The sequence below is a fragment of the Sus scrofa genome, chromosome X (assembly GCF_000003025.6).
Source record: "Sus scrofa isolate TJ Tabasco breed Duroc chromosome X, Sscrofa11.1, whole genome shotgun sequence".
In the NCBI taxonomy this organism is placed as follows: Eukaryota; Metazoa; Chordata; class Mammalia; order Artiodactyla; family Suidae; genus Sus; species Sus scrofa.
In genome coordinates, this window is record NC_010461.5 from 22126241 (window position 1) to 22270419 (window position 144179).

Consider the following 144179-nt stretch of genomic DNA (forward strand, 5'->3'; position numbering starts at 1 on the left):
AGGACCCAGAGGGAGGAGTAAGGCAGTCACCCACCCGAAAAAGAAGGGACGAGGGAGAACATGGCCCGTCTCTCCCGTCAGCCCTTTAAGCTCCCAAGAGAGGACTCTCAGGCTGAGAGGTCCCAGCATTTCCTATATCGCGTCTAAGGGAGGTTAGAACTTTGTTCTGAAGGTGCAGCCACCAGAGGGCAGAAGGGAGGGCCCCGCAACCCCTCAGTGGTGGGCTGAAGGGCTCCCTCCTTTGCTCCTCCTGGGTAACTTGGAAGGTGGCACTGTCAACTTCAGAGCAGCGGGGAGCGGGGGGTGGTGGTGGAGTCTTGCCACCAGGTGAATGTGAACTGAGAGGACCTCCCTCCCCTGGCAGCCCCACTGTCACCCCAGTGACACTCGGGTAGGCTTGGCAGCCCGAAGCCCAAGGCTCACTTTAACTTCCTCCACAGGGGTGTCAGGGGACAGGCTGGGCCGGAGGACAGGAGCCCTGTGGGGCCCTCAAGGACCCTGCAGAGGCGGCCTTGGTTCAAGCCAGGGAGGAACGTCCCCGCTGAAGGTGCTCACAGCATCTCTTGTCCCTCCTCCAGGTGCCTTCATCACCTGTCCCCTGTCCACGCTCCCGCCTGCTGTCCCTGACCTGTGTCATCATGCCTCGGAGGCAGAAGAGTAAGTGCTGTGCCCGGGTGAAACGCCACCAGACCCGGGGCGAGACCCAGAGTCTCAAGGGTGCCGAGGCCGCTCCTGCCGCTGCAGCAGCAGAAGAAGAGTCCCCCTCCTCCCCCTCTTCTGTCTCTCAGGGTGCTCCCCCGAGCTCCCCTGCTGCTGGCACTCGCCAGCGGCCTCAGGCAGGCCCAGCCCCTAGCTCTCCTGAAGCGGGGGTTTCACGCCCAGGAGCTGAAGCAGGTGCCCAGAGCCAAGATGAGAATGGTGCCAGCGCCTCCCAGGCAGCCCCCTCCACTCAGAGCACTCGCAAAGATCCCCTGACCAGGAAGGCCAGCATGCTGGTGCAATTCCTGCTGGAGAAGTACAAGATGAAGGAGCCCATCATGCAGACAGCCCTGCTGAAGATCATCAACAAGAAGTACAAGGAGCACTTCCCTGAGATCCTCCGCAGAGCCTCTGAGCGCATGGAGCTGATCTTTGGCCTTGAGCTGAAGGAAGTCAACCGCAGCAATCACACCTACACCCTCGTCAGCAAGCTGAGCCTCCCCAGCGACGGGGGCCACGGGGGCCAGAGTGATGAGAGGGGGCTGCCCAGGTCTGGTCTGCTGATGACGCTCCTGGGCGTGATCTTCATGAAGGGCAACCGTGCCACCGAGGAGGAGGTCTGGGAATTCCTCAACACGTTGGGGGTCTATGCTGGGAGGAGGCACCTGATCTTTGGGGAGCCCAGGAGGCTCATCACCAAAGATCTGGTGCAGCAGAAGTACCTCAAGTACCGCCAGGTGCCCCACAGTGATCCTCCTCACCATGAGTTCCTGTGGGGCCCGAGAGCCCACGCTGAAACCACCAAGATGAAAGTGCTGGAGGTTCTGGCCAAGATCAATGATACCGTCCCCAGTGCCTTCCCAAACCTGTATGAGGAGGCTCTGAAAGATGAGGAGGAGAGAGCAGGAGTGAGAGCCGAGGCCAAGGCTACAGCTCTTGCTGAGGCCAGGGCACCTTCCAGGGCCAAGTCCCGCAGCTCCACCCACATCTAGGGAGGCTGGGGGCAGTTTGCTCACTTTGTGTTTGAGGAGAGCAGTCAGCCTTCTAAGTAGTACAGAGTAGTCCTGGCCCAGGGAACAAATTGTAGATCTTATTTTTCTTCCTGTTCTAAACTAGTAACTTCTGTATATTTTTTTAATTTTTTTTTCTTTAATAGTTTTCTTTAGAATATAAATTTGTGAATGACATTGCTTTCTTATTGCTATTTAAAAAGTTTGAAAATTACATTGTTTATGTATGTAAAATAAATTCAGGAACCATCTGTATTTTCTTTATGATCCAGAAGTAGATAACATGACACTGCAAATCAGATTTTCATAGAAATGTTCAAGAAGACCACAAAAATATTTAGCAACATAAAGTGGATAAAAAATAGAGTACATGGTTTTTCATGTTTTGCCTTATTTCTTTTAAACTTTTAGTAAAAATAAAAGTTACTTATTTAGCTCATTTAAGACTTTCTTTTGTCCTAATGTACTGCATTTTCTCTACTATCTACTGGATTAAAAATAAACTCTGGTGGGGAGGTGGTATTTTAGAGGTTCATAGTAATCGTAACTGCCATTCATTAAAGACCCAACATTTCTTAATCAGTATGCCACTGCTTTATATGTAGTGCATATATATGCAGGACGGGATTTAGTAGACTCTCTTTATAGATTAATAACTTGTAAATTTCTCCAGTTCACAAACCTGGTAAGTGACAGACCTTGGACTAGACCTCTGGTCTGGATTAGTCTAGAGCCCCACACTGTTCCACTCCTCCTAGGGCAAGCCAGTCCTTGTATCTTTTAATTAATTTATCTTGTTACCACTCCAAAATATATCTCATGGGATAAAAGGGGCTCTGTTCCCAAAGTGCTATTTTGGAATACAGTAATAATAATGCTGAATGAGTGAGAGGTATGAATAAAGAACAAAAATCAGTGACAATGTGGTTATCTATATATGCAATGTTAGATAACTGGAAAACATCAGCATCCCTTCATTTATTCTTCAAGATTTTCAGGGCTGTGTCCTCACGTCAGTGGAGGAAACAATTGCAGCCTCTGATAGTTATGAAGGTGAGGGTCTTAGAACAGTAGGGGCCCCACAAAATATGTTCTTCTTTCTGCTTGTGTGGCCATGTGCAGAGCTATCTGAGGTACCCCTTCTTTTCCTACAGGACAGAGGGGTGAGGGGTTCTCAGGGAGGTGAGTTTCTTACCCTTGTGGCAGCAGCTCCAATTCTGCCTAAGTAGGAGATCCTAACAGGCCTTAATTGGATTTCAGGTAAGGACACTGGGCGCTGATGAGTGGACTGCCCCATAACAAGAGGGACTATCCTAAGGCCCCAGGCAGGGGTAGACAGGGAGTAGCTCTTTGACTTCCCTTTTGGTGTCTCAGGAAGATGAAAGCCTTGGTCTGAGGCTGGCAGACTCTGTCAGTAGAGGGTGGAGTCCCATATGCTCCCTGAAGTCAAGGTGGCATATGGACTGAGCTAGGACTGAGGGGCACTGACTCCAGGAGAGTGGGGCCTCATAAAGCTCTGCTCTTCAGAAGACTTCAACAGCCTTGTACAGATCTGGTTCATCCTGACTTCCATTTCATAGTTTCCAAGAAGGTAATGCCTTTGGTCTGAGGAACAGTCTCAGGTGAATGAAGGGTGAAGTCCTAGGTCTGGACAGGAGTCAAGATGAAGACCTTGAATGAGGTCACAAGAGGACCACTCACCCCAGAACAGAGGAGAATGCAGAGTCCTACCCCTGATGTCAGCCCTAGGAGGCCCAGGACAAAGCCTTCGGGCTGAGGTACCTATACTTCCCACTGGGAATGGTCTCAGAGAGGTGAGGGCCTGTTTAATGAGAGCAGCCTCACTCAGTAGCGAGTGGAAAATGAATGACACTAAATGAGGATAAAAGGACTCCACCCAGAACAAAGCAGGCCACCCAGAACAGAGCCCTGCCACCGGATATCTCCCCTTGGCAAATCCAGGAATCATGAGCCCCAAACATTTCTTTTTAGAGCATCTCAGGGAAATGAGGCATTTGGTCCCAGGGGCCAGCCTCAGACTAGCACAGGGAGGAATTCCAAGTCATACCAAGAGTCAAACAGAGCATGGAGGGAACCACTCAAATCATAAAAATGGGGACACTAAAGAATCCCTCCCCTAATGTCCACCATGAGTGACCACAGTCAGCTGTGCCCACATGAGACAATCCTCATGTCTTCCTAGGTGGTCATAGGGAATTAAAGGCTGTAGTATGAGAGGACAGGCCTCTCTAGGCCATGGCAAGAGTCAGTATGAGGACTCAGAGTGAGGGTCGAGAGGAATATCCAACCCAAAAGAGAGAGGAATACACAGCCCCACCACCCTCTCAGGCCTGGGAAGCCCCCAGCAGCAGTGGTCAGATGTGTCACCCACTTGCTTCTAGCCCTGGAGGACTCAGGCCAATAGAGGGAGGAGTCTCATATGCTGGCAGAGTGAAGACTATAGAGGTCACCAACCCCAGAAGAGCAGAGCCCACAGAATCTTACCCTGTGCTGTTAGTTCTCAGAATCCCCTCAGAAATAACTGTGGCTAAATGTGGCCTACTCTAACTTCCACTTAAGGGGACTCAGGGTGGTGAGGGTTTTGGTCTGAGGCTGGTTGACTCAGTATAGGGGAAATTTCCAGGTTGTGCTGGGACTTAGGCTAAGGACCTAAGGACACAGCAGAGCATGAAACCATAACAATATAAGCAACATATAATCTCTCCCCTGCTGTCAGTCCTGGGAGATACTTAGATAAATCTCAGGCAGAGCAGAGGCAACCCTCAGTTCATCTCAAGGAGAGAAAAGTGAGGACAGTAATAGGTGGAGAGAGGGAGGAAGTACAGGTCTTCCAGGAATAAAACTGAGGAAAGAGAGTGAGGACTGGTAGGATCAACCATTATAAGGTCTGAATTTGCCTGCCATAGCTTTCTGTCTTAGGAGACCACAGGTAGATGTGGTAAATTAGGCTACTCTTACTTCCTTCCATTGGGTTTCAGAGTTGTGGGCCTTACTATAAGAAGTTCTCAGGACAAGGGAGAGAAGAGCCAGAGACCCTCCCAGGTCTGAGAACCCTGAGTGACTATTTAGGGGAACACATCCCACTCCCTGAGTAGAGGGGACAACAAAGAGTCTAGCCTTGCCCCTAATTTCAGCACTTGAAGGCCCAGGGAAGCGTTGTTGGGAGGAGGCTTCTTTACATCAGGTCTAAGGGAGGTGACATCCTTAGTCTGAATGTGAAGTCACTAGAGTTCAGAGGGTGAGTCTCAGGCCTTATGTGGAGTCAAGATGAGAGCACTGAATAGGGACCAAAGATCCAGTGATCCCAGGATAGAGAGGGTTCCACACAGCTGCCAGCACTGGGTTCCCCCTGTCACAAGTAGTGAGCTATGGCACCCCTCGCTTCCTTCTCATGAGTCCCAGGGACCACTGAAGGGTCACCTTCAGATCAGCAGAGGGGAGAAAGACCAGGCCCTGTCTACCATTCACATGGTGATCCTGAAGAGGAGCTGAACAGTCTCCCCACTCCAGAACATAGGAGGCCCCAGTGGCAGCCCCTGTTGTCACCCCAGTGACACTCAGATAGGGTTGGCAGACTGAAGTCTAAGGCTCACTTAAACTTCCTCCACAGGGTGTCAGGGGACAGGCTGAGCAGGACGACAGGAGCCCTATGGGGCCCTCAAGGACCCTGCAGAGGAGGTCTTGGTTCAAGCCAGGGAGGCGTCTCCCCACTGAAGGTACAGCATCTCTTTTCCTTCCTCCAGGTGTCCTCATTGCCTGCCCTCCTGTCCACACTCCCACCTTCTGTCCCTGACCTGTGACATCAAGTCTGGGGGACAGAAGATCAAGTGCCATGCCCAGGTGAAATGCCACCAGACCTGGGGGGAGACCCAAAGTCTCAAGGGTGCCTGGACTACTGCTGCAGCAGCAAGAGCAAAAGAGGAGTCCCCCTCCTCCCCTTCTCCTATTTCAGAAGGTACTCCCCAGAGCTACCCTGTTAATGGTGCTCCCATTACCACTACTTCTCTGAACAAGATTTGATGAAGGCGCCAAGAGCATATCCCCCACAGCACCCTCCACTGAGGGCTAACACATAGATCCTCTAACCAAGAAGATGAATATATTGGTACAATTTCTGCTGCACATCTATAAAATGTAATGCCCATTACAAAAGAAGACATGTTGAAGGTTGTCAAAAAAAGTGTAAGGACCACATCCCTGACATCCTCAGGAGATCCTCTGAGTGGATGAACCTAGTCTTTGGCCTTGAATAAAGTGAATTCTAGCAATCACTTTGATGCTCTTGGCAGCGAACTGAACCTACTAACCATAAGAGGCTGCCCACAACCAGTCTTCTGATGACACTCCTGAATATGATATTCATGAAGGGCAACTGCACACAGAAGAGAAGATCTGAGCATTGCTTTCTTCTTTCTTTTTTTTTTAAATTGAGGTATAATTTACATATGATATTAATTTCAGGCATACAACATAATGATTCACTATTGTATATATTGTGAAATGATCAACACAATGAGTCTAGTTAACATCTATCACTATATGTAGTCACAAATTTTTTTCTTGTGATGATGATTTTTAAGATCTATTCTCCTAGAAACTTTCAAATATTCAATTATTAACAATGGTCATCATGCTATATATTATATCCCCATGGCTTTTTTATTTTAAAACTGAATAGGATTGGGTATATGCTGGGAGAAAGACTTCATATATGAAGACTCCAGGAAGCTCATCACCAAAGATTTGGTGCAGCAGAAGTACCTGGAATACTGTTAGGTGCCCAGCAGAGATCCTCCTTGGTATGAGTTCCAGAGGTGCCCAAGAGACTACACTGAAACCAGCAAGAGGGAAGTCTGGTGTTTTTTGGCCAAAGTCAATGATGCTACCTCCAGTGCTCTCCATCCCATTTTGAAAAGGTTTTCAGAGAGGAGGAAGAGAAAGCCTGAGGAATAGCTGCATCCAGGTTTAGCACCAAGGTGAGCACACCTTCCAGGGCCATTACTAGCAAATACTCCTGCATCAAGTGAAGTCTTTTTCTTCTTTTTCAGTGAAGAATGTAGTTAATGTTTTAAGCAGTGAAGGACTAAGGTGAAATGGGAAGGAACACAGTGCATATTTTATTTGTGTTCCTGTTTGATATGAGTAACCTGTAGGTCTATCTCCTTTGTATTTCTCAAATATTGTTTCTTTTAATCTAAGGTTTATTTGACTTCACAACATAAGTTTATAAATGATATGGATCAAATAATAACAAAAGATAAGAAAGAGAAATTAAGGAAACAATCTCATTTACCATTGCATTAAGAAGAATAAAATACCTAGGAATAAATCTAAGGAGGTAAAAGATCTGTAATCCAAAAATTATAAAACACTGATGAAAGAAATCAAAGATGATATAAACAGACGGAAAGATATATCATTTTCCTGGATTGGAAGAATATTGTCAAAATGACTATACTATCCAAGGCACTCTACAGATTCAATGCAATCCCTATCAAATTACCAATGGCATTTTTCACAGAACTAGAGCAAATAATTTTAAAATTTGTATAGAAACACAAAACATCATGCATAGCTAAAGTAATCCTGAAAAGGCAAAAAAAAAAAAAAAAAAAAAAAAAGCTGGAGGAATCAGGCTCCCTGACTTACGACTATCCTACAAAGCTACAGTCATCAAAACAGTATGGTACTGGCATAAAAACAGTCATATAGATTAATGGAAAAAGATAAAAAGCCCCAAAATAAATCTGTGCATTTTTGTTCAATTAATCTACAACAAAAGAGGCTAGGATATACAATGGAGAAAAGACAGTCTCTTCAATAAGTGGTGTTAGGAAAACTGGACAGCTACATGTAAAAGAATGAGATTAGAACATTCCTTAACACCACACACAAAAGTAACTCAAAATGGATTAAAGATTTAAATGTAAAGCTGGATATTCTGAACATAGGCAGAATGCTCTTTGACATAAATCACAGCAATGTCTTTTTGGATCCACCTCCTAGACTAATGAAAATAAAAAAAAAATAAACATATAGGACTTAATTAAACTTAAAAGCATTTGCACAGCAAAAAAACCATAAGCAAAATGAAAGACAACCTACAGACTAGGAGAAGATATTTGCAAACAAAGCAACAGATAAGGAATTACTCTCCAAAATATACAAGCAACTCATGAAGCTCAATATCAAAAATACAAAAAACCCAAACAAAAAATGGGCAGAAGATCTAAACAGACATTTCTCCAAATAAGACAGATGGCCAAAAGCACATGAAAAGATGTGCTAATTATCACTAATTATTAGAGAAATGCAAATCAGAACTACAGTGAGGTATCACCTCACCACAGTCAGAATGGCCATCATCAAAAAGACTACAGACAATGCTGGAGATGGTGTGGAGAAAAGGGAACCCTCCTATACTGTTGGTGGGAATGTAAATTGGTACAACCGCTATGTAAAACAGCATGGAGGCTCCTCAAAAAAACAAACATAGAACTACCATATGATCCATCAATCCCACTGTTGGGCATATATCTGGAGAAAACCATATTCAAAAACACACATGTACCCTAATGTTCACCGCAGCACTATTTACAATAGCCAAGACAAGGAAGCAACCTACATGTCCATCAACAGAAGAAAAGATAAAGATGATGTTGTACATATATGCAATGGAATATTACTCAGCCTTAAAAAAGAATGAAATAATGTCATTTTCAGCAATGTGGATGTTAGACAAAGACAAATATCATATTGTATCAATTTTATGTGGAATCTAAAAATAAATGATACAAGCGAACTTGTTTACAAAATAGAAACAGACTCATGGACTTCGAAAACAAACTTATGGTTACCAAAGGGGAAAGGTGGGGAAAAGGGGTAAATTAAAGATTTGGGGTTAACATATACACACTACTATATATGAAATGTACGGTTAACAGAGACATTCTATAGCACAGTGAACTCTACTCAATATTACATGATAACATATAGGAGAAGAATCTGAAGAAGAACAGATATATGTATATGTAAAGCTGAATCACTTTTCTGTACCCTTGAAGCTAACATAAAATTGTAAATCACTATGCTCCAATAAAAAATAAAAATTAAATTTAAAAAATGATATGGATCACATATTTAATACTGTTTATCAGGTATGTATTTGAATTTTGATATTTTATGAAACAAGTTTACCTTCCATCTTTTTTTATGACCTAGAACAAGATAACAGTAATGGAACAGGAATTTTCATAGAAATGTGAAAGAACTCTGCAATGAAATAATCAGAGTTAAGTAAAAGAAAAGGAAAAAAGTAAATGGTTGTAACTTTTTTAGTTTGTTTTATTGTTTCACTACTTCTTTTTGTAAAATTAAAATATATAATTCTGGATTTTCTTAGAATAGTCAAGATTATGGGAGAAGTTAAATAATAATAAAGCAGACATCCTGATGGTTGTCATTCTTATTCTCCAACCATTAATTAAGTATCTAGTCTTTGGAAGGCTCCACAACAGAACTGGGGATGGGAAGTAAAAGAAGACTGTGCTACTGTCTATAGAATTTTAGAGTCAAGGGACTGCTGCCATATAAAGAACACAGTGAGATACAGCCTAAGACCTAAGTAAATGACAAGACAAGGGGTGAGGAAGAGAAGAGGTTCCAGATGAGAACAGTTAAGTGTAAATGCTCTAAACAAGGCAGTTTGGAATTTTGGGACACTGCAGTTCTCTTGAGGAGGTCATTTTAAGTTGGGTGGGATGGTGGGGTAAATGAAGTTGAGTGAATTGTGTGTGGGGGACTGATCCTTAGATGGTGTATCTCAGAGTTGAGAGACTAAAGAGTGGAATAGAAAATTATCATTAACTTTCAGATGGGATTAAGATGGCAGAATAGAAGGACTGGAGCTCAACTTCTCTCCTAAAAACAACAAAATTCAAAACTAAAGGCTGAGAAATCTCCACCCCAATGGACCGGAAACCTTAAAAAAGTTATCCTATTCCAGAAGAAAAAAGAGGAGGCCACATCAAGAGGTAGGAGGGGCAATTTCGCAATACAAACAACCCCATACCTCCCGGGTGGGAAGCCCCACAGACTGGAAACTGTCTGGTTCACAGAGACTCACCTACGGGAGTGAGAGCTCTGAGCCACACATCAAACTCCCACGTGTGGGGAATCTGGCACTGGGAGAAAGAGCCCCTGGAACATCTGGCATTGAAGGCCAGTGGGGCTTGTGTGCAGGAGCTCTATGGGACTGCGGGAAAAGAAGATCCCATTCTTTAAAGGTGCACACAGACTTTCTCATGCACTGGGTCCCAGGGCAAAGTAAAGTCTCCATAGAAATTGGGGTCAAACCTGACTGCAGTTCTTGGACGACTTCCTGGGAAAACAGGGGTCAGTGTGGCTTGTTGTGAGGGAAGGACATTGGAAGCAAAGCACTCAGGAATATTCAGCAGCTGCCTTTCTCTGGAGATGGCCATTTTGGGAATATCTGGCCCAACCTGTCAGTCAGTGCTGAGAAGCCCCAGGGCAAACAACAGTCCAGGTGGGATCACAACCCTGCCCCTCAGCAAACAGGTTGCCTAAAGACTCCTCAGGCACAAAGCCACCTCTAATCCCATCCAGAGACAAAGCCCCACCACTAGAGGGATAAGAATCAGCTCCACCTACCAGTGGGCAGGCATCAGCCTCTCCCATCAGGAAGCCTACAGCAAGCCCCCATACTGACTTCAGCCACAAGGGAGGCAGACGCCAAAAGTAAGAGAGGCCACAACTCTATTATCTGGAAAAAGGTCACCACACCAAAAACCTATAAGCAGTTTCTGCTCTGTGTTCACCTGCTCTGGGACAGGAGCACAGGACCACTTTCACACCTGCCCTGGGTGGAGATTCCCTCTGGTTTAATCTTAAAATGAAAATGAATGACAATTTTTTTGACATTAATCTTTTTTATTATTCAATGAATTTATTACATTTGTTGTTGTACAATGATCATCACAATCCAATTTTATAGGATTTCCATCCCAAAACCCCAGCACATCCCCCCCACCAAACTGTCTCCTTTGGTAACCATAACGTTTTCAAAGTCTGTGAGTCAGCATCTGTTCTGCAAAGAAGTTCAGTCTGTCCTTTTTTCAGATGTCAGTGAAAGCATTTGATGTTGGTGTCTCATTGTATGGCTGACTTCACTTAGCATGATAATTTCTAGGTCCATCCATGTTGCTAAAATTGCCAGTATTTTGTTCCTTTTAATGGCTGAGTAATATTCCATTGTGTATATGGACTATATCTTCTTGATCCACTCCTCTGTCGATGGAAATTTAGGATGTTTCCATGTCTTGGCTATTGCAAACAGTGCTACAATGAACATCAGAGTACATGTGTCTTTGTGAATTGTGGTGTTCTCTGGATAGATGCCCAGGAGTGGGATTGCTGGATCAAATGGTAGTTCTATTTTTAGTTTTCTGAGGAATCCCTATACTGTTTTCCACAGTGGTTGCACCAATTGACAATCCCACCAACAGTGTACTAGGGTTCCTTTTTCTCCACCCCCTCTCCAGCATTTATTGTTTGTAGACTTTTGGATGATGGCCATTCTGGCTGGTGTAAGGTGGTACCACACCCAGTGGTTTTGATTGGCATTTCTCTAATAATGAGTGATGTTGAACATCTTTTCATGTGTTTCTTGAGCATCTGTATGTCTTCTTTGGAGAACTGTCTGTTTAGATCTTCTGCCCATTTTTTGATGGGTTGTTTGTTTTTTTTGGTACAGAGCTGTAGAAGGTGTTTATAAATTTGAGATGAATCCCTTGTCAGTGGATTCACTTGCAAAGATTTTCTCCCATTCTGTGGGTTGTCTTTTCGTTTTGTTGAGGGTTTCCTTTGCTGTGCAGAAACTGTTCAGTTTAATTAGGTCCCATTTGTTTATTTTTGTTTTCACTGTCATTACTCTAAGAGGGGGATCTGAGAAGATGTTGCTGTCCTTTAACTCAGAGAGTGTTTGGCCTATGTTTTCCTCTATGAGTTTTATGGTGTCTGGTCTTATATCTAGGTCTTTAATCCATTTGGAGTTTATTTTTGTGTATGGTGTTAGGGAGTGTTCTCATTTCCTTCTTATCCATGTGGCTGTCCAGTTTTCCAGCACCACTTATTGAACAAGCTGTCCTTTCTCCATTGTATATTCTTGCCTCCTTTGTCACAGATTAGTTGGCTGTAGGTGTGTGGGTTTAATTCTGGGCTTTCTCTCCTGTTCCACTGATCTATATGTCTGTCTTTGTTCCAGTAGCATACAGTTTTGATGATTGTTGCTTTGTAGTATAGTCTGAAGTCAGGGAACCTGATTCCTCCAGCTCCATTTTTCTTTTCCAGGATGTCTTTGGCTCTTCTGGGTCTTTTGTGCTTCCAAACAAACTTTAAAAGAATTTGTTCCAGTTCTGTGAAAACTGTCCTTGGTAATTTGATAGGAATTGCATTGAATCTGTAGATTGCCTTGGGTAGTATAGTCATTTTGATAGTATTGACTCTTCCAATCCACGAGCATGGTATGTCTTTCCATCTATTTGTGTCATCTTTGATTTCTTTCACCAGTGTCTTATAGTTTTCAGAGTACAGGTGTTTTGTCTCTTTAGGTAGGTTTACTCCTAGATATTTTGTTCTTTTGGATGTGATGGTAAATGGAATTGCTCCCCTAATTTCTCTTATTTTTTATAGGAAAAAAACACATTCTTTCTGCTCCAATGATTATTTTTATTTTTTTGTACCATGCCCTCTTTCCAAAATTGATTAATCCCTGAGATTTTCACAACTCTTTTTGATTTAAAGGGGTGGTTCTTCAGATTTTCCATGATAGAAGATATATACATTTGTTTGCAGTGCAATTATCCTCCAATATTTTTATCTTTGCCAAAATAGGAATTCACATACTCCAAAATTGATAATAAGGAATGAATAAACACCAGTATTTTTCCCAATACTCTTTTGTACTTTAACTGGTATTTCATCCTTAAAAATAACACTTTCCTTATTTTGACACTTTACTATCTTTATTTCTTTAACATGTTCTTGATGAAAGGTCCAAATGATTTTCTGGCTCATATATTTTTAAAGAGTTATACAGTAGTTCTGGATCACAAGGCAGTTGTGCTTATTTTGCTTTATCATATATTCTGTTATCCTGTGCCCTTTTGTCAACTTCTATATTATATACTCATTGCTGAACATGGACAGTTTCCTATAATTTTATCTGTACCAAAACTTACTTCTGCTCAACATTCTGTTTCTTTAATTTCTCAGACTGACATTAGATATTGAGCTTATGTTTCCTTAAACATGCATCTCTCAGCAAGCAAATTCCCTAAGTCTTCTGCATTTCACTCTGTTGGGAACATCAAGTTATAGTGCTTCTCATACAATCTAAAGTTACTTTTCTCCCAAGCCTTTTGTATCCCGTACTCTTGAAAAATGCATAGACGGTGTATGTTTCTAGCTAATCTTTCTCCTCTGTTGTCTCTCCCACTCTGCTGAGCTTTTGAAGAGACTCTCCTAATCTCCTAATATCTCTTTTGCTTTTGCTTCACTTCTTCCTGTGTTGGTCCCAATCTTCCCATTTGGGGTCAGCTCTTTTTCTTTTTGTTTTTTGTTTTTGTTTTGTTTTGTTTTTTTGGCCACACCTATGGCATGCAGAAGTTCCCAGGCCAGGGACTGAACCCTCACCACAGCAGTGACCAGAGCCACAGCAGTGACAATGTCAGATCCTTAACCCCCTGAGCCACACAGGAATCCCTGGTTGAGTTCTTCCTGATGTCTCTTCTGACAGGGAAGAATCATTCCTGCCCTATAGCTTCCAAAGGTTTTTTAAATCTGAAGGGATCTAGATTAGATTCCTCATTTCCCTTATTACACAGATGCAGAATTTGCATCTGGCTACATGGCTGTGGGAAAAACATATAAAACTCCATCTTTGTTACTGTAATGGCTCTGACTTTATGCATCTGAAAATTTAAAAAAAAAATATTCTGTACCAGTCACTCCCACAGTCTTCATACAATTTATAATAAAAAGGAAAATCACCTTTCACCATTTGAGATGCTACTGCTGAATGAAAAGATACCTGTATTACTAAAAATGTTATGTCCATTTCTGGCAAATGCCAAAAGAGTAAGACAGTTAAACCATAAAGGGTGCAAGTAATATGAATTATTTCCTTGTATTTTGTTGTCATTGAAAAGTTAGTATAGTCTCCCTTTAGCAGATATACTCTTAATTTTTTTCCCACCTTTTCCACTTCTCTTAACTCAAAGATTATTCCTTGCCTCTCTTTCTATGTTTACAAAAGCAATTTCATCATATCCCATTGCCTTTGTATTGCTCCATATTATATTTTAAATCACTGCCTCTATCAGAAGTGTATTTTAAGCAAGTGGCCCAGTCAACTGCAATGGGCTTTGGAAATGCTGTCCTATAAGGAGAGAAGAATTGGACACTGGCGAACAATATAAATTGTACAATGCGTTGCAGCCTCCCTGTTTATTTCAAACCCTTTATTTTGAAATAATCTTGGACTTTCAAACTATAAAAATAGTAGAGTTCCTATGCACCCTTCACCCATCTTTACCCAAAGATATCATTTAGGTAGAATAGTACATTTATCCAAATTCAGAAAATGACATTGCTGCAAGGTTATTAACTAAACTTCAATATAATTCAGACAGAAAAGTTTTAAAATGCACCTTTATGAGGGGCTGTGGTTATAGTTCTATGAAGTTTTTTCACATGTACAGATTTGTGTAACAACTTTTACACTCAGAATACTGAACTGTTCCATCACCACATAAAAAGTTCCTCATCTCCTCAAACTTAACCTCTAACAATCACCAATCTACTCTCCATCACATAATTTTGTCATTTTAAGAATGCCATATAAATGAAATTTCTCAGTATGTAAGATTTAATTTTCTGGTTGGCTCCTTCCCTCCCCCTTTCCCTCCCTCCTTCCCAGACTTCCTTTCTTTCTTCTTTCATTTTTTTCTCTCACCCTCATTCCTGTTTTTTTTCTTTCTTTTGTTCCTCTTTTTAAATTTTTTGTTAAATTTTAAATGTTGTTACTTTTAATAGATTTAAATAGCTTCAAAATGGAAGTTTATGAATCAATACTTTGTTTATACATTTGTTGCTGTGTATCAGCTTTAAGATAGGAGGTACACTTTGTAAATTGAAGTGAGAAATCTTACATCTTATTTTATGATTGGGAAGAAGATAATGTGGCCTTCCAGCAGGCATTATTTTGGGAATATCAAATAACTCAGCAATAAAATTATTGGTCTCAAAAAATGGAGAAAGATAAAGTAAAAGATGGTCAACTCATGTATTTCCTATTACCTTCAGTCTGTTATTCTGTAAAATTGAAAGATGCATACTTGAATTTGCTTAACTCATCCAGGAATGTAGGATAAATTAAATCTTAATAAATTAGATAATATGCTCACTGGCTTATTTATTCCCTTAACATTAATTGCATATCTGCTCTTTGAAAAACACCAAGTTATTGCTAGGGATGTTAGAATTTTTATGGTAGGAGCAATTTTAAGTTGGCGGCATATCATGGTAGCCCAGAGGAACAATTAACAAAAAGAAGTAGGGAGACGGGTTCTAGGTGAGAGTAATTAAGTGTAAATGTCTTGCAACAAGTCTTTTTAGGATTTGGGAAACTGTATTTCTTCAGTAGAACTGAAGTTTAAGTTGAGCTATATAGTAGCTGGTAAGGCAGTGGGAGGGGTGAATAAGTAACAGAACCTAAGATAATGAGTTGCATACTTGAAAGACTAGAGCCTTGAATGTAAAACTGGCCCTTAGCAGTTACTCACAAATCCTAGATAACCTTGAGAGAAAGTATCCACTAGAGGAAGCAAGGTAGGTGTGCTAAGTACTTGTTCCAACGCATTTTATCACTACTTGAAAAATAATAATTTTATATTTAACATGTCACCTTTCATAAAAAGGGAAAGATAACATAGATATTGGAACCAGAAATCCATAGGATGAAGCTGACAGCCAGGAGTATTATTCTCAAGTTTTGAAATCCAATCAACAAGCATACCTCTGCCCAGTGGAATTTCAGAATGGCTATTGGCCCATGACTCTTTTGTACCTCCCACTATGCTTGTTTTTATACTGGAATGTTGATAGCTATTACCTCTTTCCTATCCTACCATTGTACACTGAGTGTGTCAGAACAGATAATTTGCTTGATTTATAAGTTCACAAATAGAGAGGTGCTGTGCTGAGTTGGTAGGTCAATATACTTAACTATATGCCAAGAGTCTCATCATCTACATCTGATTTAGATGATGACATTTGAATACTCAGTTAATGTTGTAAAGGAATCAGGTATTTGGGGATCCTGAGAGTGGGTGAATGAATTGTACATAATTAGGGACATGAAATAATGGGGCCCAATGTATGGAATGTGGCAGACAGAATCATGTTGGGCCCCATCTCCTTATGGCCATGCCTTGTGTACTCCTATCCTCAAGTGTGGGTAGGGCCTGTGTCTTCCTCTGTTTTGTTTTTTTTTTTTTTCAGATATAATAGACAAACATCACTGGATAAGTTTAAGCTATATAGCACAATGGTTTGACTTACATATATTGTGAAATGATAATTGCCATAAAATTAGTTAGTATCCATCATCTCATATGGATACAATAAAAATAGCAAAAAAACAACTTTTTCTTTCCTTGTGATGAGAACTCTTAGGACACAGTCTTTTAAAAATTTTCATATACATTGTCAAGAAAAAGAAAATTGCCTACCCCTCTAGGTTCTTCTGACTGGTCTAAGAATAGAATTGGCATGAGACCGATTAATAGGAGAAAATCAAAAGTTTAATAACATGTAGACATGGGAGAGACTCAGGAGAACTGAGTAACTCACCAAAATGGCCCAAACCTTCACCTTAAATACCAACTACAGCTAAGTACAAAAGAGGATGCTGGGGATAGTGATTTAGGACATCAAAGAGGAGAAAGGCAAATCACATGAGCATGGAAAAGCAGATGTTTCATAAATGGTGTTTACAGGGCCAGGCAGAAACAAGGTGAAGGTGACCCTGAGTAAACTGATCTCTAGGCTCTGCCAAGTCTCCCCACCACACCTTGCCCACCACATTCCTTCTTTGTAGAACTCTCTACTCAGGTAACAGGCCCTTTATCTGAATTCTTCAGATAGCTAAGCAGGAGGTAAAAAGAAAGACTTCCTGAGACTTCTGTTTCTTAAAAATATTCAGCCTAAATTAATCTTCGAGCCAAAGAGACACATTTGGGAGTGACATATTTGCTTCCTTACAATGTCATATGGCAGTGTTAACTATAGTCATCATGCTGTTATCTTGTAGCTGAAAGTTTATACTTTTAGACACCTTTTTCCTATTTCCCCTCCCCTAAACCCCTGCCTCTGGTAATGACAAATCTGAGCACTTTTCATATGAGTTTGCTTTCTGGGTTTTGTTTGTTCATTTGTTTTTAGATTCCATATATAAGTGGGATCATACAGTATTTGTCTTTCTTTGTGACTTATTTCACTCAGCGTAATGCTCTCAAGGTCCATCCATCCACAGTTTTGCAAATGGCAGGATTTCCTTATTTTTTTATGACTGAATAATATTTCATTGTGTGTGTGTGTGTGTGTGTGTGTGTGTGTGTGTGCGTGTGTGTGTGTATATATATATAAAACAACTTCTTTATCCATTCGTCCATCAGTGAGCACTAGGGTGTTTCCATTTCTTGGCTATTGTGTATAATGTTGCTATGGATATAGTAGTATAAATATCTTTTTGAGTTAGTGTTTTCATTCCTTTTAGATACATTCCCAAAAGTGGGATTGCTGGTAATTATATTTTTAATTTTTTTTAGATCCTCCATATTGCTTTCCAGAGTGACTGTACCAGTTTATAATCCTATCAGCAGTGCAAATGGGTTTCCTTTTCTCCACATCTCCTTAGCGTTTTCAATCTTTTGTCTCTTTGATGATGGCCATTTTAACAGGCCTGAGGTGATATCTCACTGTATTTTTGATTTGTATTTTCCAATGACTAATGATGTTGAGCTTCTTTTCATGTACCTGTTGGCCTTCTGTATATCTTTTTTAGAGAACTATCTATTTAGGTCAATAGATGATGTCAAGCTGATAGATGTCACTCCAGTGACTACATTACAAAATCTGTCAAAGATGTGATATCACTCCTTTGATTGTAGACATTATATAACATATTACTTTTGCTAGGAGTTCCCATTGCGGCACAGCAGAAACGAATCTGACTGGGAACCATGAGGTTGTGGGTTCGATCCCTGGCCTCTCTCGGTGGGTTGAGGATCCAGCATTGCCATGAGCTGTGGTGTAGGTCGCAGACATGGCTTGGATCTGGCATTGCTGTGGCTCTGGAATAGGCCGGTGGTTATAGCTCCAGTTGGACCCCTGGCCTGAGAACCTCCTTATGCTGCAGGAGCATCCCTAAAAGGACAAAAGACAAAAAAAAAAAAATTTGCTAACAGATATATTCTTGCTGCCCTACTTGCCTTGAAAAAGAAATTTGCCAAGATGGGATTAAGATGGCGGAATAGAAGGACTGGAGCTCAACTTCTCTCCTAAAAACAACAAAATTCACAACTAAAGGCTGAGCAATCTCCAGCCAAATGGACCAGAAACCCATACCCTACTCCAGAAGGAAAAGAGGAGGACACATCCACAGGTAGGAGGGGTGACTTCGTGATATAAACAACCCCATACCTCCCAGGTGGGAAGCCCCACGGACTGAAAATAACTGGTTCACAGAGACTCACCTACAGGAGTGAGAGTTCTGAGCCCCACATCAAACCCTCACATGCTGGGATCTGTCACTGGGAGAAAGAGCCCCTGGAGCATCTGGCATTGAAGGCCAGTGGGGCTTGTGCTCAGGAGCTCCACAGGACTGGGGGAAACGGAGACCCCATTCTTAAAAGGTGCACACAGACATTCACGTGCATTAGGTCCCAGGGCAGAGTGAGGTCTCCACAGGAAACGAGGTCAAACCTGACTGCAGTTCTTGGAGGACATCACGGGAAAACAGGGGTGAATGTGGCTTGTTGTGAGGGAAGGACATTGAAGGCAAAGCTCTTGGGAATATTCAGCAGCTGCCTTTCTCTGGAGGGGGCCATTTTGGGAACATCTGGCCCAACCTGTCAGTCAGTGCTGAGAAGCCCCAGGGCAAACAACAGTCCAGGTGGGATCACAGCCCCACCCCTCAGCAAACAGGCTACCTAAAGAGCCTCAGGCACACAGCTGCCCCTAATCCCATCCAGAGACTAAGTCCCACCACCAGAGGGATTAGAATCAGCTCCACCTACCAGTGGGCAGGCATCAGCCCCTCCCACCAGGAAGCCTACAGCAAGCCCCCCATACCCACTTCAGCCACAAGGGGGGCAGACACCAGAAGTGAGAGAGGCTACAACTGTATTATCTGGAAAAAGGTCACCACACCAAGAACCTATAAAAATGAAAAGACAGAGAACTATAACTCAGATGAGGGAGAAAGGAAAAACCCCATAAAATCAGCTAAGCAATGAGGAGATTCTTAGCCTCCAGGAAAAAGACTTTAGACTGTTGATGCTGAAGATGATGCAAGACATTGGAAATAAACTGGAGGCAAAGATGGATAACTTATAGGAAACACTAACCAAAGAGATACAAGATATAAAACTTAAACAAGAAGAGATGCAAAATACAATAACTGAAATAAAAAATTCACTAGAAGCAGCTAATAGCAGAATACAGGAGGCAGAAGAACGAATAAGCAAAGTGGAGGACAGATGAGTGGAAATTACGGATGCAGAACAGAAAAGAGAAAAAAGATTGAAAACAAATGAGGAGAGTCTCAGAGAACACTGGGACAACGTTAAAGACGTCAACATCCAGAGGGAGAAGAGAGAGAGAAGGGGACAGAAAAAATATTCCAAGAGATAATAGCCAAAAACTTCCCTAACAGGGAAAGGAACCACTCATTCAAGTCCAGGAAGCACAACGAGTACCATATAAAATAAACCCAAGGAGGAATACACCAAGACACATATTGATCAAACTGACCAAAATTAAAGACAAAGAGAAAATCTTGAAAGCAGCTAGGGAAAAGAAACAAGTAACATACAAGGGAACCCCAATAAGGTTATTGGCAGATTTTTCAGCAGAAACTCTGCAGGCCAGAAGGGAGAGGCATGATATACTTAACGTGATGAAAGGAAAAATCCTCCAACCAAGATGACTCTACCCAGCAAGGCTCTCATTCAGATTTGAAGGAGAAATCAAAACCTTCTCAGATAAGCAAAAGCTGAGAGAATTCAGCAACACTAAACCAGCCCTACAACAAATACTAAAGGAACTTCTCTAGGCAGAAAAAAAAGACAGCAACAGGCAACAACAATTCCACAAATGACAAGGCTCACCAGTAAAAGTATATATACAGTAAAGATACGAAATCATCCATGCACAGTTATACCACCAAAGTCAGAAATCATGAGAAGAGGTGGGTACAAATGCAGGACACTGGAGATGAACTTGCAATTAAGAGAACAACAACTTAAAACAATCTCATATACATATAGACTCTTATATCAAAACTTCAGAATAACTGCAAACCCAAAATCTACAATTGATACACAAACAAGAAATCTCTGGAGACGAAATATATCTCATAGTAAATAAGTGCATAATCCACCATGAAGGGGGTCATTTGACATCATTCTTGTAATGCTGAAGTCTTCTTAGATCTGATTCTGATTTCCTCTCCATCAAAGAACTTATGATAATTATAATTAAATAATGCCACTGTACAATTAAATAATACAGTTCTACAATTGTATTATTAATAACCATTTCTCTCCATGGTACAATGTAAAGTCTATAATGTCTTGTTTATCACATCACCTAGAATGATGTAATGCCTTTATTGAAGAATCAATGAGATGGAACAAATTGTGAGGATATATTTATATAGTTATACTGTTTTATTAACCAATTTATGCATTTTATATTTTACTTATTTTCAGAGGGTGCATTATTTTTGTTTTGCTTGCCAGTTAAGTTATTCTTTTTACTATGCTATATAAAATATTTAATGTATAAGGCTTTCTTCTTTATAAATTTTAGTTGCATAATATAACAATTTAATATAATGCTAATTTTTAAAGAAAAATTGAAATGTAATAAATAATACTGAATAGTAAAGATGAAAGCCATAAAATTGGGATAAAGTATAAAATAAATTTCCTATTTGTCTCAGCATATTTTCCATCCCACTTCTCCAGAGGGAGTCACTTAATCTGTTTAAGATCCATGTTATAATAATCTGCGTGAATGTAATTGTGTGTAAATGTATGTATTTTATTCTGTAAAAAAAAAAAAAAAAAAACGAATCAGACTAGGAACCGGATCCACGTTGCTGTGGCTCTAGCATAGGCTGGTGGCTACAGTTCCGATTAGACCTCTAGCCTGGGAACCTCCATATGCCGAAAGTGCGGCCCTAGAAAAGACAAAAAGACCAAAAAAAAAAAGATTTGCTAATGCCAGGAACACCTACTGTAATTCCAATCCTAGTCATACCACTGATCAACCTTGGACTTGGTATCCAAAATGTGAATCAAGATAAAAGTTCTTCATCGGGATCTGGAAATATCTTCTAGGTCTTAGCAGTAATAACACAGGTATATACATATGTAAAAACTCATCAAGCTGTACATTTAAGATGTGTGCACTTCTTTGTATGTATACAAATTATACCTCTCTCTATAAAACATGTAAAAAAAAAAAAGAAAAAGAAATTTGCCAAGTATTTAAATGCCTATGGAAATGGCTATATGGCATGGAGTTGCGAGGTGAGTTTAGGAACTCAGAACTACAAAAACTCTTGATAGGAACAACTCTGGCCAAACCTCCGCATTAAGAATCTTGACTGAACTCTATCACGCCTTTTAACAGCCTAAGGCCACAATCCAGCTCCACCTGAGTTTCTATTTAGAAAGTTTCAAGGTTACCAAAAGAATTTGTTCTAGCCAGCATCTGACATAAGCCCCTGATCTTAGAGTGTTTACTTATAAAACAAACAACAACCAAAACTTTACAACTGCAATTGTAAATTCTTCCCCTGAACCTTTGAGATGTTATCTGTATTGCCTAAAACCCATGTGTGTCTTTCTCAAGGACCTGAAAGCCTTTCCATTGAAATGTAATAGTTAGGAAGGGTAAGGTTTCATATCCCAGTCTCTGTAGGAGGCTAGAATCCAAAGGACGAAAAGACCCACAACTTAATTTTAAAAAAATAAGCAAAAGACTTAAAAATAGACATTTCTACAAAGAAGATATACCAATGAACAACAAGTACATGATAAGACATTCAATATCATTAGTCATTAGGGAAATGCATATAAAAAACACAATGGGATACCATTTCACTAGGTTGATTATAAAAATGGGAAATAACAAGTGTTTGCAAGGATATGAAGAAATTGGATCCCTCATACATTGCTAGTAAGAATGTAAAATGGTTCGGCTCCTTTGGAAACAGTTTGGTAGTTCCTCAAATGTAAATAAAGATTAACCACATGATCCAGCAACTCTATTCCTAGGTATACAACCAAGATAATTTAAAAATCATATTTAAACAAATATTCCTACATGAATATTCATAGAAATATTATTCATAAAAGCCAAAAAATGCAAACAACCCCAAATTTCCATCAATGAATGAATGTAGAAACAAATGTAGTATGTTCTTACAATGGAATATTATTCAGTCATAAAAAGGAATGACGTATTGAAAACTGAGACCATAGATGAATCTTAGAAACATTATTAGGATAAATGATAAAAGAAAGGAGTCAGAAACAAAAAGTCACATTTTATATGATACCATTTATATGAATTATCTAGTATACACAAATTCATAAAGACAGTAAACAGACTGATAGTTGCCAGGGGCTAGGGAGAGGAATAAATGAGAAGTAACTTTTTGAAGGGTAAGGGGTTATGTAAGCAGATAGGGTAGGGGGTTCCTGGAGAAAGAGAACCAGGCATGGCTTTCCTGACATAGGGGAAGCCCTTTTGGGCATAAGCCATTTTGTGATCTAAATCTGGCCAAAACACTTGCCCTTGAACAGATCTCCATAATAATGATCTTAAGGAAACAATATGCAGCAACAAATGACTATTATCAGGTAGGAGAAGTAACAGTAGCAGAGATAATAAATCAGTTTTAAAGATCCTCAGTTCACGTAGTTCCCTTTGTGGCTTAGCAGGTTAAGAACCCAATATAGTGTTCGTAAGGATGCAGGTTCAATCCCTGGCCTTGCTCGGTGGGTTAAGGATCTGGTGTTGCTGCAAGCTGGGGCATTAGGTTGCAGATACAGCTTGGATCTGGTGTTGCCCTGGCTGTGGCGTAGAGCTGCAGCTGTAGCTTCAATTCAACCCCTAGCCTGGGAACTTCCATATACCACAGATGCAGCTGAAAAAAGAAAAAAATAATAAAAATAAAGACCTTCAGTTCTGTTTTAAGGGTAAAGATTAGCCTGAAGCACACTCCTTAGCTGTTTTACAGAATTCAAACCCCACACCAGTGCTCAACCATCGGAACAACTGGAACCTAAAGAATGATGATGTTAATCTTTCCTGACTCTTGTAACTTCACTCACCTAAAGCTTGGACTTTGTGGACTTTTGCCCTAGCACTATGCTTAATTCTTCTCTGCCCAAGCCCCTTCATGAATGTGCATGTACCCTTAGCTTGAAACTTTCCCAATTTTGCTATTCAGGGAGACAATGCTCTGGGAAAGATCCCTAGTGTTCTCCTTACTTGCTGCAAGTAATAAATTCTTCCCTTTCCTGCTCTTTGACTTGGTTGTGTCATTTGGCTGGACACCTATAAAAAGGGGGAACTCAATTTTCATGTAAAAGTTATCTCTTGGAATGAAGAATATATTTGGAACAAGACAGAGGTGGTGGTTGTACAACACTGTGAATGTACTAATGCAACTGAATTATTCACTTTACAATATTATGTGAATATATATGAATTAAGTTTTCATATATACATAAAAATCATTGGAATGACAGAATTAGATAGAATTTGAGAATTACCATTCTCTATCCCCTAATAGATTAATGGATAAGGGTGAAGATCTTTAACAACTGTCAACACCACCACAAAGTAGAAAACAGACACTATGTATCTCCTAATGGAAGTACACAGTTTTGTCTCAGGAATGGATTTGCCAATAAACAAATTGATAAATAAATAAACATTTATCTGAACAAGCTGTTTTCTATAATTATTGAGGATTACTTATGCCAAGTTTCAGGTATATTGGGTTCATTATTTTATTCTCTGTAATGTTGTGTATGATTGTTTTCATTATAAATACCACACCTTTAATTTTGAAAATCCAAGTAAAATGAAACAATTTTTAACAAACCATGCATCACTAAACTAAAAATGTAGTCCAAACCCAGAACACCATCAAAATGTTCCACGAAAAGCCAGGTTTGGAGGCCCATTACATTAAACAATGAGGGAAAAACTGATCACCATCTAATGTGAATTCTTCCAAACCATACAAAAAGATAGAAGAAGGATCCACCATTTTAACAGGGTAGCCCTCCTTGATACAAGTCCAGATAAGAATGCCCAATAAAAGAACACTTAAGCAAAGATCACTCTCACAGCCGTGTAATTAAACGAAGAAATAAGCTATGTCTAAGGAACACAAAGACATCATATCAGAAAATATTGACAATTGGAAATGACTGCATTAACAGAAAAGGGCGAAAATGCATTTGTAAAGGGAAGGAATATTTTTCTCTACACATCTACTCTCAATATTGTTGACACTAAATGTATTGGATTTGTTTGTTTGTTTTGTTTTGTTTTTCCCACACAAACCAATTCTCTAACACCAGCTAAATTCAATTCTATTCAATCCTGACAATATCTACCTGGAGTTAGTGTCAGAACCCAAAAGTTAAGGGCACATTCCCAGAGAGCTCTATACTTAATCCATATCCAGGTGTTTCATAATTTTAATTGACAGACTATAAATTGGAGGTTCTTACAACCCCCTTCTTGGGTTTGATAATTTTATAAAATGGCTCAAAGAATGCAGGGAAATAGTTTATTTCCTAGATTACTGGTTTATTATAAAAGCATTATGACTCCTCAGTAGCCAAATGGAAGAGGATGCATAGAGTGAGGTATGGAGAAGGGGAGTGGAGCTCCCATGTTCCTTCCAGCTACAATGCTCTCACAGTATTTACATAGCTAAGCAAACTGGAACCTCTTCAAACCATTGTGGTTAGGATTTTTATGGAGGCTTCATTACACAGGTATAATTGATTAAATCATTGGCCACTGGTAATTAAGTCAATCTCCAGCCACTATTCCTTCCCTTGAGATCAGAGGTCAGAGGATGGGACTGAAAGTTCATACCTTCTAATCATATGGTTGGTACCCCAGGCAGCCAGCCCTCCATCCTTAGGGGCTTTCCAAAAGACACCTCATAAACATAACCTCAGATGTGGTTGAAAGGGGCTTGTTATGAATAATAAGAAATACTCCACCCACCTTTCTTGCTCTTATCACTTAGGAAATCCCAAGTTTTAGCAGCCCTATGTCAGAATGGGGACAAAAACCAAATATATGTCTATTTTAAATCATGATATCATAATTTAATTATATGAAGGGATAAAGAAAAGGCCTTTGATAAATATTTAACATGAGTTCATAGTAATAAGTTTTAGCAAACTTACATGAGAAGGGAATTTCTATTTTGTATAATCTATAATAAGCATACTTAAATTCAGAATGTTATTAAGAATTCCCAATAAAGTAAGGAAGAAGACACAGCTATAGGGAACTATCTCTACTATTCAAAATTCGACAAGAATTTCCCTATTTTGATGTGGAAGTCATCACTCCCATCCTCACAATGAGCAAAAAGGTGAGCAAACTGAAAATGAATAACTCTTCTTAGACCCATTAGAGAATTGAAATTATAGGGAAAACCAATCCTCATCCCCCCACCCCCAATTGAAGATACAGGCAAATACAAGGAATCACAGCTGATTGGGAGCAGAAACTCCTGGTTCCAGGAATGGGAAGAACTGTAATTGATACAATACTGGAACGTATGTATGAAAAGCTTGAGAGGTACAAACCACTAGGAGCCTAGTCTTAGGTGAGCCCCCACACTTTTATGAGTTCTACCTTCTGTAACCCTAGCAGGTTCTTATGGTTAAGATCCTAGAAAAATTTCCTCAGGCTTCTGGCATGAATTAAAAATAAACTTTTGAAATACACCTAGGAAAAAGTAACAAATTTTGTAATACAGGCCTAGATATTTCCGGGTTTTTCTGCGCTTTCCTAAGCCAACTAACTTGGTGAGGAAAAAATCCTAACTCCAACCTCTCCTAGCCTTCCTATGTCACAAAATAGGTGGATAAAAGCTGAGAAAAATTTGTGAAGGTAACAAAAACCAGTAAAACATGGACAACTAACCATAGGATTATAGAACACTTCTCCACATACAACTTACCAGCATATCAACAAGGTCCCATATAATACCAGAGGATTACTGCATAAAGAACTGCAAGGCTTAGACTACTTATGAAGGTGTTTCTACAGAAAACCAAAGACAACAAGAATGCTCAAGGAATTTGAAACCTCAGGCACCTAGAGTAAGAGCAAATAGTAAATACAATATACATCTTATCAAGATAAACATAAACTCTCTTGCTAAGGGCCCATTTAACTCACTTCTATTATCCAACACATTATGTCCAGCCTACAACAAAAAATTATAAGATATGCTAAAAGGCAGTAAAACACAGTCTGGGTAAAACAAATCAGGTAAATTAACCCTGCTCAAATATGGGAGATAATTTGGAATTACTAGGTTGGAATTAGAATAGCTATGATTCATATATTGGCCTCTAATTGAAAAAGAGAACAACATGCAAGAATAGCAGGTAATATAAATAGAGAGATGGAAACTCTAGGAAAGAATCAAAAGGAAATGTGAGAATTCAAAAACATTATAACAGACATGAAGAATACCACTGATAGGCTCACCAGTAGACTGGACATGGCAAAGGAAAGAGTCAATGAAATTAAAGATATGTCGATAGAAACTCCCCAAACTAAAAAGCAAAGATAAAACAGAATAATAATTTTGTTTTGGGCATACCCATTGTGGCACAGTGGAAATGAATCTGACTAGTAGCCATGAGATGCGGGCTCATTCCCTGGCCTCACTCAGTGGGTCAGGGATCCACCATTGCCGTGAGCTGTGGTGAAGGTCGCAGATATGGTTCAGATCCTGCATTGTTGTGGCTGTGGTGTAGGCCAGCAGCTGTAGCTCTGATTGGACCCCTAGCCTGGGAACTTCCATATGCTGTGGGTGTGGCCCTAAAAAGCAAATAATAATAATTTTGTTTTTAAAAAAAGCAGAGTAATCAAGGATTGCAGAATAATTAGAGGAAATATAACATATGCAGAGTGGGAGTAATACAAGAAGAAACAGAGAAAGAAATAGCATATTTAAAGTATTAATGACTGAGAATTTACCCAAATTAATGAGAGACACTAAACCACAGATTTAGGAAGCTCAGAGATCATCAAGCAGGATAAATAGAAAAAAAAAATCTACACCTAGGCATATCATATTCAAACTGCAGAAAACTAAAGACAGAGAATTTTTATTTCTTTTGGCTGTGCCCATGGCATGCAGAAATTCCAGGGGGCCAGGGATCAAACCAGAGCCACAGCAGTAACAATGCTGAGTCCTTAACCACTAGGCAACCAGGGAATTCCCAGAAAAATAGAATTTTTAAGAAGAACTAAAGAAAAAAAGAACTTATTAAAAGAACAAGGGTAACAATTACCTAAGATTTCTCTTCAATTATATAAGATTTTGTGAAATCACAAACCATGCAAGCAAGAAAAGACTAAAGCTAAATTTTTAAAGCACTGAAAGGAAAAACAACAACAATGACAATACTATCACCAACTTAGAATTCTGTAACAAGTGAAAAAAATCCTTCAACAGTAATGAGAAATAGACTTTCTATGACAAAGAAAAATAGAAATTTGTCACTAATAGATCTATGTTACAAGAAATGTTAAAAGAAGGTCTTCTGTAAAAAGCAAAAATGATATAGGTCAGAAGCTTTTGTCTACATTGAGAAAGAGAGAGTTAGAGAAGAAATAAATGAGAATAACTATTTGTTCAAAATAATAATATAACATCAAAGGATTCAGTGATTATACCTTATAGATAAGGGAAATAAATGGCAGCAATGGTATAAAGGACAGGAGAGGAGGGATTGGGAATAGTCTAAGATACTTGTACTAACCATTAAACAAGACGGTGTTATTTGAAAGAGAACTTAGATAAGTTGTAAACATATAATGCAAACTCTATAGAAACTGCTAAGTTTTTTTAGGAAGTATGAGTGATATGTTAAAGAAAAGATAAAATGGAATATTAAACGTCAAATTAAAACCAGAGAAGACAGAAAAAGAGCAGAAGATTAAAAAGGAAAGAATGAATTCAACGAATAGAAAACAGTTACAAATATGATCAACATAATCCAACTATATCAATAATCACTTCTAATGTGAATAGTTGAAATATAACAATTATAAAGTAGAGACTGATTATAAAAGAATGAAAACAAAAAGACCTAACCCTTGAACCCGACTAGGATCCATGAGGATACAGGTTTGATCCCTGGCCTCCCTCAATGGGTTAAGGATCTAGCATTGGTGTGAGCTGTGGTGCAGGTTGCAGACACAGCTCAGATCTTGGATCTTGCGTTGCTGTGGCTGGGATATAGGCCAGCAGCTGTAGCTGATTCGACCCCTAGCCTGGGGACTTCCATATGCCGCAGGTGCAGCCCTAAAAAGCAAAAAAATAAAATAAAATAAAAGTAAAAGGATGAAGAAAACTATACCATGATAATATGATTGAAAAAAAAAAAGCTAGACTAGCTATATTAATTTCAGAAAAGGCAGAATTAAGAACAAGGAAGGTTGAGTTCTGGATGAAGGAGAAAATAATAGATTTATTGCTTTGCCAGTCTCACTGTTTCTATTCAGCACTGGTGGACAGAGGCCAAGTTTCAGTAACAAATTTTGGGAACTTTCCCCAGTTCAGCTTGTGGGCCACTAGGCTGGATAGGATGCTTTGGAGCTTCTCTCCATGCCAGTCTCCTTCAGGAGAGTGGCGGGTTGAAGGAAGCATCCAGAGGCCAGATCACCAGAGATCTCTGCCACAGGGCTGTGCCCCGATCATACCTGTCCTGCCATCTCTGTGGTTGGAGCTCTGGGAGAGCAGTGGAAGACAGGAAAGAGACTGCCATAGCAGCTGCCAAAGCCATCTTTGCCTTGAGGACCTCTCTCTCTCTGCCTGCACCAACTCAAACCTCCTACTTGGATAAGTCATTCTGGGGAAGAAGAAAAGGAGCATCTGGAATGTCATGACACCTCTGTCAAAGTATGGGTAAGTCCCTGGGCATGCACTCCAAGGCCCCTTCAATCTGGTTCATTTGAGAATTCCAGGCTCTTTCCGGGGAAGTCTATTTGTAAAGGTGCCACTTGGACTCAGGTCCTAGGCTTAGTGGGACTTGAAAGGCAATTTGGGCAGTGGCTTTCTTTTGGCTGGCAAGGATTCCAGTTTTGCTTTTGGTTTGGATGTGAGTATTTAATTCCTTCAGATGGTACCCTAGAAGAGATTTTGACTGGAATTAAGAAGTAAGTCTGTGATTTCTGCTTGGTTGACAGAGTTTCTAGCATAGGCCTCAGTTTTGCACACTAGGGAAAAACAAAGCCAGTATGAGAAACATCTCTGAAATTCCATCAGGCAGTCCCTGGGGAAGATCTTAGACAACTGGTCAACTTACAGATATGAACCAATGACTAAGATACCAGGATTTGCTCAGTTGAAAGAGAATGAGAGGTCTGAGCCAAGTGGTTAAATAACAGCTTGATCTGACACTTTTCCTCAGTTTGGCTGCCTTAACAGACTTCGTTGGGATAAAGGTGAAGGTATTACATGAGAGTATTTGCTTCAAATAAAAAGGACAAGACTCCTGGTCAGTTACAGTCTGCTTGAGTGACTAAGAAATTTACAGGAGTGGTGGAGGCCGAGTCCTTGCACCATACAGTGGCCCCATAGGGAAACCCACTCATTAATTAAAACCTGCTCAACCGGGGATGCAAATAAGAACTGACCATTCCATGATCTGAGGACACATGATGTCCTATATGCCACTGGGAGAACTGAGACACATAAGAAGGGGGCTGAAGCAACTCTGAGACAAAACCTAGGGGAGTTAAACTCTCAAGCAGCACAATGGCCCACCACACAATTTCACTAGTGAAATTTATTCCTGAAAAATTCAACTTTAAAATAAGAAACACCAGCAAACACATGAAAAAATGCTCAACGTCGTTGATTATAAGAGAAATGCAAATCAAAACTACCATGAGATACTACCTCACACCAGTCAGAATGGCCATCATTAATAAATCCACAAATAACAAGTGCTGAAGGGGCTGTGGAGAAAAGGGAACCCTCCTGCACTGCTGGTGGGAATGTAAACTGGTACGGCCAAGATGGAGAACAGTTTGGAGATACCTTAGAAATCTATACATAGAACTTCCATATGACCCCACAATCCCACTCTTGGGCATATATCCGGACAAAACTCTACTTAAAAGACATGCAGCCGCATGTTCATTGCAGCACTATTCACAATAGCCAGGACATGGAAACAACCCAAATGTCCATCGACAGATGATTGGATTCCGAAGATGTGGTATATATACACAATGGAATACTACTCAGCCATAAAAAAGAATGACATCATGCCATTTGTAGCAACATGGATGGAACTAGAGAATCCCATACTGAGTGAAATGAGCCAGAAAGACAAATACCATATGATATCACTTATAACTAGAATCTAATATCCAGCACAAATGAACATCTCCTCAGAAAAGAAAATCATGGACTTGGAGAAAAGACTTGTGGCTGCCTGATGGGAAGGGGAGGGAGTGGGAGGGATCGGGAGCTTGGGCTTATCAGACACAACTTAGAATAGATTTACAAGGAGATCCTGCTGAGTAGCATTGAGAACTTTGTCTAGATACTCATGTCGCAACAGAACAAAGGGTGGGGAAAAAAAATGTAATTGTAATGTATACATGTAAGGATAACGTGATCCCCTTGCTGCACAGTGGGAAAATAAAAAAAAAAAAAAAAGAAACACAGTCTCTCAAACAGAGAAATGAGGAGTGTCAGGAAGTCAGCCTCCAACTAACACCTCAGCCAGATCTATGTACATACAAAACTTATACTTGCAAGTATCTACTTAATTGAGTATTAAAGGAAAATTTTTACCCTAAAAATAGACAAAATGGATTCTTTTATTGAATATGCAGTTGTTAGAGAAAGTTAGCTCAGAAAAGAAAAAAATCTTTTCAGAATTCTGACCCTGAAGGAACAAATCCTACCAGGAGAACTTGCTTCTTCTCCCTGAGCCTTGAGACCAGGGCTCTCAGCACACTTATCTAGATCATCTCTAATTCATGAAACTGAAAAAAAATGGGGAAAGAAGTCTGTTCAAAACTTATCCCTACTGTTTATAAACTAATGAGTTTTGTTTGTAATATCTGACTCATGATTAAGCTTAGAAAATGGAGCTATGTGATCTCTGGTTGTGTCTATGCGTTTGTATGTGCATTATATATGTCTTAACATTTGGATGGTATTATCAAAAATGAAATATAAATGAGCCCTACTTAATTGGCTTAAAGGAAATCAAGTACATATATAAATTCTCAAAATATGAAAGCAAATTGGCCAAAATTAATTTTAGGTTCATGTGAACTGGGAAATATTCAACATTAAATTAATATCTTATATTAAAGTTTGTTGATCTAATTAATATAGACATGTCTTTAGAGTTATAAACATTAAGTATAATACCTTATTGTATCTTAGGTTTAGAAGAAGTCAAACGAGACACTGAGACATCAGTTACTAAACAGAGAAACTAAAGGTATTTAGGGTTATTAATCAATGTGTTCGGTGCCATCCTGAGATGTTCTCTATAAGAAAACACATGTTTTTAGAAATCATTGGTATTTAAGTTTGCCAATCTACAGAATGCTGAAATAAAAGACCGTCCATAGTTGCTTTAGAAAAGTAGGATATGTATTATCAGTAAAGAAGTAATGAAGAATGGAATTGCATCTTTTTAAGGGAAAAGAAAGGAAATCTATCTTGTAGCTTATTTTGGATGGAAAAATAAGGGACAGACTAATATGGATATAGAAAGTGATGGAGGGTTTGGGGGAAGTAGACACAGAAAAGAACTTTGTGCATAGTCAGGACTAAGTTTAAATTAAATTTAATTGAGTAAATTAACTTTAAAAGTAAGCTGCTGCAAAACTTGAATTTGGCTTTTCTCTCTCTGCTAAGAGAAAAAAGTATTCTTGGACTTCCACTTTTGACAACAGATTACGTGAATTTCTTTGCCTTTAAGTCTTCTATATTTGCTTTTGAGATCTCTTAAAACTTTGGAAAAAGTATCCACAATGATCTATAACTGTATCTGACCATTTAAAAAAAAAAAGCTGTTGTTTTAAATGAATTTTCTATAAAATTCTAATTAAAGTTTTTTTGACTTCAGCTAACTTTGGGTTGCTTCAGAGGACACTTGAGGCACCCCAGAAGGGAAAAAAAAAAGTTAACTAGGAAAACACATGGAGAATATTATCAAATGAGTGATAAGCCTCTTCAGATTACATAGTATTATGTCACAAAAGTAACAATTTCTTTGTCAATTGCATTGTAATCAGATTTTAAATGTGCCTTCTGAAGTCTTTTGTCATTATAGGCAGTAAACGGCTTTATTCTGATGCCGTCGCAAAAATGGCCTTCCCTGAGTTCCAAAGGGTAGGTCCAGACAGTTGCTGATTAGGGAAGGAAGAGGCTCCAAAACCAGGGAGGAACAGTCAAGCAACAATAGCACAGCCTTGGGGAAAGATCCTGGTTCCCTCTCAAGGGATACACAGAATGACATAGGCATCTTATACAGCTAAGAGAAAAGTTATATTCCTTATCCTACTTTTAGAAATGAATACTTTAAAATTAAACAGCTTAGAGTCCTTCCTTGTGCTTCTCCCTAGCTTTATTGCACCCTAAAAATAATCACCCATAAGCTGAAGATTAGGAACCCTAAGCACAACTGCCTGTGAGTTAAAGCACATGATATCTTTCAGGAACTTTTCTAGTTTGTTTTAATCTCTGATCCTACTATGCATTTTGTGCAAGTACTGTTATTCTAGGCAATAACCCAGAAGACCATCACCATGCATGACAAGATCTCCTGACACCAGCTTTGATGACTAAGATCCCGCCAAAGAAAGAAGAACGCATGTTTGCCCCAATTCTGCTTCCTAACTGAAAGCCTGTTTTTCTCCTTTTTACTATAAAACTCCCCTCAACTCTCCCCAATGGAGGACAGAGTCCTTAATACATTAGCCTGCTGTGGCCTCCTTTGCCTGGCAAAGTAATACAGCCATCTTTTTCACCCAAAACTCTATCTCCACATTTCAATTCAGCACCTGTGGACAGAGACCAAGTTTTGGCAGCATTACCAGGAATAGAAATGGGCATTACTTAATTCTCAAAGAAATAAGAGCAACCCTTAATGTGCATGCATCAAAAATCTCAGTGTTAAAATACACAAGGCAAACACTGATGAGCCAAATCTCCTCTTACAGAAGGAGACTTCAACACATCTCTTTTAGTAATTGATAGATCCAGTAGCAGAAAATAAGTAAGGTATAACTGAACTGAAGAGTGCCATTATTTAACTAGATCTAAATGACACTTACAGAATACTAAACAACAGCAGAAAACACATTCTTTTCACACTCACATGGGGCATACACCAAGATAGATCACATTCTAAGCCATAAAATACACATTATCAAAATTTAAGGAATAAAAATAATACAAAGAATGCTCTCAGACTGCAAAGGAAATAAACTAGAAATTGATAACAAAAAGACAGATAGAAAATCAAAAGTACTTGGATATTAAACATTATACTTCTAAATAAAACATGGGCTGAAAAAAATCTAATGAGAAATTTAAAAATATTTTTTAACTAAATGAAAATAAAATTACAACTCATCAAACATTGTGGGATATAGCAAAAGCAGTACTTAAAGGGGTATACACACACACACACACGTGTGCGCACACACACACACACACACACACACACACACACACATATATACACACACATATAGCACTGAACACCTACACAGGAAAAATCTAAAATCAGTAATTTAAGCTCCTACCTTAGTAAACTGGTAAAACAAAAGAAAAAAAAAGCAGAAGATAAATAATAAATCAGAGCAAAAATCAATGACATTGAAAAAAGGAAAACAATTGAGAAAAACAACAAAACCAGAAGCTGTTTCTTCAAAAATATCAAAAAATTGAAAATTCTAATGAGGCTAATTAAGAAAAAAAAAGAGAGGAAACACAAATTACTAAGAGAAATGACAAAGAGCCATCACTACTGATTACATATATGAATATTATAAACAACACTCCGCCCACAAATTTGAAAAGCTAAATTGACCAATTGCTTTAAGATATAATCTACCAAAACTCTTTCAAGGAGAAACAGATACTCTGAATAGGTCTGTATCTATTAAAGAAATTTAATCTACAACTACAAACTTCCAATAAAGGCAGCACCGAGACCAGATGGTTCCACTGATGAATTCTAATAAAAATTTAAGAAAAAGTGATTGCAATTCTCTACAATCTCTTCTAGAAAATAGAAGCAGAGGGAACACTCTTTATTCATTCCATGGGTCCAGTATTACTCTAATGCCAGAACCAGATAAATAAATTAAAAGGAAAATTGCACACCAATATCTCTCATGAACATAGATGCAAAATCCCCAACAAAATATAAGCAAAAATAATCTAACAATGTATAAAAGGAATTATATACCACTAGTAATGCATTTATTTCAAGTATGCAAATCTGGTTCAAGATTTGAAAATTAGTAATCATAATTCATGACATCAACAGTTAAAGAAAATAATCACCTGATCATATCTATAGATGAAGAAAAAAACATTTGATAAAATCCAATATCCATTCATCATAAAAACTCTCAGCAAAGTAGAAAAAGAGGGGTACTTCCTTAGCTTGACATAGAATATCTAATAAACACTAAAGCTAGGAGTTCCCATTGTGGCTTAGCAGTAATGAGCCCAACTAGTATCCATGAGGATATGGGTTTGATCCCTGGCCTCACTCAGTGGGTTAAGGATCCAGCATTGCCATGAGCTGTGGTCTAAGTCACAGATGAGACTCAGATCTGGCATTGCTGTGGCTGTGGTACAGGCCAGAAACTGCAGCTCCAATTTGACCCCTAGCCTGGGAACTTCCATATGCTGCAGGAATAAAAAAAATAAAGCTAAAACATACTCAATAGTGAGAAGGTAGATGCTGTCACAGTAAGATCAGAAACAAAGTAAGGATATTCCTTTCCATCAGTCCTATTCAACATTGTATTTGAAGTACTAGCCAATGCAATAAGAGAGGATAATATACAGATTTAGAAGAAAAAAAATAAAACTGTTTTTGTTCACACATGACATGAATGCCTATGCAGGAAATCTCAAATTATCAATAAAACCAAAAAATTTCATGGTTTCATAAGCCAATTATTACACACCAGTCAATTGTTTTCCTATACACTGCCAATAAACAAATGGAATTTTCAACTAAAGGCCTAATACCTGAGTACTCTCTGTGGTACACTGGGTTAATGATCCAGCTTGTCTCTGCAGAGATGCAGCTTTAATCCCTGGTCAGGCACATTGGGTTAAGGATTCAGCATTGCCACAACTGTGGCACAGGTTGCAAATGCATCCTGGATTTGATCCCTGGCCCAGGAATTTCCATATGGTATAGGTGTGGTAGAAAAAGGAAAAAAAAAAAATGCCTAACATCATTTACATAGCACTAAGAAAAGAGAGCACCCATGGCATATAAGTTTCCAGGCTAAAGGCTGAATTGGAGCTGCAGCTGCTGGCCTAAGCCACAGCTCACAATGACAGATCTCTAACCCACTGAGCAAGGACAAACATCAAACCCACATCCTATGGATACTAGTTGGGTTAGTTACTGCTGAGCCACAATGGGAACTCCTAATTAGAAATAATTCTAACAAAATATGTGAAAGATTTATATGAAGAATACTTAAAAACTTCACTGAAAAAAATTAAAGATCTAAATAGAGAGACATACCATATTTATGGATAGGAAGATGCATATCTGATAATAAATATGTACCAAAAATATAAAATCTTAAAACTCAATGATAAGACAACAAACAAGTCAATTTAAAAATGGTTAAAAGAGGTTTCTGAAAAGACACTTCATCACAGAATATATACAGATGGCAAATAATACATGACAAGATGATTATCATCACATGTCTTTAGGGAATTTGGGATTAAAACAACGTAATACCTATTAACAAGGCTAAAATAAAAACAAACACCTGACGATACCAAATACTGGCAAGGCTATGGACCAACAGGAACTCTCATTCAGTGCTAAAGGGAGGGCAAAGTGATACAGACACTTTGGACACTATCTGGAAGTTTCTTTTAAGCTAAACATATTTTTACCACATGATCTAGTAATTGAACTCCTAGGTATTTTACTCAAAAGAGATGAAAATTTAGCTCCACCCAAAAACCTGCGCACAAATATTAACAGTAGCCTAATTCATAACTGACAAAAACTGGAATCAGCCAAAATGACCTTCAATAGGTGAATGCTTAAACAAATTTTGTCAATCCACACAGTGGAATGCCAGTTAGCCATGAAAAAAATGATGTGTCAAACTACAAAACAATATGGAGAAACTGATTAGCAAAAGGAGCTGGTATGAAATACTACATACTGTATGATTCCATCAATATTATATTTTTGAAAGGGCCAAATTACAGAGAGAGTTAAAAAGTTAAGTAGTTGGCAGGGGCTCAAAGTAAGGTTTTAAAGGATGGACAGGTGGAGCACAGAAGATTTTTAGGGCAGTGAAACTGTTGTGTATGATGCCGTGTTGGTGAGCAGATGATGTTATGTATTTGTCAACCACTATAGAACAGTGAAACACAAAAAGTGGAATATACAGTAAACAATGGACAATATTAGTAATAATGTATCAATATTGGTTCACCGGTTGTAAAAAACGAACTTGTACCCATTGAACCAATACAATATATTAATAATAGAAGAAACCAAAAGGAGGAAGAGAGTGACTGTATGGGAACTCTGTACTATGTATCGATTTCCTGTAATTTCAAAACAGTTCTTTAAAAAAGTCTATTAGTTTAAAACCTAGAAAAAAAAATCTGGACATGAATACATAGCCAGGATAGAGCAATAAACAAGAATACCAAATAAATAAGAGTCAAGAATAATGAAAATCAAAAGATAATAATGGTAATAATTTGATCCTCTAATAAAAATCTGAGGGAATAGGCACAGAAAATATTCAAACATATAAGAAAAGGAACCATAGAAAACTGGTATAAATAGGATCATCAGAGCAAAATTAAGACTGGCCTGAAATACCAACAATTACTTAGACCATGTAATGGGAAATATACCACAGACAAAAGCAACAATATAAAAAACATACCTCAAAAGAAAAATGTATATAATCTTTATGGAGACAACAATATGAATTTCCTAAGAGACTTACCAAAAAGAAGTCTCAAATAGAAGAGTATATGTATACATGAAGAAAAGATATTATAAGAATATGTATTCACCAAAATTAATTTGCAGATTTAGTGATTTGCCCATAGCAACTGAGATGACAATCAAATATGGGCTGCTCTTTTCTGCACCCAAATTCAAACATGGAAAAATTGAAGAAGGAAAAAAGACAAAGTATTAACAAAAGGAACAACACAGGAGGAGTTCCTACCATGTTGCGGTGGGATAAGAATCTGAATGCGGCAGCTCAGGTCACTGTAGAGGTGTGGGTTCAATAATCAGTCCGGGGCAGTAGGTTAAAGTATCCAGCATTGGCACAGCTGTAGGTTGGAACAACACAGGAAGTTCCCATGTGACACAGGAGGTTAAGGATCCAGCTTTGCTGAAGCTGTGGTGAGGGTTTGATCCTTGGATCAGGAACTTCCTTAGGCCATGCTGAGGCCAAAATAAAGAAAAAAAAAAGTGTATCAATTTTAGTTCATCAATAGTTGAAAAAATAAATCAACACAAAACTAAACAATCCCTGAAGGGCAATACATTTCCAATGAACTAGAACCAGTGTTCAACCATGTGGGGTTCATGTCAGGAAACTGACAGAGAGGTGTGGCCTACCAGAAAGGAATATGACAGGATCAGCTAGAAAAAGAATTGACAGTTCAGCCCTTGATCCTTCCAGTGGGTCCTGGGACGATGAATTGCTACTGCTTCACTGAAGGAACATGAAACAGTATTTCAAAGCCCACAGGCCAGGACCATGGGGTAACATCAGGCTGGCATGAAAGGTTGGGATAGATGCGGCAGTATGGTTCAGAGGCCATCTTTTTAACAATCTGACGCTTTGTTAGTGGATGACAACTGCCTTTTTTAAATAATCATCTCGACAGACTCTCAGGCATGGACCAAAATAGAAAAGCAAGCATCACAGTAATTGTACAAAAGGACAGAAAAATATCTAGGGGAAAAAGGATTATGATGGCAGAATAGAAGGACTGGACTGGACCTCAACTTCTCTCCTAAAAACAACAAAATTCACAACTAAAGGCTGAGCAATCCCCACCCAAATGGACCGGAAACCTTAAAAAAGATACCCTACTCCAGAAGAAAGAAGAGGAGGCCACATCAAGAGGTAGGAGGGGCAATTTCACATTATAAACAACACCATACCTCCAGGGTGGGAAGCTCCACAGACGGAAAACTAACTGGTTCACAGAGACTCACCTACAGGAGTGAGAGTTCTGAGCCCCACATCAAACCCTCACGTGTGGGGATCTGGCACTGGGAGAAAGAGCCCCTGGAGCATCTGGCATTGAAGGCCAGTGGGGCTTGTGCTCAGGAGCTCCACAGGACTGGGGGAAACGGAGACCCCATTCTTAAAAGGTGCACACAGACTTTCTCATGCACTGGGTCCCAGGGCAAAGCAAAGTCTCCAAGGGAATCTGGGTCAAACCTGACTGCAGTTCTTGGAGGACATTCTGAGAAAACAGGGGTCAATGTGGCTTGTTGTGAGGGAAGGACATTGAAGGCAAAGCTCTTGGGAATATTCAGCAGTTGACTTTCTCTGGAGGAGGCCATTTTGGGAAAATATGGCCCCATCCATCAGTCAGTGCTGAGAAGCCCCAGGGCAAACAACAGTCCAGGTGGGATCACAGCCCCACCCCTCAGCAAACAGGCTACCTAAAGAACCCTCAGGCACATAGCTGCCTCTAATCCCATCCAGAGACAAAGCCTCACCACCAGAGGGATAAGAATCAGCTCCACCTACCAGTGGGCAGGCATCAGCCCCTCCCACCAGGAAGCCTACAGCAAGCCCCCCATACCCACTTCAGCCACAAGGGGGGCAGACACCAGAAGTGAGAGAGGCTACAACTGTATTATCTGGAAAAAGGTCACCACACCAAGAACCTATAAAAATGAAAAGACAGAGAACTATAACTCAGATGAGGGAGAAAGGAAAAACCCCAGAAAGTCAGCTAAGCAATGAGATTCTCAGCCTCCAGGAAAAAGACTTTAGACTGTCAATGCTGAAGATGATGCAAGACATTGGAAATAAACTGGAGGCAAAGATGGATAACTTACAGGAAACACTAACCAAAGAGATACAAGCTATAAAACTGAAACAAAAAGAGATGCAAAATACAATAACTGAAATAAAAAATTCACTAGAAGCAGCTAATAGCAGAATACAGGAGGCAGAAGAATGTATAAGTGAGGTGGAAGACAGATGAGTGGAAATTACGGATGCAGAACAGAAAAGAGAAAAAAGATTGAAAGCAAATGAAGAGAGTCTCAGAGAACTCTGGGACAACGTTAAACACGTCAACATCCGTATTATAGGGCTGCCAGAAGGAGAAGAGAGAGAGAAGGGGACAGAAAAAAATATTCCAAGAGATAATAGCCAAAAACTTCCCTAACATGGGAAAGGAACCACTCACTCAAGTCCAGGAAGCACAACGAGTACCATATAAAATAAACCCAAGGAGGAATACACCAAGACACATATTGATCAAACTGACCAAAATTAAAGACAAAGAGAAAATCTTGAAAGCAGCTAGGGAAAAGAAACAAGTAACATACAAGGGAACCCCAATAAGGTTATTGGCAGATTTTTCAGCAGAAACTCTGCAGGCCAGAAGGGAATGGCATGATATACTTAACGTGATGAAAGGAAAAATCCTCCAACCAAGATGACTCTACCCAGCAAGGCTCTCATTCAGATTTGAAGGAGAAATCAAAAGCATTACAGATAAGCAAAAGCTGAGAGAATTCAGCAACACTAAACCAGCCCTACAACAAATACTAAAGAAACTTCTCTAGGCAGGAAAGAAAAGACAGCAACAGGCAACAACAATTCCACAAATGACAAGGCTCACTAGTAAAAGTATATATACAGTAAAGATACGAAATCATCCATGCACAATTATACCACCAAAATCAGAAATCATGAGAAGAGGTGGGTACAAATGCAGGACACTGGAGATGAACTTGCAATTAAGAGAACAACAACTTAAAACAATCTCACATACATATAGACTCTTATATCAAAACTTCAGAATAACTGCAAACCAAAAATCTACAATTGATACACAAACAAGGAATCTCATAGTAAATAAGTGCATAATCCACCATGAAGGGGGTCATTTGACATCATTCTTGTAATGCTGAAGTCTTCTTAGATCTGATTCTGATTTCCTCTCCATCAAAGAACTTATGATAATTATAATTAAATAATGCCACTGTACAATTAAATAATACAGTTCTACAATTGTATTATTAATAACCATTTCTCTCCATGGTACAATGGAAGGTCTGTAATGTCTTGTTTATCACATCACCTAGAATGGTGTAATGCCTATATTGAAGAATCAATAAGATGTAACAAATTGTGAGGATATATTTATATAGTTACACTGTTTTATTAACCAATTTATGCATTTTATATTTTACTTATTTTCAGAGGGTGCATTATTTTTGTTATTTAGTTAAGTTATTCTTTTTACTATGCTATATAAAACATTTAATGGTATATAAGGCTTTCTTTATAAATTTTAGTTGCATAATATACACAATTTTAATATAAAGCTAATTTTTAAAGAAAAATTGAAATGTAATAGATAATACTGAATAGTAAAGATGAAAGCCATACAAAATGGGATAAAGTATAGAATAAATTTCCTATTTGTCTCAGCATATTTTCCATCCCACTTCTCCAGAGGGAGTCACTTAATTTGTTTCTTAAGATCCATGATATAATAATCTGTGTGAATGTAACTGTGTTTAAATATATGTATTTTACTCTGTAAAAAAAAATAAAAATAAAATTACAAAAGAAAAAAAAAGAGAATAAGAGAGATACCTAGGTACCAACCTCTGGCTTAAGAAGTAGAAACATTCGTGCTCCTCCCCCATGGCATCCATCTCATTACTCTTCCTCCCCTGCACTCTCCCAGGGTAACCACCACCCTGAATTTTCTCTAAATCACTCTCTACACTCCCTCTATGATTTTACACGTACACATGAAGATATGTTGTTTGATTTTTATCTATATGTAAATAAAATAAGATGTTATATCTAAAAAAAAAAAGAAAAAAGAAAAGTAAAAGAAAAGTATTTAGGAACCTTTGGGCAATGACCTTGATGCAAAGAGAGAGACTGCAGTGACAAGTGTCAACCTAAAGAGCCCCTTCACTAACTCCTCTTGGACTTTGTGGGCAGGGATGTATTGATGGCAGAGAATGAAGGAATCCCAGGCCCCAACAGCAGTCCACCTGAAGACCCCGAGTGAGAACTGAGGGGCTCCACACCACAGGAGAAAATCTCTCCTCCTTCACCCTCAGCTCATCTTACCTGCAGCAGCCACCTCTGGGAGGCTCCAAGCAGAAGCGCCCAAATGAGGTGGACCTGCACTTCACACCCGGCGGCTCAGGGAAGTGATGTCTCTGATGTGCAGCCTCGGTCTCGGGTCAGCAGACGAGAGGGAGCCCAGCACCTACTGGGAGTCAAGGGAAAACCCTGAGACAGGATTGAGAGGAGCACCCACCACAGAGGAGGGGGCCCCAAAGAGCCCTCACTGTCAGTCTTGGGCGGCCCAGAAATGGCTGTTCGGCTGAGCACCCCCCGCCCCCTGCTTGCCAAATACCTCCTACTGGGGGTTCTGAGGGAAAGAGACCCATGGCGCCGAGCCCAGGTGACTCAGCTCATCAGGATGGGCCCAGGCCCTGAGAAGAGGCCATGGCAGGTCCCCATGCCGGCCCTGCAGCACCCTCCCCAGGAACCCCACCCACCCAGGTCCCGCCCCTGCTGTCCTCCTGGAGCCCAGAGGCACGTGACTGGAAGTGACGTCCCCCTAAGCACGCAGGGGGCGCGCCATTTTTGAGGACTGCCGTTGAGGCTGAGCAGCGGGAGGAGTCTCGCGTCTCGTCAGGTGTCAAGGTGTGAGGGGACCTGAGTTCGAAGCGCGGGGACCCGCCCTGACACCCGCAAGGCCCTTTCCCCGAAAAGGGGTAGCCACACGGCCCCTGCCCGTCCCACCCCTGCCCTCGGCCCAGGAGGCCCCAACGGGGCTGCTAGGCCCAAAGTCCTTCTCTTCCCCGCGGGGTCTCAGGAAGCAGGGCCTTGCTCTGAGGCTGGCGGACCTGGGCTCAGCTGAGTAGAGGCAGAGCCCCAGGCCCTACGGGGTGCAGGACGGCACCCTCGTGGGGACCGAGGGCCTCCACAGCCCAGACCCGGGGCCATGCGGGTCTGGGCAGGTCTGAAGACTCAGGGGCTCCCTCACTTCGCAGGCTGGTGACTCGGGGAGGAGGGGGCCTGGGCCTAAGAGGCTGGCAGCAGGGCAGCAGGGGAGGGCTTGCAGGTCAAGGGAAGAGTGGGGTGAGGACCCGCAGGCCTGCGGACCATCCTCCCCGTAGCAGGCGCACCTCAGACCCGCGCCCCCATTGGCAGCCCCTTCGTCCCTGTCAAACACAGAGAAGAAGTGAGGGCCACTGTCCGGAGAGGGGCGGTGCAGGCCCGCAGAGGGAGCGGTCTCATGCGCTCCCGAGAGTCAACCTAAGAGCCTGAGTGAGGACCAGTGGGGCCTCTGCCGCAAACTTGACCTTGGTGTCAGACTGGCCGATGGGGCTCCGCGGTCACCTCCTCGCGAGTGGCAGGTGGGGGCTGGTGTCGGTGTGAGCAGCGAGGCCTCAGCTCAAGGCGGTCCAGGGAGGACCCAGAGGGAGGAGTAAGGCAGTCACCCACCCGAAAAAGAAGGGACGAGGGAGAACATGGCCCGTCTCTCCCGTCAGCCCTTTAAGCTCCCAAGAGAGGACTCTCAGGCTGAGAGGTCCCAGCATTTCCTCTATCGCGTCTAAGGGAGGTTAGAACTTTGTTCTGAAGGTGCAGCCACCAGAGGGCAGAAGGGAGGGCCCCGCAACCCCTCAGTGGTGGGCTGAAGGGCTCCCTCCTTTGCTCCTCCTGGGTAACTTGGAAGGTGGCACTGTCAACTTCAGAGCAGCGGGGAGCGGGGGGTGGTGGTGGAGTCTTGCCACCAGGTGAATGTGAACTGAGAGGACCTCCCTCCCCTGGCAGCCCCACTGTCACCCCAGTGACACTCGGGTAGGCTTGGCAGCCCGAAGCCCAAGGCTCACTTTAACTTCCTCCACAGGGGTGTCAGGGGACAGGCTGGGCCGGAGGACAGGAGCCCTGTGGGGCCCTCAAGGACCCTGCAGAGGCGGCCTTGGTTCAAGCCAGGGAGGAACGTCCCCGCTGAAGGTGCTCACAGCATCTCTTGTCCCTCCTCCAGGTGCCTTCATCACCTGTCCCCTGTCCACGCTCCCGCCTGCTGTCCCTGACCTGTGTCATCATGCCTCGGAGGCAGAAGAGTAAGTGCTGTGCCCGGGTGAAACGCCACCAGACCCGGGGCGAGACCCAGAGTCTCAAGGGTGCCGAGGCCGCTCCTGCCGCTGCAGCAGCAGAAGAAGAGTCCCCCTCCTCCCCCTCTTCTGTCTCTCAGGGTGCTCCCCCGAGCTCCCCTGCTGCTGGCACTCGCCAGCGGCCTCAGGCCGGCCCAGCCCCTAGCTCTCCTGAAGCGGGGGTTTCACGCCCAGGAGCTGAAGCAGGTGCCCAGAGCCAAGATGAGAATGGTGCCAGCGCCTCCCAGGCAGCCCCCTCCACTCAGAGCACTCGCAAAGATCCCCTGACCAGGAAGGCCAGCATGCTGGTGCAATTCCTGCTGGAGAAGTACAAGATGAAGGAGCCCATCATGCAGACAGCCCTGCTGAAGATCATCAACAAGAAGTACAAGGAGCACTTCCCTGAGATCCTCCGCAGAGCCTCTGAGCGCATGGAGCTGATCTTTGGCCTTGAGCTGAAGGAAGTCAACCGCAGCAATCACACCTACACCCTCGTCAGCAAGCTGAGCCTCCCCAGCGACGGGGGCCACGGGGGCCAGAGTGATGAGAGGGGGCTGCCCAGGTCTGGTCTGCTGATGACGCTCCTGGGCGTGATCTTCATGAAGGGCAACCGTGCCACCGAGGAGGAGGTCTGGGAATTCCTCAACACGTTGGGGGTCTATGCTGGGAGGAGGCACCTGATCTTTGGGGAGCCCAGGAGGCTCATCACCAAAGATCTGGTGCAGCAGAAGTACCTCAAGTACCGCCAGGTGCCCCACAGTGATCCTCCTCACCATGAGTTCCTGTGGGGCCCGAGAGCCCACGCTGAAACCACCAAGATGAAAGTGCTGGAGGTTCTGGCCAAGATCAATGATACCGTCCCCAGTGCCTTCCCAAACCTGTATGAGGAGGCTCTGAAAGATGAGGAGGAGAGAGCAGGAGTGAGAGCCGAGGCCAAGGCTACAGCTCTTGCTGAGGCCAGGGCACCTTCCAGGGCCAAGTCCCGCAGCTCCACCCACATCTAGGGAGGCTGGGGGCAGTTTGCTCACTTTGTGTTTGAGGAGAGCAGTCAGCCTTCTAAGTAGTACAGAGTAGTCCTGGCCCAGGGAATAAAAACCAAAATTTTTTTTTCCCTGTTGTACATGAGTATCTTATAAGGGTTTTTTTCTTTTCAAATGTGTTCCTTTTACTGAGGTGTATTTTTCTTCATAATTCAAGTTGTTTAATGTCATGGATATCTTCTTTATTACTTTTCAGTTTTAACATTATAAGTTTGTTATTTATAAAGAAATGATATTCCCTCAATATATTCCTTTTGCTATAGCACAGCATAACAAGTTAACATGTATTGGATAAAGTTTTTTCATGAAATGTGAAAGCATCCCACGGGATAATATTTGGGATCACCAAACAGTGAAACAGTAGTAAATGCTGATTAGTTCTTAGTTTGCCTTCTCTGGGCTCTTTTCTTATAAAATTAAATAATAAATATTTATGTTTGCTTAGCTTATTTAAACTGTATGAAAAATTAAACATAATAAATTAGACGTCTTGTTCATTCCTTCTTTTTTCTCTCAGATTAATTGCCCATCTTCTCTTTAGTAGGCTCTCAATAATACCGAGGTTGTTAAGAAAATGAAGACCAACCCACTTCCCATAGAATTTTTAGAGTCTACCAGTAGCTATCATGAAAGAAAACATTGAGATACACTCTAAGAAATAAATGAATGACAAGTTACATAGGTGGGGAGGGTGGAAGAGGAACTTGCAAATGAGAACACCCTAGTGTATGTTACCTGCTGAAGGTATTGTTGGGTCTCGGGAAAGTGCCAATTCCTCGGTGGGAAGTAATTTTCAACCAGGATGTATGGTTGGCTAGATGAAGCTATCGGAGTGATAAAAAGGGCCAGATCCTCAGATGGGTGGTTCTCAGAGTTGAGAGAGTAACCCTGAAGTGGAAAGCAAATCTTCACAGTTATTTTGGGGTATGGAAATACGATAGCAAATCTCCACCTAGTGAATGGAAGGGGTCCTGTGCATTTGCCCTGTGCATTTGTCCCAGGGAAAGTGAACATTCAAACTAGATGTTTTAGGCATAAGATGTGCAGAGAGTTTCTGAGAAGAGTGATACTTCTTTGCAGAGAGATGCCAAGAAGCCACTGGACTCTCTGTTTTCTCTGAGGGAGCCAGAGCTTGCTTTCTTAAAAGGGCCTTTTAATTAGTTTTGTTTTAATTTTAAAGCCACACTCATAGCATATGGAAGTTCCCAGGCTAGGGGTTGAATCAGAGCTACAGCTGCCAGCCTACACCACAGCTCACAGCAACACTGGATCCTTAACACACTGAGCAAAGCCAGGGATTGAACCTGCATCCTCATGGATCCCAGTCAGGTTTGTTAACTGCTGAGCCACGAAGGGAAATCCCTGGAATTTTATATTTTCTAATGTAGGCTTTAAATAAAAATTTGGTGAAGGTTGTTATCATCTAGGGCCAAAATCATCTTAGTAATAACTGCTATTAATTAAAAGTACCAAACTGTGCCTCAAAATATGCCAGGTGGTTTACATACACTGCACATATATGTGCTCCTACACTACAGACTTCATCAGACTCATTTTGCAGATAAGCTGGAATATTCTCAAATTCAAGGCTAGTAAGTGATGGGAGCTTGAGTGGACCCTGGCTCTGAATTCCTCTATAACCCACACTGTGCCACTCCTCCCAGTCTTAGGTCAACCTTGTTATCACTTCATTTTCCTACTCACTACTATAAAATGTATTTCAGGTGTTAAAAAGCAGGACCTCAAACTCCAAACATGATTTTGGGATATAAGGCCTCAGGAATAAGTAATAAAAATACAAAAATAAAAGTGAGGTTTGATTAAAGAAAGAAAAAGATAGCATTTGGTAACAATATCATTACCTACAGAGGAAATGTCTGTAAATATTAAAAGATTAAGGGCTCATGAAATAGGAGTTCAGCCTCTTCCCCGTAAAAAAGCAAATCTATTAGAATTGAGGTTGTCTAAGAGGTTATGTCTAGCCAGTGAAGAGAAGGAAAAGACCAGTGTTTTCTCTGACAGCACAACACCCGTACTGAGGCCCCTCCTTGGCTGTAGTTTTCCCAACTCATATCTCTACTGGGATTCAACCCATTCTCTGCAAGGTTTGTCATAGGGAGACTAAGAGTTTTAAAGGGTGTGGCATTTCCCAAGAAGCCTTTCTTAGAAGAGATAGGAACCAAGGTGAAAATGCTGATGAATGAGGACTGAAGAGACAAATATCATGTAATAACCAAAGTCACAGAGAGTTGGGCCTGTGTCTGCTTGCAGACTTAGAAGGCCAAGGCAGCGCTGCCAAACTGAGTATCCTCTCACTCACTTTCAGGGGTTTCGTGGACATAAGAGCTTTTGTCTACATGGGTAACCGTAAGTTGTAAGAAAAAGGAAACCCAGGACCCTTCAGGGGTTAAAGTGAGGTACCTAGGTCAGGAGTATGGCACACTCTACCCTCAACAGAGTAGGCCCCATGGAGCCTGAATCCCTGGATGGACATAGGTAGGAGTAGCATCATGTGGCATCCTCAGACATTCCCTCTCTGGCATCTCAGGGAGTGAGGACCTTGGTCTGAGGGAAGAGTACTTAGGTAAGCAAAGAAAGGAGTCCCAAGCCCTGCCAGGAGTCAAGGTGAGAATGCTGAGTGAGGATACATGGAACCCTCACTGCTAGAACTCTGAGAGGACCACACAGAACCCTGCCTTGCTAGCAACCCTGGGATACCTGGCCATTATTGACATGATTTGACATACTCACTTCCTCCTAAGGTGTCACAAAGGGGCAAGGGACATAGCCTAAGGGGTGTGGCCTAGGGCCAGCAGTGGGATGATTTCCAGGTTTTTCAAGAGGCCAGGTGAATACCCTGATGACTAAGGTAAGCACACATCCCACATCCCGTAACTATAGAATTCATTCCTTATTTTCAGTCTCAGAAGACCAAGGACAGGGATGGTCAGATGAGGAGATCCTTCCTTTCTCCTAAAGGTCTCAGGGTGGTGCTGGTTCTAGCATAAAGGGCATGCCTAAGGGCAAGGGAGGGAGGAACTCCAGGCAATGACAGGGATCAAACCAAGAACTGAGAATCACCTACCACTAAATAAAAGTGATAACAAATCTGGCTCTGTTCCTGGTTATAGCCGACCCAGAACAGGGCTACCAAGCTGAAGCCCTACCAATACTTATTTATATCAGGTCTATGGAAGGTGATGTTTTTAGTTTGAAGGTGCAGCCAACATTCAATGAAAGGGGTGGGGATACCAGGCCCTATGTGGAGCTAAAGTAAAGACCTTTAATGAGAAATGAGGACTCCAAAGAGGCCAGGGCAGAAAGCTCCCTACTGAGCAGTCAGCACTGGGGGCACCAGAACAGGAGTGATAAGCTGAGGGCCCCCTTCACTTCCTTCTCATAGATCCCAGGGAGGTTTGTGATATCAACCTTAGAACAGCAGAGGGAATAGGTTCTATGACCTGCCACCAGTTGAATGATGGTCTTGAGTGTGAAATAAGAGACTCCTCAATGTAGAAGACTACCAGCCCTGCTGTTACCCCCCAGTATGCCTGAGGCAGAGGTGACAGGATGCAACCTAAAGATCACTAATTTCCTTCAACAGGTTTCCCAAGGGATAGACTGATTAGGAGAACAGGAGCCCTGTGGGTATTTAGATCAGTGCCCTTAGGGAGAACTACAAATATAGCCTTCCTTATAACCAAGGTGAAGCCCCACACTCTCTCAACCTTCCTCATTCAGTGGGCCCTTATCACCTGCCCTCCTACTCACACTCCAGACCCTTGTCCCTGACCACAGTCATCATGCCTCGGGGTCAGAAGAGTAAGTTCCGTAGCTGTGAGAAACACCAGCAGATCTGAAATGACTACCAGAGTCAGAGGAGAATTTAGGCCAATGCAATAAGAGAAGAGTTCTTCTCTTCTTCTCCTGTTTTGGAAGATAATCCCCAAAGCTCATCAGCTACTGAGTCAAAGAGTACTTGCCAGGGGTCTTTGAAAGCACCATCTACTACCTTGACTGCAAGTTCTTTTGGCACAGGATCTGTTGAAGATAATAACAGCCAAGATGAGAAACATCCATGTTCCTCTAAACTCTTACCTTCCACTGAGAGCACATGCAGTGATACTTTAACTAGGAAGGTGGGTTTGTTGGAGCAGTTCCTTCTGTACAAATATAAAATGAAGCAGCACATTATGAAGGAGGACATGCTGAAAATTATTGACCAAAAGTACCATGACCGATTTGCTGAGATTCTCAAGAGAGCCTCTGAATGCATTGAGGCTGTCTTTGCAGTTGACTTTAAGGAAGACAACACAACTATTCACTCATATGACCTTGTCAGCAAACTGAAACTCTCCAACAATGGGAGGGTGAGTGCTGGCAGGGGGCTACCCAAGACTGGTCTCTTGATGACAGTCTTAGGTGTGACCTTCAGGAAGGGCACCTATGCCACTGAGGAAGACATCTTGAAATTCCTAAATAAGATGCAAGTATATGCAGGAAGGAAGCACTCCATCTATGGGGAGCCAAGGAAGCTCATCAACAAAGATTTAGTCGAGGCTGAATCAACAGTGATCCTCCACGCTATGAGTTCCTGTGGGGTCCAAAAGCCCACATGGAAACCAGCAAAATGAAGGTCTTGGAATTTTTGGCAAAGGTCAATGACACTGTCCCCAGTGCCTTCTCATTGCAATATGAGGAAGCTCTGCAAGATGAGGAAGAGAGAGCTCAAGCCAGAGCTGCAGTCAGGCCTGGCCATACTATCACTTCCAGGCATGTTCCATGTCCCCCAGATTCTCTCACCTCTATTGAAATCTGAGACTTTTATCATCCAGATAAGAAAATCTGACATCACAATAGGGATTTTTGGTGGAAATGGGAAAGAATCCCACAATAAAATGGTGGGGACAATGAAATGAAAACATAATAAAAAAACATGTTGAACCTTGATTTTTCTTAATCCTTTCAGTCTTTTGTTTTACAAAATTAAATGATTTATACATCAATATGCTTAGCTTATTAAAGAATGCAGGAAGTATTAAATGCTGGTAAATTAGACCTCTTACTTTCTTATTTCCCAAAATTCAACTGTGCATCTGCTCTTTAAAAGGCTCTGTGTTAGTACTGTGTTGATAAGATAAAGACCCAGCCTATGCCCATACAACTTTAGTAGCTTGGAGCTACACTCATATAAGGAAGAAACCCTCTACGACTTACAGGAAAGTAAAAAGAATGGGTGAGAAGGAAGGCATTCCAGGTGAGAGCAGTAAACTGTAAATTCCTTGAGGCAAGGCAGCTTAAGATTTGGGAAGCTGCAAGTCAATGTGTGCAGTGTAATTTTAAAATAAGCTACATGGTGGACTGGGAAAGGCTATGGGACTGGTGAACAGAGGCCAGACCCTCAGATAATGTGTCTCAGAGTAGAGAGAGAGAAAATCTTCTAATGGAAAACTGCACTGTGGTATAAAGTATAAAATTAAGGCACAATATTATGTGCTACCTGAACCTTTTGTGAAACTAGCAGGTCCTCAAATTGCCTAACTGCAAGTTCCCCTCCACACTCTGCACTTGGAGATAAGATGCCCTACCAATCTTTATCAAGGGGACAAGGCCCAGATATCACTTATTCCTAAGTAGTGGGTTTCTGCCCCCACCAGCTTGTGCAATTATTTAAAGCTTATTATGTGCAGCAATGGGAATTAGGAGTCATCTTACCCTCTTGACACTAAAAAAACCTGGCTCCCACAGACCCTACTTACTTGTTCCTGAGCACAACTCCTGTGTTGCTCTCTGTGGCATGTAGTGTATAATGATAAATAAACGGCTCTCTCATCTCTACAGTATCCATTGTGTGTTTGGACACCACACACACATAGTATGGTAATTCCTCCCTCAACACATGGGATAATGAGGAAGCCATTATTAACATGCTTTTATGAATTACTTTGGGGTTGTAGATAAACCAGAAAGAAACTTCTACCTGGGGCAGTGTATTGATTTGTTAGGACCCATAGCAAAACACCACAGATTGGGTGGCTTAAACCAAAATGTTTTTTTTTCTCACAGTTCTGGAGGCAGGAAATCCAAAATCAGGGTCAATTTCCCCTGAGGCCTCTCTCCTTGGCTGACAGATAGCTTCCTTCTTCACTGGGCTGTCCCTTAGTGTACATGCATTCCCCCTATGCATTCTTCTTTTTTGTCCCAATCTCTTAGAATAGATTACACCAGTAAGATTGGGTTAAGGCCCATCCTATTGGCCTCATTTTAACTTAACCGTCTCTTTAAAGACCTTATCTCTGGAGCTCCCATGTGTGGCAGAGTGGTTAACGAATCCAACTAGGAACCATGACGTTGTGGGTTCGATCCCTGGCCTTGCTCAGTGGGTTAAGGATTCGATGTTGCTGTGAACTGTGATATAGGTCCCAGATGCGACTCAGATCCTGCATTGCTGTGGCTCTGGTGTAGGCCAGTGGCTACAACTCTGATTAGACCCCTAGCCTGGGAAACTCCATATGCTGCGGGAAGCAGCCCTAGAAAAGGAAGGAAGGAAGGAAGGAAGGAAGGAAGGAAGGAAGGAAGGAAGGAAGAAAGAAAGAAAGAAAGAAAGAAAGAAAGAAAGAAAATAAGAAAATAAAATAAAGACCTTATCTCCAACTATAGTTGCATCCTGAGGTACTGGGTGTTATGCCTTCCACATGAATGGGGGGGGCATAATTCAGCCCCTAAAAGACAGAAATCAAAGGGGTCTTTGCTCTTATCTCAGTGCAGAATACAGTACAGACAGGTGTTCTATGCATATTGTCTTCATGGAGTTTCTGAGGAATAAGGGTTAACTCCCTTGAGGTGTGTCAGGGAGGGGTAAATTCTCCCCTATACCCCATTTGAGTTGTTGTGATTGGACTATACAATAAAACTGACACAAGGCAGATTAACAGGAGAAAAAGAAACAAATTGTAATTCATGCACATGAATGTTTCTAAGAAATGGGACCTAAGAAATGGTTAAAGCAGGCAGCTTTTAAATTTTTTAGACAAAGAAACAATAAATTCTGAGGAACTGACAGGACAAATAAATTTAGGTTTTGGGTGCTCAATTAGTGAACAATCTAAACAGAAATTGTGCTTTGGGTAGTAAATTAAAGTTAGAAGTTCTTTGTTTGTTTTTTATTTTTAGATGCTTCTCTGCCTGAAATCTCTGTGTCTGGCTATAAGGGTGTACTTTTACCTCCAGATGCAGAAAGTGTACCTTTCACGAGACACTTATGTTCTGCTTTCAGGGAGACAGAAAGGAGGGCCAGAGTATCTATCCTATGTTGGCCATTTCTTAGGTAACCTTTATTCAAAATAATCAATATGTCATTGTGGCATATTTGGAGGTAGCCTTCCTTGAGCTCCAACAGGTGAGATGCAAGGGAGCCACTATGGTGATACTTTCTGCATTGAACTGGTAGAGCCAGATCTCAATGCATTAAAAGAGCATTTTATTAGGTTATCTTGAGTGCAATTTGACAAATTCTAAGAGAGGGATAGATTTTGGTGGGGAAGAAACAAATAAAAATAGACGTGGTTTAGAGAGAAGGGCAGCTGGAAAGGACTCAAAGAGATGTTGCATGAAAAAATTCCAGGACATTGAGATGCAAAAGGTAGGGGAAAAAAATCCACACCAAAATTAAATACTAAATGCTCTAATGTGGAAAAGATACTTAATTTTACCTGCTAAAGCAAAATTCTGGCTAATTTGGTATTCATGTTTCCAAGAACATTACATTATCTCTGACTTGGACTGGATTTAACAAAACAGAACTAAACAGGAGGGTGATATTGTCTAAGTAAAAATAATAACTGCCATTCATGAAACACCCAGTATTTGCCAGCCTCTTTGATTGATGCTTTATATACAGTACATACATTCCCACAGTCTTACAAGATAGGTTTTACCAGGGATGGGATTAAGATGGCAGAACAGAAGGACTGGAGCTCAACTGCTCTCCTAAAAACAACAAAATTTACAACTAAAGTCTGAGCATTCTTCACCCAAATGCACAGAAACCTTAAAAAAGATACCCTACTCCAGAAGAAAGATGAGGAGGCCACATCAAGAGGTAGGAGAGGCGATTTTGCGACATAAGCAAACCCATACCTCCTGGGTGGGAAGCTCCACAGACTGAAAACTAACTGGTTCACAGAGACTCAACTACAGGAGTGAGAGTTCTGAAACCCATATCAAACTCCCACGTGTGGGGATCTGGCATTGAAGGCCAGTGGGGTTTGTGTGGAGGAGCTCTATGGGACTACGGGAAAAGAAGACCCCATTCTTTTTTTTTTTTTTTTTTTGGTCTTTTTTTTGCTATATCTTGGGCCACTCCCACGGCATATGGAGGTTCCCAGGTTAGGGGTCGAATCGGAGCTGTGGCCACTGGCCTACGCCAGAGCCACAGCAACGCGGGATCCGAGCTGCGTCTGCAAATTACACCACAGCTCACAGCAACGCCGGATCATTAACCCACTGAGCAAGTGCAGGGATCGAACCTGCAACCTCATGGTTCCTAGTCGATTCATTAACCACTGCGCCACGACGGGAACTCCCATAAAAAGACCCCATTCTTAAAAGGTGCACACAGACATTCTTGTGCACTGGGTCCCAGGGCAAAGAAAAGTCTCCATAGAAATTGGGGTCAAACCTGAACTGCAGTTCTTGGAGGACTTCTTGGGAAAACAGGGGTCAATGTGGCTTTTTGTGAGGGAAGGACATTGAAGGCAAAGCTCTCAGGAATATTCAGCAGCTGCCTTTCTCTGGAGGGGGCCATTTTGGGAAAATCTGGCCCCATCCATGAGTCAGTGCTGAGAAGCCCCAGGGCAAACAACAGTTCAGGTGGCATCACAGCCCCACCCCTCAGCAAACAGGCTACCTAAAGAACCCTCAGGCACATAGCTGCCTCTAATCCCATCCAGAGACTAAGTCCCACCCACCAGAGGGATTAGAATCAGCTCCACCCACCAGTGGGCAGGCATCAGCCCCTCCCATCAGGAAGCCTACAGCAAGCCCCCACACCCACTTCAGCCACAAGGGGGGCAGACACCAGAAGTGAGAGAGGCTACAACTCTATTACCTGTAAAAAGGTCACCACACCAAAAACCTATAAAAATGAAAAGACAGAGAACTATAACTCAGATGAGGGAGAAAGGAAAAACCCCAAAAAGTCAGCTAAGAAATGAGGGGATTCTCAGCCTCCAGGAAAAAGACTTTAGATTGTTGATGCTGAAGATGATGCAAGACATTGGAAATAAACTGGAGGCAAAGATGGATAACTTACAGGAAACACTGAGCAAAGAGATACAAGCTATAAAACTGAAACAAGAAGAGATGCAAAATACAATAACTGAAATAAAAAATTCACTAGAAGCAGCTAATAGCAGAATACAGGAGGCAGAAGAATGTATAAGCGAGGTGGAAGACAGATGAGTGGAAATTACGGATGCAGAACAGAAAAGAGAAAAAAGATTGAAAACAAATGAAGAGAGTCTCAGAGAACTCTGGGACAATGTTAACTGCATCAACATCCATGTTATAGGGGTGCCAGAAGGAGAACAGAGAGAGAGAGAAGGGGACAGAAAAAAATATTCCAAGAGATAATAGCCAAAAACTTCCCTAACATGGGAAAGGAACCACTCACTCAAGTCCAGGAAGCACAACGAGTACCATATAAAATAAACCCAAGGAGGAATACACCAAGACACATATTGATCAAACTGACCAAAATTAAAGACAAAGAGAAAATCTTGAAAGCAGCTAGGGAAAAGAAACAAGTAACATACAAGGGAACCCCAATAAGGTTATTGGCAGATTTTTCAGCAGAAACTCTGTAGGACAGAAGGGAGTGGCATGATATACTTAACGTGATGAAAGGAAAAATCCTCCAACCAAGATGACTCTACCCAGCAAGGCTCTCATTCAGATTTGAAGGAGAAATCAAAAGCATTACAGATAAGCAAAAGCTGAGAGAATTCAGCAACACTAAACCAGCCCTACAACAAGTACTAAAGGAATTTCTCTAGGCAGAAAAAAAAGACAGCAACAGGCAACAACAATTCCACAAATGACAAGGCTCACCAGTAAAAGTATATATACAGTAAAGATACGAAATCATCCATGCACAGTTATACCACCAAAGTCAGAAATCATGAGAAGAGGTGGGTACAAATGCAGGACACTGGAGATGAACTTGCAATTAAGAGAACAACAACTTAAAACAATCTCATATACATATAGACTCTTATATCAAAACTTCAGAATAACTGCAAACCCAAAATCTACAATTGGTACACAAACAATTAGGAAAAATCAACTCAAATACCACACTAAAGATCGTCATCAAACCAGAAGAGGAGAGAACAAGAGAAGAAGGAAAGAAAAAAGAGTAACAAAAACCAATCCAAAGCAATTAATAAAACGGCAATAAGAACATACAGATCAATAATTACCTTAAATGTTAGTGGACTAAACGCCCCAACCAAAGGACACAGACTAGCTGAATGGATACAAAAACAAAGCCCACATATATGTTTTCTTCAAGAGACCCACTTCACTTCTAGGGACACATACAAATTGAAAGTGAGAGGATGGAAGAATATCTTTCATGCAAATGGGGATCAAAAGAAAGCTGGAGTAGCAATACTCATATCAGACAAAATAGACTTTAAAATAAAGAATATTTTCAGGGACAAGGAAGGTCACTACATAATAATCAAAGGATCAGTCCAAGAAGAAGATGTAACAATTTCAAATATCTACGCACCACCCAACATAGGTTCACCACAATATATGAGGCAGCTGCTAACAACCTTAAGAGAACACTTGATCTTAGCCAAAAGGCCGAGAAGCGATACAACCTTAAGAGACAAATCAACAATAACACAATCATAGTGGAGGACATTAACACCCCACTTACAGCAATGGACAGGTCATCCAGACACAAAATCAATAAGGAAACACAGGCCCTGAATGAAGCATTAGACCAGATGGACTTAACAGATATTTATAGGACATTCCATCCAAAAGCAACAGAATACACATTCTTCTCAAGTGCACATGGAACATTCTCTAAGACTGATCACATCCTGGGCTACAAATCCAACCCCTGGTAACTTTAAGAAAATTGAAATCATATCAAGCATCTTTTCCGACCACAATGCTATAAGACTGGAATATCAACAATGAGAAAAAAACTGCAAAAAAAAACAAACATGTGGAGACTAAACAACATGCTACTAAACAACCAATGGCTCACTGAAGAAATCAAAGGAGAAATTAAAAAATACCTAGATGCAAATGACAACAAAGATACGACACTCCAAAACCTATGGGAAGCAGCAAAAGCCGTTCTAAGAGGAAAGTTCATAGCAATACATGCCCACTTCAGGAAACAAGAAAAAGCTCAAATAAGCAAGCTAACCTTACATCTAAAGCAGCTCAAGACAGGAGAACAGAAAAGACCTAAAGTTAGTAGAAGGAAAGAAATCATAAAGATCAGAGCAGAAATCAATGAAATAGAAACAAAGAAAACCATAGAAAAGATCAATGAAACGAAAAGCTGGTTCTTTGAAAAGTTCAACAAAATTGATAAAGCCTTAGCCAGACTTCTCAGGAAAAAAAGAGAGAGGACTCAAATCAATAAAATTAGAAATAAAAAAGAAGTAACAATGGACACCACAGAAATACAAAGGATCATAAGAGACTACTATATGCAACTATATGCCAATAAAATGGAAAACCTAGAAGAAATGGACAAATTCTTAGAAAGGTACAATCTTCCAAGATTAAACCAAGATGAAAGAGAAAAGATGAACACACCAATCACAAGAACTGAAATTGAAACTGTGATTTAAAAACAAAAGTCCAGGACCAGATGGCTTCACAGGCAAATTCTATCAAACATTTAGAGAAGAGCTAACACCTATCCTTCTGAAACTATTTCAAAAAATTGCAGAGGAAGGGATACTCCCAAACTCATTCTATGAGGCCACCATCACCCTGACACCAAAACCAGACAAAGATTCCACAAAAAAAGAAAATTACAGGCCAATTTCACTAAAGAACATCAATGCAAAAATCCTCAACAAAATACTAGCAAACCAAATCCAACAATACATTAAAAGGATTGTATATCATGATCAAGTGTGATTTATCCCAGGGATGCAAGTGTTTTTAAATATCTGCAAATCCATCAGTGTGATACACCACATTAACAAACTGAAGAATAAAAACCATAGGATCCTCTCAATAGACGTGGAAAAAAGCCTTTGGCAAAATCCAATACCAATTTTTGATAAAAACACTTCAGGGAGTGGGCATAGAGGGAACCTACCTCAACATAATAAAGACCATATATGACAAACCCACAGCTAACATTCTTCTCAATGGTGAAAACCTGAAAGAATTCCCACTGAGATCAGGAAGAAGACATGGATGTCTGCTCTTGCCACTACTATTCAACATAATTTGAACATCCTTGCCACAGCAATTAGAGAAGTAAAAGAAGTAAAAGAAATAAAAGGAATCCAAATTGGAAAGGAAGAAGTAAAACTATGACTATTTGCAGATGACATGATACTACACCTAGAGAATCCTAAAGACTCTACCAGAAAACTGTTAGAGCTCATCCATGAATTTGGCAAAGTCACAGGATACAAAATTAATACACAGAAATCAAGGGCATTTCTATATGCTAACAATGAAAGATGAGAAAGAGAAATTAGGGAAGCAATCCCATTTATCATAACATCCAAAAGAGGAAAATACCTAGGAGTAAACCTACCTAAGGAGACAAAAGACCTATACTCTGAAAACTATAAGACACTTATGAAAGAAATCAAAGATGACACAAATAGATGGAAAGACATACCATACTCGTGGATTGGAAGAGTCAATACTATCAAAATGACTATACTACCCAAGGCCATCTACAGATTCAATGCAATTCCTATCAAATTACCAAGGACAGTTTTCACAGAACTAGAACAAAATATTTTAAAGTTTGTTTGGAAGCACAAAAGACCCAGAAGAGCCAAAGACATCCTGGAAAAGAAAAATGGAGCTGGAGGAATCAGGCACCTGGAGTTCAGACTATACTACAAAGCAACAATCATCAAAACCATATGGTACTGGCACAAGGACAGACACATAGATCAGTGGAACAGGAGAGAAAGCCCAGAATTAAACCCATGTACCTATAGCCAACTAATCTATGACAAAGGAGGCAAGAATATACAATGGAGAAAAGACAGCCTGTTCAATAAGTGATGCTGGGAAAACTGGACAGCCACATGGAAAAGAAGGAAATGAGAACACTCCCTAATACCATACACAAAAATCAACTCCAAATGGATTAAAGACCTAGATATAAGACCAGATCCATAAAACTCTTAGAGGAAAACATAGGCCAAACATTCTCCAACATAAAGGACAACAGCATCTTCTCAGATCCCCCTCTTAGAGTATTGACAGTGAAAACAAAAATAAACAAGTGGGACCTAATTAAACTGAAAAGTTTCTGCATAGCAAAGTAAAATCTCAACAAAACGAAAAGACAACCCACAGAATGGGAGAAAAATCTTTGTAAGTGAATCCACTGACAAGGGATTCATCTCCAACATTTATAAACACCTCCTACTGCTCAATACCATAAAAAAACAAACAACCCATCAAAAAATGGGCAGAAGATCTAAACAGACAGTTCTCTAAAGAAGACATACAGATGCCCAAGAAACACATGAAAAGATGTTCAACATCACTCATTATTAGAGAAATGCCAATCAAAACCACTGGGTGGTACCACCTTACACCAGCCAGAATGGCCATCATCAAAAAGTCTACAAACAGTAAGTGCTAGAGAGGGTGTGGAGAAAAAGGAACCCTATTACACTCTTGGTAGGAATGTCAATTGGTGCAACCACTGTGGAAAACAGTATAGAGATTCCTCAGAAACTAAAAATAAAACTACCATTTGATCCAGCAATCCCACTCCTGGGCATCTATCCAGAGAAACCACGACTCACAAAGACACATGTACTCTAATGTTCTTTGCAGCACTATTTTCAATAGCCAAGACTTGGAACCAACCTAAATGTCCATCGACAGAGGAGTGGATCTAGAAGAAGTGGTACATATACACAATGGAATATTACTCAGCCATTAAAAAGAACGAAATACCAGCCTTTTTAGCAACATGGATGGACCTAGAAATTATCATGCTAAGTGAAGTCAGCCATACAATGAGACACCAACATCAAATAATTTCATTGACATGTGGAATCTGAAAAAAGGACAGACTGAACTTCTTTGCAGAGCAGATGCTGACTCACAGACAGTGAAAAACTTATGGTCTCCAGATGAGTCAGGTTGGGGGTGTGGGGATGTTCTTGGGCTGTGGGATGGAAATCCTGTGAAATTGGATTTTTATGATCATTACACAACTACAGATGTGATAAATTCATTTGAGTAATAAAAAAAAAGATAGGTTTTACCGAACCCAATTAACAGACGAAGAACTTAAAATATTCTTATATTCACAAGGTAGTAAGTGATAGAACTATACTTGACTCTTGGTCTGAATTTGTCTAGGGTACACACTGTTTCACCACTCCCACCCTGATGCTTACTTGTGTAACTATATTCACCTTTCTTCTCACTACTCCAAAATATACCTGAGGTGATTGAAAAAATAATTTTGTGCTCAACATACTGGATTGAAATACATAGCCAGGGCAATAAGAAAATCAAAATAATTGAGAGGTATGAATAATGAAAGGAAGGATATAATAACTGGTAGTACTGTGATCATCTATATACCTAGTGTCAGTTAACTCCAAAAGATGGGGTCTTACAAAATTATCAGGCTCAGGCCCTTTCCTGTAGGATATAAATCTTGGAGAACATAAGTTGCATTAGAAGCCAAGTCTGGGTGGTAAAGAGAAGGAATAAATCAGCGTGTTTTTTCTCTCTGAAAGCTTACCTGCTATCTGAGTCTTCTACCGTGCTCTTCAGCGTCCCCATTTCACATCATTCCTGGGACACAGACCCATTCTCCTTAAGATTTACAGCAGAGAGTGTACTCAAGAGTTTGCGGGGCTGTGGCATTTCCCAGGAAACCTTTCGTTAAAGAGACAGGAGCCTAGATGAGGTCCTGGGTGAATGACAACTTAGAGCACCCATCCAATCGTATAGGAAGGTATCCAGAGACTTCCCCTCGTCTGCCCTTAGACCTACATGGTCAGGCAGCCTTCTGCTAGGAAAGTCTCAAGGAGATGAGGACACTGTTGTAAGGACAGTGGCAGAAGGACGTGCCCAAGGTCCTGAAAGGAGTTTAATGGAGAACTCTGTCTGAAATTGAGGATGCTGCCACCCCAGAACAGAGGGGGCGCCAGAGATCGAGGCCTTATCGGTGGTGAGGCGAGAGGGAGCACTCACTTCCTCCTAAGCGGCCGGTGGAACGCCAGAGACGGCCTCGGGTGAGCAGTATCGAGTGAGGAGTTCCAGACTCTAGAAAGAATCGATTATCAAGGTGAGAATCAGAATGGATTATCAGAATTGATTATCAAAGGTGAATGAATAGTGGGAGACACCCCCCACACACACCCCGCATCCCCCCGTCCCCGCATGCCTCTGTCTCCCCCCAAGGCCCCTCCTGGTCCTCGGTTCCGGGAGGCCTTGGGCAGGGTAGTCAGGCTGAGGGAGACTTTTCCCCCTGAGGTTCTCAGGGAGGTAAAGGCCTTGATTTAAGTTTAAGGGTGGTCTCAGTTCAGCAGAGGGTGATAAAACCCTGACAAGAGTCAGGGTGAGGAAACAGGTGGAAAGTTCCAACAAGGCCCTGCTGGCCGCTTTTAGAGGACCCGAGCGTGGCAGTGAATGTGAGCTGTCCTTTCCTATTTGATATATCAGGAAGCTGAGGGCTTGCCCTGAGAAAATCAAGGATGCGACTCTGAGTGAGGTTTAAAGGAACCTCAACCCCACGACAGTGAGGTGGCACAGAACCTGCGGTTTGTGTAAAGTCTGGGACGCCCTGGGGCAGGCCTATCAGGCTTATTTCTGCAAGGATGGTCTCAGGGACATAAGGGCCTTGGTTTGAGGGGTGGGGCCTCATGTTAACAAAGAAAAGCATCCCAGGCATGGTCGGCCATCAGAATAAGGACCCCGGGTGAGGACTGAGGGAATTTCCGCCCTGCTGGCAACCTGGGGTGTCTGTGCACTGTTGAAGTGATGATTGACACTCATTTTCTCCTACAGTATCACGGGGAGGGGTTAGGAGGATGGAATGGGAGGGAGAAAGAGGATGAGGGGGAGGCAGGGGAAAGGGGGATGGAGAGAAGGGGGAGGAGGCAGAGGATGGGCGGCAGGCAGGGAGATGGGGGGGAGTGTGAGATTTTTGTTTTTAATAGATAGTTTATACTCCAAAGTAGGAAGATTTCCGAATATTTCCAGGAGTTAAGTTGTCGGGGCAGGGGATGACAACTAACAACTAGGGCACAAGAGAATCCATCCTCTATTCTCAGCCTTAGAGACCAAAGGCAGGTGGGGTAAAAGGCACTCTTGGGGTGAAAGGGCATCTCAGGAGACTGATGCCAGGAAGAGAGAAGTTCCAGATTAATGCCAGGGGTCACCCTCACTTATTTACATCAAATCTAAGAGAGAAGAGAACTTCAGTATGAGGGTGCAGCCACCAGTCAACAGAGGGGAGGTGTACCAGGTACTACCTGGAGACCAGGTGAGTATCCTGAATGAGACCTGAGGACCTACGCAACACATGAAGGAGAGGGCTCCAGTTAGTTCTCAGTTGAGTGTCCCCTGACAGAGATAGGGGCTAAGGAACCCTTTCACTTCCTCCTCTGGGGTCTCAGGGAGGTGGTGGCTTTGGTTTGAAGTGTCAACTCCAAAGCATAGGAATGGAGGAGTGCTGGGACCTGCTAACAGTTGACATGATGACCCTGACTATAAACTGAGAAAACACCCATACCCCAGAACAAAGGCTCCCACTGGCAGCCCCTGCTATTACCCCAGCATTCCCCAGGTGGGGCTGGCAGGCTGAAGTCTAAGCTTCCCTCAAACTTCCTCCACAGGGTTCCCAGGGGACAGGTTAACCAGAATAGAAGGTGGGTTCTAGAGCAGTGCCCTCAAGGAAACCTGCAGAGGTAGCCCAGGTTAAAGCCAAGGTGAAATCTCCCTGCTGAAAGTGTTTATTCTCCTTCCTCCAGGTATCCACATCTCCTGACTTCCTGTCTATACTCCTTCCTACTACACCTGACCATGCCTCGGAGTCACAAGAGTAAGCTCCATGCTGGTGAGAAACGCCTCAAGGCCCGACGTGAGACCCAGAGTTGTGGGGGTGCTCAGGTCACAGCAGCAGCAGAGGAGGAGTCCGCTACCTCCTCCTCTCCTCAGTGTGGAGGCATTACCCAAAGCCTGCCTGCTACTGGGTCATGTAGCACCACCCAGGAGCCTCAAAGAGCACTAACCACCACCACTACTTCTGTAGGCATTTCTTACACTAGATCTGACGAAGCTTCCAATGGCCAAGATGAGGATGGGGTATGTGCATATGAGGTCCCACCCTTCACTGAGAGAAGTGACTTTTTAACCAGGAAGGCTGGGTTGTTGGAGCAGTTCCTTCTGTACAAGTATAAAATGAAGCAGCCCATTCTGAAGGAAGACATGCTGAAGATTATCCACCAAAACCACCATGACCGATTTGCTGAGATTCTCAAGAGAGCTTCTGAGCGCATTGAGATAATCTTTGCAGTAGATCTGAAGGAAGTCGACTCAACCAGGCAATGCTATGATCTTGTCAGCAAATTGAAGCTCCCCAACAATGGGAGAGTGCGTGGTGGCAGGGGGCTACCCAAGACTGGTCTCCTGATGAATCTCCTGGGTATGATCTTCATGAAGGGCAACTGTGCCACTGAGGAAGACATCTGGAAATTCCTGAGTATGATGCGCGTATATGCAGGAAGGAAGCACTTCATCTACGGGGAGCCGAGGAAGCTCATCACCAAAGATTTAGTGAGGCTGAAGTACCTGGAGTACCGCCAGGTGCCCGACAGTGATCCTCCACGCTATGAGTTCCTGTGGGGCCCTAAAGCGCATATTGAAACCAGCAAGATGAAAGTCTTGGAGTTTTTGGCGAAGGTCAATGAAACCGTCCCCAGTGCCTTCCCAATTTATTATGAAGAAGCTTTGCGAGATGAAGAAGAGAGAGCCTGAGCCATGGATGCAGCCAGCACTGACATTATTACCAAAGTTCAGTGCACCCACCAGGGCCCATGCCCACCAAGCTATACCTCCCCACCCCTACTGAAGTTTGATTTTATCCCCTAGACAAGAAAATATAGTATCACAATAGGGATAATATTCTTGAAAATGTGGAAGAATCCCACAGTAAAAGAGTTCGGATAATGGTTCAGAAAAAAAAAAAAATAGTAAAACATGTTCAATCTTAGTTTTCCTTATTCCTTTTAGTCTTCGACTTTGTAAAAGTAAATGATTTATACTTTGAGTTTCTTAATTCTTCAAGAAAGTAAGAGAAATTAAATGTTAATAAATAAGAACTTGTGGGGTTTGTTTATTTGTTTGTTTTGCCTTTTCTAGGGCCGCCCCGGCGGCATATGGAGGTTCCCAGGCTAGGGGTCTAATCAGAGCTGTAGACGCTGGCCTATGCCAAAGCCACAGCAATGCAGGATCCAAGCCGAATCTGCGACCTACACCACAGCTCACAGCAACGCCAGATCCTTAACCCACTGAGCCAGGCCAGGGATCGAACCCTCAACCTCATGGTACCTAGTCGGATTCATTAACCACTGCGCCATGACGGGAACTCCGGACCTTGTGTTTACTGGCTCTTCATTTCACCACATACTGAGGGTCTGCTCTTTGGAAGGTTTAGTGCTAGGACTGGGGATGCTAAGATAAAATCCATCCTCTACTCATAGAATTTTAGATCCTATGAGTTGTAAGCACACAAGATACTGAAATCTTCTCTATGACCTAAAGGTAAAGTAAAAAGAATTAGATGAGGAGGAAGGTGTTCCTTATGAGAGCATCTAAGTGTAAATTTCCTGAGCAAGGCAGTTTGGGACTTTAGGAAACTGCAAGTCCTCAGTGGAATGTAATTTTCATTTATATTGTGTGGTGGGCTAGTTAAGGTTCTGGAAGTGGTGAGTAAAGGCCAAAGTCTCCAATGGTATGTTTCAGAGCTGACAGAAAAAACTCCCTGTTAGTCTGCTCAGGCTGCTATACCAAAATACCACAGCCTGGATGACTTAAGAGACATTTATTTTTCAAAGTTACTGAAGCTGGGAAGTCCACAATCAGTGTAGCAGTGGATTCCGTTCCCTCTTCCTGGCTTGCAGGCAGCCACCTTCTCTCTTTGCTCACATGGCAGTTCCGGTCTCTCTTGCTTTTCTTCTGAGAACACTAATTGCATCATGAGTGCCCCATACTCGTGACCTCTTCTCAACTTAACTACCTCCCTAAGACTCCACCTTCAAATACCACCATGTGGATAGGGGGAGATAGGTTAGGGCTTCAACATGTGAATTTTGGGAGGACACAAACATTCGGTCCATAATGGAAAATTGCTGCTACTAGGCATTATTGATAAAGCATAAAAAAAATCTCTACCTGGGGCAGGAAAGGAAGGTGTCCTTTGTTTTTGTTCCAGTGCAGATGAACAGAGTGTGCAAACTAGGTGTTCTATGCACATCATCTCCAGGGAGTTTCTAAGAAATAGTGGTGACTCTCCCTTAGGTGAGGTGCCAAGAAACCACTGTGCTGGCACTCTTGCCACAAACTGGGAACCTCAGGGCCTGCTCCATTAAAAAGGCATTTTAATTAGGTTATCGAGTATAATTTGGCAAACTCTAAGTGAGGGATAGCTTTTGTACGAGTGTGTAATGTATGTAAACAGGTGGTTTGGATGGAAGGGATGGAGGGAACTTGTGCCTTGACACCAATATAGGAGCTTGAGCTGCATCCAGCTGGAGACAACGACTCCACACCTAAACTAAATGACAGGTACTCTAATGGGGAAAATGAGTTTTACACGCTAGGAATAATTTTTGGTTGATGCAGTATTCTTTGTCCAAGAATATTGAATGTCCTCTGAAATTTCCTGCATAAAAAAATATTCCAAGCGAGGTAATTGGTATCATCTGGGATCAAAATAATAAGTGGTATTCTTTCAATATTGGGTGATATGTTGTAATCCTCTTGCCCTGTGATTTATATATAGTGCATACATTCCAACATTTTTATATAATAGGGCTTACCAAACTCACTTGGCAGATGAAGAACTCACAGTTTTTTTCAGAAGACTAGTTATTAGCAGAGCTGGGGGTAGACCCCTGATCTGAATTTGTCTAGAGCCCACACTGCTGCATTCCACCTAGCTGGAGGCAGACCTGTTTCTCAATTCACTTTTCTTTGCACTATTCCAAAATGTATCTCGAGCAATAAAAAGGCACTTGCCACTGAAGTGCTAAAAGCAGGCCTAATAAAAGGAAGAGTAAATATGAGAATAAATTGATATTTGGGGATTTTCCCTGGGCTTCATTTTCCTAAGGATCTTACCAAGAGCAAACTCTGTCCAGGAGCTAGTATTTTGTCCAGCTACAGCTCTTTCCACCATTACAATGCCCTTTCCTTGGGACTTCCCCAGTGGATCCTCCCTCCAACTCTGGAACCTGATCTGTTGACCAGCTCTTCTCTGCAGCTTCCTTTGAGGGCTCCACCCTGCTCTCAGTGGAGCAGAGAGTCCATATTGCCTGCTCTCTCCATTGACTTAGAGCATCCCGACTCCGTGACGGTCACGTCCTTCACTATGGATGTGTATCATCTTTATGTTCCTGTTTATGAGGCAATTTGGAGATCATTTGTCTGTCTCTGTATTTGTCTCTTTCTTTGTCTCTTCATTATTTTTCGTCCTCTTTTTTTTTTGCTGTTTCTTGCGCCGCTCCTGCGGCACATGGAGGTTCCCAGGCTAGGGGTCAAATCGGAGCTGTAGCCACCAGCCTACGCCAGAGCCACAGCAACGCAGGATCCGAGCCGCGTCTGCAACCTACACCACAGCTCACGGCAACGCCGGATCGTTAACCCACTGAGCAAGGGCAGGGACCGAACCCTCAACCTCATGGTTCCCAGTTGGATTTGTTAACCACTGCGCCACGACGGGAACTCCTCTTCATTATTTTTCAAATGTTACTCCTCTTAATTGTTTAAATAGCTTCTGAGTGTAAGTTTATGAATCACTTGTTTATACATTTATTGGGTATATCAAGTTTGTAGGGGGAAGTTTTTATATTTTGTGAATAAAATTAGGAAAACTTCACTCTTATTTTTGATCCAGAATAAGGTAACAAGGCAGAGGTGTTACTTTAGAAAAATTAAATAACTCAGTAGTAAAATTAGTGGGATCCAGAAATAGAGCAAAATAAAGTAAAAGAATGTCAATTCCTGCCTTATCTTCTTTAGTCTGTTGTTCAGTGAAAATTAATGACACCTACCTGAATTTGTTTAGCTTACTTAAGAATTTAGGAGAAAGTAAATATTAATAAATTAGATAATAAGGTCCCAAGCTCATTTATTCCCTTTACATTAATTGGGCATCTGCTCTTTGGAATATACTCTTATTATTGGGAATGCTAAAATCTTTGTTTCTAAGAGTAGTAATCTTTATAAGGTAAGATAAAATGGTAAACCAGGGGGACAATTAAAAAGAAAGAGTGAGGGCACTGAGGTCCAGATAAATGCAGCGACGTGGAAGTTAAGTTTAAATGCCCCAAGCTAAGTCTATTTGGGAAACTGCCAATTCTTCAGACTAAAGTTTGTTTAGCTATATCATGGGGAGTTAAGTGGGAGTGTCCCCACTTTTCCAGCTCTTCACATGGCATGTCTCAGAGCTGAAAGACTTAAGTTTGGAGCACCTGCTATATAGCACAAAGAACTCCACTTAATATCCTGTGATAATCTATGCGCTAAAAGAATCTGAAAGCGAGTGGATGTGTATACATATATAACTTCTGAGTGTAAGTTTATGAATCACTTGTTTATACAGAAATTATCATGACATTGTAAATCAACCATACTTCAGTAAAACTTTTTAAAAAACAAAACAAAAACAAAATTACTTTTGAATCCTGGGTAAACTAAAAAGAAACTCTCCATGGTGTTCTGGGTCCTTTTCCATTACATTCGAACACAGTTTGCAAAGTAATTATTGTTTTATCTACATCTCCTGTTCACACAAACAACTGACAATTTTATTTATTTATTTATTTATTTATTTATTTATTTATTTTTGTTTTTGGTCTTTTTAGGGCCACTCCCACGGTATATGGAAGTTCCCAGGCTAGGGGTCAAATTGGAGCTGTAGCTGCCAGCCACAGCCACAGCCACAGCCACAACTACGTGGGATCCAAGCCCTGTCTGTGACCTACACCAGAGCTCACCACAGTGCCAGATCCTTAACCCACTGAGTGAGGCCAGGGATCAAACCCACACCCTCGTGGATACTAGTCGAGTTTGTTACCACTGAGCCATAACTGGAACTCCTGCACAATTTTTGATAAGTTGTACTTTCAATTCATTTTGTTCAAAATATTTTTTTCAAATTTCTCTTGAGATTTCCTTTTATAGTCATGTATTGTTTGATCTCCAAGTTTTGGGGATTTTCCACGTATCTTTCTGTTATCGATTTCTAATTTAATTCCATTATCGTCTGATATAGAAAGTGTGAGATTTCTATTCTTTTAAATTTTTTAAGATAAATTTTATGGCCCTGAATGTGTTCTGTAATGATGAATGTGTATTCTGAAAGTGGGATGAAGTAGTCTATAGATGTCAGTTGTATCCTGTTGATTAATGATGTTGATGAGTTCAACTATGTCCTTACTGATTTTCTGCCTGCTGGATCTGTCCATTTCTGAAAGAGAGGTGTAGAAGTCACCAAATATAATAGTGGATTCATCTATTTCTCCTTACAGTTCTATTAATTTTTGCCTTACATGTTTCAATGCTTTGTTTTAGGCAAACACATATTAAGGATTGTTGTGCACACATTAAGGATTGTTACATCTTCTTAAAGACTTGACCCCTTTATCATTATGTAATGCCCTTCTTTATCACTAATAAATTTCCTTGCTCTGAGTTCTGCTCTAACTGAAATTAATATAGCCATATCTCACTTTATTTTAATTAATGTTAGAATGGTATATCCTCCTCCGCTCCTTTACTTTTCTTTTCTTTTTTTTTTTTTGTTTTTTTTTTTTGTTTTTTAGGGCCCACACCTGTGGCCTGTGGAAGTTCCCAGGCTAGGGGTCAAATTGGAGCTATAGCTGCTGGCCTACACCACAGCCTCAGCAACACCAGATCTGAGCCACATCTGTGACCTATACCACAACTCATGGCAACACTAGATCCTTGACCCACTGAGGGAGGCCAGGGATCGAACCCACATCCTCATGGATCTTAGTCGGGTTCAATAATCACTGAGCCCCTACGGGAACTCCCTCCACTCCTGTACTTTTAACTTATATGTGTCTTTATATTTAAAGGGGATTTCTTTCTCTAAACAATATAGTTGGGGGTTGTCTTTAGATCCATGCTGGCAACCTCTACCTTTTAATTGTTGTTTTTAGACTGTTAATATTCAAAGTAATTACTGTTGTGATTGAATTAATATCTACTATATTCGTTACTGTCTTTTTTTTTTTTTTTTTGGCTTTTTGCTATTTCTTTGGGCCGCTCCCGCGGCATATGGAGGTTCCCAGGCTAGGGGTCTAATCAGAGCCACAGCTGCCAGCCTACGCCAAAGCCACAGCAACGCCAGATCCGAGCCACATCTGCAACCTACATCATAGCTTACGGCAACGCTGGATCCTTAACCCACTGAGTGAAGCCAGGGATCGAACCCGTAACCTCATTGTTCCTAGTCGGATTCATTTCTGCTGCGCCACGACGGGAACACCTGTTACTCTGTTACTGTTTTCTATTTGCTGCCCTCTTTTTTCTTTCTTTTTTTTGTCTTCTTAGGGCTGCATCTGTGGTATATGGAGGTTCCCAGGCTAGGGGTCGAATTGGAGCTGTAGCCCCTGGCCCTTGCCACAGCAATGTGGGATCCAAGCCAGAGGCACCTGCGACCTACACCACAGCTCAAGACAACGCTGGATCCTTAACCTGCTGAGCGAGGCTAGGGATCGATTCGTTTGCACGGAGCCATGACAGGAACTCCCCTTCTTTTTCTTATTTTTATCTTATACTCTTTTCCCACCTTTTGTGATTTTTATGTTGATTAGCTTGATTGGGGGAATCATTTCATGATGTATATGTATACCAAAATATTGCATTTCACATCTTAAATACATATAATGTATATTTGTCATTCATACCTCAGTAAAACTGGAAAAAATTAGTCAAGTATTTTATGTGATTCCATTTTCTATCCTTTCTTATTGTTATCAATTCTTTTAAAACATTACGTCAATGATTGCTCCAGTGTTTGCAATATACATTTACAACTAATTCAAATTCATTTTGCAATAACACCACATCACTTTAGAGTCCAAGTAGCTTACAATCAGAGTATTTCTAAATTCTCCCTCCTGTCCACTGTATCATTTCTTTCACTCATTTCACTTATACATAGGCCATAATCAAACACATTATTATAGTTATTGTTTTTAATAAACTGATATCCATTAGATCAATTATGAATTGAAAAAGTATGTTTTCTTTCACTTGCCCTTATTCTTTCTCTAATGTTCTTCTCTTTATATGGATTCTTTATCATTTTGAAGAACTGCTTTTATTCTTGCAAGGTCAATCTATTGGCAACAAATCCCCAATTTTTGTTTGTCTGAGAAAGTCTTTATTTGTCCTTCACTTTTGAAGGATAATTTTTCAGGATAGAGAATTCCTGTATTTGTTCCTCTCAACACTTTAAATATTTCACACAACACTTTTCTTGTTTATATGGTTTCTGAGAAATAGATGTAATTCTTATCTTTGCTCTTCTACAGACAGGCTGCTTTTCCTCTGGTTTCTTTCAAAATTTATCTTTGATTTTCTGCAGTTTGAGTATTATATGCTATGATGTGTGGGTTTTTTCAACACCATCAAGCAATTCTCCAGTTCTCAGCAGACCCTGACAGGATGTCCTACAAATTTAACTCAATTCTGATGCTATCTACTTCGAGAATGCATCACATCCCCCAGGTTAAAGGCTCAGTCCCACAAGACTGCATCTACTTCAATGCTGATCAGAAGTTCAGGTTGCTATCTGTACTTCTAACCTACCAGCTACAAAGTTCACAAGTGATTCTCAGTCTAACACCCTCTTCAACTGGACAGGATGTCACATCAGAATGGAACTGTTTATTTCCCTTGTCCCACACAGAATGATGGAGAAGGCTAGAGTTGGGCTCCGATAAAACCTTAATAGATTATGCTCTGACAATACAGTTTCTCCTGAGGACAGGCCTTGTTAAGAAAAATAGAATGCTCTAGCATATGTCAAATGATTACTTTTCCCTCCCCCACTGCTGGAAGCCCAAAGGGATTATTATTTTTTTTCCTAATCTTCACTGTGAGAATCTGGTAGAGCTCCAGGAGGTAAAATTCACAAAAATATAGAGAACTTTAAAACTCTCAGGCTTTTCCATAATGGACCTCAAGACATTTCTCAATTACAGCTCAGGTTTTCCTACCTTGGTACTGGTTCTTATGGGGGTTTCTGCTCTGGTAAGCTCTGAATCTCTGTATTTACCTATCTGTCTCTCCAGTTGGAGGTAAGCAGTGGGTGCTGTTGTCTCACTCCTCTGAAAGATCTAATAAGATGTACTGATTTTTCAGCTTTTTATTTCTTTCTAGGATAGAATGATGACTTCAAGCATCTTACGTGCCAGACAAGAAACTGGAACTTTAGTATTTCCTCAATTATTCTTTCTACCCCTTTCTCTCCTCTCAGACTATTATATATATGCTTTCATAATTGATGCTGTTCCACAGGTCTCTTAGGCACTGTTCATTTTCCTTAATTATTTTTTTCTTTCTCTTCCTCGGACTATATAATCTCAATTGACCTAACTTCAGGTTTAATGAGTCTTTCTTCTGCCCCCTCAGATCTCCTAGTATAGTTTTTTTGTTTCTGTTATTGTATTTTCAACTGCAGAATTTCTATTTGGTTCATTTTAATAACTTCTAAATTTGGGTTGATATTCTCCATTTGGGGAGATATAATTCTCACAGCTTCGTTAGTTCTTTGCACATGATTTTCCTTACATCTTTGATAATATTTAAATAGTTGATTTAAGGTCTATGTCCAGTAAGTCCAATGTGTGGGCTTCCTACTATACAGTTTCTATTAATTTCTTTCCATACTTTTTTCATTTCATACCTCATGATTTTTTTTTGAAAACCAGATATTGTGAATATTATGATGTGTCAATTTTGAAATCAGATTATCCCTCCATTCATGGTTTATTTATGTTACTTGTTATGGTTTCTGAGTATTTGCTTCATTAACTTTTGGAAATTTTTTCTTTTTTCTTCTGGACTTGTGGCTACACCACACCCACAGCAGTGCAGGATCTGAGCCATATCTGCAAACTGTACCACAGCTAACAGCAATGCTGGAACCCTGACCTACTAAGTGAGGCCAAGGATCAAACCCACATCCTCACAGATGCTAGTCTGACTCATTTCCACTGTACCACTATGGGAACTCCCCAGAACTAACTTTATAAGATATGTATTCTTTGTCATGAGTGACCAATGACATCTCCGTCCAATTAGTTTATTGGTCAGCTAGTGATTTGACAGAGATTTATTTTCCTTAATGCTTGGAATAAAAAATATAAATCACTTCCATTCTTGTCAATTGGCTCTATGTGTTTACATTGAAGCATGCATTTTACAATCATTTGGGCAATTTTCAACTTTCCTATGCTCCTCCTGCTTGCACAGAACCTAAATGTGAGCCTCAGGTGAGAAATTAGGGCCTGTCAGGTATATTTTTTCAGCATTAACTCATCTTGAGAATTCATATAATTTTCTAGATTCCCAGGAACATGTGGTAGCTTTTCAAAACCCCTTTTCCCCAAAGCATCTCACTTCTCAACCTTTTTTCCAAAGCTTTTTGGTTTGTCTATTATTTGTTCCAACTATTATCCCTTGCCTTAGGCATTTATCTTGAAATATTTTTGACAAGCACTCCCCAGGAAACAGCTCCTCCCTGGGAGAGTTTAGAATCTGGAGAAATAAAAGGAGTCCTCTGAACCCATCCTTCAGGGAGCCACTAGATAGGCTGAAACAACCACATTTTCCTAAGAACACATCCTTTCTGCCCTTTCTAGCATGAGGAACCCATATCTGGATAGCCAGCTCCTCTCTTTAAGGGTAATACTCACTGGGTGAGCTAGGTAAGAGGTAAGTTAAAATTTCACGAAGTTGTCTTATCAAGATTCAGCTCTCCTCTTACTTTTTTCCTGGTCAATGGTTTTATCTTTTTTTTTCAATTGAAGTATGATTGATTTACAATGTTGTAGTAGTTTCTGGTATACAGCAAAGTGATTCAGTTACACATAAATATACATATTCTTTTTCATATTCTTTTCCATTATGGTTTATTATAGGATATTGAATATAGTTCCCTATGCTATACAGTAGGACCTTGTTTTTTGTCATATATATATATATAGTGGTTTGTATTTGCTAATCCCAAACTCCTAATTTATTGTCCCCCACCCCCTTTCTCCTTCAGTAACCATAATTTTGTCTTCTATGTCTATGAGTCTGTTTCTGTTTTGTAAATAAGTTTGTGTCATATTTTAGATTCCAGATATAAGTGATATCATATGGAATTTGTCTTCTCTTCCGACTTACTTCACTTGGTATGATAATCTCTAGGTCTATCCATGTTGCTACAAATGGCATTATTTCATTCCTTTTTATAGTTGAGTAATATTCCATTTAGTATATACACCGCATCTTTATCCATTCATCTGTCAATGGACATTTAGGTTGTTTGGCTAATTGTAAATACCACTGCTATAAATATTGGTGGGCATATATATTTTCCAATTAGCATTTTCTCTAGATATATGCCCAGGAATGGGATTGCAGGATCATATGATAACTATATTTTTTGTTTTTAAAAGAATCTCCATACTGTTCTGCATAGTGGCTACACCAACTTATAATAAATGAGGAGACGACCTAATCAGAAAAGGAAGCTGACTTGGATTGGAAGAATTACTACTGTGAAAATGGCTATACTACCCAAAGCAATCTACAGATTTAATGTGACCCCTATGAAATTACCCATGATATTTTTCACAGGACTACAACAAATAATCTTATAAACCTAAAATTTATATGTAATTATAAAAGACCCAGGATTGCCAAAGCATAACCCTCCCAAACTTCAGGCAATACTACAAAGGTACAATAATCAAAACAGCATGGAACTGGCACAAAAACAGACATATGAATTAATGGGAGAGAATAGAAAGCCCAGAAATAAACCCAGACACCTATAGTCAGTTAATCAACAAAGGAGGCAATGAAATGGGAAAAAGACAGTCTCCAGCAAGTAGTGCTGGGAAAATTGGGCAGCTGCATGTAAATCAATTAAATTAGAACAAATTCTTACACCAGGCACAAAAATAAATTCCAAATGGCTTAAAGACTTAAATATAAAGCTATGATTAATTGTTAGAGATTTTTGTTTCAGATTAGTCTTCTGGAATTCTCCACTCCACCATTTTCACTGACTTCACCCTATTCTTCCTATTTTTAAGGTAAACACCCTTAACTTCTATGATTGTGAAGTATTGTATAATACACATGTTCTTTTCCTTCACATGTTTGAAGTGAGAATGGTGAAAGGCTTAGATACTCCTGGCTCAAGAAAAAAATTACTGAATATTATTGGGATAGGATTTTAAACAACATAATAATAAAGACACCACTATTTTTAGTTTTCTCAGCATTCTTTCTGGTCTCATTGAACTAACCCTTTAAAAGCCAAAAATTGTTTAAAACTAGTATTTTCTTCAACAGTAATGTTTAAATCATATAGCACATATTAAGTACTTTTTTTCCTGAGATCATAATTTGTTTTCTGTGAGTTATTATTTCCATCACTTTAACATTCCTGAACTTGTGATGCACCTTTTTTTTTCCATACAGACATAGTATAAATGCATGGCTAAGTGGTTTACAAAATGTCACACAGAATTAGTAATAACACTAATATTTTAAATTTTATCCACAATTGCATAGCCCAAAGAATGATGAAATCAATGTTTTTCCTTGGAAATCTATGGATACACCTACAATGTAACCACAGACAGGTTATGCAAATAACGTAACCTATCCACGATGTCACATATAATTATTAGAAGATATTTTAAAATATTGATTTCAAATAATGGAAATATATAAACTACTTAGGCATGTTAAGCTTATGCATGCAAATCTGATGATAAAAGAAGTAATACTCAGTCTCACAAAGAATGCATATAGTGAATATTGTCAAGAGGCCCATGAAAATTAATATTACAATTGCTTTCACTGCATGAAAAGCAGTTTGTGAAAACTGAAATTTAAACCTTGATGCTAAAATACATGAGTCCAAGATACCTGCTACCCATGAATACAATATTGATCTTAAGGCAATAGTCGGAAATTTAAAAGTTTGACATCTACGTATTATAGGGGGATTTCCCTTTGTGGCTAAGCAGATTAGGAAGCCAACATCATATCCATGAGGATGCAGGTTCGATCCCTGGCCTTGCTCAGTGGGTTAAGGATCTGGTGTTGCCACGAGCTGAGGTGTAGGTCACAGAGGACACTTAGATCTAGTGTTGCCCTGGCTGTAGCATAGGTCTCAGTTGCAGCTCCAATACAGCCCCTAGCCCAGGAAGGGAAAACTCCATATGCCACAGGTACACCATAAAAAAACAAAAATAAAAACAAAAAGTAAGGGACAGTGCACATTAAAGCAAGATTTTTTTAAAAATTAAATTTGACTACTTCATGATATGGTCCAATGGTGTATAAAATTTGTTCTAGAGAAACAAAGCATGTTTTCAGACCAATGAATAAAACAGAAACTAACACTGACTCCTTTGCCTGCCACTCATGTGATCGTACTTATTAAATAGTATTTCAAACTCTCAAAATATTTTTTTTAGCTTTTGCAAATGGGGAGTTTTTCATTTTGTAAATAAGATATACTCATTTTTTGATCTGAAGTTTATCTAGCATAAATTCTTATATGTACTGAAGGGAGGGGGATTAAGCAAACTAAGTAAATTTTTAACTTAAAAAATCTTTAAAAAATATGCTACACTATTATTTACAAAAGTATTGCATTATATAAAGTTGTATTTTATATAACTTATTATTCCTATCAAACCATACCAAAGAGTACAAATTTTACTTATGTAGACTAAAATGATTATGCTTACTTCTAAGTTAAATCTTTAATCTGATTATTTAGTCTGAAAGTAAAAAGCATTAAATAACTAAAATAGTAAAAGATGATTATGGTGTTTTATTTTGTACTGACCTTGCTAGGACATTGTAAAAATAAAAGAAGTATCAAAAATTAGAATTACATTAAGTTATTTTGAACAATAATTGACAATGGTCCTAATAGGCTTTAATATGCTAATACTTAATTTGAATAATCAAAGGACACTGAATGATAAAATTCCCCTTTGAAAGATATCTCGGTAGTTCATTCAACATCAAGCACATTACCAATGTAAGTGTTTGAAAATAGGCAAATCAATTGGTTAATAACATTACACATTCAATTATAGTTGCATTATTGTACTGAATCACATTCTCTTGGAAATGAGTTATTCCTGTTTGAGATTTATGTTAGTTCTTCTAACCAGAATATCAACTTAATCATCACATCACATTTTCCTTCCAAGTCAGATAATAGAAAAAATACTATGTAGAGCAAATTAATACCTTTAAAGTTTCACAATAGAGATCCACAGAATGTGAGAAGTGAAAGGGACCATAAAGGTACTACAATGTGGCTGCATTTCATATCCCCTCTTTGACATGTATTCTACAAAGTAAGGCTGTATGGGTAATGACAAAAACCTACTCACAAAGTTAAAAGAAAAAATCATTTGAAATTACAGCTCTGGACTGTGAGGTCAGTGTTCAGGTTAAAAAACTGAAGTTAATCTCTACAATGTGAGATAAAAGTAACTGCTATTTATACCAATTCCAATTAGTTTAGAGAGTCTAGTTCTGAAATGTCAAAGAGGTTTCTACTGACGGACATTATTTTATTCTTTCAAAATGAAAGGTAGCAGAATTTGCCACCCCAAAATATGTCTCTTTGGCATAAGGATTATTTTGAACTGATCTTTTTGGTTTTGTTTTTGGTCTTTTTGCCCTTTTCTAGGGCCACTCCCGCGGCATATGGAGGTTCCCAGGCCAGGGGTCTAATTGGAGCTGTAGCCACCAGCCTGCGCCAGAGCCACAGCAATGCAGGATCCTAGCTGCGTCTGCGACCTACACCTCAGCTCACGGCAACGCTGGATCCTTAACCCCCTGAGCAAGGCCAGGGACAGAACATGCAACCTCACGGTTCCTAGTCGGATTCGTTAACCGCTGAGCCACAACAGGAACTCCTGAACTGATTATTTTTAAGAACGGGGACACAGGAGAAGCTCTGAAAACCAAGTAGAAGTTACTCTTTGGTGAGAAACATTTACATTTATAAAGGAAATCTCCAATTGTAAGAGTGTCTCCCTCTCTACACCAGGAAGAGGAGAATGACATTAAATCTCTAGAAACTCATCAACAGAGAAGACAATAACTTATATCTGCATAACAACTTTACCCTTATTTACTGTGTTTTGCCTGGCAATCTCCCAGAAATGGCCTCCCCTTCCCTATCAAAATCTTCTTTTGTCTTCAGCTGGAGATGGTATTTAAGGTGGTGGCTCAGGCCTTAACTGGGAGTTACTCAGTTCTCCTTAGTTATCTTCCATGTACCCAAAAGGTATACATATTGTTAAACTGTGTGTGTGTGTGTGTGTGTGTGTTTTCCTGTTAACCTGTCTTTTTATTCTTGATGGGGAGAGAAGAGGGAATCTCAGCCCAGAACCTGAAGGATAGAGGAAAAATTATTTTTTCCCCTACAGAACTATATTCTTTTAAAGCACAAAATTCTTCAGATAGCTCATTTTGCTTTACTCTTTTGAAACTATTATCATTATTGAAAATAGTATTTAATTACTAATTACTCTGTAAATTCTCCAGGTGGTTAAACATCTGTGACATCTAAAATACTAAATACTAATTAAGACATTAAAAACCAAAAAGTGCAAAGAATAGGCATGTAAACTACATTGTCTGAACCTTGGCAGGTGAAAGACTAAACTAAGATGAAGGCTATCAAAATTTCAAGATTTTTTTCTGACTACCAAAACATAAAGAACAAGTAAGACTAGCAAAATATGAATTTTCATATTATTGATGATTTCTGGGATAACAATGCTAATCAGAGATTATTTTAAAAGCAACCTAATGTCACAATTTTATAAAAACACTATTAAAATATGAGATCAAGTGTATCATCATTAATTAACATATGAACCACACCCACCAAAAATATACAGCCACAGAGCAGAAACAAAGTATGGCCAAATATTTTGTAATTAATGTTTTAGAAAATACTACCAAACATTGAGCTCTCCGACTAACGACCCAAGGCAGAAATACAATAAAGCACGGACAACATGCTAAGGGGAAAATTAAGATGGTAGCACCAAAGAAAGAATCATTAGGATAAATGGAACAATTACTGAAAGGAAGATGCACTTTAGAACCAACCTAAGGGACAGTTTAAGAAGTCAAACCAAGCGGGGCCCTGTGGGGCTCCTGGGCACAAAAGCTTTTCTGTGTTCCCAGTTTCTTGATTTTTAGGAAACGGGCCTCATTCCGCTTTCACGGCCTTCCCTGAGTTCCAAGCGACAGATTCAGACAACTGCTGATGGGCAAGGGAGGGGATGAAAAGACAAAGAAGAAACAGTCAAGCAACAATAGTATAGCCTTGGAGAAGGATCCTGGTTCTCCTCAAGGGATGCACAAAATGACATAGGCATCTTACACACCTAAGAGAAAAGTGATATTCTTTGTTCTTCTTTTAGAAATGAATACTTTAAAATTGAACAGCTTGGAAGTTCTCACTGTGGCACAAAAGGATCGGCAGCATCTCTGAGTGCCTGGTCACAGGTTCAATTCCTGACCCATTGCAGTGTGTTAAAGGATCCAGATAGGTTACAACTGAAGCTTGGATCTAATCCCTGGCTTGGGAACTCCATATGCCGTGGATGTGGCCATTAGGAAAAAAAAAAAAAAAAAAAGAACAGTTTGGAGTCCTTCCTTGTGCTTCTCCCTGGCTTAGTTGCACCCTAAACACAATTGCCAGTAACCTAAAGATTAGGCACCCTGAGCACAACTTCCTGTGGGTTAAAGCTTATTAGCACATGATGTTATTTAGGAACTTTTTAAGGTTGTTCTAATCTCTGATCAATATGCCTTTTTGCAAGTACTGTTTTTTTTTTTTTTTTTTGTCTTTTTTTTTTTTTTTTTGCTATTTCTTGGGCCGCTCCGGCGGCATATGGAGGTTCCCAGGCTAGGGGTCTAATCGGAGCTGTAGCCACAGGCCTACGCCAGAGCCACAGCAACGCCGGATCCTTAACCCACTGAGCAAGGGCAGGGTACCGAACCCGCAACCTCATGGTTCCCAGTCGGATTCGTTAACCACTGCGCCACGACGGGAACTCCGCAAGTACTGTTATTCTAGGCAGTAACCCAGAAGACCACCACCAGAATCACACTGAAATCTCCTGATGCCAGGTTTGATGATCAGATTTCCCCAAAGAAGGAATGCATGTCTGCCCCAATGCTGATTCATATCTAATACCCTGTTTTTCTCCTATTAGACTATAAAACTCCCCACGATTCTTCAAAGTGGGGGTACAGTCTTTAAGGAATTAGCCTGCTGTGGCCTCCTTTGCCTGGCAAAGCAACAAAAGCTGTTTTTTCTCCTTCACCCAAAACTCTTATCTCTATGTTTCTCTTCAGCCCCAGTAGACAGAAGCTGAGTTTCAGCAAGAGAAGCACAATTAGGAATACTGAGTATATATTTGATAAAAGAAAATATTACAAAACAGAAACCTATAACAACCTAAACCAGGTTCAAAAGAAACTCTTTGTTGAGTGACCAAACCATTTCTGACAATGAGAAGTTTTAAACAACCAAGAGTGCAATAAAATATTGAAATATATAAGCTGCTATCTTGATGGAATCATATACTTAAGAACAAAGTGGAAACTGCTTATAAGAATTGAATTCCTGGTGTTACTGATATTCAAATATCTTTGCTCTTTTGCATTTTTAATTTTATTACATATATTATATGAAGATAGACATATAATTCTATTTCTTTATTTCTATATTTTGGCCACACTCATAGCATGTGGAAGTTCCCAGGACAGGATTGAACTCATGCCACAGCAGCAACCTAAGCTGCTGCAGTGACAATGCCAGATCCTTAACCTGATGCACCACGAGACAACTCCTATAATTTTAAATATATGTTTAAAATGGATGTAGATGCTTCATTTTTAGCACAACCTTTTAAAAAATTTTTAACATTTCTTATTTTGCTTGACTATCCTCTTCTCCCTCCTCACAAATCAATACATGCCGCCTTCTCTGCCTTTAAGATGACCAATATAACATGGTCTGCATCCTTATATGCCCTGTATAAATACATATACATATCTATATACATGGATAATCTTTATTTTTTGTCACTGTTGATTTTTTAACAGTGGCATTACACTGGACACACGTGTTTGCATCTTGCTTTTTTCACTCAATAATATTACATGAATAATATGCAACTCAACCAGTAGTTTTAAATAACAATATAATAATTAATGGTAGGGATGTACCACAACTTATCCTGATATTTCCCTAATGACAGAGATTCATTTTTTGTTTTTGCTTTTTTTTACTGAAACAAATATTGCAGCAGTGACTTTTTGCATATGTCCTATGTGTTTTTATTTCTATGGAATAGAGTTCCAGGAGATGGTTTATGTATTTTTAATTTTATATGTTGCCAAGTTTTTTTTTCAAAAAGCCTCTAATGCATCTGAATTTCACTAGCAATTATGAAAATACTTCTTTCTTCAGTCACCATCAACAAGAGGGATTATAGCTCCTTTTTTTTTTTTTTGCCGCCACAGCTGTAGTATATGGAGATTCCCAGGCTAGAGGTCAAATTGGAGCTATAGCTACCAGCCACCAGCCTACACCACTGGATCCTTAACCCACTGAGCAAAGCCAGGGATGGAACCTGTGACCTCATGGTTCCTAGTTGGATTTGTTTTTGCTGCGCCACAGTGGGAACTCCCCAGGATTATAGCTCTTTTTAATTTTAGCCATTCTAATGGGTAGAATGGTACTTCATTGTAATTCTAATTGGCATTTCCCTAACTGCTGGTAAATTTGAGCCTCTTTTCATATTTATGTCAACTCTTTGGATTCGCATCTCTGTGAAAGTTCTAGGTACATATTTTTCTACTGGATTACAAGTCTTGTCAATTTGTAGGAGTGTTTGCCATTTTAAAGAAATTAACCAGTTGTTAATTACATTACTTTTTCTCTTTAGATATACTACCCACTGATTAACTTCATTTATATTTTGTTGTACTTAAATTTAAAAACATACTTTATATTTTCTTTTATAGCTTTTTGGCTTTCAGTTTTGATTAAAATCTTCTCTGCCCTTAAGTTTTTATGTTTTCAAGATATTCTTTTTTTTTCTTTGTGCTTACCAAGTTTTACTTGCTCATAGGGTATCATGTGCAGAGGTCTTGCCTCCAGCACTGTAGATCAGAGTTCCTATTATGAAATGACCCTGCCTCACACCTCGGTTTGGTGTACCGTGTACAGAAATGCTGCACCTGGCACTTTGATCTGGAGTGCCATGAGCAGCACAGCTATGTCTAACCTGCAAGAACTCTGTCCCCTCTCTGCTAACAAGAATGTATAAAGCAGCCCCACCAACCACCTTTCAGGGAGACCATGTACTCTAGAGAGTGAGTTGCACCTCTCCATTCTTTGACCAAAGAATAAAAATTAAATTTTCTCTAAATGGAACTCAGTCTTGTTCTATTAACATGAACAACTCTAGGTAGGAAGACTCTTGTTGGGACCCAATTCAAAAAGGTTAGTAACAAATTTTGGTGACCATGAAGTGATGACAGATAATGACCTTTTTGCCTATATCTATCCACTAGGCTCTAGTGGGAGGACAGTGGAGGTTTTGGGAGGTTCACATGAGGATGATTGACTCTAGTCTTTGAGGACACTCTGAAGGGGTAGAATGACAGCAGCCAAATCAGAGCAACTTTGCCCAGCAACCCAATACCTGGGTGGGATGTGCATGAAGCATAGCCTCCAGAATAATTTGGCCTGCACCCCCGTGAGGAGATCATACTACCACATCCTTGGGGATCAGAGACTGAAACAAGTGTGTATCTGCCCACTGCCTCTGGTTGGCCTTGACTAGGTACCTACGAGACACTAGGGGACAGTGGGGAGCTGTGGACAAGAGGAAACTATGGCAGTCTTGCCCACTGTCTCACCAGAATTGCTGCCCTCTTGACCCCTGTATGAGGCAGTAGCAGCTGCACCAGGGCTTTCTGCTCTCTACACTGACCTTCAAGGGTCAACAGTAGCATTCTCCATAGTCACCTTCAATTTGGTCAAGGAAAGTGTCCAGCCCTATGAGCCAAGAGGCAAGATGGGGAGAAGGCCAAGGTGATAAGGACCGCCTGACAAAATGGAACAAGGACACTTGATCTGAGTTCAGGAAAAAACACCAGGGATGCCCAAGCAGGAAAGGGTCCCAAGGTAGGTACCCGACCAGGGACTTGACTTCTAGTTTCTCTGAAGTGGGCTGGGGAGTCCTCTGATCCACACATATGACCAGGCACCCCTATTATCAGGAAGACCTGTGAGCTGCTGGCAAGAAGAGGCAACACCCAAGGCCCAACCTCTTGTCTCCCCTCTGCCTGGGAGGAAACCCCTGGGTGATTCTTGATGAAGTTTCCACGGGCTCTCCTCCTGGTTTCAGCAAAGAATACCAGCTGCCCCAGTGATCTGGTGAGTACCTTCAGGAATCCCTCGTGTTTTACTCTCACCCAGTGAGAAGTCCTAAAACTCCTCCTCTTGGGCCAAAAGGAGGAAAGAGAACAGCCAGGCCTCACATAGCTGAGCCACTCCCTAAGGGACCAAGTTGTTCAGGAGGTAAGTGTCTAAACTGCCCTGGCCTGGAGGCGTCCTGTCCAACCCCTGTGGGACATTCTGAACAAGGAGGGACTATCACATGCACTATCATTACACATTCAAGGGAGACCCCTAGTTATATCAGAATCCATGCTGCTTGATTGCCTCCAATTTTGGTATTTTTTTGTGGAATCCATCAACAGTTTGGGGCTGGTGATGAATTTCCTGAATCAAAATCTTACTTGGGTCAAATCTTGAAGATTTCTGTGCCAACAAATCACTCCAACTGCCCCCATTGTATTCAGAAACAAATCCAAAACAGAATATCCAAGGTGTGGGGAATCACACATCCACCATACCTAAGGACAGCCTATTAGGGTGCATTCTTCAGAACTAGAAGTGTTTGGGGTATCACCCCATGACCCCAAACCATTTAATCTTCCTATGTAATACAGCCTGTCTCTAATATCAGCTGGGATATGGGGAAACTTGGCCCACGAATGGGTCTTTTAATTAGGACACCATTTAAAATTGGACCTGCAATCTGAAGGAGGACTCATCCAGGTACACATCCCATTCACCACTTCTGAGCAGACTAAGAGGCTGAGGAAAGATCCAGAGGGGTTCCTGAATCCGATTAGAGGAATCATGCAGATCCATGATCCCACCCGGTGGGACATCAGAGCCTTCTCAAGGTACTCCAAATGTGGGAAGAAAAGGCCAAGATCTTTTCAAAAGCCCAGGAGGAAGCAGACAAAGAGAACAGAACAGAATAGAAACAAGGCAGGTCATGCTATTTTCAGACCAAGGAATCGAGCAGTCCCAGATAAGGAACCCAACTGGGACCACCCAGATGAAGAAGGAGGAGGTGGAAGACAGAGGCTGACTCATTCTATAAATATGATCCTCAAGGGAATCCAGGCAGCAGGAAGGGAACCTATCAATTGGAATAGATAAAGGAAATCAGAAGCCAATGGAAAAGACTTTGACATTTCTAGAGTCTCAGGGGGGCCTCTGAATCTATACTACCACTGACCCTGAGTCAATAGAAGGGAAGGCAATCCTGACGTCATATTTCATTTCCCAAAGTGCCCTCGACATTAGACTTAAGCTTCAGAAACTGGATATAGAGCCAGATACCCTTATGTCTCACCTGGTTAGGTTGCCTACTGGGTGTTTAATAACTGAGATATAGAGGAGGAAAAGTCAGAGGACAAAAAGGCTCAGAGGCAATCCCACTAACTGGCTGTTATTTTCCAATGTCCATCAGTCAGCTCAGGAATCCAGATGAACTGCCCACAGAGATTCTCAACTCAGGAGAGTGGCCCCAGACCTCCATGGACAATAGAGTCAAGGAAACTAGGACTCGATCAGTGTACATTATGTAAAGAGGGACAGTGGAAGAAAGAATGCCCAAAGTCGGGGATGGGGAGGGGAGAGTGACAGATCCCAGCCACTACCCTCAAAGGATGATGGTTTAAATAGATGAAGAATGATGGGACCAGTGGTTTCCTAAGCTGCCACTCCAACTGACCTCTGAGGAGCTCCAGCTGATATTGGGGATGGAGAGGAAGCCTGTTGAATGCTAATCAACACAGTGGTACTCACTCAGTTCTGAACACCAGATAAACTCGGTAACAAGAGTGGTAAAATTATGGGAGTAAAAGGGAAGGTCCAATAACTGGCATTAATAGGATCATTCAAAAATAAATTGTATAAAAACACACTTGCCCATTCCTTCCTGCATGTCCCTGAATGTCCGATACCCCTGCTAGGAAGAGATATCTTACATAAATTGGGGACTACTAGTTCACCTAATGGGAGACAAATTGGAGATGGTATCCCCTTAGACAAAGGGCATAAGATAATAATGTTAATGACTAAGGATATACTTTCCCAGAGAGACAGAGTTGATTTCTCCAGAGTAAACCCTAAGGTCTGGGCCCAGGGAAGGGAGGGAAGAATTGTACGACCCAGTCCTATAACACTTCAGCTAAAATCCAGACATACAAGGCCTAATAGAAAACAGTATCTTCTCTACTCCAGAAGAAAAAGAGGAGGCCACATCAAGAGGTAGGAGGGGCAATTTCGCAATACAAACAACCCCATACCTCCAGGGTGGGAAGCTCCACAGACTGAAAAACAACTGGTTCAGAGAGACTCACCTACAGGAGTGAGAGTTCTGAGCCCCACATCAAACCCTCATGTGCAGGGATCTGGCACTGGGAGAAGGAGCCCCTGGAGCATCCGGCATTGAAGGCCAGTGGGGCTTGTGCACAGGAGCTCCACAGGACTGGGGGAAATGGAGACCCCATTCTTAAAAGGCACATACAGACTTTTGCGTGCACTGGGTCCCAGGGCAGAGCAAGGTCTCCATAGGAATCTGGGTCAAACCTGACTGCAGTTCTTGGAGGACATTCTGGAAAACAGGGGTGAATGTGGCTTGTTGTGAGGGAAGGACACTGAAGGCAAAGCTCTCAGGAATATTCAGCAGCTGCCTTTCTCTGGAGGGGGCCATTTTGGGAAAATCTGGCCCCATCCATGAGTCAGTGCTGAGAAGCCCCAGAGCAAATAACAGTCCAGGTGGGATCACAGCCCCACCCCTCAGCAAACAGGCTACCTAAAGAACCCTCAGGCACATAGCTGCCTCTAATCCCATCCAGAGACTAAGCCGCACCCACCAGAGGGATTAGAATCAGCTCCACCCACCAGTGGGCAGGCATCAGCCCCTCCCATCAGGAAGCCTACAGCAAGCCCCCATACCCACTTCAGCCACAAGGGGGGCAGACACCAGAAGTGAGAGAGGCTACAACTGTATTATCTGGAAAAAGGTCACCACACCAAGAACCTATAAAAATGAAAAGACAGAGAACTATAACTCAGATGAGGGAGAAAGGAAAAACCCCAGAAAGTCAGCTAAGCAATGAGGAGATTCTCAGCCTCCAGGAAAAAGACTTTAGACTGTCAATGCTGAAGATGATGCAAGACATTGGAAATAAACTGGAGGCAAAGATGGATAACTTACAGGAAACACTGAGCAAAGAGATACAAGCTATAAAACTGAAACAAGAAGAGATGCAAAATACAATAACTGAAATAAAAAATTCACTAGAAGCAGCTAATAGCAGAATACAGGAGGCAGAAGAATGTATAAGTGAGGTGGAGGACAGATGAGTGGAAATTACGAATGCAGAACAGAAAAGAGAAAAAAGATTGAAAACAAATGAAGAGAGTCTCAGAGAACTCTGGGACAACGTTAAACACATCAACATCCATACTATAGGGCTGCCAGAAGGAGAAGAGAGAGAGAGAGAAGGGGACAGAAAAAAATATTCCAAGAGATAATAGCCAAAAACTTCCCTAACATGGGAAAGGAACCACTCATTCAAGTCCAGGAAGCACAACGAGTACCATATAAAATAAACCCAAGGAGGAATACATCAAGACACATATTGATCAAACTGACCAAAATTAAAGACAAAGAGAAAATCTTGAAAGCAGCTAGGGAAAAGAAACAAGTAACATACAAGGGAACCCCAATAAGGTTATTGGCAGATTTTTCAGCAGAAACTCTGCAGGCCAGAAGGGAGTGGCATGATATACTTAACATGATGAAAGGAAAAATCCTCCAACCAAGATGACTTTACCCAGCAAGGCTCTCATTCAGATTTGAAGGAGAAATCAAAAGCATTACAGATAAGCAAAAGCTGAGAGAATTCAGCAACACTAAACCAGCCCTACAACAAATACTAAAGAAACTTCTCTAGGCAGGAAAGAAAAGACAGCAACAGGCAACAATTCCACAAATGACAAGGCTCACCAGTAAAAGTATATATACAGTAAAGATACGAAATCATCCATGCACAGTTATACCACCAAAGTCAGAAATCATGAGAAGAGGTGGGTACAAATGCAGGACACTGGAGATGAACTTGCAATTAAGAGAACAACAACTTAAAACAATCTCACATACATATAGACTCTTATATCAAAACTTCAGAATAACTGCAAACCCAAAATCTACAATTGATACACAAACAAGGAATCTCTGGAGAAGAAGTATATCTCATAGTAAATAGGCACATAACCCACCATAAAGGGGGTCATTTGACATCATTCGTAGAATGCTGAAGTCTTCTTAGATCTGATTCTGATTTCCTCTCCATCAAGGAATTTATGATAATTATAATTAAATAATACAGTTCTACAATTGTATTATTAATAACCATTTCTCTCCATGGTACAATGTAAGGTCTATAATGTCTTGTTTATCACATCACCTAGAACGGTGTAATGCCTATATTGAAGAATCTATAAGATGTAACAAATTGTGAGGACATATTTATATAGTTACACTGTTTTATTAACCAATTTATGCATTTTATATTTTACTTATTTTCAGAGGGTGTATTATTTTTGTTATGCTTACCAGTTAAGCTATTCTTTTTATTATGCTATATAAAATATTTAATGGTATATAAGGCTTTCTTCTTTATAAATTTTAGTTGCATAATATACACAATTTTAATATAATGCTAATTTTGAAGGAAAAATTGAAATGTAATAAATAATAGTGAATAGTAAAGATGAAAGCCATACAAAATGGGATAAAGTATAAAATAAATTTCCTATTTATCTCAGCAAAAAAAAAAAAAAGAAAGAAAAAAAGAAAAATGTCAGGAAATGCCACAATAAAAACAACCAGAAGAAATGAACTCTCACCCCAGAATTCTAAACTCAACAAAAGTCATTTACCAGTACCTGTGGACCAAAGGCATCTTCAGTTTACACAGTGTTTACTCTTTCCATTACCTACCATTCCTTGTGAAGACCAGCTCTCTCATCCTGAAGCTTCTCTCAGCATTTCTTGCAGTGTGGTCTGGTAACAGTGACTTTTCTGAGCTGATTATATCATGGACATTGGGAATGTTATGTTGTCAGGATTCTGTTACATTTATCTGAAAAAAAAAATCTCATTTTGGTTTTAGCACTTTAAAACATCAGGGAGATCAAGATACCATTGCAACCTTTGGTTTTATATTTTACATTTTTCACATGATTATTTCAAATATACCAAGATCCATTTCTGAGTTTAAAAAAAAAAAAAAGTTGTTCCCGTCGTGGCGCAGTGGTTAACGAATCCGACTAGGAACCATGAGGTTGTGGGTTCGGTCCCTGCCCTTGCTCAGTGGGTTGACCATCTGGCATTGCTGTGAGCTGTGGTGTTGGTTGCAGACACAGCTGGGATCATGCGTTGCTGTGGCTCTGGCGTAGGCTGGCGGCCACAGCTCCGATTAGACCCCTAGCCTGGCAACCTCCATATGCCACGGGAGCAGCCCAAGAAATAGCAAAAAGACAAAAAAAAGAAAACAGTATCCTTTCCTTCAGGAGGCCTTATGGGGCATAGTCTCTGTTACACAGGGCCTAATTGACCAGGGCCTTATTGGACCATGACTGTTGTGCGGTGAAAGAATAGAGACCACTCCAACTGAGAAGAAACAAATCAGGAGTCTTTATTACTGGCCAGGGCCACACACTGCCTACAAGCGGCTTGGGTGTGAAGCCCCGAACAAAGACATGGACCGGGTTTATAAAGGCAAACTTACATTCAGGTTGGAAGGGGGGTGTGCATGCCTAAGGAGGGGTGCCAAAAACAAAGTGGTGGTTAAAATACTTTACATCTTAACTAGTGAGAGTGTTTCAGTTTACAATAATGATTTGTAGTAAGGTTCATATCTTCCAACTTCAAGCAAGCAGCTTATGTCAGCACTAGAGAGGCAATTAGGTGGGTAACCTTGTAGCCTGTGCAGTCCCCCTTATCAGCTCACTTAGTTCTAACAGGAAAAGGGGGCTGTGGCTGGAGACTTAGGTACTGGGCTGATTGCCTTACACCGGCCCTGTGGAATGTCAGCAAGGCCCAGGCCTGTGTCCAGCCATGGAATGTTAACAGGGCCCAGGTTTATGTCCTTCATTCCCCACTGGTTTTATTTACCTCCTTTGAGTCAAATCATTGATTCACTGTCGGGCATAGGTTCATATTTATTCAGGACCATCTGTGAGATGGTCTGGTTAGTAAAAGCTCTTATCCGGTTTTGTATAAAGCCAGTAACACATCGGAGGAGACAAGGTACAAAAAGTAAAATTAGTGCTATAGTGACTACTGGGCTTATCATAGGGAGAAGCCAGGGGAGCCATCCAGAAAGTCTGCCCCATTACCAATTATTTTTATACCTGGCTTGTCTTTTTGTTACCTGATCTCTTAACTGCGGTACCATATCACGAACTATGCCAGATTAGTTTGTGTAGAAACAACATTGTTCACCCAGGAAAGTACAAAGACCTCCTTTCTCCACTGTTAGGAGATCTAAGCCCCTCTTATTTTGTAATACAACTCTGCCAATGAGTCCAACTGATCTTGTAAAGAAAGTACTGTCAACATGACCGTGTCCAGGTTGCCCTGGACTTGCTCAGACAGGCATTTGCTATGTACTATCCCAGCCACTCCTGTGCTTACTCCTGCCGTGACGCCCAGGGCTGCCTCAAGAGGAATCAAGAGGGGAAACACCCTCTTGATTCATCTTTTCCGATGAGCCCCTCAGTATACTGGAATGGGAATTGCTTGTTTACCAGGGACGAGGGACACATCCAGGATTGCCCAGACTACAATGCCTGGTCCATCCCAATCTTTGGGGAGGCAACGATATAGTACATCCCCACATTGAACGAGTTTCTCTGTGGTGGTACAGGGAGTATTTTTTAGGGACAGTAGCAGTCTGGTTACAGTGAGAGGCATCAAAGATACTCTCCGTCCCTTTAAGGGAATAGAGCCCTTTTGAACATAACATCTAGCAAGTTTTTTAGGGATAGGAAGGGGGCCCATTAGGGAGTAGTCTGGAGTGGTCAAGTTTAAATTAGTGAATGTTTGGCCTCAGAATCTTCAATAGGCGTTAAGCCTGGAGAAGAGGAGGTACGGATCCAACAGCTTTTCGCTAATGGGCTTTTGCTGTCGCCAAGTATTTCCTCTTTATTTTTAATGTCCTTTCTGATGTTAAGAAACCGCTCTCCTTGTAGAGGCTCCCAGGTACACGTGCTGTAGCAAATGCATATCGGCTGTCTGTATAAATGTTAACAGTTTTTCCTTTTGCCTTTTTCAGGGCCTCAGTCAAGGCGATCAGTTCCACCTTTTGAGCTGAACTCCCATGGCCTAAAGGCGGAGCCCATATTATCTCTCCCTCCTTACTGATGACTACAGCCCCTGACAACCTGCTTTTTAAAGCTACTCCCATCCATAAAGAATACCTCCTCAGGTTGTGCCAGTGGAATGTCACTCAGGTCTGGTCGCAGTCCTCGTAGACCGGTTGTGACTCCCACGCAGCTGTGGATAGGTTGCAGTGGGTTGTCATCTGGTAGGAGGGTGGCTGGGTTTAGAGCTGTCAATTTATGGAATTTTAATCGCGGTTGGTCTAACAGCAAGGCCTGAGATTGAGTTAGCCGCGCATTTGATAACCAACGTTCAGGAGTTCCTTTTAGGAGGGCCTCCACAGTGTGTGGGGCTGTGAGGAGCAAGTCCTGGCCCAGGTTTAGTTTATCAGCTTCCTTAACTAGGACAGCTGCTGCAGCTACCACACGTAGGCATGCTGGCCACCTGGAGGCTACTGGATCCAGTCTTTTTGAGAGATAGGCCACTGGGCGTTTCCAAGGCCCTAAAGCTTGTACTAATACTCCCTTAGCTATGCCTTTTTTCTCATCTATACATAGGTGGAAGGGCTTGGTTATATCAGGCAAGGCGAGTGCAGGAGCTGATGTTAGGGCCTTTTGTAGGTTTTCAAAGGCCTGTTGTTCAGTCTCTGTCCATATTAATTGGGTGTTTCCCCCGCAGTGGCAGAATAGAGGGGTTTTGCCAGTTCTGCAAAACCTAGGATCCAGAGGCGGCAGTATCCTACTGCTCCCAGGAATTCCTGCACCTGTTTCTTTGAGGTGGGAGTTGGAATTTTTAAGATAGCAGAGACCCAAGAGGCAGATAGGGTGCGCTTACCTCTTTCTAGGTCAGACCCCAGGTGGATGGCTTGGAGGGTGCAGAGCTGAGCCTTTCATGCTGAAACTCGATATCCAAGCCCCTGAAGAACTTCTAGCAGTCCTTCTGTAGCTTCTTGGCAGGCCTCTTTGGTTTCTGCTGCCAGCAGGAAGTCGTCCACATACTGCAAGAGCATCACCTGGGGAAAGGTGTTCGTGAAAGACTATAGGTCTGAGGCCAGAGCCTCATCAAAGTCAGGGAGTTTTTGAACCCCTGAGGAAGCCAAGTCCAGGTGAGCTGTCCGTTAATTCCCTTTTCAGGATTGGACCATTCAAAGGCAAAAATGGGCTGGCTGGACTTAGCCAGTGGAATGCTGAAGAAAGCATCCTTTAAGTCCAATACAGTATATATTGTTTGTTCCGGGGGTATCAGGCTAAGCAAGGCATAGGGTTGGGACCTGTGGGGCGGATAGTTTCAACCCGTTTGTTAACTTCTCTTAAGTCTTGGCCTGCTGGTAGTCCTTGGTTCCTGACTTTAAAACTGGGAGCAAGGGTGTATTCCAGGGAGACTGGCAGGAGATCAAAATTCCAGCCTCCATTAACCAATCAATATGCTTTTTTATTCCTACTCGGGCTTCTTGACTTGTATTGTCTCACCCTTAATGGGGTGGCTTGGCTCATCAGTTGAACAACCACAGGGGGTTGATGTTTTGCCAGTCCAGGGGCATTTGATTCAGCCCATACCTCAGGGTATTTTTGTAGCAATTTCTGTAAATAAGAGTCCTTTTGTTTGTCAATATCAGGGGGTTCCTGGTTTAAACAGTATTCCTCTGAAGTAACTAAAACCTTTGTGGGCCATACCAAATTTAGTTTAGCTTCTTCTGACTCAGAAGATATAGTTGCTTTCAGTTTATGAAGTAGGTCCCAGCCCAGGAGGGGATATGGGCGATTTGGCATGACCAAAAGCGAATGGGTAACTCTTCCTTTTCCTAGGTTCACAGTTCGTTCGGCAGTCCAAGGGAAAGAGTCAACCTTTCCAGTGGCCGCTTGGACTGAGGTCTGTTCTTTTATTTTTCCCAAGGGTTTTGTTAACACAGAATGGGCTGCCCCTGCATCTACCAGGAACCGGACTTTGTTGCCACCTATGTTTAAAGATACCATGGGCTCCTGGAAGCTTAGGGATATGGAGCCCCAGCCCCGTCAATCTTCTTCTCCTTCTACAGTCAGGATGGGTTTCTTTTTCTCTCCCCTTTTTATTGGGACATTCATTTTTCCAGTGTCCCTTTTCCTTGCAATAAGCACACCAGTCTTTCTCAAGTGTAGCCCCCCACCTTTTTTTTGTCTTTTTGCCATTTCTTGGGCCGCTCTCGCTGCATATGGAGGTTCCCAGGCTAGGGATTGAGTCGGAGCTATAGCCACCGGCCTACGCCAGAGCCACAGCAATGCGGGATCCAAGCCGCGTCTGCAACCTACACCACAGCTCGTGGCATCGCCAGATCGTTAACCCACTGAGCAAGGCCAGGGATCAAACCCGAAACCTCATGGTTCCTAGTCGGATTCGTTAACCACTAAGCCACAACGGGAACTCCAGGTGTAGCCCTTTTTGACCTAGCTTGAGGCCTTGAGGGTTTTTTGGTCCCCTTAGTCTCTAATGTGGCTACCACCCTACGTACTTCCTTCTTTAGTTTTCTTTCATCTTCTGGCTCCCAGTTATGAAACACCTTCTGCGCTATCTCTATGAGTTGGGCCCTATTCATACCCTCAAATCCCTCTAACTTTCGTAGCTTTCTCCTAATGTCTGGGGCCGACTGAGAAACGAAAGCAATGTTTATAGCCCTCTGGTTCTCAGCAGCATCGGGTTTATAGGAGTCCGGGTACGACAGGCCTCTAGGAGGCGCTCCAGAAACCCAGCTGGAGATTCCCGGGGGGCCTTGTGTTACTTTGCTTGCCTTAGAGAGATTAGTGGGTCTCCGGGCTGGAGCGCGGAGTCCCTGTAGCAGAAACTGGCGATAGTTGTCTAGAGCCTCCTTACCTTCTCTCGAGTTGGGGGGTCCCAGTTAGGGCGGTGCGAGGGGAACCAACGCTCGATATGTTGCTCCTGGCCTGCCCCTCCGTCTGGTCCTTGGATTGCTTTTCGGCTTTCTGCCAGGATCTGGTCCCGCTCCTCTGTAGTAAAGAGTCTGGAGCAGCTGCTGGCAGTCTTCCCAAGTGGGTTGATGGGTGTAGAAGAGAGTTTCAAGCAGGGAGATAAGATTTTGAGGCATTTATGAGAAAGGGGGATTCTGAAGTTTCCAGTTATAGAGAGCAGAGGTGGAGAGGGGCACATATACCATGAAGGGAACTCCCGGCGTGTCTCCTGATGCAGCCTCTCCGAGCGGAAAATCAGCGGCCGCAGCTGAGGATGAATCAGGAGAGGGAGCAGAGGAGGTCGGGGGCTGCCCATAGCAGTAGCAGCTAGACCGATGGAGATTATTAATATGAATGGGACATACAGGATAAGAAAAACATCCATCCCCCGAGGCTGGGGGATGAGAAAAAAAGAGAGCAGTTAAAATCTGGAAGAAGGGCTGAGGGCTCCACCCAAATCCTATGGGGTGGGGGACAGTGGTGGCCAGAGGAAACGGGCAAAGAGTTTTGCTTAAACCACTATGTTCCTAACACGTTGCACGGAAATGGTCTTGCGGGGGGGCAGAAACCTTAGCGGTCTGGTCCATTCCGTGACCCCTTTATCCTTTCACGGGAGTCTAAGTGGCAGGCGCCCTAACGACTTTTAAGTGCCTCACCCGTGCCCACAGGGTGTTTATTCGGCCTAGTCCTCAGTTGCTAGAAGAAGAGACTCTCACCCTTCCAGGCGACAGCTATGGAGGCGGGAGTATTGATGCCTTCGGGGCCCGCCAGGGAGTAGCCCTGGCTGGAGCCCTTCAATTGCTTTCACCGTCATTCACCTGTTCGCAGAGAGTCCTTTTGTGAGGGAGGAGGTGAAGGGTTAAAGCGAAAGGGAAAGGAGCTTTGTTAAGCAGAGTGCCCGGAGGAGACAGCAGGGGAGCAAGAGACACCGCTGCAGGGAGAAGGCGAAAGAGAGCCAGTGAACCAGCAAGAAAGAAATATTATCCGTGGAAAGAGAACGTTTTTAACACAGAATACAAAACACAAACAGACAACACAAACAGAAACTCCGGAGACAAAAACCCACGCTTAAAAGAGTCACACAGATAACTAGGAACCAGGTAACCAGGTGAGGCTGGGCGACATCTCGCTCCGGTCTCTGGGCAAGGAAGTATGCCGCGTCTGGCCTTCCCCTGCCCCCAGAAACGCATCGCGGACCAGACCTACCTCCGGAGGATTTCCAGACCAGGAGACTCCGTTTTCTAATTCTGGGGTGAAGTTGCTCGTCTCCTGGGATCAGCACAGAGGAGCTCGGGTGCTCTTTTCCTCAGGGCCCTGGAACATCATCAGGGCGTGCGCCTCCTAAGGAAGGGACCCCCTTCCCCACGCTGATCTGGAGGCGTCCGAGTTCCAAAAGCTGGAGGGTCTGTGTCTCGCTGGGGCCTCCAAATATTGTGCCGTGAAAGAACAGAGACCACTCCAACTGAGAAGAAACAAATTAGGAAGGAGTCTTTATTACTGGCCAGGGCCACACACTGCCTACAAGTGGCTTGAGTGTGAAGCCCCGAACAAAGATATGGACCGGGTTTATAAAGGCAAACTTACATTCAGGTTGGAAAGGGGGTGCGCATGCCTAAGGAGGGGTGCCAAAAACAAAGTGGTGGTTAAAATACTTTACATCTTAACTAGTGAGAGTGTTTCAGTTTACAATAATGATTTGTAGTAAGGTTCATATCTTCCAACTTCAAGCAAGCAGCTTATGTCAGCACTAGAGAGGCAATTAGGTGGGTAACCTTGTAGCCTGTGCAGTCCCCCTTATCAGCTCACTTAGTTCTAACAGGAAAAGGGGGCTGTGGCTGGAGACTTAGGTACTGGGCTGATTGCCTTACACCGGCCCTGTGGAATGTCAACAAGGCCCAGGCCTGTGTCCAGAGCTGTGGAATGTTAACAGGGCCCAGGTTTATGTCCTTCATGACAATCAGCCTGTAATACCTCCATTCTCCCCATTAAAAAACCCAGTAAGGAATATGGAATGGTACAGGATCTCAGGGTAGTCAATGAAGCCACAAAGGATGTACATCCAGTAGTCCCTAATCCCTACACGTTGGTAGCTCCTCTACTGTCCATCAGGACCTATTATTCTGTATTCTATTTAAGAGATGCCCTTTTTTTGTATACCATTAGCTCCAGAGTTACAAGAAATTTTTGCTCTTAAGTGGCAGGACTGGAGTTCCCGTCGTGGCGCAGTGGTTAACGAATCCGACTAGGAACCATGAGGTTGCGGGTTCGATCCCTGGCCCTGGTCAGTGGGTTAATGATCTGGCGTTGCCACTAGCTGTGGTGTAGGTTGCAGATGCGGCTCGGATCCTGCGCTGCTCTGGCTCTGACATAGGCTGGCGGCTGCAGCTCCAATTAGACCCCTAGCCTGGGAACCTCCATATGCCGTGGGAGTGGCCCAAGAAATAGCAAAAAAAAAAAAAAAAAAAAAAAAAAAGACACACACACACACACAAAGTGGCAGGACCCCAAAACATGACAAAAACAGCAATATTAGAGATTAGATCAAGATGGCAAAGTAGGAAAATGTGCAGTTCACCTCCCTTCACAAACACATGAAAAATGCAGCTACATATAGAATAATTCTCATATAAAATGAACTGGAAGGTAGCAGAACCCTTATACAACAAAAGCTACATGAAAGATTTCCACATAACCAGGTAGGACAGAAAAAAGGTTTAAGGTCAGGACCTGCTTCTCTGGGAGGTATCTGAAAGGAAGAAAAGATCCACACAGGCAGATCCTCACCCTGAGGAGCAAGTAGGTTGAGCCACAGACTGGGCATTCTACGCAGAGGAGACAAGCCTCCTTTGCTGCAGGAAAAGCCAGAAAGAAGGGCTGGAGAAGCCTAAACTCTACTCCCAAGGAGTATACACGTGTTCGCTTGCTAACAATCAGGCAAAGAGAGCTCTGCACTGGGGGCTGCTGCCTCACTGCAGCCCCCCATCCACCAAGCAGGTCTAACATTCCAGTCCCACTCATTCCACACCACATTTTGGCATGGTATCTGGGCCAGTTGGGCCCTGGGAAAAGACTCAGTCTAGCTATGGAGAGAAAGCCTGGGGGCCTGGGTTGTGGTCTGAGTGGGGCAGCTGTGGACATGTCAGCATTTATTCCACTGGTGCCAGGAACCACCATGCCTCAGTCTCCACTTAATGGAGCGGTGGCTGCCTTTGTTTGCCACTCACTTTTGTGAAGCTTCAGGAGACACTGAAACCAGCAGGCAACAGTTGATATCCCAGCAGAGCAAGTGCTCTGGATCCACCCGCTCCATGCCATATTTTGGCACTGGATGTGGAGCAGACAGATCTAGGGAGAAGAATGCTACATAGGCAGCGCTTATCTCTGGCAGCATCATGGCTGCCTCAATTCCTATAGCCACAGTGCCCCTAATCCTAGCGCCCAGGCTAGTAAGGACTCTTGGCTCCACTCATTCCATGCCATAGCCTTACCTTAGATCTGGGATGAACACAATAGTGGAAGGAATGTAACCTTAAGCTGTGTTTGAGTATAGCTACAGACACTATACAGGCAGCACATCAGACCTCTATGAGGGGTTCACTTGTTTCAGCGCTCCCCTCCCTTGGTGCAGAGCATGCACTCAAGGGGAATGGTAGCCTGATTGAGCGTAATCCTCAGCGCTTCTATTCCAACAACTGGGAAGCAGACCCCACACCTGACAGGGCGTGACAGCCACAGAGCAGAGAGGAAATCCCACCTCACACACTCCACAGGCTTTAAATCCTTCAATACCAATCACACCCCTTATCTTGGTGATAGAAGCCATCATACCCTGAGGAAAGATGTGGCTGCTGTCCATATCAAAACCATCTCTCACACCAAAGATATTGGACACAAACAGTATGCTGAGGGATGTTTCCACATAAAATAACCCCTCAAGACCACAATAGATAACTGTTTCTTCTAAATTCATAAAGACAGGGAGAGTTAAGTAAAATGAAAAGGCAGAGGAATTATTCCCATTTAAAAGATCAGAGAAATTCCCTGAAAGACTTTAGTAAAACAGAGATTACCAGTCTAGAAGACTCCAAATTCAAAAAGGTGGCAACAAAGTTAACTGAATTAAGACAGATTATCAATATAAACACAGATCACAGTAACAAGGAACTAAAAACTATAGATATGAATCAATCAGAAATAGATAATTAAACTTCTGAGATAAAAGGCAATTTAGAAGGCTATGACTAATGAGTAAGTTATCTGGAAGATAAATGAGGCTGCATCCTGGCCAAGTGCTCACCTCAGGGCTGAGAGCTGAGGTGGAAAGCCCACAGTTGTGCAGTTGCTGACAGGAGGGCCGCCATGCTTTTCCAGGACATGCCTATTCTCAAGTTAGGTTTAAATAACCCCTCCTCTAGGAAGTCATCCTTAATGCCAGCCCCTTCCTCCACCTGTCAATGCAATGTATCTCCTCCACTCTCAAAACCCTACCAATAAATTTAAGATTCAAGGAGAAGGAGATAAGATAGTAGAGCAGAAGGACCTGAGATCATCTCCCTCTCATGGAAATACAAAAATCACAACTACTGAATAACCATCAACCAAAAAAAATCAGAAACAATTAAAAAAGATGTTTTATGCCCAATGACAAAGAAGAAGCCACAATAAGACAGTAGGAGGGGTGCTTGCATGATATAAGCAAATCCCAAACCTTATATCCAGCTTGTGGGTATAAAACTGGTGACTCACAAACTGGGAAAAAAAGTATGTCACAGAGACTCCCCTATAGGTGTGAGAGTTCTGAACCCCATCTCACGTCCCCCAGTCTAGGGCTCTGGCATTGGAGGAGGAAAAGCTGCAGAGCATTTGGCATTAAATGCCAGCAGAGCTTGAGTGAAGGAGCTCCACAGGACTGGGGGAAACAGAGACTCCACTCTTAGAGGGTGCACATAAAGTTTCATGCACACTGAGTCACATGGCAAAGTAGTGACTATGCAGGAGTCTGGGCCAGACCTACCTCTGGTTGTTGGAGGGTATCCTAGGGAGGCAGGGGTCACTGTGGGGACAGGACACTGGCAGTCACCTTCTCCCACAAATACATTAAAAAAAAAAAACCCTACATGTAGAACAATTCATACAGAACATCTACTGAACACTGGCAGAAGACCTCAGACTTCCAAAAGGGCAAGAAAACCTTCAAATAACTAGGTAGGACAAAATGAAGAAAAAGGAGAGGGAGAAAGGAATCAGGATGGGACCAGCACTCCTGGGAGGGAGCTATGAAAGAGGAAAGGATTCTGTGGCCCTCGAGTGGTGGGGAGGTCAGCTGGGATGGAGGGGGAGCCTCAAAGCCATGGAGAAAAGTGTAGCATCCGGAGGAGGGCAAAGCATAGAGAGAACTACAGAGACTCTTGGTACCACTGTCTGGCATACTCCAGCCTGAGATACTCAGGAGGGGTCTAGGTGCTGAGGCTTGGGCTTCAGAGGTCATTTCCAGGGAGAAGACTGGGATTGGCTATGTGTAAATAGCCTAAGGGGCTAGGGAGTAGTGTACCACACAGGACTGCAGGAGGAGGCCTGAGCCCTCCAGATAAGCAAGGCGCCATTGTTGGGGAGTGCAAGGAGTGGTTGGGAGGTGAGATTGCCATAGAGCTTCTTTCTCAGCATGTGTATGGACTCTCAGGTGGCAGGAAACCTCTTTTGCAGGTTACAGGGGCAAATGCAAGGCACCATGGCCATCTCAGACTCTAGAGGTGGGAACAGTATGATAATGCCTGCCACCCTACCACCCCAGGGATCAACACTACTGTGGAGGACCTTGCAGCCAGGTGCTGTCCACAGGCTCCACCTCCCTGGGAGTGTGCGACCTGCCACCATTGCCACTGCCAAAGGTCCTACAACCAGACACTGACTGTCACCCCACCTCCCTAGGAACACACATGCCCCACTGTTGTGACTGGCGAGGGCCCCACAACCAGCAGCTGCTACAGCCAAGGGTCCTGTAACCAGGAAACACCTGTCACCCTCACCTCCCTGAGAGTGCACACACCCTACTGTTGCCACTGTCAAGGGCCCCATGACCTGATGCTGCAGCTCCAATTCAACCCCCAGCCTGAGAACCCCATATGCCACAGGAGTGGCCATAAAACAACAACAACAAAAACCTTTAATATTCTGGATACAAGACACTCACTTCAGGGTGAAAGACGCCCCAGACTGAAAATATTTCATAAAACATATTTGATGCAAATGGAAATGACAAGGTAGCAATACTCATGCCAGACAAAATAAACTTCAAAACAAAGGCCATAATTAAAGACAAAGAAAGGTATTATATTATGATAAAGGGATCAATACAAGAAGAGAATATTACACTCATTGTCATATTTGCACCCAATACAGAAAGACCTAAATATATGAAGCAAATACTAACAGACATAAAGGGAGAAATTTACAATAATACACTAATAGGAGATTTCAATACCCCACTGACATCAATGGACAGATCCTTCAGATAGAAAATCAATAAGGCAACAGATATCCTCAATGACACAATAGATCAGTTAGATTTAATTGATATCTACAGGACACTACATCCAAAAAAAAAAAAAGCAGAAGCAGAATACATATTCTTTTCAAGTACACATGGAATGGTCTTCTAGGATATATCACACTCTAGGTCACGAAACAGTCTTCAACAAAAAACCAGTGAGTCCATGATAAAAATCATAGAAAAGTCATAAAATATCTTGAGACAAACAAAAATGAAAACACAATTTTCAAAAGCAAAAACAGCTCTAAAAGAGAATTTCACAGTGATACAGGCCTTCCTCAAGAAATGAAAAATCTCAAATAAACAACCTAACCTACCACCTAAAAGAATTAGAAAAAGAACAGACAAAGCCCAAAGTCAGCAGAAGGATGGAAATAAGAGAAGAAATAAATATAATAGAGATAAATACATAATAGAAAAGACCAATAAAAACAGGAGTTAGGTTTTTTGAAAAGATAAACAAAATTGACAAACCTCTAGCTAGGCTAAGCAAGAAGAAAAGAGAAAGGACCTAAATAAACAAAGTAAATGAAAGAGGAGACATAATAACTGATATTGCAGAAATTTAAAAAAAAATCAAGCAAAAAGAAATAAAATGAAAGACAACTTAGGAAATGGGGGAAAATATTTGCAAGTGATGAGACCAAGAAGGGTTTCATTTCCAAAATATATGAAGTAGCTCAATATCAAACAAACAACCCAATCCAAAAAAAAAAAAAATAGGCAGAAGACCTACATAGACATATATCAAAAGAAGACGTACAGATGGCTAACATGCACATGAAAAGATGCTCAACATCACTAATTATTAGAGAAATGCAAATCAAAACCACAATGAGATATCATGTAATACCAGTCAGGATGGTGATAATCAAAAAAATCTACAAATAATAAATGCTGGAAGGGTGTAGAGAAAAGTGAACCTGCCTACACTGTGGTGGAAAAGTAAATTGGTAAAATCACTTACAGTCACTAAGGAAAACAGTAAGCAAGTTTCTTTTAAAAACTAAATATAGAGCTACCATATGATCCAGCAATTCTATTCCCAGGTATATATCTAGAAAAAGAAAAACTTTAATTTGAAAAGATACCTGCACCCCAATGTTCATAATAGCACTATTTATAATAGCCAAGACATGGAGACAACCCGCATCCATCAACAGATGATTAGATTAATATAATATGGCATGGAGAGATAGATATAGATATACAATGGAATACTACTCAGCCATAAAAAAGAATGAAATATTGCCATTTTAGCCACATGGATGGACCTAGAGATTATGCTTAGTGAAATAAGTCAAAGACATATATCATATGATATCACTCATACATGGAATCTAAAGAAATAATACAAATGAATGTACATAAAAAACTGAAGCAGACTCAACAGACATAGAAAAAAGTTATGGTTACCTAAGTGGAGAGGCACAAATGAGTATTATGGAATTAGCAGATAGAAATTACTATACATAAAGTAGATAAGTAATAAGGAGTATATCACAAAGAATATTATTACCTAATATCTTATAATCATCTATAATGGAATATAATCTGCAAAAAACTCCATCACTATGCTGTACAACTGAAGCTAACACAATACTGTAAATCAATTATACTTCAATTAAAAAAGAAACAAAACAATAACTGCTAGATAATCTTGCTCCAAGTAGTTTTCTAAAATTGCTCCATCTCTGGGGAAACTTTAGCTAAAGATGTACAAGAACCCTCCTCTGATATGTAGACAACACTGTGATCACCACTCTTACTGAGGAGGCCTCTGACAAAATACTGTGTAACCTCCTAGCTGATAAAAGATATAGTGTCCAAGAAAAAGCCTCAAATATCACAAACTTGGGTGACCTACTTAGACTTTATTCTCACGGAAAGTCAGAGAAGCCTACCTCAGGAAAAGAAAGAAGCCATTTGCAGCCTCACCCCTCCTAAAACTAGAAGACAGTTTAGGGGTTTCCTGGGGATGGCTGGGTTTTCCTTGCATCTGGATCTCCAACTATGGTCTAATAGCTAGGTCTCTATGGGAAACCTTGAATGGAAAAGCTAATGATCCTTTTGAATGGAATTCAGAATGTGAAAGGGCCTTTCAAGAAATAAAAAAAGCAATTACCCCAGGCTCCTGCCCTGGGCCTTTCAGAGTTAGCTAAACCCCTTGGCCTTTACATTTATGAGAAAAGGGGGGCTGCCCTTGAGGTATTAGCTTATAAACTGGGAATCCTTACTGAGGTGGTTGCTTCTTTCTCTAAACAATTTGATCAAACAACCTAAGGGATATCCTCCTTGCAAAAACAGCTATTACAACCCTGCTAAAGGAGGCTGAAAAGTTAATGTTTTGGTCAGCCAATCACCATATGGACTCCACACCAGGTTCTGGCTATCCCCAGAAGGTGGATTCAAGATCATACTATGTTTTAGACCACCCAATGGCTACCATAAAAACCTGTAATATGCTAAATCCTGCCGCCCTGCTATCCACAGAAATGGGGGCTCTGGAGCATAATGGTACAGAAACCATAGACATGATCTACTGCAGTAGCCCTGATCTAGAAAGTGAGCTTCTCCCAAATGCCAAAGAGGAATGATTGGCAGACAGGAGCGGTTTTATGAGAGAGGGAAGAAGGCTGGTGAGACATGAAATAACCTCCCAGACCCAAGTCATAGAGGCACGAAGCCTGCCACTAGGGTTTTCTGCCCCAAAGGTGGAACTGATAGCCCTCATTCAAGCCTTAGAGCTTGGGACAGGGAAGATTCTTAATGTTTACATAGATTCCTGGTGTTCTTATGCCATCTTACATGCATAAAAATCTATTTTTTTTTTAATTTTACTTTTGCTTTTTAGGGCTGCACTCAAGGCATATGGAGGTTCCCAGGCTAGGAGTTGAATCAGAGCTATAGCTGCTATAGCCACAGCCATGCAGGATCTGAGCCACATTTGTAACCTACACCACAATTCACCAAAATGCCAGATCCTTAACCCACTGAGCGAGCCAGGGATCAAACCTGCAACCTCATGGTTCCTAGTCGGATTTGTTTCCATTGTGCCACAACGGGAACTCCCACACATCTATTTGGAAGAAAAGAGTTATGTATGCTGCAGAGGACAGGTGGAACGTGGCTTAAGCATACTTAAGCTCTTAGAAGCAATACAGCTTCCAAAAAAGGTGGCAAGAATTCACTGTAGGAGTAACTAAAAGGGGGATGCAGAGGTAATAAAGGGAAACAACAGAGCAGATGCAACTGCCAAAAGGGCGGCCCTAGAACTAGTAATTTGGCAATTACCCTCACACCTAAGAGACCAGAATCATCCAATGCCCAGTCCATACAAAGGAAGCCCCCAAATGAGGCTTCAATAGAAATCTAGGAGGCCATGTGCTGCTAGATTATGAACATAGGCAATACTTTCCCCAAACTCAGCTTGTCAAGCCATTAGAAAGGCTCATCAAGGAACTTACTATGGGAGGGAAGCCCTATAATTAGTTAGTTGAGGTCACGGTAACTCCTGGACTGAAAAAGATAATCAGTCAGAGAGTTGCGACATGCCCTATCTGTAAAATAAATAACTTCAACACCAGACCCCCACCCAGATGTCCCCAGATAGAGCACATTCAGACCAGAGGGACATAGCCTGGTGAAGACTGGCAGACTGATTTCACTGTCATGCCAAGTTCTGGGCAATTTCAGTTATCTCTTGGTGCTAGTATACACATTTCCTGAGTGAATAAAAACATTCCTCACTAGAAATGAATGGCAGCTGAAGTGGCTAAGTCATTACTAGAAGAAATAATCCCCAGGTTTGGGCTGCCAGGATTCCTACAAAGCGATAATTGTCCAGCATTTGTGTCTCAAGTGACAGATGGGATAAATAGTGCCCAGGGACCTAGCACTCAGCCTGAAGACCCAAATCATTGGGCAAGTAGAGAGATCCAATCAGATCGTGAAATGGGCCTTGGCCAATCTATGTCAGAAAACTCAAAAAAATTGTATTAAATTGCTTCTAGTTGTCCTGCTCTGGGTGTGTTAGCTACAAGGGAGAAGTTAAGGTGAAATGCATTTGAACTCCTGGATGGTAGGCCCCTTCCCCAAGCCAGAGAGAAAGGAGACCCCAACCCCCTTGAAATGGAATAACACAAGTGTGACCTCCAGGGAGGAGAAACCATGAAAGCCCTCATGGAATACGGTGACCAGGTGCTGCCAGCACTCATCATCCAGGCCCCACACCCCTTCCAGTCAAGGGACTGTGTGTACCTAAAACCTGGAAAATCAGCAGCCCTCAAGACCAGCTCACACCTAAGGGGAACAGTGACCCTAAGTACCCATTCTGCCCTGAAGTTGCAGGAGTTACTCCGTGGGGACATCACACTAGAGGGAAGAGGGCTCCTGAGCCCCAACCTTCAACCTGGGCAACAGACCCCCTTGACTACTCATGTGAACCTCTCTCTGACCTGAAGTTTCCCCGCCCCAAAAAACAAAAGCATGACGAGGGAGAATCAGGCCTGGGCAGTGAATCTTGACAGCAGGGCACGGTTGCCAACAGGCAAAAGATCTTGGCACCTTCATTTTTAGGAAAAATCTAACATGTGACCATTGTTTTCTTGCTGATATTTGGGCTGTGAATCTGAAATTTTCTGGTATCCTTTGTCTCCACAAGTTTAGGCAAATAGTGGTTGCTCAGGGCTAGAACAGTGCTGAGGCCTGGGGATAAGCAAACATAACAAAGGACAGCTGTGAAAACTCTGCTCCTCCACCTGCCATTAGGCCACCACCCCCCAAATCAGCAAGAAGCTGTTACAGAAGACAGACCATTGCCCCTCAGGGAGCTTTAAGAATGAGGAAAAAGACAAAAGGCAGAGGAGGGATTTGTCACTGGCAAGTCCCATTCACAATTCCCAGAAAATAAAAATAGAATCTGAGTAACAAAATAAAGTCTAAAGTTTTTTCTTTTCCTTTGTGCTTCATCTAGTTTCACTTGCTTGAAGGGGGCTAATTGCAGAGCCTCCCATGCAGAGGCCTCCGGCATCTAGCACTTCAGAGCGGCCAGCGAGGAGTGGCTGTGCCGACAGGTCAGTTCAGGAGCCTGTGCCTCTGATACTGCAGTTCAAGATGGAGGTGGCGGGCCGTCAGAAACACTGAGCCCCACACTGCAGTCTGGAGTGTGAGCAGCACGCCTGTGGTGCCCCTGCACCTGGAGAACTCTGCCCCTCCCCGCCCTCAACAAGACCCCTATAAAGCAGCCCCTCCCACAGCCTTTTGGGAGAGCCTTCTGCACTCTAGAGTTCAAGTTCACGTGTCTCCATTCTTTAAACAAAGAGTAAAGCTCCCTTTGCTTTTGAACCAAACTGTCTCATTCTATAGGCGTGACACTGGGCAGGAGGACCCTTGTTGGGCCCTGACTTGGGTGTGTTGGTAATGGGGCAAGGATATCTGCAAAGAATGTGGGCTAGGTGTGATGGGAGAAAGTGTAGGCAGCACCTAGAGATCAGAATCCATTGTCCCATTGTCTCTGCAGGACCCAACAAATATTCATTTACAAAATCTTTGGTTTTCTATCTCCATGTGAATTGCCTTCCTTCTCTTTGAAGTTCCAAACCACTACCCCAAACATCCTCTTCTGTCTTTAGCTGTGGATGGTATTCAAGGTGAGGATTTGAGCCACTTTTTTGAGTTAATTCTCCTGGGTCTCTCCCACATCCGGAGAGACAGCAGGGAGTGATGGCTTGAAGTGAGATCTTAATTCCCTGCTCAGCAGTTGAACTTGGGCAGCCTGGGAGAAAACCAGGAATCCTAGCCGTGAGACTAGCCAGAGGTTAAAAGCAGAATTAGAATTGCCCTGATTCTTGACCTCTGTTGAAAGCAAGAATGTTTTAAGGAGGCAAAGACTGTAAAAACAGGTACAAAGTTTATTATTATAGACACAGTACAACATGTGGGCGAGCACATAGTGAATTAGTTTATTTAAGATAGAAGCAAAGCAGTAATACATACCCAAAAGAGGAGTGCTGGTGTCCTCCTGAATAAGGAGCATGCCAGAGAGGTGATTTAAACCACTTATATGGGGCATTTCTCCCGTGTCTTTGTTTTCCTTTGGCCAATTAACTTGTTTTATTCCTCACACCTGACTGGAGCCAGGGCCCTCCCCAATATGTTCGTGCATCTTTTGGCCATGATGGATACAGAACAAAGGGTTATGGGATGGTTATCAGTACTAATTATGGCCTGGAACTCCCTCCCTCTCTGACCCCTAGGAGTCTTTCTGTGCATGTGTTTTTGGGGGCCTCCCTGATCCCGAGGATGGGAAGTATGTGACCTCTTGATTTTTTGCCCAAGCATAGCTTAGCCTCTCTCTGTCCCTGCCATTACCATTATTTAATGTGTCCACAGAAGACAAAGTCTAGGTATTTGCCCTGTGTCTGCTGTTATTTCTATCTTGAAATATAGATAGGTGGCTGGTTGTAAATGTCTATCCTGGAGCCCAGCTATCTTCTGCCTCCCATGTTTATATGTTATTAAACTTCTGAGTGATTTTCTCCTATTAATCTGTGTCATGTCACTATGATTCTTAGACCAGTCAGAAGAACCTAGAGGGGTAGAGGAAAATTTCTTCTTCTCCAACACCTTCATTATAATGTTTGGTATTTTTGTTGTATGCCACTTATGTCTGTATCAAAAAATATAACTACTAGTCTAACAGATCATATTTAAGGGTGATATAAAATATATTTTTTTGTCCTGAACACTTTCCAATATTCAATAAGAATAATCTTTTTTTTTTTTTTTTTGTCTTTTTGCCATTTCTTGAGCCGCTCCCGCGGCATATGGAGGTTCCCAGGCTAGGGGTCTAATCGGAGCTGTAGCCACCGGCCTACGCCAGAGCCACAGCAACACAGGATCTGAGCCGCGTCTGCAACCTACACCACAGCTCATGGCAACGCCGGATGGTTAACCCACTGAGCAAGGGCAGGGATCGAACCTGCAACCTCACGGTTCCTAGTCGGATTCGTTAACCACTGCGCCACGACGGGAACTCCATTAAGAATAATCTTAATCTCTATCTTTAAATATTTTCTAGAAGTGCTTCCTTTTACTTCTAATTTGTATGATTTCATTAATCTGCATGTATATGGGACCAAGCACAAGTTGTGATTAATCTTTATATTTTTCATTCTAGGTCCTTTTTTTGGCTTTGCAACCTGAAGTCTATTCATAAAATATATTTGTTCACAACATACACCACATATTTTGACTTGATTCCCAGCCAGCTTCTTCCCATCCAAGTGTCTGCTTCCTTGTCACTGTCAGCCAGTTGTGGTCTCTGTAGACTAGGTTTTGCTTGACATAGTTCTACTTTTAGTTTAGGTTACTTTCTAAATCTTTCTAAAGTGTGAGCAGTACTTTCTGTTCTTTTACATTCTCCCTAATATAAATGTTAAAATTGTTTTATTTAAAATAAAAGGACAAAATCTGTTCTTTACCAATAAATACGTAAAGTTGACAGATGGTTTTATCACCATCTTAAATCTTCTGGGTTTGATGAGTTCTATTTGAAGCATAAACATCAAGTATATTTCTTGACACAAAACTATTAGGAATGGCCAACTGTCATCAGCATTGATCTGTGCATATTAGATTCTGAGAAGCCTCTGATTTCATGATCAGCACCTGCTTTGCATTCTATAAGGAATTCCAATTACATAACAGTTTCCAAATTTAAAAAGTCTCTCTCTATATATATATTTAAAGAGAGTGGTAAAAGTTTTTTTGGAATTAAGCTGATAATAATTTTAATGTTCTTACTTTATTTCAGATATCCCATTAAGTTAGATCTTATTTATGGATCAAGAAAATGCCCAATTTTCATAGATCACAAATATTAAAATAATTCTTTAATTCACCATTGATCATAGATAATAACATATCTTTGATACTGTATTTCACTCTAGATGGATATTTTCCAAAATTACATTAAAAATTATCCTGTTTTTCCTCTTCTGTATTATAATTTAAAGTGCCCATATGGTTATGCTACATTCAAATTAAAACTTCAATTATTAATCAGTATATTTTCTGAAAAAAAAGCCCACAACCTAAAAGTTGAGAATTATGTTTTATTCCGAGTTAAGGAATTTAGCACTTTTCTATATATGGAACATATATGATTCCTTTGATATGCACCTCAGCTCTCTGGGACCAGTATCCTGTGCTTTCTCACCTTGAGTCCCCTTAGGGTGCATGGTTGGGGGTGGCTGCAGTGGCTGACTGCTTGATGGTGGGCATCCTGTTTCCATCCTGTTTCCTCAGGGCTCACCATCAGTAAAGTGATGGCTCGATGGCTGCAACATCCTTTTTTACTGCTATGGCAGGCAATATTTTTTCACTCACAAGTAAATAAAATAAAACAGAATTAAGTGATCATAGAGCTGAAAAGAGAGAAAATAAAATAATCCAGAGGGAAAAAAACCACAATAGTAAAGACAAAACTCACTCTTCAGCTAAAGGGAGAAGAAGTTGTTAGGGGTAATTATTTGGGACTCCAAAGAGGAGGAAGGCAATTCACATGGAGATGGAAAAGCGAAGGTTTTGTAAACAAATATTTGCTGGTCCCTGCAGAGACAATGAGACAGAGCTAGCTGCTGCCTAGAGTTCCTCCACCATAACTAGCCCACATTCCTTGCACTTATCTATGAGGATAGCTCTATTCTGGGAAAAGACCCTCTATCTAAATTATTCTAGACACATAGAAGGAAGGTCAAAAGTTACTTCCTGAGTCTTTCTGGCCTTGATTTTCTTCAGCTAAAAATAATCCACATGTTAAAGAGACACTTGGGGAGGGTAAGTTTACTTCTCTACAAGAAACATCTACATGGCAGGGAATAAACCCATGAATATAGAAGATAGAATAAAACCACAAAAGTCAAAATAAGGAGGGATGAGCTGAAACTGGTGTTTTTTAATAAAAGAAAATGAATACTTGCTCTACTGTTGATAGAAAACTAATCGGTCAATCTAAGTAAGAAATGGAAAATTGTATTTGAGGCAAATTTGAGGATTATAATGTGGGGAAGAGCATCTCAGAAAGCTCTGAGAGCTCTTCTACCCATTAGAAGTCAAGGCAGAGTTATATAAGTTATTGAGACGCAGGGTTTTACGTTAAATAACATATTATTGACAGTTTACACAATCTAGATCTAAGCATCATCCTGGCCATTACAAGATCAAGAAGGAATGTTATTTTTAAGGAGTTGTCCTGTTGATGCTTGGAGAATGTTACTCTTTACGGTTGAATAGATATTTCTGCCAATGAGGGAGGTTTGGTTGTTACATAATGCAGACACACAATGCATGGTGAGGGGAAAGAGGAGGCCAAAAGGCAGAGAAAAATTATTTAAGTTCAAATTTTTCTTGTCTTGCCATAAAATATGAATTTAATTTCACACTACAAATTCCCAGTGCCCTTGAAGGAAGAAAAAAAAAAATAGAAGAACTGGAGCAGAGGTGAGTATATATTTTTGGAAAAGAAAATTTCTTTGGGAAGACCCCAAACACTGATTTTTGCAGATCAAATATCCCAGGAAAATTTTCATTAAATTCATATGTATAGCTGAAACTGACAGCACCAATGGCCTGAACCTAGCCAGAACCCAGATTGGGACTTGAACCCATGGCTTTAAATTAAAATCACCCAACTGGTGTCTGGACTCACTGAGGTTCAGTTCTTCATGCCTCCATGCAGAACGAATTCAGCAAGAGACAAAGTGGTAGGCAAGAAATAGATCTATTAAGTCAGGACACTTGTGAGAGATGCAAGTGGGCAGGCAAGGAGGTTCTGTCCTGAGGATCCGTTGGGCTACAGTTTTATCGTGGAGGGGACTGGGGGTTGGAAAAGACCGCCTCTTCCTCTTTGAGCAGTAGCTCCTGCTTAATATCTGGTAAGGTGTGTGTTCAAATCAGCAGAAGAGCAGTCCTCAAACTCCTGCCCTAGGTCTGATTCTGAATGCAGGGCTCACCCCCATCCCCCACCCAACGACCTGAGGCACTTCTCGCACCTCCACCACTAGTCAAGCAAGCCTGCCTTGTTCTGATGGCTTTCTTGAACAATTATTAACTTACAGTTATCTCCCAATGTCCTCTAGTTGCCCTCTCTATCTATGATCCTTTATTGGGACTTCTAAAACTACCTGTGCCTATTCCATCCCTATCATAACTGCACACATTTGTTGTTTATAAATGTGTAGGAAGGCAGTATGGAAAACCACATTGAGAATAAAATATAATTCTGAATAATATGTGAGCTTGTGTGGATATATTATGAACACAGACAATCATACACAAAAATAATGAACAACAATATTAGTGGCAATATTCTTTAAATGGCTACATCATAGGACAGCTTAAAACATAATTTTGAATATTTCCTGTTACCAAAAATGAATGTGCATTATTTGTAGAATTTTTAAAAATCACCAAATATAAACCAAAAAATCATCAAATAATCAATAATCATAACAATTTAACAATTTATTTACAGTTCAACAATTGTTTCTTAAGTAAGCACACTTTCCTTGGCTCCTAGGCTAATAGAATTTATAAGAATGAACTACTTAAGTCTCCATAACATTACCTGTTTCTGGCTTTCGAGAATTATTCTCCTTACAAAAAGAATGTTATGATTATCACCATATCACACAGAGCACTATAATTTTTAGTTGTGCATAGTTTTCTTGAGTCGAAAGCCAGCTTCATATGGCTGGTAACAATATTGATCTGGGTATCAGAAATCTTAGATTTCTGTCTTGGTTTAACACTAACTCAAAGTGGACAGGTTACTAAAAACAAACAAAAACCACTTCATATTTGAGAACCATTAACTGAGAATCTGTTAATCACGCCTTTATCAACCAGATATTGCCTTAGATATTGCTTTATTTATGTACAGAATGAAGTGTACATACTGGCTGATGTTGGGCTTCAAGGAGCCTTCAAGGAGATAGAACTCAAAGCCTCTGGCCAAGACAAGAATTATCAGACCCTTATCATCACCTCAAGCATCTCACGGTAATGCCCCTTCCCCCAGCTTGAACAACCTGTCCTACTCCTTCCTGCCCCCAACTAGGAAAGGTATGTGGCCCACTCCTCACCCCACCCCATAAGGCCTTTATATGCCCACAAACAACCAGCAAGTACATCAGAAGCCCCCATCTTCCCCCAACCAATCAGCAGGTGAGCGGTTATATCCTGAGACCTCTCCTATCCCTGGGTTATAAAAACAGACATGACCACGTGCTCAGTGTAGGCTCTCCCTGATTATCAGGAAGTTGTCCCACTGCTCAAGCAGGGTCTCTCATCTTAAACTCTACTTTCTCTCCACCCCACCAAACTCAATAAACTACTTTCTCTTCACCTGGCCATGACAGAAATTCTTCTTCTGACCTGCATGTGCAGACCATGACAGTTGATACAGAAAATGCCTTCTAAGTGATAATATACTCTGAACAATAACACTGAAAATTGAATTGTCTGAAACTATGAACTGGCATAACATTTTGTTCCAATGTCCACTATCTTAGGAATAAAGTTTTGGTCACTGCTATGAAAAAATGGAGAAGTAAACATTTTAAAATTTAATAATATTAAGGAGAGACTGATGTATGAAGAAGAAATTATTTCTTTGATGATTGGTGAGGAAACTTCTGAAACTACTTTGGAAAACAATTAATAGAATACTTTAAAATAAAAAAGTACGTATTTTATGACCCAGCCATTCTACTTCTGAGTATTTAAATTAGAGCTCTGTCCCCTATTATGCATGCGCAAAAATGTTTTATTTCTTTATTTGTGTTGATATTTGTAGTAATGACAAGTGAGCTAAAAGTTAAATGTCTATCAAGTGGGTATTGACAAAACCCACAGTAGATCATGGAATACTCTGCAGTAATTTATAAATTTGTGATTGATATATGTGTATTGATTGCCAAGGTAACTCGTTGAAAAATAAAAAAAGCAAGTGCAACATGGTACATTAAAGTAATATTTAAAAACACCATGAGATTTATGGTAAAGATAAAACTTAAATCCATAGGAGAGGTCTGACTGATGCATAGCAGCCTCAAGAGGGGAAAGGGCTTGGTAGTAGTGTTCAAAGAGACTTGATCTAGAATGCTGACTTTTTATGAGTATAGGAGTTCGCATTGTGGCTAAGGGGTTAAGGATCCAATGTTGTCTTTGTGAAGATATGGTTTCAATCCCTGGCCTCGCTCAGTGGGTTACGGATCTGGCATTGCCATGAACTGTGGTGTAGGTTGCAGATGCGGCTTGGAGCTGGTGTTGCCATGGCTGTAGTATAGGCTGGCAGCTGCAGCTCCAATTCCACACCTGGCCCAGGTACTTCCACATGCCTCAGATGCAGCCACAAAAGGAAAAAAAGAAAAGAAAAGAAAAGAATGAGTGTGTATTTATAAATTGTATAGTGATTGCAATTTGATAAAACTTAACTAAAATAATGGGGATTTGTATCCATTTATAAAATGCTATGAGCGGAATATTTGTATTTCTCCAAAATTCATTTTGAAATCCTAATACCCAATGGGCTACTAGTAGTAGGTGGAGGTCTTTGGGAGGTGATTTTGTCATGAGGGCTCAGAATGAGATTGAGGTCCTTATAAAAGAGGTGCAAGAGAGGTACTCTGCCCCTTCTATGTCATGAGGATGTAACAAAAAGTGTGTAATCTAGAAGGTACTCAGCCAAGCATGCTGGCACTGATATCTAAGACCTCCCACCCTCTGGAACTGTGAAAACTTAATTTGTTTCTTATAAGCTACTCAGTCTGTGATATGTTTTTTATAGCAGCCTGACTGGACTAAGACATATAGCCACTGATTTATATATAACACAACTTTTTTTTTTTTTCTTTTTTATGGCTACTCTTGTGGCACGTGGAAGCTCCCAGGCTAGGGGATGAATTGGAGCTGCAGGTGCTGGCCTATGCCACAGCCACAGCAATGCATCCTCATGGATACTAGTTAGGTTCATAACCCACTGAGTCACAATGGGAACTCCCTATAACACAACTTTCAATATTGAAAATTATGCATTACGAAGGTTACAAAACTCTATATTGAGGGTCACAAAACAATACATAAACAAAAGGGAGAAATAAACTCATTTTTTAAAAGATAATTTTGTTATATGATTTAACTTATTCTCAAATTACTTAAAATTAATTTCCATTATGATTTGGAGGGATGAAAATTAATGTCTCAGTAAGGGGCTGGATTTCCTTTAGAAGAAGAAAGAGATGAAATACTAAGGTATATTTGGTAAAAGAAGAATGAACAATGGCTTATTCTGTCATATTTCAAAACAGAAAAATAAGTACTTGTACATAACCGAATAAAAAGTATAGACATATATCAGAGTTTCTGTTGTGGCATAGTGGGTTAAGAATCCAACTGCAGCAGCTCATGTCACTGTGGGGGTGTGGGTTTCATCCTTGGCCTGGCACAGTGGGCCAAAGGATCCAGTGTTGCTGTAGCTGTGGCTCAAGTTGCAGTTGTGGCTTGGAGTCAGTCCCTGGCCCAGGAACTTCCATATGCTGTGGGTGCAGCCAGAAAAAGGAAAAAAAAAAGTAAATAAAAATAAAAATAATATATATAAATAATAGAGATATGTGCCTGAATTAATAAGGATATAGGTAATTTTAAAAATGGATTTTCAAATGAGCTTGGAGGGGAGGGATAGATTATTTTAAAATATTATTCTAGAGGGAGTTACCTAGTTGTCTGGTGGTGAGGATTGGATGCCTTCACCACTGTGGCCAAGGTTCAATCCCTTGTGTGGTAACTGAGATCCCACATCAAGTGACTGCATGCTACAGAAAAAAAAAAGTAGTACTTGGGGAAAATCAATGTGATACACCATATTGACAAATTGAATAAAAAGCATATGATCATCTCAATAGATGCAGAAAAAGGTTTTGATAAAATTCAATATCTATTTATGACAAAAACTCTATAGAAAGTGGGCAGAGTGAACATAACTTCAGCATAATTAAGATCATATATGACAAACTCACAGCTAACATCACACTCAATGCTGCAAAGCTGAAAGCATTTCCTGTAAGATCAGGAAAAATACAAGGATTCCCAATCTCACCACTTTTATTCAACATAGTTTTGGAAGTCCTAGCTATGGCAATCAGAAGAATAATACATAAAAGGAATCCAAGTTGGAAAAGAAGTAAAACTGTCACTGTTTACAGATGATATAATGTTATACAAAGAAAATCCTAAAGGTGCCACAAGAAAACTACTAGAGTTCATCAATGAATTCAGTGAAGTTGCAGGATACAAAATTAATAAACAGAAATCTGTTGCATTCCTGTAAACTAACAGCAAAATATCAGAGAGAGAGAGAGAGATTAAGGAAACAATCCCATTTACCATAGCTTTATAAAGAATAAAGTACCTTGGAATAAATATACCTGTACTCCAACATCTATAAATCACTAATGAAAGAAACTGAAGATGGCACTAACAGATGGAAAGATATCCCATGCTCTTGGATTGGAAGAATTAATGTTGTTAAAACCACCACACTACCCAAGGCAATCTATAGATTCAGTGCAATCTCTATCAAATTACCAATGGCATTTTTTCACAGAACTAGAACAAACCTTTTAAAATTTGTATGGAAAAACAAAAGACCCCAAATAGCCAAAACAATCTTTTTCTTTTTTTGGGGGGGGGGCACACCTGCGGCACGTGGAAGTTCCTAGGCTAGAGGTTGAATTGGAGCTGTAGCTGCTGGCCTACATCAGAGCCACAGCCACAGCCACAGCAGATCCTTAACCCACTGAATGAGACCAGGGATTGAACCTGAGTCCTCATGGATACCAGTGGCGTTCATTACCACTGAGCCACAATGGAAACTCCCCAAAACAATCTTGAGAAAGAAGAAAGGAGCTGGAGGAATCAGGGACTCTGACTTCAGATTATACAACAAAGTTACAGTCATTAAGACTATATGGTACTGGCACTGAAACAGAAATATAGATCAATGGAGCAGGATAGGACACCCAGGAATTAACCCATGCACCTATAGTCAATAAATCTACAATAAAGGAAGCAAGAATATACAATGGGAAAAAAGACAGTCTCTCCAATAAGTGGTGCTGGGAAAACTGGACAGCTATATATGCAAAAGAATGAAACTAGAATATTCTCTCACACCATGTACAAAAATAAACTTTAAGTGGATTAAAGATCTAAATGTAATACTGGATGCTATAAAATGCCTAGACAAAAACATAGGCAGAACACTCTGACATAAATCATGACAATTTTTTTGGATCTAACTCCTAGAGTAATGAAAATAAAAACAAAAACAAACAAATGGGACCTAATTAAACTTAAAAGCTTTTTCCACAGAAAAGGAAACCATAAACAAAATGAAAAGACATCCTACAGACTTGGAGAAAAATATTTGCAAATGATGTTACTGACATCAAACGTTAATTACTGACATCAAACGTTACTAACATCAAACATTACTGACATCAAACGTTACTGACATCAAACACTAATTTCTAAAATATCATCTCATGCAGTTCAATATCAAAAAACAAACAACCCAGTAAAAAACTGGGCGGAAAACCGAAATAGACATTTCTCCAAAGAAGACAGATAGATGGCGTGTTAACAGGTGCATGAAAAAATGTTCCACATTGCTAATTATTAGAGAAATGCTAATCAAAACTACAGTGAGGTATCAGCCCACACTGGTCAGAATGGCCATCATAAAATAGCCTATAAATAAAAAACTCTTGAAAGGGTGTGGAGGAAAAGAAACCCTACTACACTGTTGGTGGGAATTTTAAATTGGTGAAGCCACTATGGAAAGTAATACCGATTTTCCTTAAAAAACTTAAGATATAGCTACTACATTATCTAGCAATCCCACTCCTGGGCATATATCTGGAGAAAACTCTAATTTGAAAATATACATGCAACCCAATATATATTGTAGCACTTTTTACAATATCCAAGGCACAGAAGCAACTAAATGTCCACCAGAAGATTAATGGATAAAGATATTATATGTATATATATTATATATATACACACAATGGAATATTACTGTATTACTCAGCCATAAAAAATGAAACAATGCCATTTGTAGCAACATGGATGGACACAGAGATTATCATATTAGTGAAATCAGAGAAAGACAAATTTCATATGATATCGCTAATATGTGGAATCTAAAAAAAATGATGCAAATGAACTTATTTACAAAACAGAAATAGACTCACAGAAAACACACTTATGGTTACTAAAGGGGATAATGGGGTGGGGGGGACAACAATGTACACTTCAATGTACACCTTAAAAAATTTAAAGGTGAAAAATAAAAACCTGAAAAAAAACCTAGAACTTAATGTAAGTGAATATTTACCTACTCCTTGGATTAGGAGTATGTGTTTCTAAAAATTTTAAAATAAATGTAAAAATATAAAGGGAAAAATAAATACATTTGTTCTGTTAATAAAAAATGCTTCATATATAAAAATATATGTAAAAGATAAGTGAGCTGCAAAAGTATATCCAACACTGTAAACCAACTATAATGGAAAAAATAAAAATCAAAAAAAAGAAAAAAAATCCAACATATTTGATAGTCAAAGAATGAAATCTTTAATACATGTAAAGCTTTTACAAAAAGGAAATACACAAAAAAGTGCTATATTTTAAAAAATGGATAAATGATAGTGCAAGAGAGCACATGTAGATCTTGTAAATATGGCAGCAGAATTATTATGCATAGGTACCTGGTTACAGACCAACCTTGCTGCTTCTCTTTGCTGATGAAATATTCTTCTCAGTTTCATTTAAGAAATAAGAAAGATATGTATGCATTCATTTGAACAGAAATGTGCTGATTATTAGGTTAATTTCTTCTGATATGGTGATGTAATCCTCTACTAGAGAAGAGTGGTAGTATAGAAATTATTCAGCTTAAAAGGAACATATTGCTATGATAAAAGTCACTGGCAGAAGTGTATCTTATTAGAAAACTTGGGGCCAGGGAAATTCAATCCAAGAAGATTGCCATTTAATCCTGCTCTAGTAGATGTCTCACTTCTATTACATTTCTCTTTCTTAGCTGAATAAATGCTGAACTTATAGAAGATCCATTGTTTCCTTGGACTGGGGTATGAAGCATCTGGAATTCTGCAATTTAAGGCATGGTTTTGTTACCAAGATTCTGCAGTATTACGTTTAGATTTTAGGAAGGAATGTCCAGAACTGATGGAGGAAACAAGAGAGCTTTGTGTGAGCAAGAGAGAAAGTAGGGCTCTGAACATGAGATGTTTAGGTTGTTAAAGGAGTTTTGTTAAGGAAGTTGTGTCAGAAAGAGTTGTCTTCTCTTCCCCATGGCCTTGTGGACAATTACAGACGAATGAGCCAAAGTCAAAGGAGTCCAAGAAGCAGTTTCTAGAGTCCTTCATTGCCTTTAGCCAAACCTGTGTTGAATGAGACAATAGTTGCCAAACTTTAACAAGCACAGAATCACCTGGAGGGTTTGTTAGAATGCAAAAGCCAAGAATTTGCACTTATAACAAGTTTCCAAGTGTTACTAATATTGCTGGTACTAAAACTACCAAAGGGATCTAGGATCCTCTAAAGGGATTTGAAACCCCCAAGGTTATGATATGTCTCATATACATCTAATGGCTGCATCTTATCATTACACCAGGTTAGATAATGCTAGATTGATAGTCAATAAATTTTGTGGAGGAGAAAAAAAAACTTTTATGTACCCAGTTCTTCAGGCTTGTCTAAGAATTAAATTGACAAGAGACAGATTAATACGAGAAAAGCAAACAATAGTTTAATAACATGTAGACATGGGAAAGACCCAAGAGAACTGAGTAACTATGGGCGGTGCAGAGGCAGTAGGGCACAGAGTAGAGTTTGATCTTTAGGTGCTGCCTAGATTTTCCCCACCACACCTACCCACATTCTTTGCAGAGATCTCTGGTGATGGCTCTATTCCTGCAACAGGCCCTTTATCTAAATTCTTTCAGGCAGATAAGGGAAAGGTCAAAAGAAAGCCTTCCTAAATCTTCTGATTCTTAAAAATAAAATAATCCTTATGCTAGAGAGACACATTTTGGGGTCACAAGTTTCTACTTTCTAGGTAGATAATTTTGAGATTTCAGGTATGGAGAGGAGAGCTAGAGCTGAGAGATGTTTTAATGCTTAATAAATCCATGTCTTGGGGTTCCTGTCATGCCTCAGTGGAAATGAATCTGACTAGCATCCATGAGGATGCAGGTCTGATCTCTGGCCTTGCTCAGTGGGTTAAGGATCTGGCATTGCTATAGCTGTGGCATAGGTTAGCACATATGGCTCCAATTCAACTCCTTGTCTGGTGGAACTTCTATATGCTGCAGGTGTGCCCCCCTGCCCCCTGCAAAAAAAAAATCCACATCCCTGAAAAAACTAGTGAGTAGGAAAACTTCAGCAAAGCAAAAAACAATTTTAAGTGTTACTTTAACTGTGAGCAATTTTATTTTAATATGGACATAATTTTTCCCTTTCCCCACCTTCCATTTGCAACAGAGCTTTGATTCTGTAGTTAATGGTACCAATTCATCAGTTTTAAGAACAAATAAATGGAACTTAGAGGACTGGGTTTTAGACATAAATTTCTCCTTAGGATCAGGTGCCTCCAAAGTAGAAAATTAAAATACCATTTTAGGCAGGAAACCTTGGGATAAGTACATTAAAAACTTTTTATTTGAAATCTGTTTTTAAAAGGTGGAAGAAAAAGTGCATGCATAATGGCCAAGTGTTCTAAGATCTTGAGGTGGGATTGCATTCATTTATTAGTCAAATATTATTGAGTTATCAAGTTCATGTGAAAGTGATTTCTTTATCTCTGATATCATTTTTATGTAAAGATGAAGATGATCTGGTGAGTCAGAGTCAACAAATATAAGGAAGAGGGATGTGGTTGGCATGACTTCATGGAAGCTAGTAAAGGGGTGCAGAATGGCACCCCCAAATATGCCTCATTGGTTTAAGGATTATTTTGAGCTGATTAATTTTAAGCAGTTGCAGATGTGGGAAAAGTTCTGAAAATGAGTAATAGAAGTAACCCTTTTGTGAGAGATAGTTACATTTACTAGGGAAATCTCCACTTGTAAGGATTTTCCCCTCTCTGTACCAGGAAGAGGTGGTTGACTCTAAATCTCTGGAAACTCTTATCAATGGGGAAGGCAAGGATTTACATCTGCATAACAAATTATCCTTGTTTACTGTGCTTTGCCTTAAAACCTCCCAAAACTGGTCAACATCTTTCTTTTGTTTTTAGCTGGAGATAGTATTTAAGGTGGCAGCTTAGGCCAAATCTGGCAGTTATTCAGTTTCCCTGGGTCTCTCCTATGTAAACAGGAGTTATACACATTATTAGACTTCTGTTTGTTTTTCTCCTGTTAATCTGTCTTTTATTACAAGGGGTCTCAGCCATGAACCTAGAAGAGTAGAAGGAAAATTATTTTTCCTCCCTGGCACTGGGAACCTTGGGATTGCTTTGTCTTTCCCTTTGGGGTATTTCAAAGTCTCAGCTTGAGGAAATGAATTCTGAGCTGAAAAATAATGAAATATTAGAGCTGGTTTCCCTCTGCATTTTCTTATTTTAAATGTTAGGGAAATGTTGTAGAGGATAAAAGGGACCTGAAGCAAGTATGAAGATAGTAAATGGACAGCACTGAGTAGAGAGTAGACCTATTGTACTGGAAAACAGTCAGGAAGAAATCTGTCTAAAGTAAGTCAAGCTGTGGAAGTTCCCTTGCGGCACGTCAGGTTAAGGTTAAGGATTCAGCCTTGTTCCTGCAACTGTGGAGCAAACTGCAACTGCAGTGCAAGATCGATCCCTGGCCTGGGAATTTCCACGTGCCACAGATTTGGCCAAAAACCAAAACAAAGTAAGTCAAGCTGAGGGGAACATTAAGATAGTCTTGGTCATCCTAAAAAGAATTCAGGCACATATGCCTTACAAAGTCTATTAAAGATAAGTGTCATTTCAATGCTTTGTAATATGTAACAAAGTCAGGCTATTTATTATGCTGTAAAAAGTTAATATAATAATTCAAATGATAAATCCTGATTTTTTTTTTTTTCAGGCCCACACTCAGGGCATATGGAAATTCCCAGGCCAGGGATTGAATCAAGTAACAGCTGCCAACCTACACCACAGCCACAGCAGCTTGGGATCCGAGCTGCGTCTGTGACCTACACAATAGCTCACAACAACGCCGGATCCTTAACCTACTGAGCAAGGCCAGGGATCGAACCTGCATCCTCATGGATACTAGTCGGATTTGTTTCTGCTGTGTCACAATGGAAACGCTGCTAAATCCTGATTTTAGCACAAAAAGACTATGAAAATAGTAAATGAAAACATAACTAACTTAAAACTGCTACCCAAAACAATTCATCACAATCATAGACAATTTATTCCAGGACAGCAAAGTTAGTTTTAAAAAGAGAAAATGTGACGAACATAACATTGTTTATAGCCCCAAATTATAAACAGCATGAATGTCCACCATGAGTTGAATGGAATAATATACAACAATGAAAGTTGACTAATTCGTACTAACTTCTGTAACTTGGATGAATGCCAGAAATGTGATACTAAATGGAAAAGGCCATATATAAATAAAAAATATGATTTCATTTTTACTAAGTAAAAAATGGTCAAAGGTAATCTACAGTGATCAAGGTCAGGAGAATTGTTCCTTTGGAAGATGTGTGTTTTTCTCTGGGCAGGATCCTGATGGAGGTGTCTGGGATGCTGGTAATGTGTATTTCTTGATCAAAGTGGGGCTTCTTTTGTAAAAATTCACTCTACTATTCACTTAAGGCTTTTATACTTCTATGTATATAGATATATTTCAAGCAAAAGTTTAAAAATTTATTTACTATTTATTAGACTACTCAAGTTCCTTCTTATGATACTTTTGGTATCTTATATACATCTGTATTTTCAGAAGTAATATAGCTTGACAGATATATGAGTGTGTAGGTGTTTGTAATATCTTTTTATTTTTACCGTCATGTGTCTCCATAGTTATTTCTTTTATTCTACAACATTTAATTTTATATACTTTTCTGTTTTATCAGTATTGCTAGAGGCCTTCCTTTTTTTTTGAATTTATATCCTATAATACATTTATTAGGAAACAGTGTATGTATAAAAATAAATAAGTGCCTGAGAGAAAACATACATCCACATATATACTTATAAGCAAATGTTCATAGCACTGTTTAAAACAGCCCCCAAATGGAAACAATACAAATGTCTATCCACTGATAAATGGTGAAACAACATGTGGTCTGTCCATGCAATGGAATATTATTCAGCAATAAAATGGAATGAAGTATTGCTACAACAAGGATGAACCTCAAAAATACTATGTTAAGTGAAAGAAGACGCCTATATTGTATGATTTCATTTTTGTGATATGTTCAGAAAAGGCAAATCTTTCACCCAAGATTAGTGGTCATTTCGGGCGGGGAGTAGGATCGGGGGATTAAACTGCAAATGGGTGTGATGTTTCTTTCTTTTGGGAGTGACGGGAAAGAGTCTAGTATTATACTGTGGTGGTGGTTGAACCACTCTGTAACTATACTAAGAATCGTTCAATTGTGTACTTTAAACAGGTGAATTTTATGGTGTATAGTTATACCTCAATAAAGTGTTAAAAATAGATTAATAAGGCAAGCATTCAATTTAAGATGGCAAAAAAGAGCAATAAGAGAAACCCTAAAAACAAGAAGGAAGGAAACGATAAAGTCAGAAACCATGGAAAGAGGACAAACAAAAGAAGGAAAAAGTATTTTTTTTTTTATCAACAATACAAATTTATTTCTTGTGGTTCTGGAGGCTGAGAAGTCCAAGGTCAAGATGCCCACTGATCCCTTGTCCCTTCACAAGGTAGAAGGGACAAGGGAGCTCTCTGGGGTCTTTTTTTAAATTACTCAATGAATTTTATTACATTTATAGTTGTACAATGACCATCACAACCCAATTACATAGCATTTCCAACCCAAACTCTGGGGTCTTTTTTATAAGGGTGCTAATCCCATGCATGATGGCTTTGCCTTCGTGACCTAATCTCCTCCCAAATGTCCCACCTCCAAACACCATTACCCCAGGGAGTAGGTTTTAAAGTATGAATTGGGGGGACGGGTGCATATATTCGGTCTATGGCACTAGGTCACACAGGGTACCCTGGAGCTGTGAGTAGGCTAATAGCTTGTTTGTGTGCAGACAGAGGGCCAGAAAACCAAACTCTGAGACCTGTGGGGATGCTAGAGCCTGAATCCAAGAAGCCAAGGACTTTGTTTCATCCCTTTCTCTGTGGAACTGTTGATGGAGAGCAGGAGCTGGCGTTGGTGCTCTGTCCTTAAGAAGACTTCAAAACCCGTTCACCTTGGCACAAGGGCCCAGGTTCCCTGAAAGGACTGTCTTTAACTTGCCACGCCGAGAATACCAATTCAGTGACTTTAGGGATAGAGGCCTTTCTTATCAAGCTTTTCAGTGAATTAGCTCTCAGTTCCATTTATTTATTTATTTATTTATTTTTGTCTTTTTAAGATTTCTTGGGCCACTCCCTTGACATATGGAGGTTCCCAGGCTAGGGGTCGAGTCGGAGCTATAGCCACCGGCCTACACCAGAGCCACAGCAACTCGGGATCCGAGCCACGTCTGCGACCTACACCACAGCTCATGGCAACTCCAGATCCTTAACCCACTGAGCAAGGTGAGAGATCGAACCCTCAACCTCATGGTTCCTAGTCGGATTTGTTAACCACTGAGCCACGACGGGAACTCCCATTTATTTATTTTTTATAGCTGCATTTGTGACATATGGAAGTTCCTGGGCCAGGGACTGAATCTGAGTCACACCGGTAACCTACTCCGAAGCAGTGGCAACACTGGATCCTTTAATCCACTGCACCAGCAGGGGATCAAACCCACACCTCAGCAGCAACCCAGGGTGTTATAGTCAGATTCTTAACTCACACATAATTTGGGGGATTCATTGATTATAGTAAGCAATGTTACCTGAACAAATACAAAAATCGATCATTTAATGTGGGGTGCTATTTTAACAAAACCTTTTAATATGCAGAGTAGCTTAGTTGTTCAACAGTGGTTGGACAGTTAAATCAATATTGTGAGATTTTTCTGTGGCAGTGAGAAAACATTTGATATAAACATCACTTGCAATAACTCCAATGGTGGTGATAATGATGGGTTGACATTTACTTTCTGCTTTTTTAAGGAATTATTAGGAGATAGGATCAGGAAATAACTGGTTGGTTTGCAAGCATATATGTTTAGGAAGTACAGAAATTTCAGAAATTTAGGGCCTTGTAGGGCTAGAAATGCTGAATGATTCAAGTGCCTAAGAGTAAGAGGTAAGAATTTAAAAATCACTGAATCAAAGGCCCAGTAAGACTTCTCAGCTGAATAACATAATTCATCTTTGCAGCCATCATTAGGTTATGCAGGATTCCAACTGATTTCTTCAGAGGGAGTCAAGTTAGCTTACATTAAGCTGAGAAAAAGAAACATAGGCGCTTCTGTACTATTAAAATTTGAACACTTGGGTCTCCAAAAATACATAAAAAAGCCATGATTTATAGTATTTTCCAATGTCCGTGTTATAACTGGTTCTACCATAGCCAATTTTAAGATACCAATGAGATGTCAAAGGCCTCACAAAATTCCTGAAAAATTAACCACCAGTACCAGTAACAGCTGGTTATAGGACACCACCAGAATACATCCTTTTCTAGCTCTGTCTGTAAAACAATTTCAATGTGGCTAAAGACATAGGATCTACCTGGAATCAAATAGAAAATAAGACTGTTAAGTTTAAAAATATATTCATTCGTTTATTATATTTCCAAAAATACCATGGCTCCTGAGCAAGAAGCAGGTTGTAGAAACTCTACAGTCTCTAAGGAAAGCATAATCCCCAAAGCCCAGTTCAGGGAGAGAATAATGACAGAGGATAAACCGTGCAGAGGTTGGAGCCAGGAGCCTTCCCTGCTAAAAAACAGGGAATTAGCTATCAAAGAACAAAATCAGCTGTAATCAAGGAACTCTCCTGATTAGCAAGGCAAAGGAGGGAATCACAATACCTTCTTCTCAGGATTCGAGTTTTGCTATGAGCCAACACTGCTGCTGGATCTCTCTCATCTTTTCCTTCCTAAATGGGAATATTTTGCAGTTATCCAGTTTCCATGCCCCCTTTGTACATTAAATATTTATGGATGGAAAGAGTTGTATCAGTTTCCTATTGATGCTGTAACAAATTACCACAAATATAGTGGCTTGAGACAGTATAAATGTATTATTTTATAGTCTTGGAGAGGTGAAGCCCAATATAGGTGTCACTAGGACAAAATTAACTTGTCCCCAGGGCTGTGTTCCTTTCTGGAGACTCTAGCTGAGAATCCATGTCTTCGCACTTTCCAGCTTCTAGTGGCTGCCCACATTCCTTGCCTTATGGTCTCTTTCTCCATTTTCAAACCTAGTAGTGTCTGATTGAGTTCCCACATCACACTCTCATGTCCTTTTATCATTATATTTCCTGCCCTGACTCTGACTTCTTTTCTGGTTCCCTCTTTCACTTTTAAGGACCCTCGTGATTACATTGGGCCTACCCAGAGAATCCACGCGATAATTTCCTTATCTTAAAGTCAACTGTTTTGAAAATTTAATTTCATCTGCACCTTAATTCTCTTTTTTGCCACGTAACCTAACACATTTACCAGTTCTTTGGCCTAGGACTTGAACATCTTGGTTGGGAGAGGAGTGGTTTCTACCTTTGACAGTTCATAGATCTCTAAGATGAAGAAGAGCCACATCCACATTCACATCCACAGTTAACTGCACATCTCCTCAAGATGCTTGACTTGGATTTAGACAGAGTGACTGGGTAAGACTTTGGATTTTCTCTTTGGAGAGTGTTCTGTACATAAAATATTTGATGACCAGAAGAGTGGGTTGTGGCAGAGTCTGAGTAGCTACCCATGAAACTCAATTCTGTTTGGGCACATGGGTAGAATACATTTCACAAACTCCCTTGCAGTTAAGTTAGTTATTAAACACCCAATGTGAGTGAAAGTGAAGCATGCAGTTTCCAGCACTGGCTCTTAAGAAATTTCATTCATCATCCTACACACACTTTTTCTTCCCCTCTGACTTGAGGCAAAGAAACAGTTATTTGGAAGTCATTTTTTTAAAAAATAGCAGAGCTGCAAACCAAAAAGAGCATGGATCTCTAAAAATTACTTAAAGAACTACTCACAAGTTTGGGACACTCATAGATTTTAATATAACTCTATGTGAATAATGGATAAGCTTTTATTATGTTTTGAAGCATATCCTTTATAGCTACTAATGATACTATGACAAAGTAATATTAAGTAAATTGTTATCATCAAAATTTTATCTGGTATTATTTTATAAGAAAAGGACTATAACTGATTATGGAAGTTGTTTCTAATTGCTTATTTTTGTAATCACTGACCTCTTTTTATCTGTTACTATCTCATCTGTAAAATGAGCATCTGTCGTATTTGGTTGATATAATTCCTAAGAAAGAAATGTTAAGCTCTTAGCCCTGATGTTTTCATAAGGAAACTTTTCATAAAAGTCTATTGTAATAAATTAAATTATAAAAATTAAATTATAAATATTGTGGAAATTTAAAATATCGGTTATTCATGCACATATAAAGGTACATAAAAAGAAGCCAATTTATTTTGCTCATTAGAAATAGTGACTTTATAAGAAAAATCAAAAAGTAAAAACACATAGAGCATGCAACAAATGGGACTTACTTCCCCATGTACCATTGTTCTTTTTTCTCTTCTCACTGGAAAATCCCTTAGCCAAGAATTTAGGATTAACTATTGTTTCAGGCACATTGAATTAACATATTAAATATACCACTTCTCATTATATATCTTAGCTCAGTGTCTCTTACCACATAAAGGAACCAGTCAATTAATCTATCCAATAAGGTATTCTTTGAGAATCAACCAAGTTCTTATTTTCACCATAAATTTTAAATAAGCAATTTCCTTCTAATTATCCTCTCTTCTAGTATAACTGGTATTCTTTCCAAAGTTTTTTTTTCCCCTTACATGTCACTTTGTATGATAGGTGTACAAATGAAGTATGTAAAAGATACCTTTGAATATTTAGTACATCTTCTTAAGTTATAGCATATTGTATTTTAATTCAAATATGGACATCAGCATTTTCCCATTTTAAATACTTCCAAGTATACTTAAAGTATGCTTCATTCAAATTGCATAAAGGTAACATATATTTTATACTTGAATGAAAAAAGTTTAATGCATATATAGCTGAAAATGCATTTTGAAATTTTACTCAGTTAATCTAGCCCATCCAGAACTACATGAGTTTGGAGTTTCCATCATGCTAAAATAATTTGAAAAAAAAAAATGTCAATCAACAGGTTTGTTTGAGCTACATGATGCCAGAAAAATGATTGAGCTGATTTTATCCTTTGAAATGACAGTACGGAGTTTTTACTATTGACTGAAACTAGCAGATATTTTGGCATAATGTAGAGACAATTAAAGCATCCTGAACAGATGAAACTCCTATCTTATTTTCAAAGACATGTGAAAAGGATTTGACAACTTCATTTGGAAATAAATTATAATATTTAATGACTATCACTCTTTGGAAAGCTTTAATTCTATTCTAAGTCCTGCACTCTTGAAAAACTGATTTTGTTCTTATTCTGTTTATGATAAAATTTGAGAGCATATATTGTAGCCCTTTTGTAAAATCCTTTTGTATGCCATTTTTCTTATATCATTATAGCCTTTGGACACTTGACATGAATATTATGCTTATTTATTGATTTCTTTGTTCCTTTAATATGTATTTATCATCTATTTATAAGATATTGTACTAGTTCCTTTATAAAATTCATAAATGCCTTCAAAATATGTTTACTATAATAAAAAAGGTAACCCATACACATTTATATCTATAACTAATGAATGAAAATTCCCTTTGTTAATATTCATTATTTTTGTTATTACTTGTTTGACATCTATATTTTTCTGCTGGGCTATGGACTCCACACATGCAAGGACTAAGCCTAGTAGGTTCATGTCACAAAATGTTACAGAATAAATATTTCTTGCGTAAGTAAATAAACTTGGTATAAACTATTTATATCATATTATATTTAAAACAGTTATTTTGAATTGTGTTTTACATTGGATAAGTGTTATTTAAAGAAGTTTTTCTACCTTTTTTTATATATTTAAATCTTAGGAAGAAATCAAATACCAATTTCATGTTATCAATAGGCAGTGAAACTGGTGTGCATTGATCTTTGGTTTGTCACATTACTTAAAAATGTGGAGTTCCCGTCGTAGCTCAGTGGTTAACGAATCTGACTAGGAACCATGAGGTTGCGGGTTTGATCTCTGGCCTTGCTCAGTGGGTTAAGGATCCGGCGTTGCCGTGAGCTGTGGTGTAGGTCGCAGACATGGCTCGGATCCCAAGTGGCTGTGGCATAGGCCGGTGGCTATAGCTCCTATTAGACCCCTAGCCTGGGAACCTCCATATGCTGTGAGTGAGGCCCTAGAAAAGACAAAAAGACAAAAGACAAAAAAAAAAAATGTAGTTATATCTTAGGTTAAGGAACACTTAATTCAAAATATTCAAATGACAGTTGTTTGTTTTGGAATATTGGTGGTTTCAGAGTGACTTGTTCTATATGGGCCATTACTCTGAATCTCACAGCTACTTTCTGGTCATATAATTAAACATAAAATTTTATGACAAAATACTAAATAAGTGAAGAAAATAGACATTTTATTTTCCTTGTATAAATTAAACAATTTATATCCTAATTTAAAAAATAAGCTAAGCAATATTATATAAATTTTACACTGATATATTTTTCTTTGACATTCTTATACATATTTATAGAATTTTAACTAGGAATTCTATTCCAAAAGCTATTTATTCCAGGTGAAAAATAATAGACTGACCTAAGCTAATTCTTTAGTTGGGCTGTAATTTCTATTGGGTAAGTCAAAGAATTAGACCAATCATAGATAATACTAAACAAAAAGGTAGCATTCTTTAAGCTGATACATTGATTAAGCTACTCATAAAATGCTTAAGTATTTTAACAAGGTTAAGAAGAGAAGTGAAGATTTAGTTCACTGGTGATTATGTTATGGAATCAGGTTCCTCTTGCCAGAGGCACAGACAAAAGGCTGAAAACACTTAGGTCTGCACCAGACAGAGGGTTTATTTGCAAGGCAACCAAGTGAAAAGAGAATAAATCTCATAACTACCTCTTTGAAGGAAAGTGGCTGGAATATTTATGGGATGACAAATAAAGGAGTAGGAGGGTCTGAGGCATAGGAAGTAGTGATTGGAAAAAGATGTGATAGTTATCATTCTGCACAGGTGTAACTAAGCTTCAGGCCTCTGCAATTTCCAAAGTTCAGGAAGCGACACTCAGGGCATGCCTAGTGGGAGGGTTGGTGGTCCAATCCAGTCGTAACTGGTTCAGCTCCAACTAGACTCCCAAGTTCCTAGAAAACAACTCAGGTAAGCATCTTGTTTACCACTATGTGCTGCTTAGAATACTTGCAAGTCTTAAAGTGACCCTGATTATTAAAGGCAGGTGAAATGGATTTAACCTATGGTTTTAGTTGAAGTACATAGATGAGTAAGAAAGAATATGTATTCTCAAATAACTTTTAATCCCACAGCAAAAAAATGTGATGATGATAAAATGTTACTTCTTAATCATGTAGAGGGTGGCATATGTTCTAGAAAAAGAAGTAGGACACTAAGGGAATTCCAAAGAGGGTATATAATATCCAATTAGTCCTTTAGGAGGGAAAAGATGCTTGGAATGAGTAAAAGAATCAATAGAGGGTATTAAGCATTTTTTAAAACAGCGGCTCGGTTTCCTTTAAATCCTTTCGGGGAAACAGAGACCTATTTGGATGATAGCAAGATATGGAATAAAATTAAAATTCTCTTTTGGAGTGGTATTTTGGGGTTCCATTTTTAGGGTGTTAATATGGTAAAATGAGAAATAGAGGCTCCTATATGATTCCAGTAACTCAGAGCAGAGGGCACATTAAGAGGCTGGGTTCAGACTTTGAATTGCATTTTGTTACCCTTAGCCCAGTTTTCCTGAAGGGAAGACACTGATTTTCAAGTTTGATTGTTTAAAACTCCTTCGTAACATCTTGAACTATTCAAAACACCCACATCTAAAGAGTGAGGTTAAGGTGAGATATCATAGAAAAAGCAATATGTATCAGTTCCACATCTAACCATAGCCATATTTTATTTAAGGAGTTATCAAAAATACAAATGTATACCTCCTCCAAAAACAAGATTATTTTCTACACTATCTGAAAACTTCCTCCCCCACAACTTTATTAATATAATTTATATATTAAAATATGCAACATGATTATATATGTGTGTGTGTATATATAATGGAATGATTACCAAGATCAAGTTAATTAACACATCTATCACCTCAGATAGTTAGCGCTCTATTTTTTCTGCGTATGGTAAGAATGCCTAAGACCACTGTCAGCATCTTTGATGTTTACAATACCATATTATTATTTTAAATTTACAATGTTGTGTTAATTTCTGTTGTATGACAAAGTGACACAATTTTATATATATATATGTATATATTCTTTTTCATATTCTTTTCCATTATGATTTTTTAATCACAGGATATTGAATATAGTTCCCTATGTTTTATGGTAGGACTTTGTGGTTTATCCATACTGTATATAATAGTTTGCATCTGCTAACCACAAACTCTGAATCCTTTCCTCCCTTACCACCCCCCTTGGCAACCACAAATCTGTTCTTTTTGTCTGTGGGTCTGTTTCTCTTACGTAGACATGTTCATCTCTGTCATTACTATATTAACTATAGTTATCATGCTGTACATTAGTCCTCAGTACTTCTTATTCTTGTGACTAAAAGTTCATACCCTTTGACTTATATCTCCCCCACTTCCTCCTCTCTCCAGCCCCTAGCAACCATCATTTTATTCTCTGTTTCTATGAAATTTACATTTTTAAAAAAGATTTCACATGTAAGTGATGCCATGTAGTATTTTTCTTTCTCTGGCTCATTTCACTTAGCATAGTGCCCTCTAAGTTCATCTACATTGTCACAAATGGCAGAATTTTCTTCTTTTTATGGCTGAATAATATTCCTTTTTTTACATATATATTATATATAATTTTCCTTATTCATTGGTCAAAAGACATTTAAGTTTTTTCAATATCTTGGCTATTATGAATAATGATGCCATCAGCATGGGAATGCAGAGAACACAATGGGGAAAAGATAGTCTCTTCAATATATGATGTTGGGAAAACTGGGTATCCACATAATAGAGAATAAACAGGACCCCCAATCTTATATAATAATCTTACATAATAAAGAATAATAAACAATGATCATACATAATAAAGAATGAAACAGGACCCCCAATCTTACATTACTCACAAAAATTAACTTGAACTGGATTAAGGACGTAAGAGTAAGACCTGAAACTGTGAACTTCTAGAAGAAAACATAGGAAAAACTTTCCTTGACATTGATCTTGGCAATGATTTATTGGATAATACACTAAAAGAACAGGCACCAAAAGCTAAAATAAGCAAATGGAGATACATCAAACTAAAGAGCTTCTGCAAAGCCAAGAGAACAATTAATAAAGTGAAAATTCAACCTACAAAATAAGACAAAATGTTTGCAAACCACCTATTTAATAAGGGGTTAATACTCCAAAATATATAAAGAACTCATACTACTAATAGAAAAAGAGCATATAATCCTTAATAAACAGACAACTGCAGTAGACATTTTTTCTAAGAAGACCTACACTGGCCAGCAGGTTCATAGGAAGGTGGTCCATATCACTAAATTAGAAAAATGCAAATCAAAACTTTCATACCTATCAGGATGGCAATCATCAAAAGGACAAGAGATAACAAATGTTGGTGAGGATGTGGAAAAAAGGAAACCCTTATACACTTTTGGTGATAATGTAAGTTGATATAGACATTTTGGAGAACAATATGGCTGCTTCTTAAAATATGTAAAATAGAACTAGAACTACCATTTGACCCAGCAACCCCACTCCTGAATATATAACTAAAGGAAAATGAAGAGGTATCTTTGCTCCCATGTTCATGATAACTTCCTTTTTAAAAAAGGTCTTACTATGTTTGCTTATCTCTTTCTGTCAATTTTGCTGAACTTTTTGACAGTGCAATAAAAAACAAATTTGGTAAGGATGTGTTAACTCTAAAGAAAATAATTTATAAGTGCAGCTGCTTGCAAATTTGCGTTGTGCAATTGTTGCCTACCAGATGGATTGGGTTCTAGTGGAACAGGTGAACTTGGTACAAGAGAGAAAGTTGTGACAGCAAGAATTAAAATATACCAATAACTAGAAGAAAAAGCTTGATTGAGATGTACACTAGGAGGGAAAAAAAGGTGATAAAAGAGTTCAGGTGTTGAGAACAAGGACAATTGATCCATCTGTTCAGCATGGTATTTATATGGAGAAGTAATTTCCCCTTAAAAATGGAGATGTTAATTGAATCTGACTTGGAAGATTGTACTGAAAATCAAGACTAGAATATGAGGTAGGAATTAATCTGAACTAAGTGTGAATAAAAGTGCTTTTAAGACTGCAGGAAGATCTTTCCAAAGGTGTGATGCAGACTAGTAACTTCACAGTGTACCTATATGAGATCCAGCAGAATGATTACATCTTTGGAACTGGGTGTTATGGTTATCATAAGTTTTAGACTTTTTTACACAAAGGGAAAAAACTAGCCAAGAAACCAGCTTCCATGTTGCTGGTATGTAAAAAAAAAAAAACCATTTACATGGATGTTGCTTAGGATCAGGGAAGCAAAAATCCAGGCCAAGATCTCCATGAAGTTAAGGAAGAAATTAAATTTCATGTTAAGTTTGAATCATAACTGACAGAGGCAGCTCTAATTGACACAATTCTTGCAACAGTAGACAAAGTCAGACTAAAGAGGATACAGTGCTTTCTCTTGAACAAAGAAACTTAATTACTTGACACTAGTTGCTCCAGTTCTCAGGCTAGGGGTCTAATTGGAGCTACATCTGCCAGCCTATGCCACAGCCACAGCAGTGCTGGACCCGAGTCACATTTGCAACCTACACCACAAGCTCACCATAACGCTGGATCCTTAACCCACTGAGTGAGGCCAGGGATCAAACCAGCGTGCTCATGAGTACTAGTCGGGTTTATTACCACTGAGCCATGATGGGAACTCCATATTGCTCCATATTTTTTATTAACTAAAGTGGCTAAACCCTTACAGGCCATGTGATTAAAAGGTTATAAATTAGTTCTGGAAATCTTTGCTTTAATTTAATAAAATTAAACATAGGGAGAGAAATTGTAAGCCTGATAAGAGTGAACACAGCTTATGTAGAGTTTTATCTTGTTTGAGACAGTTCCGAGCAGATAGCATGAACAGTGCCCCTTGTTTGTGATTACAGGAATGTAAACTTTATACAACCTCGTCTTCCTTATCGTGCTGAGGACAATTTCAGCATAGAGTTTAACATTTTTCAAGTACTTAAGGCCATAAGATTATTTCCATTTTTACAAGACTTTCTATCAAATATAATATTAGCTTACCCTTTTATAATGCCATTTGGTCAAAGTTTATAGCCTATAATTTCTGATGGCTCAGTGCACTTGTCTAGGTTATTAGACAGATGTAAAATGGGACAAATCTTGATAGTGCTAGGAATCATTTAGATAGGGAAAGGATTAAATTTTTTTATTGTAAAGTGGAACATTTTATATTTCTTGTATCTTTTTAATCCTGCTCTATTCTTAATGTTTAGTAAAGGCTTATAGATTCTTTTATAATGTAAATAACTTTCTAATCAATTTTTAAACATTTTATAGCTATATTAGAAATCAAATATTTCAACAGGATTTCTTTGAAAATATATAGAAAATCTCCTTCACCATGTCTCCCTAGCCTACCTTTGACTCCCAATGTAACTTTTTTCAAAGTGATTTCCAAAACTTAGAAAAGTATACGTATAACTCCATGTTTTGATTGACTTTAGGAAATAAAATCTTTTAAAGTTTTAACTCATTCCAATGCCTACGCTCATCTGTCTGCAAAGAGTTATCACCATAAGTCATTCTTATGCTGGGAAACTTTATAATGTTAAGTAATATCTTCATACCTCAATTTCCTGTGCTATAAAATTTACTTCAGTATTTTGACTCTCCTCTGTGTAGGATGAAGATAACAGTGCCTCCATGTATTCTCCACTTTCTTTTCCTCTCTCATCTCCCACCATCTGTCACCTACAGATTTACTTTTACACTTGTCAAGGTTGATAAATCCTACATTTTCTTCTTCAACCATAATCATAACTCTCCTACTTTTCATGTAAATTGACACATTCAAAAATAACTTCACTTCAAATTAAGTACAATGAAAATACTATTACTGTGTAAATAGTGTTTATTGACCAGTCAAGTGGTGTGCTAGGATTTCTTCTGGATGCAGCGTATTGATCCTAAACTATTTGAAGTAAAACACGACATTGATCGGGAGTGTGTGTGTGTGTGTATGCGTATGTTTAAATTTCCTATATATTTGTGCCATGCCTGCCTTATAACGATGCTTTATTTCTTTCAATTTTCTTATTACTTTTACATTTTCTTACTGAGAAAAAAAGACATGTGTATTGCTACCCTACCTCTCACAACCCCCAGCCTTCCTGTCCCCTGCCCCTTAAACCTGTTTTTCCTTCACTCTTCTTGTTCCAATGAAAAAATTCTGTTGTTCCAGTTCCTCATGACAAATGCTTTGCTGTCAATTTTGATTTTTCTCTTTCTCTCATACACATCCAATCCAGCCAAACCTCCTTTCAGCTATACCTTTAAGTCACATCTCAAATCTGACTATCTCCTGTCATTTCCATGGTTAAAATCCTATTCCAAGTAACTGTATCTTTCCTCTGAATAATTTTAGTAGTACCCTCTCTGGTTTTCGTTCTTCCACTCCTTCCTCCTACAATCTATTTTACGTACAACAGAGTGATCCATTCAGAGTCACCCAATGGTCTCCTGTCTCACTTGGAATTAAATCCAGTATTAATTTGGTCTTAAGGCCCCATGAGGTCATGTGTTAGTTTTCTGTTTTCTTCTCTTCTAACACTTCCCCATATTACACTGTCCTCTTTCCTATTCCTGAAACTTTGGGTTTTTTAGCCCAAATTAGCTGTTATGAGAGAGAATGTCTCAATACAACCAATTGAAAAATAACAGCTGCTATCATTCTTTCACCATGCTTCCCTTTTCCTTCATATCCTTTGTAATACCATCCAAAATAATACACACCTGTTTATTGGTTCATATTCTGTCTTCAACTAGAGTATAAGTTTCTTAAAAGTAGGTTCCCTCCCACACACTGCTGTTATTTCAGCACATAGAAGAGTGTTTAGAATAAAATAGATGCTCAAGAAATGTTCATTGAATAAAGGAATGGATTATATATTTGAATGTTTCTATCTGTTGAATTATACTACCTGCAAATGATATTGCCTTTTTTCTACAAAGATGTTTTTCCAGAGGCCTTTGTATTCCTGCTTCAAAGAACTGTATTTTTCAGGCCTGGCGCACATTGTTAAAGAGAATTTCCTAACCTGCTCTCCTGTGATCCACCTGCTGTCTCTCAGATCCCATACATTTCTATTTGTTTTATCCTCATTTTGCTAAAGTCCAACATAAAGTAAATTCTCAGAAAGTATGTTTTGGAAGGAAACTATTTGATTCATTGCATGTCTGAAAATATATCTGTTTTGCTGGTTAGAGAATTTTAGATTCTAAATGTCTCTTTTGGAAGTTTTAAATCATCATTCCAGTGTAGTCTACATTCTGTATGGGTACTCATAGGTACAATGCTTTCTTTTCTCTCATCTTGAAAACTTTGATAACTTATTATCCTTAGTGTTATCTAATCATATGATATGTCTCTTTGTGGGTCTTGTTTTGTTGAACTCAGTATCAATACCTGAAGGTATTTTTTTTCTCCTATAGGAAATTTTCTTCTAGTATTTCCCTCTCTAATTTCCTGGTTTTATCTATCTAGAGAAATGGCTAGTGCATATTGAAAGACATGCATAGATCCTCTGTAGTTTATATATTTCTTACACTTTTCAAAGCTTGATTCTTTTAGCTATTTTCTAGGACATATTCTCAACTTGATATTTTATCCCTGTTATTTTATTTTAGCAATTATATTCTTATTCTCTGTGAACCCTACTTATTCTATCATCATTGCCTTTTTTTTTTTTTTTTTTTTTGCCTCCCTGAGGCATATGGAGTTCCCAGGCCAGGGATTGGATCTGAGCAGCAGTTGCGACCTATGAGGCAATGCCAGATCCTTAGTCCACTGTACCAGGCCAGCACTGCAGAGATGCCGCCAATCCCATTGCACCACAGCGGGAACTCCCATCATTGCCTTTTTATATCAACTTCTTTTGATAGAGCTTTACCATTTAAACATTCCAAAATACTAAGCATGTGGTTTGTTTTCTAGTTCGCCAAATACTTTGAAGAACTGTTATCTCTGACACCCACTCTTCTTTTGATTATGTTTACCCTGCCTTTTTTTTTTTTTCAAATCAGTATGCTATCTTTAGATACATGATTATCCTTGGCATGGATATTAGCAGTCTAAGAAGGCCTAGGTGGTTGGTGTACATTTCCTCTGCATTGTGAGTGCAGGTCTGTTTTTAATATGCTTCCCTTCTAAATTGTAATTCTGACATGGGAGGTGTGTGATTATGTTTGGGGTAGGTAAACAGGCTTATGCCTATGACAAGTAAGTGGCAAAACAGCTTTCAGGCTGTAGTGTCTTTATATGCCAAAAATGATAAAAGCTTTACTTTAGGCCATGAGTATCCTTTTGCACTGAAACTTAAATTAAAAGTAAAAAGGTTTGGTAAAGGTGGCACAGAAATAGTTCACTTTTATGTTAATAAGGCTAACTCTTGAATGGTACCATCTTTCACCTAATTTAATATGAAATGAAAGGCTAGAGGTTGAGTTCTTGCCTCCTCTGACTAGATACATCACCTATTCTATATTACCTTGTGAAACCACGAAACTTTGGGGTTATTCCATGTGGAACAAAGGGAGTCACTGGAGGGCCTTATCTCCTAGTCCCCTTAATTTTGTATATATCTTTGCACTGCCTCTTTGATGGTTTGATAGTAAACTAAAGTAACCTAAACTGATTTTCAGTTATCATTCTCATTCATAGAATCTGGCACTGTTCCTGTTTGGTCTACCTCATTTAACATACCCAGCAATGTTAACCAAGAAAATTTCATGGTTTAAGGAAGGGATAAGGGATAAGTCAATAGAAGTGTGAGAATCTACACATCTGTGAACTGAATCAAATCCATGACATTCAGAAGGTGGCATTTTAGATGTGGGCTCTGAGGATGTTTCTAAAGCACTAGAAAAGAGAAGGCTGCAAAGGCTAAAGACAACCTGTAGATGTGTATTCAAAACAAGGATGTTTTACTGGTATGGGCTGGTCTGGTGGTAAAAGCTGTGGAGGTGTAGGTGATCTTGAAGAATATTTGTAAGTGGCAAATTCAGGAGCTCTGGAGTATTACCAAGGGGAAATGGAACCCCAGGACTTGGGTCCTGATACTAGCATCAATTTTGTACTAAAACTTCTCTGTAGATTGTTGAAGCTGCTTCACTATTATAGCTGTGTCCAGCAAGCCAAGGAGGCCAGATCCATCCTACAACCCATTGTTCTTGGTGTAGGGTTCTAGCCAATGGGGGAAATCACAGTTTTTGCACCTTTTCTCCTTATGGGTCCATAGTTTGGCTGTATACCAATTTGAGAAAGGCTTTTCTTATTACAGTATACATTTAGCTTTTATGTGGTGACAATAACACCTTTTTTCTTTTATACATGCTGTAATGTGTGTTATACTTAGGCCTTTCCTAGGATGGGGAAAATAAACCTCTTATCATTTCCCTTTAATATTTTCTTGTTTTCTTTTCCACATTTATATATTTGATTTTTTGGAGTTTATTCTGTTATATAGCATGATGTAAATTTCCAACTTTTTATAGAATATTTTTCTTACTGTTTTAGATAGCCAACTTCATTTCATATGGAAATCCTATATTATATGAATTTATATATATATATATATATATGCAGTGATCTAGGTTTGTCTGTTTATGAAGCAGAGCTACACTGTTTTTAATTATTTAGCTTTTAAGTAATTTTCTTATCATTCAAGTCTATTGTCTCCATCATTACTATTTTTATCACACGCAATTCATACTTAACTATAGTTATCCTTGGTGATTTTGCCTTCCTGGAACTCTATATAAATTCTTTTTTTTTAACCATTTATTATTATTTTTTTCTACTGTACAGCATGGCAACCCAGTTACACATACATATATACATTCTTTTTTCTCACATTACATGTTCCATCATAAGTGACAAGACAGAGTTCCCAGTGCTACATAGCAGAATCCCACTGCTAAACCATCCCAAAGGCAACAGTCTATGTCTATTAACCCTGAGCTCCCAGTCCATCCCACTCCTTCCTCTTCCCCCTTGGCAACCACAAGTCTATTCTCCAAGTCCATGATTTTGTTTTCTGTGGAAAGTTTCCTTGTGCCCTGTATTAGATTCCAGATATAAGTGATATCATATGGTATTTGTCTTTCTCTTTCTGACTTACTTCACTCAGGATGAGAATCTCTAGTTCCATCCATGTTGCTGCAAATGACATTATTTTGTTCTTTTTGATGGCTGAGTTGTATTCCATTGTGTATATATACCACATCTTCCTGATCCAATCATCTCTCAGTGGACATTTGTGTTGATTCCATGTCTTGGCTATTGTGAATAGTGTCGCAATGAACATGTGGATGCATGTGTCTTTTTTAAGGAGAGTTTTGTCTGGATATGTGCCCAGTGAGATTGCTGGGTCATATGGTAGTTCTATATAGTTTTCTAAGGTACCTCCATACTGTTCTTCATAGTGGTTGTACCAGCTTACATTCCCACCAACAGTGCAGGAGTGTTCCCTTTTCTCCACACCCCCTCCAGCATTTGTTATTTGTGGACTTATGAATGAAGGCCATTCTGACTGGTGTGAGGGGGTATCTCATGGTAGTTTTGATTTGCATTTCTCTAATAATCAGCGATGTTGAGCATTGTTTCAAGTGCTTGTTGGCCATCTGTATATCTTCCTTGGAGAAATGTCTATTCATGTCTGTGATGCATTTTTCCATTGGGTTGCTGGCTTTTTTGCTGTTGAGTTGTATAAGTTGTTTGTATATTTTAGAGATCTAAATTCTTTTAGATGATTAGGGGGAAGTTCAAAGTTTCTTCCTGAATCTTTGGAGCCTTCATTGTTTTTTCAGCTGAAAATAATTGGCATGCCAGAGTGCATTGGCATGAACATTTTGGGGCAGCCTGCCATTAACCCCACCAGCCTAAAGAGGTGAGGAGAAGGGATAAGAGCAAGAAGCTTTCACCACAACCCAGAAGAAGTCACATGGCGAGGTCTACTAACTGATAATATGACTTGCCATTGAGAGTTGTTATACACACAATCGAAAGGCAAAAGACAGAGGGCCGTTGATGCAGTCCATACAGCTTAGCCTTCCAAGTATAAAGCAGGCTAGAGAAAGATGGGTATATGGAAGTTATTTGGCCAGTAAACTTGCTTTGCTTCTCAGTGTGCACTCCTATCTTTTACCTAGGTGTCCACCAGAAAGAGGCACACTATCAACTACTTTATCATGTGAAGTAATGTCCATTCAGTTAAACTGTTATTTGAAACATAAAGTATTAAATAGTTTTTATTAGATTTGAAAAGAGGGATTGCATCTTTAAAGTCTCCACCATGAGTTCCCTGGTGATTTAGTAGTTAAGAATCTGGTGTTGTGACTGCTGTGGCATAGATTTGATCCCTGGCCTATGAACTTCTGCATGTTACAGACGCAGCCAAAAAAAAAATTCTCCATCAGTATAGATACTTCAGGCATAGATACAAAGCATTTTTTTTTGGGGGGTGGGACTCCTATGACATATGGAAGTTCCCAGGCTAGGGGTCTAATTGGTGCTACAGCCCCAGCAATGCCAGATTGAGCCATGTCTGCAACATACACTGCAGTTCATGACAACATCGGATCTTCAACCCATGGAGCAAGGCCAGGAATAGATCACACATCCTCATGGATACTAGTCGGGTTTGTTTCAACTGAGCCACAGTGGGGACTCCCACAAAGCAGACTTTAAACAGCTGAATAAACATATGACTATTTGTTGGTTAGATGTATAGACACAGTTAGGCAGTAATAATTGTGTGGCAAGGGCTGTAGAGTAGCCACAGTCAAAGTGTAGAAGAGGAGGCAGAAGGCAGATAGACAAATATCGTTTCATGAATTACAATATCATCATATAAAGTGCATCAACCAAAGTATTAGGGGACGTCTTGAAAAACTCTATGCCAATATATTTAATAACTCAAATAAAATGGATGAATTCTTTGAAAAATGAACTTAAAAACATATAAAATCTGAATATCATCACTGAATTTTTTATTTAAGTTGAATTCATTATCATAAATATACCTATATGGAGAATGCCAGACCCAAAAAATTTCACAGGAAAACTTAAGTAAGTATTTAAGGAAAAGAAAAATAATCTTTTACATAATGTATTTCAAACATAGAAGAGGAAGGACAACTTCCCATTTTATGTAATGGATCAAGATATCCCTTATACCAATATATAAGATATAAAAAGAAAATTATTAGAAAAACATTTGAAATCAGAATAAAGTAGAAAGGTTAGTTAATAGTAATAACCCATGTTGATTTCTTAGTTTTGAAAAATGTACTATTAAAAGAAACTGGGCGAGGGAGTATATGGAAACTCTATTATCTCTGCAACTTTTCTGTAAATCTAAAATTATTCTTAAAAAAAGTTTATTAAAAGAATAAAAATAAAAGAAAATTCCCTTCTCCTCTACCCCCCAAAAAAGAAAATTACAGACTATTGCAGACTACTACGTCTCATGATATAATTCCTTAATGAAATATTAGCAGTATAAATCAGCATTATATAAAAGAAAATTCAAGAGTTTCTGTGGTGGCTCAACTAGCATCCATGAGGACACGGGTTTAATCCCTGGCCTTGCTCAGTGGGTTAAGGATCTGGCATGGCCAGGAGCTGTGGCATAAATCACAGACAGGGCTCAGATCTGGCGTTGCTGTGGCTGTGGCGTAGGCCTTCAGCTACAGCTCCGATTCGACCCTTAGGTTGGGAACTTCCATATGCCATGGGTGCAGCCCTAAAAAGACAAAAATAAATAAATAAAAAGAAAGAATTAAAATTGTATAATTTAAATACAATGTAATAATTTTCATTGTAATTTCATTCCATTTCATTGTAATTTCATTATTTCAATGTAATAATGATCATAATTATGTTATTTTAAATACATTATTACTATTTTAATTGTAATAACTAGCAATTCCAAATCAAGAAAACAGCTACTAGGACTACCAATCAAATTTAGCAAATGCATAGGACACAGAATGAGTATATAAAAATTAACCGTAGAACCATCCTTTAACATTTTGCTGGTTCCTTCATTAATGTGCTAACTAAATATTTGAAATACCCTCATTTATTTCTCTGAGAGTCATACTTTTTAACTCTTTAAAATTATACTTAAACAGCTTTGAAAATGCCACCAAGATATTTAAATGGCAATAAATAGGGTAGCAAGAGAAATGTCCCACATGAAGTCTTTAAACCCAGACACATCTTGTCTTAGTTCCAAAAGTAAACCTCCAGTGATACAAGTATTTCACTCTCTGATTCACAGTTCATTTTTTCCTGATTCTGTACCATTGAATGTATTTCTGGGTTTTGGCCAAGCTTGGTTCTTTATCTGGTTTGCAAATGGTTACTATGTTAACTTCCCATTGATGGCAATAAAAATTGTCCATTTGGTTCTATTATTTGACCATTTGATAATCTCTGACAAGTAGAGATGGGAATCTATACTCTTTTGAGTAAGAGAAAAAAGAGAATTTGAAATGTCAGTTTATTTTTGCTTGTTTTTGTCTCTTTTATTTGTACAAGAACGTATCTCACTTCCACTGGAAAAAAATATTTAAAATAAAAAAAAAAAAATAAAAAAAAATAAAAAATAAAATAACATCATGTTTTTATGTACTGTAGTTACTATGACCCATCACTGAGTAGTAGCTAGCTCTTCTGTGTCTGTGTATTGATAATTGACAGAAATCCCATTTTATAGATGTAAAATAACTTTTTCCTTTTGAGGTTTATTAATGTATTCAATTATAAAGTTTATTTAAAAAGAGCTCTATTTAAAAAACTAACAAGTAGACAAAGACAGATAACATATGTTATCACTTACATGTAAAATAGAAAAATTAAAACAAATAGGGAGTAACTGCTGTGGTGCAGTGAATTCGACTGCAGTGGCTTGGGTCATTATAGAGGTGTGATTTCAATCCCTGACCCAGCATGGTGGGTTAATGGGTCTGGCATTGCCATAGCTGTAGTTTAGGTTGCAGCTGTGGCTCAGATTCAATCCCTGGCCCTGGAACTTACATATTCCATGGGTACAGCCATAAAAAAAATAAATTAAAAAAATTTCAATGAATGAATATAACAAAACAGAAGCAAACTTACATATATAGGGATCAAACTAGTAGTTATTAGTGGGAAGAGGGCTAGGGGAAGGGGCAGGACTGGGGTAGGTAATTAAGAGGCACAAAATACTCTGTATAAAATAAATAAGCTACAGGGATATGTTATACAGCACTGGGAATATAGCCAATATTTTATAACTGTAATTGTTGAGTCATATGAGTTGTTTGTATATTTTGGAGATTAAGCCCTTGTCTGTTGCATCATTTGGAACTATTTTGTCCTATTCTGTAGGTTGTCTTTTTTTTTTTTTTTTATGGTTTCCTTTGCTGTGCAAAAGCATGTAAGTTTGATTAGGTCCCATTGGTTTTGTTTTTATTTCTATTGCCTTGGGAGACTGACCTAAGAAAACATTTGTATGGTTGATGTCAGAGAATGTTTTGCCTATGTTCTCTTCTAGGAGTTTTATATTGCCTTGTCCTATGTTTCAATCTTTAAGCCATTTTGAGTTTATTTTTGCATGATGTGAGGGTGTGTTCTAGTGTCTTTGATTTACATGCAGCTGTCCAGTTTTTCCAGCACTACTTGCTGAAGAGACTGTCTTTTTCCTATTTTATATTCTTGCCTCTTGTGTCTAAGATTAATTGACCATAGGTGTCTGGGTCACTGTTTTATTTTTACATATTTGAAGATTTGTCTTTCATCGATAGATAGCGAAACTCATTCCATCACTTGGTCTCAAATGTCTATGCTTCTGTTTTAAATGTTTATGCTTCTGTCTAAATTACCTCTGAAAATTCTTTTGATTTTTACTTCCTAAGATCCTAAATTCAGAATATTGTAAATTTCAAGATGGCATTACTAATATCGTCGAGATTTCTCAAAAGTTCCTTGAGAAACTACAATGACTGTTCTTTTACCTTATGAAGAGAGACCACTAAAATAATTAAGTTAGTTTGGAAAGCTCTGTATTTAAATAGTTTATCATTATTGAAAGAATTTCAGGGGAAAACTGATGCACATTTTTAAGTTAAAATCAACTTCTCTTTTTTTGTTGTTGTTGCCATTTCTTGGGGTGCTCCTGTGGCATATGGAGATTCCCAGGCTAGGGGTCCAATCGGAGCTGTAGCCACCGGCCTATGCCAGAAACACAGCAAGGTGGAATACGAGCGGCGTCTACAACCTACACCACAGCTCACGGCAACACTGGAGCCTTAACCCACTGAGCAAGGCCAGGGATCGAACCCACAACTTCCTGGTTCCAAGTCGGATTTGTTAACCACTGAGCCATGACGGGAACTCCTCAACTCCTCTTTTTAAAAATTATTTTTATTTTTTCCATTACAGTTGGTTTACAGTATTCTGTCACTTTTCTACTATACAGCAAAGTGACCCAGTCACACATACGTCTTTTTCTCACATTATCCTCCTCTTTGCTCCTTAAGAATAACATAGGCTAAGGGAAATGGAGGCATGGAAATTAAACACTTTGTCCCTGGCTATTTCTGCTTCAAACGGAGATTCCCATAATTGTATGTTTAGCATATTGTTCTTTTGTGTAAGTCTTATTCTCAAGGATTCTCAATACTATTTTTACAATGATCTAAAATACTGATGATATGTCCAAAGTTTTAGGATCTACCTAACAAATTAGATTTAAGACAGGGGCCAAGTTATTATCCCTTTGAGATTATGATTTAGGGACAATCTCTAGGAAAGCTCAACTCATTTCCAGAGTGTGATCTATTTTCTTATCCTTTAAAACGTAATATTCACATGCCATTCCCTTAAATTAGTGTTTGAACTATGAAAAAACTAAAAGTAACACATCAGTCATCTTTAGAGAAAGTTGTGTTTTGAGGTAAGGGAGTGCATTGTATAACTTGTGGGAAGCAGGGCAGAGACAGGGGTTAAAGAAAGAAAATCTACTCCTAAATTGAAGAACCCCAGGATAACATTTTGGAAAGTGCAATGGGAAATCTTTTCCTATTCTGCTTATTGCCTAGGGCTAGTTTTGCTACTTCACATCTTTATAAATCAGAAGCTACTTCATTTGTGCAAACTTTTAAAACTTATATTAATTCTTAAAAACACTTTGGGGAGGAAATTTCCTTTACTGTCTTGTAATACTTCATGGTCATCAAGTGTACACTGGGTGTATTGGTGAGAAGAATCTAGAGTAAATGTATGTCCACAAAGAACTAAGTCATTTCTCCTGGAAATGGGGCTTATTTGATTTCCTTAAGACCTAGTTCCATATTTGGCTTCAGTGAGTCCCAGGTCCCCAGTTGGGAAATACTGTTTTACATATACAGCCCTCTAATTTCCACAGGAATTTTAATGAATATAGGGATAGCATTTTTGTAGTAATGGTGAAGAGATTCATAAGAAAGTTGTGGTTTTAATATCAGAGAAAAAACAACAACAACCAGGAAACCTAAAGTATTTAATACCTATGTTAAAACAATTACTAGAATGTTTCATTTATTTAAAAGTAAGTAGTATGTTTTCTAGTAAGGATGTCCCGCTTTAGAGAACACACTGGAGTAATTTAAAGTTTTTATTTTCACAATCCACAAGTGCCATTTAGAATTTATATGAATATATTAAATATACATTACACATATTAGCATTTTAAGAAAGCTCATTAATTTTTGAGATTTGCCATTATATCAGTAAATCAAGGTTCAAGCTAAGTTTTATAGCAGAAAGTTTATTTCCCATTAAACCTTAAGAAAGGCTCTAATCACTTTGCTGTGCAGCAGAAATTAGCACAACTTTGTAAATCAACTATAGTATTTTTTTTAAAGAGGAGTTCCCAGGTGGCCTAGCAGTGAAGGATTTGGTGTTATCACTGTTGTGGCTCTGGCCACTGCTATAGAACTGGTTCAATCCATGGCCTGGGAACTTGTGAATGCTGCAGGCATGGCCAAAAAGAAAAAAAAAAAAAAGGCTTAAAGAGCTCAAAAAAAGGACCATAAGTTCTTTAAGATCCAAATAACTGATAGCTGCTTATATAAACTTTCTACCTCTCACTGATAATGCATTTTAACAAAAGAATAAGATATACTAAAAGGATGGAAATATTACATGAAAATT

At 40.0% G+C, this 144179-nt stretch overlaps 4 protein-coding genes and 1 long non-coding RNA gene across 5 annotated transcripts; 4 read left to right on the top strand and 1 right to left on the bottom strand.

Moving 5' to 3' along the window:
* Positions 593-1876, top strand: LOC100514022 (melanoma-associated antigen B4-like). Its single transcript, XM_021080509.1, has one exon. It carries the CDS (start codon positions 639-641, stop codon positions 1689-1691), a length of 1053 nt encoding a protein of 350 aa, XP_020936168.1. The 5' UTR covers positions 593-638; the 3' UTR covers positions 1692-1876.
* Positions 43935-45106, top strand: LOC100513448 (melanoma-associated antigen B4-like). The gene has a single exon (XM_021080125.1). It carries the CDS (start codon positions 43981-43983, stop codon positions 45031-45033), a length of 1053 nt encoding a protein of 350 aa, XP_020935784.1. The 5' UTR covers positions 43935-43980; the 3' UTR covers positions 45034-45106.
* On the top strand, positions 45798-49888 carry LOC110257844 (melanoma-associated antigen B5-like). Its single transcript, XM_021080617.1, is given in 4 exon segments — positions 45798-45855; positions 47341-47436; positions 49108-49632; positions 49635-49888. Coding segments are annotated over 4 exon segments (933 nt in total).
* LOC100513636 (melanoma-associated antigen B3-like) lies at positions 62368-63321 on the top strand. Its single transcript, XM_021080127.1, has one exon. The coding sequence runs from the start codon at positions 62368-62370 to the stop codon at positions 63319-63321; it is 954 nt and encodes a 317-aa protein (XP_020935786.1).
* Positions 87145-94826, bottom strand: LOC110257756. The gene is made up of 4 exons (XR_002340713.1): positions 93806-94826; positions 92505-92672; positions 90495-90672; positions 87145-87417 (listed from the first exon to the last, which is right to left on the bottom strand). It is a non-coding gene; the product is annotated as an uncharacterized LOC110257756 (long non-coding RNA).

Excerpts from the sequence above, each read along its gene's own strand:
- LOC100514022 (XM_021080509.1), top strand. The coding sequence starts at position 639 with ATGCCTCGGAGGCAGAAGAGTAAGTGCTGTGCCCGGGTGAAACGCCAC.
- LOC100513448 (XM_021080125.1), top strand. The coding sequence starts at position 43,981 with ATGCCTCGGAGGCAGAAGAGTAAGTGCTGTGCCCGGGTGAAACGCCAC.
- LOC100513636 (XM_021080127.1), top strand. The coding sequence starts at position 62,368 with ATGCCTCGGAGTCACAAGAGTAAGCTCCATGCTGGTGAGAAACGCCTC.